The 128,320-nt window shown below is 43.3% G+C and overlaps 1 protein-coding gene across 2 annotated transcripts; it reads left to right on the top strand.

Annotated features, from left to right (window-relative positions):
- The first annotated feature begins 18,974 nt into the window (after positions 1-18,974).
- glra4a (glycine receptor, alpha 4a) lies at positions 18,975-102,143 on the top strand. Of its 2 annotated transcripts, XM_055927229.1 has the most exons (10): positions 18,975-19,350; positions 85,898-86,031; positions 87,893-87,960; positions 89,519-89,742; positions 90,646-90,728; positions 95,939-96,076; positions 96,382-96,596; positions 97,461-97,610; positions 99,265-99,393; positions 101,331-102,143. In XM_055927229.1, exons 1-10 carry the CDS (start codon positions 19,283-19,285, stop codon positions 101,625-101,627), a joined length of 1,506 nt encoding a protein of 501 aa, XP_055783204.1. In that variant the 5' UTR covers positions 18,975-19,282; the 3' UTR covers positions 101,628-102,143. The 2 variants fall into 2 exon arrangements, with proteins under 2 accessions (XP_055783204.1, XP_055783205.1); XM_055927230.1 differs by lacking the exon at positions 99,265-99,393.
- The last annotated feature ends 26,177 nt before the right edge of the window (positions 102,144-128,320 follow it).

Genomic DNA, 128,320 nt, shown 5'->3' with positions numbered 1-128,320 from the left:
AATTATAATTATTATCTTAACATTATGCACGCTCTGGCTGTGAGTTACCCCGAAGGAGCAGAGCCTAACGCCAAGACAATGTATCCAGTACGGTAATCTTTTTAATAAATGGTTAAACGAATACGTGGCATTTTCTGTCTGAAATGTATTTTTAGATGTAAGGGGACCACTTTGAATGAGGTATCTGGAGATCCTCCCCCAACAAAACTATACAGTCAAACTGTCCATGTAAGGCCATAAATAATAGGAAACCATACCATACGTAAGTCAAATAAAAGGAAACCATACCATACGTAAGTAAAATAAAAGGAAACCATACCATTCGTAAGTAAAATAAAAGGAACCCATACAGATGCCCTATGAGCAGGCAGGAAGGCATCCCAATGATCCAACAGAGGTGACCTTACTAACCTGCATAGCCATGGTCTGTCATTAAAGCATTTTCCTTTCATTAAACCTTTTCCTCTCATTTAACCACACTGGCTATTTATGCTCACGCTCACTGCTCGCGATACAAGACTCTGCTCTCTCCTTGAGTCTCACAACAGCTGTTTGTTGACATCCTAGCCGGCCCTATCAAAGGGAGACATCTTAGCCTGCCCTATCCAGGGGAGACATCCTAGCCTGCCCTATCCAAGGGAGACATCTTAGCATGCCCTATCCAGGGGAGACATCCTAGCCTGCCCTATCCAAGGGAGACATCTTAGCCTGCCCTATCCAAGAGAGACATCCTAGCCGGCCCTATCCAGGGGAGACATCCTAGCCTGCCCTATCCAGGGGAGACATCCTAGCCGGCCCTATCCAAGAGAGACATCTTAGCCTGCCCTATCCAAGGGAGACATCCTAGCCTGCCCTATCCAAGGGAGACATCTTAGCCTGCCCTATCCAAGGGAGACATCCTAGCCTGCCCTATCCAGGGGAGACATCCTAGCTTGCCCTATCCAAGAGAGACATCCTAGCCTGCCCTATCCAAGGGAGACATCTTAGCCTGCCCTATCCAAGGGAGACATCTTAGCCTGCCCTATCCAGGGGAGACATCCTAGCCTGCCCTATCCAAGGGAGACATCTTAGCCTGCCCTATCCAGGGGAGACATCCTAGCCTGCCCTATTCAAGGGAGACATCTTAGCCTGCCCTATCCAAGAGAGGACAGAGAAAGAAAATGAGGCCAGCAAATCCACAGGGGTATGACATCCACATAATTCCCCATTACCTTTTCCACTTCTTCCTCCTGGCATTGTTCATGTCTAATCTAAGAGGGGTTGATGTTGTTGTTGTGGAGATCTCCGTCTCCCGCTGAGTTCACAGAGATTCCTTTGTAATTATGTGTCAATCGTGCACCTTTCACTGCATTAATGGCCCAAGCGATCCGGGGAGCTCGACTTGAACCTGGCCGGGTGAATTCGTTGGCAGATGTCTGCTTTTTTTCTGTAATCTTCTCGAAGCAGGTTTATTTATGTTCTGTCATATCATTACTTCTGAGTTCCGACCACTTTCACATATATCAGAAGCTATAGCAATGTTGGTGTTAAGGACATAATGGATAGGCTGGAGGACCTTGAGTAGTAGTGTATGGAAAATAACTCCTCACAGTACATTCTGGCCCACTTCTGATACCGAAGTCATACATCCTTTAAATACTTCTGACAAACTCTCAGAGGGTGTCTCGGGGAGAGTTGGGATATGTGAAAAAAAAAACATTTCCAATTCACACATGCCCATAATACACACTTGTGTATGAAATAGGATAAATATAAGCACCCACACAAATTATCATTGTTATTATTACTATTATTAATATTACATCATTTAAATTGGTGCTGCATGTCTGGAGGACAACTCAAGACCTGGGTCATCATTTAGATCCCTTTTTCTCAAAACTGGACCTTGAGGCCGGGGACTGATTCAGACTTGGAACACTACCCTGCAGGCAAAACTGGTTAGGTTATAAACATCATGTTCAGATTGTAAAAAAAACATTTTCTTAACGTCTTTTAGCAAACAGATGTTTTTATCCGGTTGTAATCTGGTTATCTGAACAGATATGAAGCTAAATAGGACGTCTTTCTCATGATGTCTTAATGTCATCATGAAAACGACGTCTTTACTAAAATGCAACCAATTGGTTGTAAACAGGTTATATTTTGATTCCTCAATTTTAAAAAACTGTTTGCAACCAGAAAATGACCATTTGGACTCTGACTTTTCACAAAGCACAACGCTGTCAAAAATATATAAAAACTTATTTGAAAGTCGTGGGAGAAATTCTCAGAAAACCTTATGAAGATTCTTTATTAAGTCTGTGTGAAACATTGGAATTTAGTTTAGATGACTCTCGTCTTAGCACCAGGGCAAGTTTTCAAATCACAAAAACACCCTATTTTTGCCCCGAGAGACATCTTACCCAAATGTTGCATTGTTAATGAAAATCTTTTTTGGCATCTTTGTTACCCACATACTTTGAGACAGAATACTTCTGACTGCTTAGAAAACACCTTGGGAAGTAAGAGAATTGTTTGTCTTCCCTTGTTTGGAGAACAGGGCTCATCTGTTAAAGAGAACTTGGTCTCAGCATGACTCGCTGTTAAATTAAAGGTTAAATAAATAGAAAATTGGCACTTACCACAGCACCGACAGCTGATGTCAGGGTTGAATTTCCTAGCACCCTGGCACATGGTAGACATATCAGATAAACATTCAAGAAAGGTCAAGAACAAAATGTCAAATTTAAACTTCTGGGTGGAATTCCCCATTTAACTCTCCTTATATCACCACTATGATCTTACATCATATCTGGATATGGGTAGTCATCTGCTCGATGTCAGCCCTTTCATTCTGTCAGTGCCTGTTGCCATTCATGTGGATGGGCTGTCTACTTTGGCTGCCTTGGATATTGTACGAACGCTTTAGGCCTGCTAACTCATGCTAGAGTCTGTCCCATTGAATAAAGCCTTGCTGTCAACAGGGAGAAAGAGAAAGCGAATGCTATCCCTCTGGATTTACATCTGCTTTGGGGAACGTTCCTTTCTGGCGCGCCACACACATGTAATCAAATTATATAAATATTATATTTAGAAAGCATTTTTGTGCTTTCGAAAGTTGCCTCAAACCAGGTTTTTTTGGAGATAAAAAAAAAAAGTGAACCGGCAAATTGAGAAAGGCCATGAGGATTAGATTTAAAGGGAGGAATGACATCTTTATGTATGAGGCACTTTAAAATGAACAGGCATATTCTTTGTTGCATATGGGTCCTCTCTCTTTGAATAAGCTTATCTGCATACCTTTTAAATCACTTTCTCATAGAATTGGTTTTGTTGTCTTTGCACCATGTGTATATTCTCAGTAGATGTTCTGTATTTCTAAAAGCCTACCATTGGAAATGCTAAACAGATCCTTTACTGTTGTGAATGGGATTGTACTTATCTTACTCTATTGTTCACCTTAGAATAAAGTGATTTGTGAATCTAACTCCACACCCCCATCTCCATTATCTTAAACCTTCCATTTATTTTATGTCTCACTGTCCACCAGCTTGATTTGAAACGACCTGGTTGTCTAACATCTCTTTTTGACTAATTGATGTTCTCTAACCTTAAAAGATGCTTCTCCTGATCTAAGAGGAGGGGCCAAAGATTTAGCTTGACTCGTTTCTATGTCCAAGACAAGCCCTGTAGTATTCCACTGAACCAGGGTCTTTGGTGTTTAGTCTGCTGCTGTGCTATGGAGGATCAGTGGAAGGAGAGGTTAGCTACAAACAGAACTTTACAGACACAGGTCAATCCCTCCTTGGGGACTTCAGACTGGGGGGGATTGTGCGCCTCAGGGATGTGTTTGTGCACGTGCTTACCAATTTCACAGGGAAGTGTAGGGTCAACACCCCTTGGAAGGTAACCCCTAAGCCTGCTTTATGGCGCTTTCTGTTGGATTGCAACTCACATCAACAACATAATAGAGAGCTAAAGACCGGATCGGGATGTTATAGGCTTTGGGGCTTTGCTCAATTTCGTTTTCGATTTCAAGGTTGGTTCTGTTTGGGTGTGACTTGCCCTGATTGGAATCATCCTAGTTGGTCAGGATGGGTTGCACCTGTTGCCTCGTTAATCAGTCATTAGTTTCACCTGTGCGGGCACAGGTGATATGTAAGAGCGGCTGGCCCAGTGGGCATAAGAGATGTTGGAAGACCTTGACTCTTCCTCATTGAGTTTGGGAAAAACAAAGCCTTTTATCTTGTGTTATCTTTAGTTAGCGCCACTTACTATTTACTCCATATAACAAGTTGGTGTGGGTTTTTATTTTCATTTGCCTTGTCTTGGGCAAATTTAGTTGGACTCAAAGTTGGTGTCTTTTAGGACCCAGTTTCTTGTTGCTAGTCAAATTTCAGTGGACACCCCCATGTGTGTCTGAGAACCTCTCCTAAAACCCCACCTGTTTCATTTTGGTTGTTGTTGTCATGCCCCGACCTTAGAGATCCTTTTCATTTTCTATTTGGTTAGGTCAGGGTGTGACTAGGGTGGGCAATCTATGTTTTCTATTTCTTTGTTGGCCTGGTATGGTTCCCAATCAGAGGCAGCTGTCTATCGTTGTCTCTGATTGGGGATCATATTTAGGCAGCCTTTTCCGACCTATTGTTTGTGGGATCTTGTTTTTCTGTAGCTGCCTGTGAGCAGCACAGCACAGCACAGCACGTCATGTTTTTCTTCTGTATTGTTTTTTGGTGAGTTTCATATTTATTAAACATGTGGAACTCTAAGTACGCTGCGCCTTGGTCCATTCATTCAGACGATCGCAACAGTTGTTAGTGACTCTTTGTTAGTTCCCCCTTCTTTTTGGTTTCTTGTTGGGGAACGTATCAGTGATCATCAGGCACCTAGCAGAAGAAAACTGACTGAAACAGTGAGGTACTACCTAGCCTTATAATAATAATAAATGCTTTGTTTTTTTCTGTTGCATGCACTTATGAACACAACCTTGACAACCTTTGCTGTAAATCCATTCTGTTGTTGTTGAAAAGTGGGCATGTCTGGTGTTTTAAATTCTCTGTGATTTAGACGGGGATACAGGTATGTGACAGGGATGAAAGCAGCAAAGTACAGGACCTAAGAAGCCCTACCTGCGTGTTTGGTTATCTTAAGGTTGTATAGGTAAAAGGGACACGTTTAAATTAAGGTTGCCGGGAAGTTAGACAGAAGTAAAACTAAATTTGTGTACTGTATGTGACAGGGATGAAAGCAGCTGCATTAAGATCAAGACCTTGGCTAAGTACATGCATGTTTGGCTGTATTAGGGTTTCTGAGAGGTATGTGTTTGGTTATATTAAGGTTGCTGGGAGAGGATGTTCTATTGGGGTTGCATAAGTGAAAGGAACATGAAAGAGACATGATGTGACTGACTGGCACAGCTGGAGTCATACCTTTCGTGGCTAGCTCCCAGAAGTAGAAGGCAGGGAATAGAATGATGTTAGAGGTTGCGCAGCATGAGATGGATTGGAATAACTGGGCGGGTATTATTTTACAGCAGCATCCGTCGTGTGGGGTTTGTCTGTTGTAGCTGTCTGTTTTTGCCCGTGTAAGGTGTTCTTAAGTATACTGTGCATACTTTAATCTGTAGTGTCTATGTTAGCATTGAATTGTAGGACAGACCTTTTTTTCCTATATTCAGAAGAGTACACTATATCAAAATGTTTCAGTACTTTTTCTTCCGTTTACTGCCTCATCAATAAGACTGTGTTTTTAATGGGTATTGACTGTTGGGGACTTCTCATGTAAAATGTTGTCTCTGTTATGACGATGAATAATGCTCCCCATTGCTCACTTGTAGACCCACCAGAGTACATACACACAAACACACTAAGGCAAACAGCAGAAGTGACAGTGACAGCTCCTGTGCTCCAAATCTCCCAAAATAGGGGAGAATTCACAACTTGATTTGTGGCCGAGCAAGCTGTCCCCAAGCCAATGGGGCAGGGATGTCACGCACCATTAATATTCGCCTATATTTGGTCAGAGCTGCGCTCTCCCTGTCACGTTGTCTCTAGGTGGGTGACAGATGTACCCCCGGCCCCAGATGTCAGCACTCCCGTTAGGGGGGCCATGGCAGCCAACCAAGCCTAGGTGTGTAGCTCCATGCTCAGGGAAAATGATGCTGTCAGAACAGTGTTTGATAAGTGCTGCTGCCAACAAACACCATTCTTCTTCCCCCTATCTTCTTCCATTCTCCCTCCACCATCACTTCTTCTCCCTCCACCATCACTTCTCACCCCATTCCACAACTTTCGTCTCAACACTGCTCCACTTCCCTCATTATCACTCGCTTCCATTCCTCCTCCATTGCAGGTTGTTACCATGGAGTGGTTGGCTACAAGGCATGATGGGAGGGAGGAGAGAGAGAAAGCGAAAAAATAAAGAGAAATATACAATTGTGTCAAAACACACAAAGCCACCACACCAGCTACCAGGGAACCCAACAGTGGCAGGTGTAGCAAGCCATTTTTCCAGTCAATTTTCCAAATCTTTTCTGGCTTCTACTCTGTCTGCTGAATCATGGCACCCCAGGGAGAAGCGCTTTAGCAGCCAGAAAAACTCCCAGTAATAGCAACGATAAAATAAGAGCTTTTTATTTCAAAGTGAAGAGAGAGGAAGAGAGAAAAAGAACAAAAGAGTGCAAAATCTTGTGATTGGGAAAATGTGAAGCTGGCAATCATAGCATCAGAATCAAATGCATTTTTAATAAGCTGGCTTCAGTGCAGAAGGAACAGGCAGATAATTGTCCTACTCACAAAAAAGGATGAGTTTAATCGGGCGTGTTTTCTCCCCACGAATAGATAAAAAAAATACAAGACCTTTATCTCTTTAGGAAGCGTCAGGGGCATATGACAAAATCCGCAAGGAAGATGAATGACTTAAACAGAATGGAGGAAATTTGATGGTTAGGACCCGTGAGTGATTTCTCATGTTGTGCTCCCACCCTTTGATCTTCCAGTTTACAAACCCGTTAAATGAATTCCGTTATCACTCCTTACTTTGTGTTGTTCTTCAGAAAAGTGCCTCGCGAGACATTCCTATTCAGATTGGTGATTGAGGGCTCAGCGGGGTGGCATCAAAAGAAACTAGATAGATGGATAGATGAGAATGTAGAGAAAATGACTTGCCTTACAAAAAGTGTGTTTACACAGTCAACCAAATTGTTTTTTTCACTAATTGGTCCTTTGATGTGAATAGATCGGATAGGTCAAAAGACCAATTAGTGGAAAAAAGATCAGAATTGGGCTGCTTGTGTAAACGCAGCCAAAGTGCTTTGGTGTTCTTCAAAAGACTATATCCCCATTTGGGTGTCTTGCGAATGAAATAGATTTAACCCCCCAGGACACACTACTTAGTGTGTCGCGTTTTATGCACCCTTTACCTCCCCTATGCTTTACAACTCGGTAAAATGTGGCAGGTATCAGTGGCATCCTGTCAGAGCAGAGCCCCACCTGTTTTGAGCCCCATCTGTGAAGCGAGAAACTAAAAATGTGTTGGCATTAATGTGTCACATATCAGTTTGTAAACAATGTTAAATAAATTAGCTAATTGAGTCAATAAAGCCGCATAGAAACATGGTCTCTTTTTTGCTTTCTTGAGTAAGGAAGTTCCAAAATGCAGGTGTTAAAGCCTTTATAACTTTCAGTGGTGATGGGGCAGCCAGCGGAAAATACAGAGCGTAGGGGTTGGTAATGTTATCTAGTTGGCCGTGATTGGCTCAGTATTCTGTCAATCATGGGGACACTACATCACCTCAAAATATACAGGGAGAGCTCGAAATTCAATCCCCTTGGGTGCTGCCATAGATTTACATTATACGTTCCCATACAAGAAGGCTCAAGGTCATTGGCCACAGAGAAAATGACGTCAAATCACGTTATATCTACCATAGCTTTGATTGGACTGATCATGTCAACATCATACTTTCAAAATCGCAGCTAGCAAGCTAGACAAGCAGTCATCATTATGAATCAAGTCGACAATCTACTGGCAAATTCTTTTCAAGGATTTTCATATGAACAGAAATTATAGATAAAACATATTGGTGTTCATCGGACATTGGACATAAACATTACAAAACAAATTGGTAATCACAAATTCAACAATGAGTGGTTTGGAAGGAATCAAAGTCTAACTGCAAGCGTTGCAAAGCAATCATTAGCTTGCTATTCAGTTGAGAGGGTGTGTGGTCCATGTCTGGGTTTAAGGGTCTCTTTTCCTAGCTTAACATTCACATGCAATATCATGGGCCATAAAAGGTTGAATACATTGGCCGTGCTATCAATCCAGCATGACTTCTGCCGCATTCAAAACAGCTGGAAACTCAGAACTGGAAAATCTCAGACTTCAATGAGTTAGGAGTAGGAATTCTGAAGAAAAAAAAACGAGCTCCGATTGGGAAAATACGTTTTGAACAGTCAAATAACTCGGAATTCCAAGTTGTGAACTCAGGCCTCTTTCTAGAGCTCGACTCGAAGTTCACTAACGTCATGAATCAACCTTGTTTTTTGTCCCAGAGTTTCCAGTTGTCTTGAAAGCACCATAAATCCAGAGAATGCCAAATGTTGATGACAACCATCGCAGCAACTCCTGTTCAAGTTAGCACAGCACAACAAGGGGAGTCCAAAAATGTATTGTATGCTGCTGCATAAGTTATGTAATATGCCAGGGAGAGATGTATACTGTAGCTAAGAAAGTGTAAGTTGTGTTAGTAGACCATGTGCCTCGCCCTAATAATTTGGTCCCTTTCCCACTCATAACTTAGCCTATTGTTCTGACTTGGTGGTGCACATGTAGCCTATAGCCTGTTTTAGAGAAATGTCACCATTGAATATTGTAAGAGCTTTCACTGTCTGCTTATATGCTCCCTTTATTTATCCTACGGTTCTGACTTGGTGTACAGGGAGAACACTAAGAATGGCCCATATTCTGTTGCTGTAAATTTCAAAAGTGCTGAACAAAAAGTTGACTATATCTGTCTTAGATCTCTCATTAACGTCTTAATTGAAATTACAGATAGCCTCTTATCTGCCCATCATTCCCTTATGCCATAGTTTGTACATCTCAATTGTCAGTAGAAACCATATTTGTTTAAGCAAGTCAGCCATATCAGCTATGTTTAAAAAAATGAGGCTGAAAGCACTGTTTCACTTTCAGACAAGGCTCTGCTGATAGCCAGGTGTAGCAGTGTTAAGGATTTCCTCCATTGTGCTAAAAAGAAAGCTCTGCTGTTGGGACAGCTTTATGTCAGCCCTAACAGTTTGTGTGCACCGTTTGTCACAGTTATAGTGCATTTCATGTATTGTATAGTGGCTTTGCTGGCATGTATCTAAAAAAAATGGGGGGGGGTTTGCAAAAATCACCACTGACAGGTATATGCTTGTCGGTTGATAATGTAAATCAAGGGTTATGGTTACAACAGTCTTTTCACTTTGACAGTTCACAAGTTGAGGACCAGACATTAAATGGGTTTAGAATATTTGAGGAGATGAATCGGAGAATAAGTTTCATAAGGGGAATGAGAACGGACTGGATGAAGCCAAGATCTGCAGATGAAGGATCTGGGGTGGGGAGGGGGGACTCTGTAGGGTTTGGCTTGGAGTCTCTCGTAGGCATTACTGTCAGGCCGGGATAGTTAGATGGCTGTGTTGAAGGCAATCCACAAAAAGAGAACTCCAAGTTAGTCAGACCCTGGAGAGGAAGTTAGAGGTTCTGGACTGTAACTGCTGAATGGATGGCAATATAGTTGAGGTAGTACAGGCATACGGACGAGATGTCCACAGTGAACCAACCGTAGATCCCAGGAGAGCTAGCAGAAGCGACGGTGGCAAGGAAAACAAATACTTCCTTAAAGGAAGAAAACCTGGAACCAGGCTCAGCATGTGGTGGGCTGTCCTGATGATGTCGGAGCAGATGTAGGAATGACAGGCTTGCGTGGACAAGTGGCTGAGAAGTTGTACGGTGTAGTCTGGGATGCCGCGTCGGGATGTCAGGGAGACAGCTCCGATGCGGATGGACCACTGGTGTGGTTCCGCCAAACTGATCGGTTTTGGTGTGTTTGATGGTGAAATCTTTGTCGAGGATGGGGACATTTGACTCGCTAGGATGACAGGAAGGGTTGTAGATAGCAGATGAGGATATAAACTTAGAACATTTCAGGAATATATTTTTTCCTCCAAAATAAAAACATTGACTCTACTGTGGAAGAGACTGCAAAGGAGATAATCGGACCGCAGCGTCTGGATGCAGGCAGACAAGATGTCGATTGTGATGGGCTGGCAGCAAGGGGCGGGGGGAGGGGGCTTAGGTGCATTGGAGGACCTTGAGGAGAAGGGAGACATTCGGGTGAGAGGATGAACATGGAGACCCATTAAGCAAATTGAGAAAGTTCGGATGGAGGATGTCCGCATGGAGAGGGATGAGCTGGCATGTGTAATGAAGGCAGACATAATGACCAAGTCATTGGAGAAAAAGGCATGTGATAGATGTATAAGGAGGGATTGGGGTTGGTAGGGGTTCTGTATACGGGGCCAAGCACCTGAATCGCGATTGAGTTACATTAGCCGGGTAAATGTGCAGCTCTAAGAACGAAGCGATTGATTAACAGATTGCCAGGCTAGACGTCTATGGAAACTCATGATACGGAGGGAGTCAGAATGGCCATTGTTAAGGTGTACCACAGAAAGTTGGTCAGAATGAATAAGTATGGCCCTTCTGGACCATTCGTGCCTGCAGAGAGGTGTCTACGACAATTGGGTAAAACTCAAATAGGGCGTGGGGGTGGACGCAGGAGAGGAGGCAAATTCATGCAGCAGCAAGACAACCACTGTAGAAACCCCTGTACCTGATGGAAGGGGCTGCATCAGTGAACAGCTGTAAGTCTTCAGGAGAAGAGTAATCGGTGATACCATTCAATTGACTCTGGAGGTGGCAAAGCCTGAGCTCCGAGGGATCAAAACACCACAGTGTGAAGCAGGGAAGGCACGGAGGAAGCCAAGAGAGAAGATGGGAAGGAGCTGCCTTGAGGGATGATCCTGATTAGCATAACTCAGGTGAGCCAGCAGTGAAAGCAGCTGACATTTAGTGCAGGTGGAGATGCCAAGTAATTGGAGAGGGAAATGTGCTAAAGTTTATTGAAACGCAGGGAGGCCTGAAAGGAGACTGGGTCCAGCATGATGCTGTGGAATTTGAGTCTAGTGGAGGGACCATTGACTTCTAAGAGAGAAATACGCCAGAATATAAGGAAGCCTATTGACATTCAGCTAGAGCCAACAGAGGGCCTCGGCTAAGGTGTTGAATGTTCGAGGGCTGCTATTGCATCCAAATGTCAGGCGGACAGAGAAGTAGTACTGCCCCTCCCAGCAGACTCCAAAAAGAAGCTAGGTGTCGGGAAGGAGGGGCAGCACCTTGAAGGCGGAGAGGCCAGAGCAGGCATACAATTTGGAGAGGGCACTGCTGGCAGAGGAGGCAAGGGCAGGGAGTGAGGGATGGAGGGTGGGAAAAGCTGACGATAAGATAGACAAAGGGGCAGGGGAGGACACAGAGAGAGCTGGAAGGCCATTGGCAGGGGGTGGAGCCATGGCGTCCGGGATGTTTGCGGGCTGCGGCTGGGCAGAAGCAGTGTGCTTACCCCCCAGAGAGCCCACGTACAGGTAGAACAGCTCTGCCTTATCATTACAATGGAACGCAATCCCTCATTCCCAGAGCTTCTTCTGTAGACTAAAAACAGTCCAGGCTGACAGCACTGGAGGCTCTGATTTGGATGACTCAGAAGTGGATGCGGGAGAAGGGGGGAGGGGTTCATGCGGAGAAGGGAGGATGGTGAGCTTTGGCGGGCAGGGCGGTGGGGAGATCAGCCTGGCGCCTGGCCAAAGCATTTTGGTTATTTGTGAGGCTTGGAACGATGTTGGGGTACTGAGACAACGGACACAGCTGTCTAGTTAGAGGTGGTGCGTCCCCGATAATGGAGAGTCTGGAACTTAGTCTGAAAACATCTCGGAATACAAGGCAGTGAGATCAATCTCCATTGTAATCTAAGTAAGTTATCTAACTTGAGTAGACCTTACGATAAAGGTTTTTCACACACAGTGTCTTGCATGAGAAGCAAAAAAAGAATGACTGTTTGGTGAGGTTTTAGTAGGATGGTAGTGGTGATTAAGGAGAGTGAGAACAGGTGTTGAGGCTGATTAGCACTTAGTACTTCCGGCGCCGACAGAGATGGCCGCCTCGCTTCGCGTTCTTAGGAAACTATGCAGTATTTAGTATTTTTTATGTATTATTTCTGACACTGTTACCCCAGGAAATCTTAAGTCTTATTACATACAGCCGGGAGGAACTATTGGATATAAGAGCAATGTCAACTTACCAACATTATGACCAGGAATACGACTTTCCTGAAGCGGATCCTCTGTTTGGTCCACCTCCCAGGACAATGGATCGGATCCCAGCAGGCGACCCAAAACAACGGCGCCTCAGAAGGGACAAATAGAGCGGTCTTCTGGTCACGCTCTGTAGAGGGGCACATCGTCCACAGCTCCGTAGTATACTACTCGCCAATGTCCACTCTCTTGACAACAAGGTAGACGAAATCCGAGCAAGGGTTGCCTTCCAGAGAGACATCAGAGATTGTAACATTCTCTGTTTCACGGAAACATGGCTCACTCGGGATACGTTATCAGAGTCGGTACAGCCACCTGGTTTTGTCACGGATCGCGCCGACAGAAACAAACATCTCTCTGGTAAGAAGAAGGGCGGGGTGTATGCCTTATGATTAACGAGTCGTGGTGTGATCATAACAACATACAGGCACTCAAGTCTTTTTGTTCCCTTGACCTAGAATACATTACAATCAAATGCCGACCGCGTTATCTACCAAGGGAATTCTCTTCGATTAGAATCACAGTCATGTATATCCCTCCCAAGCAGAGACCTCGATGGCCCAGAAAGAACTTCATTGGACCCTATGTAAACTGGAAACCACATATCCTGAGGCTGCATTTATTGTAGCTGGGGATTTTTACAAGGCTAATCTGAAAAGAAGGCTCCCTAAATGTTATCAGCATATCGAATGTGCGACCCGGGCTGGCAAAATTCTGGATCATTGTTACTCTAACTTCCGCGACGCATACATACTCCCTCGCCCTCCTTTGTCAAATCTGACCACGACTCCAATTTGTTGCTCCCAGCCTATAGACAGAGACTTAAACAGGAAACACCCGTGCTCAGGTCTGTTCAACGCTGGTCTGACCAATCTGATTCGATCACGTGAACTGGGATATATTCCGGATAGCGTCGAACAACAACATTGATGTATACGCTGATTCAGTGAGCGAGTTTATTAGCAAGTGCATCGATGATGTTGTACCCACGGCGACTATTAAAACTTTCCCGAACCAGAAACAGTGGATTGATGGGAGCATTCGCGCAAAACTGAAAGCGCGAACCACTGCTTTTAATTAGGGCAAGGCGACCGGAAACATGACCGAATACAAACAGTGTAGCTATTCTCTCCGCAAGGCAATCAGACAAGCTAAGCGTCAGTATAGAGACAAAGTAGAGTTGCAATTCAACGGCTCAGACACGAGAGGTATGTGACAGGGTCTACAGGCAATCACAGACTACGAAAAGAAAACCAGCCCAGTCACGGACCCTGATGTCTTGCTCCAAGACAAACTAAACAACTTCTTTGCTCGCTTTGAGGACAATACAGTGCCACCGACACGGCCCGCTACCAAAACCTCCTTCACCGCAGCCAACTTGAGTAAAACATTTAAACATGTTAACCCTCGCAAGGCTGCTGGCCCAGACGGCATCCCTAGCCGCGTCCTCAGAGCATGCACAGACCAGCTGGCTGGTGTGTTTACGGACATATTCAATCAATCCTTATCCCAGTCTGCTGTTCCCACATGATTCAAGAGGGCCACCATTGTTCATGTTCCCAAGAAAGCTAAGGTAACTGAGCTAAATGACTATCGCCCCGTAGCACTCACTTCCGTCATCATGAAGTGCTTTGTGAGACTAGTCAAGGATCATATCACCTCCACCCTACCTGACACCCTAGACCCACTCCAATTTGCAATAGGTCCACATACGACGCAATCGCAATCACACTGCACACTGCCCTAACCAATCTGGACAAGAGGAATACCTATGAAAGAATGCTGTTCATCGACTACAGCTCAGCATTTAACACCATAGTACCCTCCTAACTCGTCATGGGTCTCGACCCCGCCCTGTGCAACTGGGTCCTGGACTTTCTGACGGGACGCCCCAGGTGGTGAGGATAGGAAACAACATCTCCACCCCGCTGATCCTCAATACTGGGGCCCCACAAGGGTGCGTTCTCAGCCCTCTCCTGTACTCCCTGTTCACCCATGACTGCGTGGCCATGCACGCCTCCAACTCAATCATCAAGTTTGCAGACAACACTGCAGTGGCTTGATTACCAACAACGACGAGACGGCCTACAGGGAGGGGGTGAGGACCCTCGGAGAGTGGTGTCAGGAAAATAACCTCACACTCAACGTCAACAAAACAAAGGACATGATCGTGGAAACAGCACAGGGAGCACCCCCCTATCCACATCGACAGGACAGTAGTGGAGAAGGTGGAAAGTTTTAAGTTCCTCTGCGGACACATCACGGACAAACTGAAATGGTCCACCCACACAGACAGCGTTGTGAAGAAGGCGCAACAGTGACTCTTCAACCTCAGGAGGCTGAAGAAATTTGGCTTGTCACCAAAAACACTCACAAACTTTTACAGATCGAGAGCATCCTGTCAGGCTGTATCACCGCCTGGTACGGCAACTGCTCCGCCCACAACCGTAAGGCTCTCCAGAGGCTAGTGAGGTCTACCCATCACCGGGGGCAAACTACCTGCCCTCCAGGACACCTACACCACCCGATGTCACAGGAAGGCCAAAAAGATCATCAAGGACAACAACCACCCGAGCCACTGCCTGTTCACCCCGCTATCATCCAGAAGGCGAGGTCAGTACAGGTGCATCAAAGCTGGGACCGAGAGACTGAAAAACAGCTTCTTTGTCAAGGCCATCAGACTGTTAAACAGCCATCACTAACATTGTGTGGCTGCTGCCAACATACTGACTCAAATCTCTAGCCACTTTAATAATGGAAAAATTGGATGTAATAAATGGTTCACTAGTCACTTTAAACAATGCCACTTTATATAATGTTTACATACCCTACATTACTCATCTCATATGTATATACTGTACTCTAAACCATCTACTGCATCTTGCCTATGCTGTTTGGCCATCGCTCATCCATATATTTATATGTACATATTCTTATTCATTCCTTTACACTTGTGTGTAAAAGTAGTTGTTGTGAAATGGTTAGATTACATCTTAGATATTACTTCATGGTCGGAACTAGAAGCACAAGCATTTTGCTACACTCGCATTAACATCTGCTAACCATGTGGTTGTGACAAATAAAATTAGATTTGATTTGATTTAGTAGCAGCTGGAGCTTGTTTGAGGAGCTACGTTCAAGGCAACTAGTTAAGTGTTGCAAATGGCAGTGGAGGCTGATTGGCAATTGTTAGCAGCTGGTACTTGTTGAGTTGCTAGGGAGCTGAGTTCAAGGCAACTAGTTAAGTGTTATACTACATGACCAAATGTATGTGGACAGCTACTCAGCTACTCAAACATCTCATTCCAAAATCCTGGACATTAATATGAAGTTGGTCTCCCCTTTTCTGCAATAATAGCCTCCACTCTTCTGGAAAGGCTTCCACTAGATGTTGGAACATTGCTGCGGGGTCTTGCTTCATTTCAGCCACAAGAGCGTTAGTGAGGTAGGGCACTGATAATGGCAAATTAGGCATGGCTCGCAGTCGGCGGTCCAATTCATCCCAAAGGCGTTCGATGAGGTTGAGGTAAGGGCTCTGTGCAGGCCAGTCAATTTCTTCCACACTGATCTTGACAAACCATTTCTGTATGGACCTCGCTTTGTGCACAGGACATTGTCATGCTGAAACCAGAAAGGGCCTTCCCCAAACTGTTGCCACAAAGTTGGAATCACAGAATCGTCTAGAATGTCATCGTATGCTGTAGCGTTAATATTTCCCTTCACTGGAACTAAGGCGCCTAGCCCGAACCATGAACAACAGTCCCAGACCATTATTCCCCCTCCACCAAACTTTACAGTTGGCACTATACATTCAGGCATGTAGCATTCTCCTGTCATCCGCCTAAACCAGATTCATCCGTCGGACTGCCAGATGGTGAAGTGTGAATCATCACTCCAGAGAACGCATTTCTACTGAACCAGAGTCCAATGGCGGCGAAATTTACATCACTCCATCCAACGCTTGTCCACCTTTACATTTACCACTAGCCCAGTAATCACTCCTTTCAATGGTACCCTGTTACTAAGAGCAAAGCAAGAAACCGATCTTGCCCCGAGTTGTGTGACACGGAGCGCCCACTCCTTTATGGACGGAAGAAACACGCAAATATCGCAAGCCCACTACAGGTTTCCTTCACTGACTCAACTGCACGCAACTCCTTTCCCACCCACCCTGAAATCACAAATGGATCTACTAAATGGCAAGGATTCACTTTCTCACAAAATATCACTCCTACTGGGCCAGATTCTTCGTTATGTCAATCGATGAAAGGCTTAGGCTCCAAGCTCTTCACCACACGTTTCAATTTGCATAACTTGCCCTCACTCAATTCCATTTCACCTCCATTACTCAATCTGGTGCACTGCTCACTCTTCTTCGCCCCCCGTCCCTCTTTCTATCACCATCTTCATCAAATTCAACCTCAACCTCTGCATTCCTCATTCTCTTCAACGCCTTCTTCCTCTTTTTCCTCTTCCCTTCCTCACAGCTATAACAGAAGGCTGTCTCCTGCAGCTTAGGTAGAGGCAGTAGGTCCCCACACTCATAACAGAAGACTGTCTCCTGCAGTTTAGGTAGAGCCAGTAGGTCCCCACACTCATAACAGAAGGCTGTCTCCTGCAGCTTAGGTAGAGGCAGTAGGTTCCCACACTCATAACAGAAGACTGTCTCCTGCAGCTTAGGTAGAGCCAGTAGGTCCCCACACTCATAACAGAAGACTGTCTCCTGCAGCTTAGGTAGAGCCAGTAGGTCCCCACACTCATAACAGAAGGCTGTCTCCTGCAGTTTAGGTAGAGCCAGTAGGTCCCCACACTCATAACAGAAGACGGTCTCCTGCAGTTTAGGTAGAGCCAGTAGGTCCCCACACTCATAACAGAAGGCTGTCTCCTGCAGTTTAGGTAGAGCCAGTAGGTCCCCACACTCATAACAGAAGGCTGTCTCCTGCAGTTTAGGTAGAGCCAGTAGGTCCCCACACTCATAACAGAAGACTGTCTCCTGCAGTTTAGGTAGAGCCAGTAGGTCCCCACACTCATAACAGAAGGCTGTCTCCTGCAGTTTAGGTAGAGCCAGTAGGTCCCCACACTCATAACAGAAGAATGTCTCCTGCAGTTTAGGTAGAGCCAGTAGGTCCCCACACTCATAACAGAAGGCTGTCTCCTGCAGTTTAGGTAGAGCCAGTAGGTCCCCACACTCATAACAGAAGTTCCTGTGGTTCCCGCTTGTCTCTGTAGCCTTTTTCCACATGACCGTCCCCACAAAATCTTCTCCCCGTATTGAAACGAAGAGGAAAACCCATCGTTTTACCACCCATGCACATCCACTCTGTACTAGTACCCTGTGTATATAGCCAAGTTATCATTACTAATTTTGTATTTATTCCTCGTGTTATTATATTTCTATTATTTTTCTCTCTGCATTGTTGGGAAGGACCAGTAAGTAAGTCTACACCTTTTGTTTACGGAGTGTAACGGATGTGAAATGGCTAGCTAGTTAGCGGGTACGCGCTAGTAGCATTTCAATCAGTTACGTCACTTGCTCTGAGACTTAAGTAGTGTTGCCCCTTGCTCTGCAAGGGCCGTGGCCTTTGTGGAGCGATGGGTAACGATGCTTCGTGGGCGACCGTTGTTGATGTGTGCAGAAGGTCCCTGGTTCGCGCCCGTGTCGGGGCGAGGGGACGACGTAAAGTTATACTGTTACATTGATGCTGTTGACCCGGATCACTGGTTGCTGCGGAAAAAGGAGGAGGTTGAAAGGGGGGTGAGTGTAACGGATGTGAAATGGCTAGCTAGTTAGCGGGTACGCGCTAGTAGCATTTCAATCAGTTACGTCACTTGCTCTGAGACTTAAGTAGTGTTGCCCCTTGCTCTGCAAGGGCCGCGGCTTTTGTGGAGCGATGGGTAACGACGCTTCGTGGTTGACTGTTGTTGATGTGTGCAGAGGGTCCCTGGTTCGCGCCCGTGTCGGGGCGAGGGGATGACGTAAAGTTACAACTGTTACAGGAGCATGTGACAAATAAAATGTGATTTGATCTTCCACACATAGAGCTAATTGCAAAAGAGAGAAATAGTAATGGTGTATTTTTGTAGGCACTAACTCTGCCATGGTTTGTTCGAAAAGCCTATGAGAAAAATGAAAACGTTTATTTGAGTTTTTGGATGAACGCCCCAAATAAGGTCTGTGGTAAACACAGGTTTAGCAGATTGTATACGTTTTGTCCTATGACATAATCTTCATCAGCTAACGTCACTTTTTGTGAATTTTGAAGAATGTATGTAATAATAAAAATACATCAATCATAAAGGCTTCATCATTCATAAAGTTCATGTTAACCAACTGCTATTATCTCGTAACACAAAATATAAGAGCCTGTGCTAACTTCAGAATTTATTTGAGGGGTTTATTCCTAAACTCTATTCTTTCCCATTCTTTTTATCCATAGGGATGGCTGAACTAACCAGATGTTATTTTTTGAGGGGCTGTAAAACTGCAAAAAGCTCTATAGCCATCTATCTATCTGACCAATATCAAAAAAGAGGCTACTGTTCCTTTAAATCCTCCCCCGTATTATTCCTGGAGTAAGCGATTTGCCATTAAAAAAAAGAGCGAGAAAGAAGGAGAAAAGCACACTCCCGCTAAAACACACACTGACAAACACAAACAGAAGTGTAAAAGAAGAGACCGAGTGGATTCGTACTATTCTCTGGATTTAGTGGTTGGGGGGAAGAAGTTTCTTTCCCCAAAACCAAACTGTTGTATTAGATTTGCAGACTCACAGAGACGATGCCTTTCTTTTGCCTAGTCTCAAAAACCGCTCAGTGGATTTGATTGCCGCTCAGATTATTTTCTGCAAATTATTCCAACGGGAGGGATTGAGAGACTGAGCCAGAGGATGCTCCCACAGGTCATAAGGATTCTATATGTCTTGTCTTTTTGCTTTTTTCAAGGAGGCTTTATCAGGTAAGAAAGACAGAATTGCATTGCTTGTGGGTTATCTTTCACTGGGCAACAGAGGGGATTTAAAGCAGTTTTATTTTATTTATTTTTTTACATTTCATATAATCCTTTACCGAGATTATATCACTATCTATCTGATTATTGTGGTTAAGTTTTGCTTTGAGTATGCAGAGGAATAAAAGGTGAAGTTAAGATCAATTGATCTTGAGACTAACCGGACATTGATTGCTACCAGATTTTTGTATATTTGGACATTGGCAAACACATTCTAATATAGAATACTTGAGCCCTAGATCCTTTGTTTAAAAATGCATTAAAAGTTATCTTGACAGTTCAGTCAAAAATAGAGGCAAGATGTTGACCAGTAACAATCGATTTATAACGGAGGGTAAATAACTAGCAACAAAAGAGACATGCAAACAATGGATTATTCACAGCACTGTCTCCTTATGTGCAAGTAACAGGTTTGTATGATTCTACCTGGCATGTTACCCTTGTATTAACACAATATGATGCAAAATACCTCTATCTCACCCACACCTAAACAGAAGAGAGAGAGAAGATAAGATAACCTGTATTGACTTAAACTACCTGTAGAGCATCCAGCTGAACTTGTATTATACGTAGTGGATACATGTATATTGTAACCATTATATAACAGTCACCATAACCTGGTAACCTCACCATAAACTGTACCTACTAAAAAAAAATTGGGATATAGCAAATGCCTTCTTTTGAAAAATCTGTCCTGATGAGATTTCAGAAATGGAGTGATGAAATGAGTGTGCCTGGCACGTGTACAATGCTTGATTTAATTATCATAGGAAAACAGTGGAATGCTGCTGTCTCATTTCTGTTTAGACAAGGTGTCTGGGTTGACAGACACGAGAGAGACGCTCACTCTATTTCTCTCTCGGTCGCACTCTCTCCCTCTTCCCTGCTTTCTGTATATACATTTTTTGCTTCCTATCTTCCTTTCTCACTCTCTCTCTTGGTCAGTCTTTCTCTCTATCTCTCCTCTCCCTATATATATATATATATATATATACACAGCTGAAGTCGGAAGTTTACATACACTTAGGTTGGAGTCATTAACTTGTTTTTCATCCACACCACAAATTTCTTGTTAACAAACTATAGTTTTGGCAAGTCGCTTACGACATGTACTTTGTGCATGACACAAGTACATTTTCCAACAATTGTTTATAGATGGATTATTTTACTTATAATTCACTGTATCACAATTCCAGTGGGTCAGAAGTTTACATACACTAAGTTGATTGTGCCTTTAAACAGCTTGGAAAATTCCAGAAAATTATGTCATGGCTTTAGAAGCTTCTGATAGGCTAATTGACATAATTTGAGTCAATTGGAGGCATACCTGTGGATGTATTTCAAGGCCTACCTTCAATCTCAGTGCCTCTTTGCTTGACATCATGGGAAAATCAAAAGAAATCAGCCAAGACCTCAGAAAAAAATTGTAGACCCCCACAAGTCTGGTTCATCCTTGGGAGCAATTTACAAATGCCTGAAGGTGCCACGTTCATCTGTACAAACAATAGTACGCAAGTATAAACACCATGGGACCATGCAGCAGTCATACCACTCAGGAAGGAGACGTGTTCTGTCTCCTAGAGATTAACATACTTTGGTGCGAAAAGTGCAAATCAATCCCAGAACAATAGCAAAGGACCTTGTGAAGATGCTGGAGGAAACAGATACAAAAGTATCTCTATCCACAGTAAAATAAGTCCTATATCGACATAACCTGAAAGTCCGCTCAGCAAGGAAGAAGCCACTGCTCCAGAACCGCAATAAAAAAGCCCAACTACGGTTTGCAACTGCACATGGGGACAAAGATCATACTTTTTGGAGGAATGTCCTCTGGTCTGATGAAACAAAAATATAACTGTTTTGCCATAATGACCATCGTTATGTTTGGATGAAAAAAGGGGGAGGCTTGCAAGCAGAAGAACACCGTCCCAACCATGAAGCACGGGGGTGGCAGCCTCATGTTGTGGGTGTGCTTTGCTGCAGGAGGGACTGTTGCACTTCACAAAATAGATGGCATATTGAGGTAGGAAGATGTAGGTGGATATATTGAAGCAACATGTCAAGACATCAGTCAGGAAGTTAAAGCTTCGTGGCAAATGGGTCTTCCAAATGGACAATGACCCCAAGCATACTTCCACAGTTGTGGCAAAATGGCTTAAGGACAACAAAGTCAAGATATTGGAGTGGCCATCACAAAGCCCTGACCTCAATCCTATAGAACATTTGTGGGCAGAACTGAAAAAGCGTGTGCGAGCAAGGAGGTCTACAAACCTGACTCAGTTACACCAGCTCTGTCAGGAGGTGTTCCAAAATCCACCCAACTTATTGTGGGAAGCTTGTGGAAGGCTACCCAAAACGTTTGACCCAAGTTAATCAATTTAAAGGCAGTGCTACCAAATACTCATTGAGTGTATGTAAACTTCTGACTCACTGGGAATGTGATGAAAGAAATAAAAGCTGGAATAAATAATTCTCTCTACTATTATTCTGACTTGTCACATTCTTAAAATACAGTGGTGATCCTAACTGACCTAAAACAGGGAATTATTACTCAGATTAAATGTCAGGAATTGTGAAAAACTTTAAATGTATGAGTAATAAATGAGTTTAAATGTATTTGGCTAAGGTGTATGTAAACTTCTGACTTCAACTGTGTGTGTGTGTGTGTATATATCTCCCTCACTACCAGTCAAATGTTTTAGAACACCTACTCATTCAAGAGTTTCTCTTTATTTTTACTATTTTCTACATTGTACAATAATAATGAAGACATCAAAATGATGAAATAACACATGGAATCATGTAGTAACCAAAAAAGTATTAAACAAATCCAAATATATTTTAGATTTGAGTTTCTTCAAATAGCCACCCTTTGCCTTGATGACAGCTTTGCATACTCTTGGCATTCTCTCAACCAGCTTCATGAGGTAGTCACCTGGAATGCATTTAAATTTTACAGGTGTGCCTTGTTAATTTGTGGAATTTCTTTCTAAATGCGTTTGAGCCAATCAGTTTTGTTGTGATAAGGTGGGGGGGTATACAGAAGATTGCCCTATTTGGTAAAATACCAAGTCCATTCTATGGCAAGAACAGCTCAAAAAAGCTAAGAGAAATGACAGTTCATCATTACTTTAAGACATGAAGGTCAGTCAATTGAAGAAACGTTGAACGTTTCTTCAATTGTAGTTGCAAAAATCATCAAGCGCTATGGTGAAACTGGATCCCACAGGAATGGAAGTCCCAGAGTTACCGCTGATGCAGAGGATAAGTTCATTAGAGTTACCAGCCTCAGAAATAGCAAATAAATGCTTCACGAAGTTCAAGTAACAGACACACTTCAACATCAACTGTTCAGAGGAGACTGTGTGAATCAGGCCTTTATGGTCGAATTGCTGCAAAGAAACCACTACTAAAGGACCCCAATAAGAAGAAGACTTGCTTGAGCCAAGAACCACGAGCAATGGACATTAGACAGGTGGAAATGTGTCCTTTGGGCTGGAGTCCAAATGTGAGACGCAGTGTGGGTGAACGGATCTCCACATGTGTAATTCCCACCGTAAAGCATGGAGGAGGAGGTGTTATGTTGCTTTTCTGGTGACACTGTCTATGATTTATTTAAGGCATGCTTAACCAGCATGGCTACCACAGTATTCTGCTCCCCTGTCGTGTGTGTGTACACACACACACTCTACCGGTCCAAAGTGTTTCTACCGAGAGTTTTCTTCTATATTCTTTGTAGCTGTTTACAGACCACCACAGACTGAGGCTGGCACTAAGCTAGCATTGAATGAGCTGTATTCTGCCATAAACAAACAAGTAAACGCTCACCCAGAGGTGGCGCTCTTAGTAGCCTGGGACTTGAATGCAGCGAAACTTAAATCAGTTTTACCAAATTTCTATCAGCATGTTAAATGTGCAACCAGACGGAAAAGAACTCTGGATCACGTATACTCCACACACAGAGATGCATTCACAGCTCTCCCTCGCCCTCCCATTTGGCAAATCTGACCACAATTCCATCCTCCTGATTCCTGCTTACAGGCAAACAAAGTGACTAGATAAATAAAAAGTGGTCAGATGAAGCAGGATGCTAAGCTACAGGACTGTTTTGCTAGCACAGAGTGGAATATGTTCCCGGATTCCTCCAATGGCATTGAGGAGTACACCACATCTGTCATTGGCTTCATCAATAAGTGCATCGACGACGTCGTCCCCACAGTGACCATACCAGAAGCCATGGATTACAGGCAGCATCCGCACTGAGCTAAAGGCTAGAGCTGCCGCTTTCAAGGAGTGGGACTCTAACCCGGAAGCTTATAAGAAATCCCGCTATGCCCTCCGACGAACCGTCAAGCAGTACAAAATATCAATACAGGACTAAGATCAAATCGTACTACATCTGTCTGACACTCGTCGGATGTGGCAGGGCCTGCAAACCATTACAGACTACAAAGGGAAGCACAGCCGAGAGCTGCCCAGTGACACGAGCCTACCGGACAAGCTAAACTACGTCAATGCTTGCTTCGAGGCAAGCAACACTGAAACATGCATGAGAGCACCAGCTGTACCGGACGACTGTGTGATCACTCTCTCTGCTGTCGATGTAAGACCTTTTAGACAGGTCAACATTCACAAGGCCGCAGAGCCAGACGGATTACCAGGACGTGGTCAGCGCATGCTCGGAGTACAACTAGCAAATGTCTTTACTGACATTTTTAACCTCTCCCTGTCCGAGTCTGTAATACCAACATGTTTTAAGCAGACCACTGTAGTCCCTGTGCCCAAGAACACTAAGGTAACCTGCCTAAATGACTACCGACCCGTAGGACTCACGTCTGTAACCATGAATTGCTTTGAAATGCTGGTCATGGCTTACATCAACACCATCATCCCAGAAACCCTAGAACCACTCCAATTTGCTTACCGCCCCAACAGATCCACAGATGATGCAGTCTCTATTGCACTCCACACTGCCCTTTCCCACCTGGACAAAAGGAACACCTATGTGAGAATGCTTTTCATTAACTACAGCGCAGCGTTCAACACCATAGTGCCCTCAAAGCTCATCAATAAGCTAAGGACCCTGGACTTAACACCTCCCTCTGCAACTGGATCCTGGACTTCCTGATGTGCCGCCCCCCAGGTGGTAAGTGTAGGTAACAACACATCACCGACAACGACAAGACGGCCTATAGGGAGGAGGTCAGAGACCTGGCCGTGTGGTGCCAGGACACCAACCTCTCCCTCAACGTGGTCAAGACAACGGAGATGATTGTGGACTACAGGAAAAAAAGGACCGAGCACGCCCCCATTCTCATCGACGGGGCTGCAGTGAAGCAGGTTGGGAGCTTCAAGTTCCTTGGTGTCCACATCACCAACAAACTAACATGGTCCAAGCACACCATGACAGTCGTGAAGCGGGCACGACAAAACCTATTCCCCCTCATGAGACTGAAAAGATTTGGCATGGATCCTCAGATCCTCAAAAGGTTCTACAGCTGCACCATCGAGAGCATCTTGACTGGTTGCATCACTGTCTGATATGGCAACTGCTCGGCCTCCGACCACAATGCACTACAGAGGGTAGTGTGAACGTCCCAGTACATCACTGGGGCCAAGCTTCCGGCCATCCAGGACCTCTATACCAGGCGAAAGGCCCTAAAAAAAGACTCCAGCCACATAGACTGTTCTCTCTGCTACCGCATGGCAAGCGGTACCGGAGCCGAGGTCCAAGTCTAGGTCCAAGAGGCTTCTAAACCGCTTCTACCCCCAAGCCATAAGACTCCTGAACATCAAGTCAAATGGCTACCCAGATTATTCACATTGACCCCCCCCCCCCTCTCTACACCACTGCCGTCCTCTCACTGTCAACAGCGTTTATTTTCAGCAAAATTAATGTGTAAATATTTGTATGAACATAAGATTCAACAACAGACAACCTGAACAGGTTCCACAGCCGTGACTAACAGAAATGGAATAATGTGTCCCTGAACAAAGGGGGGGATCAAAATCAAAAGTAACAGCCAGTATCTGGTGTGGCCACCAGCTGCATTAAGTACTGCAGTGCATCTCCTCCTCATGGACTGTACCAGATTTGCCAGTTCTTGCTGTGAGGTGTTACCCCACTCTTCCACCAAGGCATCTGCAATTTCTCGGACATTTCTGGGGGGAATGGCCCTAGCCCTCACCCTTCGATCCAGCAGGTCCCAGACGTGCTCAATGGGATTGAGATCCGGGCTCTTTGCTGGCCATGGCAGAACACTGACATTCCTGTCTTGCTGGAAATCACGCACAGAACGAGTAGTATGGCTGGTGGCATTGTCATGCTGGAGAGTCATGTCCGGATGAGCCCTCAGGAAGGGTACCACACGAGGGAGGATGATGTCTTCCCTGGAAGGCACAGCGTTGAGATTGCCTGTAATGACAACAAGCTCAGTCCGATGATGCTATGACACAGCGCCCCAAACCATGACGGACCCTCCACATCCAAATCGATCCCGCTCCAGAGGACAGGCATCGGTGTAACACTCATTCCTTCGACGATAAACTCTTGTCCATCCTTCACCCCTGGTGAGACAAAACCGCAACTTTTCAGTGAAGAGCACTTTTTGCCAGTCCTGTTTGGTCCGGCGACGGTAGGTTTGCGCACGTAGGCGACATTGTTGCCGGTGATGTCTGGTGAGGACCTGCCTTACAACAGTCCTTCATGCCCTCAGTCCAGCCTCTCTCAGCCTATTGTGGACAATCTAAACACTGATGGAGGGATTGTGCGTTCCTGGTGTAACTCGGCCAGTTGTTGTTGCCATCCTGTACCTGTCCCACAGGTGTGATGTCCGGATGTACCGATCCTGTGCAGGTGTTGTTACACGTGGTCTGCCACTGCGAGGACGATCAGCTGTCCGTCCTGTCTCCCTGTAGCTCTGTCTTAGGCGTCTCACAGTACGGACATTGCAATTTATTGCGTTGGCCACATCTGCAGTCCTCATGCGTCCTTGCAGCATGCCTAAGGCACCTTCACACAGATGAGCAGGGACCCTGGGCATCTTTCTTTTGGTGTTTTTCAGAGTCAGTAGAAAGGCCTCTTTAGTGTCCTAAGTTTTCATAACTGTGACCTTAATTGCCTACCGTCTGGAAGTTGTTAGTGTCTTAACGACCGTTCCACAGGTGCATGTTCATTTATTGTTTATGGTTCATTGAACAAGCATGGGGAACAGTGTTTAAACCCTTTACAATGAAGATCTGTGAAGTTATTTGGATTTTTACTAATTATATTTGAAAGACAGGGTCCTGAAAAAGGGATGTTTCTTTTTTTGCTGAGTTTACATGAGTCCATATGTTATTTATTAGTTTTGATGTCTACACTATTATTCTACAATGTAGAAAATAGTAAAAAAATAAATAAAGAAAAACCTTTTTGAATGAGTGGAGTGTGTGTGTGCACCTCTCGCGCTCTTTTTATATGTATATATATATATATATATATATATATATATCTCATCATACACCTCTCCTCTCCCTCTTATCTTTTTGCTGTATCTCTCGGAAACTTTTGCAGTGAACGCTTTCCCTATTTCATGCCCTGTCAAACCCAGGTGTGAGCAGGAGAGGGAATTAAGATCTGCATAATCCCATCGCCAGGTTCCACACTCGGTGAACCTTGGGGCTGGAGAGAGCAGCCCTTTAGCCTTGGGGAGCAGGGGAACTGACCGCACCACCTCAGAGAAATCAGCCCTCCAACCAGGCAGGGAGAGAGTGAAGAGGAGAGCGCAGGGCCCAGAAGTGGTTAGACAGAGGACAGAGGGTGTGGAGGAGATGGGAGGAATAGAGAGATGTAGAAAGAGAATGGGGTGTAGAGTAGGATAGAGGTGGACTAGGAATAGGGAACATCTGGTTTGGTGGACGGGAGGGGGAAAAATATAGCAAGAAATAAGAGGGAGGCAGAGGGAATGACACAGTCCCCTGTGGGGATGGGGACGGAGTGACCTGTGGCTGGGTAACATGGTTGGTTTCTTAGGGACTAACAAGCCAGGACATCGAGCAGGGCTCAGTAACGCTTTGTAATCAGTCATTGTAGTGGAGACTCCGTGTGTGTAATTTAGGTCTGTGTGTGTTCACTACACTGCTAACCCAACGTGTGGATAAAGACAGACACCGGCATCTACAGCCGTAAAATGGCATAGACCCTGCTCCCAGTGCTATTTGGTTAGTGAAGGGACCCAGACTGAGTCAGAGCTGAGCTGGTTGGTGTTCATTATGCATCATAAAACATGCGTGAACATGACCCTGATCTCAGAGCACCTCCCGATCAGTAACTGCTGTGTACCCGGGCCTGCAGGGTTGTGATTAGCAGGCACGCTAAACGTGAGTCTGCTCTGGCCTACTCAAACACTACAATATCTCAGTGTCTGTCTTCCGTGCTGAACTGACCCATCTCATCAAATGCCCCAGGGAGGGACGACAGGGAACACGAACGAGGACTTTAATTTATTAAATATGTACTCAACACTGGATAGTCAACTTCGAGATTGTTTCTGAAAATGGGTTAGTGGTCATAATTATGTAAATAAGCAAGGGATTGGGTTGAACGTGGTCGAGTGGGTGGAACTAGGGCTGTGGCGGTCATGAAATTTTGTCAGTCGGTGATTGTCATGCAAATAACTTCCGGCCTCACTGTAATTGACCGCTAATTAACATAAGCACCTTTAGCATCTCCGGTTTCCACGCATAGTCTACAAGCCAATGATTCAGGCCTTTGGAACATCTACATTTTAAAAAGTCTAATAAATCCATTTAATATAGCCTACTAGGCTTCAGTGGGATCCAGATTGTCATCCTGAAATATTCAGTTATACCGGCACTGAACACAAGGGTACTATTTTTGAAACCCCCCTAAGCCTTTAATCTGAATGTTAGCAATGCCAACAAGTACATATAAAATGCTATAGAGAATGCTAACGAGCACGAGCAAACATTTTTATACAGTCTCTGACTTAAACTGTTTTCAGGACAGACATGCCAGCTCATAAAGTTATACAAGTCAATAAAAAATGCTACTCACAGTTTGTTGCAAAACAAATATTAGACAGTAAGGCTCTTGATCCAGGAGGGAGTTCTCTGTTACCGGCAAGTGAAGCTTGATATTGAAGAAGCTAAACACTTAGCTAATTAGCAAACCAAATTCACAACTGCATAGCATTTTCAGCACCTTTTTAGACAGTTAACTTAATAGTTATAAGATATCTAGCTGGCAAACATTTAGTTGTGAATGCCATACTGTAACTAGATCACCAGGTGCGTGCTGTACAACAGTGAGTTGTACTCCGGTCTTTCGTTAGCCTCGTACGAACCGTCCTGATCTGGCGAGCTCACATTCTGTTTCACTATACGGATACACAATGTGAGCTCACGAGATCAGAATGGTTCATACGAGGCTAGTCTCTCGTCATTATGTGCTTTTAAACATAAACCACGTCACTGAGTACTACCGGTAAGCTTCATAATGGAAAAATTATGCGATGGGTGAAATGAAGAACACTATCTTACATATCTCCTAACATGTTGCACAAGTTGACTGCAGGTATTTACTTAAGTACCAACAAATATTCAAATGTATTAAAAAAATATCAAAGAAATTGTTTCTATTGACGGTATTGTAATACCATCCTGTGGCTATTTCCAAATACGGTGTACCACCCAAGCCTAGCTTGTATGACATCAATGAGGTATTTTATTATAATCCCCAACGTCTCATCTTTCAGAACAGATCGACTCCTCTCGATTTACAGCATTTCCCTCACTCAGACAAGCGCCAAATCCTATAACATACACCATCAAAATAAATCCATTATTTTAGGCAGGTGTAAAGAAACATTATCACGAGGAGAAATTGTAGCCTATTTCAGATGAACAGAATAGCATATTTTGAGTCATCCTAATCTGGCTATGCCATATGTCTGTGGGCTGCATTAGTTCATTTAGCAGGCAAGATTTACTTATAATTCCTGTGGCATTATTTTATAGTAGGAACAATAGAATTGAACCGAATAAAATAGAAAGGATATTTTCCACAAACGATTTCCAAGGGAGTGCGCACATGTGGCTATTGTGTTGAGCAGTTAGCAAAGAAACGGGTTCTCTGAGTTATTTATGCAACTTTAGTTGTGATACAAATGTTAGGCTATATGTTTTCATTCTAATACATTTTAAGGCTGCATGATAGAACTCAAAGTATTATTTGAAAAAAGTTGCATGAAAGGTAAGAGCTCTACTGTTTCTTGCTCATGCGGAACACACTTCATCAATCTCTTATTCACCATTTGACAAGCACTTGATAATATTCTTACCCATCAGACTATTCTCAATTTAATCTGGTGTTTTATATATGGCCTAATAATATATGTGTGGAATGGTTATTTTTATTAAGAATGGCCCATGAAATAGCCTGCACTTGAATAGCAAATGGAGATTATGTGCGGTAGGCTACACCGTTTGTAAAGCAAGTGAATGTGCTTTAATGTAATTTAAAGATTTGAGCAATAAATATAGCAGCACGAGAGAACTGGGATCATCTTTTTAAAGTGGCCAGTCAAAACTGTTTTCAAACGTGATTGCGTTATGACTGGGCTTATAAGAACACGTTTCACTAAGCTCTGTAGACTATGGGCTCTCCACCCATGTTCCAGGAGTCCTAGGCCTATAGGGTACTGTACTTTGAGTTATTTGGCCACTTAAGTTGTGATACAAACTTTATCAAAACATATAGGCCTATGGGCTAGAATGCATGAGAATGCATGCGACTGATTTGAAAAAGTAGGCAAAACATTTTGTAACGATTGTCGTAATATTCTTCCTCCTCAGACGAGAAGAGGAGAGAGGGATCGGAAGACCAAAATGCAGCGGGTTGTGAATACATCATGATTTATTAAAACAAACGACGAAACACGAAAACAAACACTTGGAAGGATTACAAAAATAACAAAACGAACTAAACAGACCTAAACTTAAGAACTTACATGTAACATGAAGAACGCACGAACAGGGAAAACAGACTACACAAAACCCGAACGAACAAACATACCGAAACAGTCCCGTGTGGCGCAACATACACAGACACGGAACACAACCACCCACAACAAACAATGTGAAACAACCTACCTTAATATGACTCTCAATCAGAGGAAACACCAAACACCTGCCTCTAATTGAGAGCCATACCAGGCAACCCATTAACCCAACAGAGAAAACACATAACATAGACTACCCACCCAAAACTCACGCCCTGACCAATTAAACACATACCAAACAACACAAAACAGGTCAGGAACGTGACACATTTCTTTAGTAGACTGCACACCCTGGGCATCATTCACAAGTGATACTTTTCTCACCCATCAGACTATTGTCAATTTAATTTTTCCTTTACATATACTAAACAATAGATGTGTGAATTTAGTATTGACTTAGAACGGATCAGTGTCATGTAATTAATCGCTTGAATAGCTAATGAAGGACACTTTCCCGCAGTTCATTTTCATGACAGCCAGGTAGGCTGCTACTGTTGTAAAGCGAAGCGATGTGCTTAATATTAGGAAAGTTGCGAAATTAATATAGTAGTCCTAAGCTATAGAAAGCTAATGGGATCCTCTTTTTAATAGTCATCAAAACTCTGTTTTCTCACACGATAGCATAGCCTATAGAATTGTTGCGCAACATGGGCTTATAGGAAGTCTTATTTCATTCTATTCATCAACCAGCTATGAGGAGCTGGATCTCGCTGTGCAATATTCTGCTCTCATGAAGTGTTTGATTTGATTTTCGATTTCCTTTCCATTGATGTCAGAGTGATTAGAGGGACAATAGAGCGCTAAGTACCGGCCATTAGCGACTGGTTGTTAGCAAGTTGGGTAGGCTACGAATGATAAAATCAAATTCTATTTGTCACATGCACCTAATACAACAGGACCTTATAGTGAAAGGCCATAACCAACAATGCAGTTTTAAGAAAAATACAAAAAAATGAAGTAACAAATTAATTAAAGGGCAGCAGTAAAATAACAAAAGCGAGGCTATATACAGGGGGTACCATTTAGAGTCAGTGTTGGGGGGCACCGGTTAGTCAAGGTAATATTTACATGTAGGTAGAGTTATTAAAGTGACTATGCATAAATATTAAACAGAGTAGCAGCAGCGTAAAAGAGGGGGGATGCAAATAGTCTGGGTAGCCATTTGATTAAATGTTCAGAAGTCTTATTGCTTGGGGGTAGAAGCTGTTTAGAAGCCTCTTGGACTTAGACTTGGCGCTCTGGTACCGCTTGCCGTGCGGTAGCAGAGAGAACAGTCTTTGACTAGGGTGGCTTCCTCTGACACCGACTGGTATAGAGGTCCTGGATGGCAAGAAGCTTGGCCCTATTGATGTACTGGGCCGTACGCACTACCCTTTGTAGTACCTTGCGGTCGGAGGCCGAGCAGTTGCCATACCAGGCAGTGATGCAACCAGTCAGGATGCTCTCGATGGTGTAGCTGTAGAACCTTTTGAGGATCTGAGGACCCATGCCAAATCTTTTCCGTCTCCTGAGGGGGAATAGGCGTTGTCATGCCCTCTTCACGACTATCTTGGTGTGTTTGGACCATGCTAGTTTGTTGGTGATGTGGACACCAAGGAAGAGAATGGGGGCGTGAGAATGGGGGCGTACTCGGTCCTCCTTTTCCTGTAGTCCACAATAATCTCCTTTGTCTTGATCACTTTGAGGGAGAGGTTGTTGTCCTGGCACCACACGGCCAGGTCTCTGACCTCCTCCCTATAGGCCGTCTTGTCGGTGATCAGGCCTACCACTGTTGTCATCAGTCAAACTTGATGATGGTGTTGGAGTCGTACCTGGCCGTGCAATCATGAGTGAACAGGAAGTACAGGAGGGGACTGAGCACGCACCCCGTGTTGAGGATCAGAGTGGCAGATGTGTTGTTACCTACCCTTACCACCTGGGGGGCGGCCCGTCAGCAAGTCTAGGATACAGTTGCAGAGGGAGGTGTTTAGTCCCAGTGTCCTTTGCTTATTGATGAGCTTTGAGGGCACTATGGTGTTGAACACTGAGCTGTAGTCAATGAATAGGATTCTCACATATGTGTTCCTTTCCTTTTGTCCAGGTGTGAAAGGGCAGTGTAGAGTGCAATAGAGATTGCATCATCTGTTGGGGTGGTATGCAAATTGGAGTGGGCCTAGGGTTTCTGGGATAATGGTGTTGATATGAGCCATGACCAGCCTTTCAAAGCACTTCATAGCTACAGACGTGAGTGCTACGGGTCGGTAGTCATCAGAGCGCAGTTTTGGAGAAGCCTAGTTACATGGAATTTGACTGTGGTCATGGCTCTTGACTGGCGGTAATACGGTCACTGTAAGAGCCCTAGGTGGAATGCATAAAACAACACACAAAGGGATATCTGAGAGAGCCCAGCGATCTTGTTTATGAGGGGAGTCCTGGTTCCAGTTCAGATAATTTGCTCCTATTCTAGGCCCTTTCTGTCTTCCCTTAATGGGCCTAGGAGGACTGGGTAGGTTTTAAGATGGAAGATAGCTTGATCATATTGGAATTGGACCAATAGGGAAGTAATAACCCTCATGGGACAGAGATGATTGGTTAGGATTTGGACCAACCATGTAAAATAGTCTGGACATGTTGTCAGGACCGCCCAAATGTAAAATGCATGTACACATGACTGTTGGTAACTTTGGATAAAAGCATCTGCTAAATAGCATCTATTATTCTACGTATCAGTGACATCCACAATGATAGTAGGGAACATGACAACTTGTATCAAGGAACTGTCGTCTGAAGGAACTGTTCCTTTTCAAATTCACACAACACGCATCAAAACAAACTTGCCTTTCGGGAAGCTTTGGATTCGGGGCATGCTTTTAACTACTGTAACGTTCGTCATATTCCTCCTCCTCGGATGAGGAGGAGCAAGGATCGGACCAACATGCAGCGAGGTATGTAGACATAATGATTTAATTAAATTGACAAGACGAACACTGACACGAAATACACTTGAATAAGCTACAAAACAAGAAACGATGTGAACAAACCTGAACGAGATAACATAACGCACGAACAGGAACAAACACATACACGAAAACAAACGAAACAGTCCTGTGTGGTGCGACAGACACAGACACAGGAACAATCACCCACAAACAAACAGTGAGAACAGCCTACCTTAATATGGTCAAACACCTGCCTCTAATTGAGAACCATATCAGGCAACACATTTAACCCAACATAGAAACACATAACATAGAATGCCCACCCCAACTCACGCCCTGACCAACTAAACACATACAAATACAACAGAAAACAGGTCAGGAACGTGACTACTACTAATTGATACAACAGACTTTGAAAGAAAGTTTTTTTAAAAGTCCTCCAGAAATGACATGAACTTGCTATTACTGCTTTAACCTGTACTGCTCTGGTGTTCCGCCAGCAGAACTCCTCCCACATTCCACTGAAAAGGCAGAGCGCGAAATTCAAAATATATTTTTTTGAGATATTTAACTTTCACACATTAACAAGTCCAAGACAGCAAATGAAAGGTACACATCTTGTGAATCCAGCCAACATGTCCGATTTTTTTTAAATGTTTTACAGCGAAAATAGCACGTATATTTATGTTAGCTCACCACCAAATACAAAAAAGGACCGACATTTTTCACAGCACAGGTAGCATGCACAAAGCCAGCCTAACTAACCAAGAACCAACCAAACTAACCACCAAACAACTTCATCAGATGACAGTCTTATAACATGTTATTCAATAAATCTATGTTTTGTTCGAAAAATGTGCATATTTCAGGTATAAATCATAGTTTACATTGCGGCTACAATCAGAAATTGCACCGAAAGCAGACAGAATAATTACAGACACCAACGCCAAATACCTAAATACTCATCATAAAACATTTCTGAAAAATACATAGTGTACAGCAAATGAAAGACAGGCATCTTGTGATTCCAGCCAATATTTCCGATTTATTAAGTGTTTTACAGCGAAAACACAATATAGCGTTATATTAGCTTACCACAATAGCCAGAAACACAAGCCATTTCCCAGCAGCAAAAGTTAGCGATCGTAACAAACCAGTAAAAGATATATAATTTTTGACTAACCTTGATAAGGTTCATCAGAGGACAGTCCTATAACATCAGGTTATGCATACACTTATGTTTTGTTCGAAAATGTGCATATTTAGAGCTGAAATCAGTGGTTATACATTGTGCTAACGTAGCTACTTTTTCCCACAACGTCCGGATTTTTTTCTGACACTTTTTCTGACACACATATTCTGACCAAATAGCTATTCATAAACATAACTAAAAAATACATGTTGTATAGGAAATGATAGATCCATTAGTTCTTAATGAAATCGCCGTGTTAAAATTCTAAAAATAACTTCATTACGACATACAGCTTTGGTATAGCTAGAGAGTACCCAAAAGCTGGGCGCCAACGACTAGTTCACATGTACAACAGATATATGAAATAGCATCATAAAATGTTTCCTACTTTTGCTGATCTTTCATCAGAATGTTGGACAAGGGGTCCTTTGTCAAGAACAATCGTTGTTTGGATTTAGAACAGCCTCTTTCCCTCTTGATTTAGCAAGCACACTAGCCAAGTGGCACGAATCTCTCCATGTCAACAAACGGAAGAGAACGGAACATGGCAAAACTCCCGAAAAAATTTCAATAATCTGATTAAACTATATTGAAAAAACATACTTTACGATGATATGGTCACATGTATCAAATAAAATCAAAGCCGGAGATAGTAGTCGCCTATAACGACAGCTTTTCAGAAGGCAATTCCAGGTCCAACCTCGCGCCTTCCTGAAAACAGGAAATGGGTGACACGTCATTCCAAGAGGACTTATTCCATCTCAGATCAAGATAAACACTCCATTTCTTCTCTCACCGCCTCTTGACATCCAGGGGAAGGTGTATGGCGTGCATGTATACTAATACGTATCATGCCCATTTATAGGCAGATTTTCCACTTCCTGGTCAGGAAGTTTGTGCCAAATGAGTTCTGTTTTACTCACAGATATAATTCAAACGGTTTTAGAAACTAGAGAGTGTTTTCTATCCAATAGTAATAATAATATGCATATTGTACGAGCAAGAATTGAGTACGAGGCCGTTTAAATTGGGCACGTTTTTCCCCCAAAGTGAAAACAGCGCCCTCTGTCCTCTACATTTCTGACTGCTGTTTTCTCTGGTATGAAAGCATCAACAGAGCAAGACTCGGGGCTAGTCAACAAAGGAGAGAGCCTTGATTATGAATGAATCACAGTCCTGTTGCTGAAAGAATGTTGGGGTACAGTGGTTCATACAAATGAAGAGAAATATGTCTTAATAATAAAGCGTACGTGGGGACACATCTTTCTTACATTTGTCTAATGTTTTTTTGAGACTGAAACGTTGGTATTAGATTCATTGAATCTGAGGAGCATTAATATCTCCAATGTGTATCTTTTCATTATATTCCATTTCTCTGTCTCAGCCGATTATGGTAGTTTTTCACAGTCAGAGTAGACTAATGAGATGTTTTGGGGGGAGAGAGAGGAAGGGCAGATGGGATGCACACGTGGGTTAATGGTAGAAAATGAGGGCCAAGTTAGATGGTGGGTGGCGAAAAGGGACTGTTCTCCTCTGCCCGTCATCTCTGCCTTGAAGGAATGTGCTGTGAGGATCCAGTCAAACAAGACAAGTAATCCTCAAAGAGAATGGATACGAATGAGTGACTGAAAAAGGAGCCAAATCATTTCATATCATTCTTGTTAGAGGACCACCAAAAGCTTTGAATATGGACCCAGCCACATAGAAATGTCACCTCTGTCAACCGTATTGAGACCATGTTTGTCTACGGGGCTCATCATGCGTGATGGACAATAGGGGCGTTGAACAGCATCCGTTCTGTCTTTTTTGAATCAAAATAGGCATTTAGTTAAACCAATGCATAACGCATTCTAAATGCATTTCATCCATGGCCAGGCAGCCGGGCAGCCGGGCACTACCTGACAGCTTTGGAATAGCAACACCATCAGAATACACTTCTGATTTCAGTCAGACAAAAATGCTAATTTTCCTTTGGATAGACGTACCGTTTTACCATTCATCCCCTGTGCACATAGTTGTCTGAGGCTGTTTACCAGCAGCTTATATGAGCTCAATAGCCCTCCGTCCAGCCACACTCATTTTGTACAGAGCAAACCAAATTTTCCCCTACTATCAATATTTGTCTCGTCGCCTGGCGGGCTTTCGGCAAACAGGAAATGAGCACACAAACCCAAGGCATACATTCAAGCATGCATTGCAGCTTCCTCTTTGCCAGATTCCTATCTCAATGGGACTTACCTGATTTTTAAAATGTGGGGGTTACAATTTACTGATGGTCTCTCCAGTGTATTGGTGACAGAGGCTGACACCTTGGTCTGGGAGAGAAGAAACAGATGGTTCTCAGCCCATTTCACCCGGCACCTCGCTTGACCTGAAACATGTCTCTACCATGAGATGGAATGTGCAGAACAACCACTTTTTGTACACAACTGAATGATAAGGGATTGGCAAAAACCGAGTATGTAGGGCTGAGAGGTACAGTAGCCAGGGATCCACACTGAATATCACTCTGGCTGTGTCCAAATACCCTTACGTCCTAAATTGTAGGCAGTTTTTAAGTATGTGAGGGAAAAAAAGAGTTATGTTTTAATAGTATACAACATTTTGAAAATCGAGGACACTTTAAATGCCCGGATGTCATACTCGTTTTGGCTTTGACAACAGCTGATTCATTCAATATGGGAATGCGCTACCGCAATCAACAATTAGCGGGAAACTACGTAATGACGCATTCTCAGCAAGCAAAAATAGAATGTTTAATACTATGGGACATTTCGAGGATGTTATACTCATTTCAACTCTTCATCTAATAGAATTTGATGCACACTTTTCCACAGTGCATTGGAAGAGGTGGGCTGTGAGTGATAGGCCCTAGTTCTCTTCAAGTAACCAACCACAAAACTAGGCTACTTAATTGGGAAAATGGCAGATGCTTCTGCGGTGGTGTTCAAATGTATGCTAAGTCCTTTTTGTCATCCATAAAATCACGAGTATTGCATCGTAGACTACATCTTTTGAGAAGTTGTTTTTTCTATTTTATTTTTACACAAAGTGGGTTTCTATTTTCTCGCTGAAAAGTGTTTATTGTTCTCTTGTCCTTCGTCAGAGCTTTTAAACAAAATACTAAACCCTCTTTAGATTTCTGAATGTGTCTGCACCGGGGACATTAATGATGTCATGTTAATCAGGCCTTTTGATCTGATTTTGTTTTAGTTTTGTAGGCTAGGCTACCTATTGAATTATTGAATATATGTTTCAAGCCTTAGCAGTCATTCTGATCTTGTTCCCAATGATCAGTGCTTTAGTTTTATTATGTTGCTATCCAAATCAAATGTTATTTGTCACATACCGTACACATGTTTAGCAGATGTTATTGCGAGTGTAGCGAAATGCTTGTGTTTCTAGTTCCAACAGTGCAGTAATATCTAACTACACACAATCTAAAGTAAAGCAATGGAATTAAGAATATATAAATATTTGGATGAGCAATGTCAGAGCGGCATAGAATAAGATACAGTAGAATAGAATACAGTATATACATATGAGATGAGTAATGCAAAATATGTAAACATTAAAGTGACTAGTGTTACAATTATTAAAGTGGCCAGTGATTTCAAGTCTATGTATATAGGGCAGCAGCCTCTAATGTGCAAGTGATGGCTATTTAACAGTCTGATGGCCTTGAGATGGAAGCTGTTTTTCAGTCTCTCGGTCTCAGCTTTGATGCACCTGTACTGACCTTGCCTTCTGGATGGTTGCAGGGTGAACAGGCAGTTGCTCAGGTGGTTATTGTCCTTGATGATCTATTTGGCTTTCCTGTGACATCGGGGGCTGTAGGTGTCCTGGAAGGCAGGTAGTTTGCCCCCTGTGACGCATTGGGCAGACTGCACCACCCTCTAAAGAGCCTTGCGGTTGCGGGCGGTGCAGTTGCCAACCAGGCGGTGATGCAGCCTGACAGGATGCTCTCAATTGTGCATCTGTAAAAAATGTAGGTGCCAAACCAAATTTTTTCAGCCTCCTGAGGTTGAGGAGGCGCTGTTGCGACCTCTTTACCACACTGTGTGGTGGACCATTTACTTTGTAAGTGATGTGTACGATGAGGAACTTGAAGTTTTCCACCTTCTCCACTGCATTCCCGTCGATGTGGATAGGGGGGGTACTCCCTCTGCTGTTTCCTGAAGTCCAGATCAGCTCCTTTGTTGTTAAAGTTGGGTGAGAGGTTGTTTTCCTGGCACCACACTCCCTCACCTCCTCCCTGTAGGCTGCCTTGTCATTGTTGGTAATCAGGCCTACGACTGTTGTGTTGTCTGCAAAATTGATGATTTGACGTTTTGTCTTTGTCTGTTGGTGTTTTGTCTTTTAGAGGTTTGTCTCTGGCATGCCATAGAACAACACATGCAAAAGGAATGACAATCTGATTGGGAAAGCACTGTTCAACACACCGCATCATTTTGATCTGTTTTGGAAAGAAACCTTGCTCTGAGCATCGGTTTTAGATGGATAACATAAAAAATGCGTCCCAAATGGCACCCTATGAGCACTCATCCTTGTGGGGCCCCTGTGTTGAGAATCAGTGAAGTAGACGTGGTGTTTCCCAGCTTCACCACCTGGGGGCGGCCCGTCAGGGAGTACAGGACCCAGTTGTACAGGGCGGGGTTCAAACCCAGGGCCTCGAGCTTAATGATGAACTTGGAGGGTATTATGGTGTTGACTATAGCTCAGCATTCAATGTACAGCATTCTCACATAAGTATTCCTCATGTCCAGATGGGATAGGGCAGTGTGCAGTGCAATGGCGATTGCATTGTCTGTGGCTCTATTGGGGCCATAATCAAATTGAAGTTGGTCTAGGGTGTCAGGTAAGGTATAGGTGAAATGATCCTTAACTAGCCTCTCAAAGCACTTCATGATGACAGAGGTGAGCTCTATGGGGCAGTAGGGATTTAGTTCAGTTACTTTTGCGTTCTTGGGTACAGGGACAATGGTGGACATCTTGAAGCATGTGGGCACAACAGACTGGGATAGGGAGAGATTGAATATGTCCGTAAACATTCCAGCCAGCTGGTCTGCGCATGCTCTGAGGAGTGGCTAGGGATGCCGTCTTGGCCGGCAGCCTTGCGAGTGTTAACACGCTTTAATGTCTTACTCACGTCGGCCATGGAGAAGGAGAGCCCGCAATCCTTGGTAGCGGGACGCTTTGGTGGCACTGTGTTATCCTCAAAGCGGGTGAATAAGGTGTTTAGCTTGTCCGGAAGCAACATGTCGCTGTCCGCGACGTGGCTGGTTTTCCTTTTGTAGTCCGTAGTTGTCTCGTGTCTGATCCGTTGAATTGCGACTCCACTTTGTCTCTATACTGATGTTTTGCCTGTTTGATTACCTTATGGAGGGTATAACTACACTGTTTGTATTCGTCCATATTCCCAGTCACCTTGCCATGGTTAAATGCGATGGTTTGCGCTTTCAGTTTTGCGCAAATGCTGCCATCTATCCACGGTTTCTGGTTAGGGTAGGTTTTAATAGTCAGTGGGTACAATATCTCCTATACACTTATTGATAAAACTCAGTCACCGTATCAGTGTATTTGTATATGTTGTTCTCGGAGGCTACCAAGAACATATCCCAGTCCGCATGATAAAAACAATCCTGAACCATGGATTCCGATTGGTTAGACCAGCATTGAATAGTCCTTAGCATGAGTAATTCCTGTTTGAGTTTCTGCCTATAGGAAGGGAGGAACAAAATGGAGTTGTGACGGGAGGGCCGAAGGGAGGGCGGGGGAGGGCCTTTAAATAATCCCAGGAGTTGGAGTAGCAGTGGTCGTTTGTTTTAGCAGTGTGAGTACTATAGAACTCCTTTTCAAATTTGCTTTGTTAAAATCCCCAGCTACAATAAATGCGGCCTCTGTAAATATGGTTTCCATTTTGCATAAAGTCCGTTGTGGTATTGGCTTGAGGGGGAATATACACGGCTGTGACTATAACCGAAGAGAATTCTCTTGGGAGGTAATACGGTCGGCATTTGATTGAAGTATTCTAGGTTTGGTGAACAAAAGGACTTGAGTCTGAATGTTATCACAATCACACCATGAGTAGTTAATCATGAAACATACACCCCCGTCCTTCTTGTTCCCGGAGAGATATTTATTCCTGCGATGAACTGAGAACCCAACTGGCTGAACGGACTCTGACAGTATATCAGAGCAATGTTTCCATGAAATGGAGTATGTTACAAACCCTGATATCTCTCTGTAAGAGAATCATCGTCAACTTTATTATCCAGACTGAACATTAGCGAGTAATATACTCGGAAGCGGCGGGTGGTGTGCTCGCCTCCTGAGTTGGACTAAAAGTCCTCTCCGACTACCTGTTTTCCGCTGGCGGAGTTTTGGAACAGCCTCTGGTATCAGTTCAATAGCCCTGGGGGGTACGAACAAAGGATCCGGTTCTGGAAAGTCGTATTCCTGGTCGTAATGCTGGTTACCGCCGCGCTGATATCCATAAGTTATTCGGGCTATATGTAATAACACCAAAATTTTCCTGGGCTAATAATGAAAGAATAACACATTAAAAACGAAATATTGCGAAGTTTCTTATGAGCTTGAAGCACGGCAGCCCTATCCATCGTCCTACCAGCAGTTCTGAATTCGTGATGCACCCGACTGTCCACCTTTTTCTGTGCAATAGCCTTTTGATTTGAACATTTAAAACGTTTTGGTGTATGTACTAGGCTATTTGATTTCATTTATATATGTTACAGCACTTTGGTTTCACTAGTAAAAATATTGAAATTCAACCAAATTCTCTGTTTCTGTCTTGAGTCTTTTTGAAAAAGGATAGATGGGCTACTATGGTAAAGGTTGAATGTGATAGTACGTCTATAACTCCACTCCTATTCTATTCAGAGAAATTAATCACATTTGTAAATGAGCTATTATCAGGCTGGTTAAAGCGATGCATGTCTGTTGAATTTGGAAAATCCATCTGCACTCGGCCCTACCCCACCTACTCAGCCAGTCAAGAGCCGCTGCTGCATTGCAACCATGGCATACTGCATACTTTTTACTAAATAGTACGTGTTAAATAGTATGCGACAATGAGTAAATAGTATGCAGTACACTAGTATGGGTATTCAGACGAGGCCACAGTCTGTGTCTGGAATGAGTTGTGTTTTGCAGTCACTGTGAAGACTGATCTGACCTGCTATAATTTAGCCAATTCTAAGTGTCCCTCTGTTGAAGCAGGCCCAGACTGACTCAGTGAAGTGAAAATGAGTATTCCGTTTTCAATTTGCAACACAGGGAAAGGGGCCAATTCTGTCATATCTCCTTGTCAAGCATATCACCTCACATGCACAGTAACCTAAATTAGTATTTCTTTCACCCAACTTTTTCCTGGAGAGAGGAAGGACACTGCATTTTTACCCTGTAGTAACCCTTACCCGCTATGTCCCCAGGCTTGTGTGGCAAAGTTGACAAAGTGAAATTTCTCCACTGCCAGCCACCAAACCCAGAGCCACTAAATAAAGCGCGCATCATGGAATGTAACTGATGCGGATGATGGGAGCCCCATGTTTACTTTTAATCTCCCTCCTGACAAGTCCCCCTAATGATTAAGTCTGCATCCCAAATGGCATCTATTCCCTATAGCGCACTACTATAGGTTCTAGTCCAAAGTAGTGCACAGTAAAGGGAATAGGGTGCCATTTCAGACGCAGACTTAGACAGCAGTCGGCTAGAAGTCATCAGTATGCAAAGTCGTCCGCTGGTCTGGGTCGGAGAGAGACGCAGACTTTAAAGTGCATATGTAAGATGACTGGTGTTCCGCTCGCAGTGTTTCCTAAACCCTGCCATATGACACAAACTTCTATCAGTACAACCCAATATCAACAGACAGTCACAGCCTCTCCTTGTACTAACATAGGAGTCATTACAACCGTCTCGTATAACCACATACCATTCCATACTGTCCGTGTCCGAATACCAATACTAGCGTACTGCATACTATGTACTCATTGTTGCATACTTAGTAAAAGGTATACAGTATGCTACGTCTGCAACACAGTAGCGGCTCCTGATTGGCTGAGTAGGTGGGGCGGGGCCGAGTGCAGTTGGATTTTTCCAAATTCAACAGACATGCTTCACATTAACCAGCCTTATAGTAGCTAATTTACAATTTAAATGAATTACTCTGAACAGGAATGGAGTTATAGGCCTACTCAGGCTGGTTATACTATCACATTTTACTATCACATTTTACCTATATCATAGCCCATCTATCCTATTTAAAATGGACTTAAGACTGAAACAGATAATTCTATAGTTCTATTTCAACATATTTATTGATGGAACCAAATACTGCAACATACACTGAGTATACAAAACATTAGGAACACCTGCTCTTTCCATGATAGCTTTCACCTGTATTCACCTGGTCAGTCTATCATCCTTTATTGATGTCAGTTGTTCAGTCCACTTCAATCAGTGTGGGGAGGAAACAGGTTAAAAACATATTTTTTAAGTCTTGAGACAGTTGAGACATGGATTGTGTACACTACCGTTCAAAAGTTTAGGGTCACTTAGAAATGTCCTTGTTTTTGAAAGAAAAGCTATTTTTTTGTCTATTTAAAATAACATCAAATGGATCAGAAATACAGTGTAGACATTGTTCATGTTGTAAATGACTTGAAGCTGGAAACGGCAGATTTGTATTTTTATGGAATATCTACATATGCGTACAGAGGCCCATTATCAGCAATCATCACTCCTGTGTTCAAATGGCACGTTGTGTTAGCTAATCCAACTTTATGATTTTAAAAGGCTAATTGATCATTAGAAAATCCTTTTGCAATTATGTTAGCACAGCTGAAAACTGTTGTCCTCCTTAAAGAAGGAATAAAACTGTCCGCCTTTAGACTTGTTGAGTATCTGGAGCATCAGCATTTGTGGGTTCGATTACAGACTCAAAATGGCCGGAAACAAAGAACTTTCTTCTGAAACTCGTCAGTCTATTCTTGTTCTGAGAAATGAAGGCTATTCCATGCAAGAAATTGCCAAAAAACTGAAGATCTCGTACAACGCTGTGTACTACTCCCTTCACAGAACAGTGCAAACTGGCACTAACCAGAGAAGAAAGAGGAGTGGGAGGCCCCGGTGCACAACTGAGCAAGAGGACAAGTACATTAGTGTCTAGTTTGAGAAACAGACGCCTCACAAGTCCTCAACTGGCAGCTTCATTAAATAGTACCCGCAAAACACCAGTCTCAACGTCAACAGTGAAGAGGCAACTCCAGGATGCTGGCCTTCTAGTCAGTTGCAAAGAAAAATACATATCTCAGACTGGCCAATAAGAAGAAAAGATTAAGATGGGCAAAATGTGTTATGGACAGATGAATTTAAGTTGGAGGTGTTCGGATCACAAAGAAGAACATTAGTGAGACGCAGAAAAAATGAAAAGATGCAGGAGGAGTGCTTGACGCCATCTGTCAAGCATGGTGGATGCAATGTGATGGTCTGGGGGTGCTTTGGTTTGTACAGGGTAAAATGGACTGGTATTCTGACTGGCCAGCACAGTCACTGGATCTCAGCCCTATTGAGCTGTTGTGGGAGAGGCCTGACCATATGGTATGTGAGTGCCAATCCAACTTGTGGGAGGTGCTTCAGGAAGCATGGGGTGAAATCTCTTCAGATTACCTCAACAAATTGACAACTAGAATGCCAAAGGTCTGCAAGGCTGTAGTTGCTGCAAATGGAGGATCCTTTGACAATAGCAAAGTTTGAAGGACACAATTATTATTTCAATAAAAAAACATTATTTATAACCTTGTCAACTTCTTGACAATATTTCCTATTCATTTAGAAACTAATTTCATGTATGTTTTCATGGAAAACAAGGACATTTCTAAGTGACCCCAAACTTTTGAACGGGAGTGTGTGTGCGCCATTGAGGGTAAATCGGCACGACAAAGGATTTGAGTGGGGTATGGTAGTAGGTGCCAGGCGCATCGGTTTGTGTCAAGAACTGCAACACTGCTGTGTTTTTCATGCTCAAAAGTTTCCCGTGTGTATGAAGAATGGTCCACCACCAAAAGGACATCTAGCCAACTTGACACAACTGTGGTCAACATGGGCCAGCATCCCTGTGGAATGCTTTCGACACCTTGTAGAGTCCATGTCCTGACAAATTGAGGCTGTTCTGAGGGTGAAAGTAAAGGGTGCAACTCAATATTAGGAAGGTGTTCTTAATGTTTTGTGCACAGTGTATATCAATTAAATCAAATAGCCTAGTACACACACCAACACTTTTCAAATGTTCAAATCAAAAGGCTTTTGCACAGGCTTTATCCATAAATTGTATAATTTAAATAGGTAGCCGAGCCTACAAAACTAAAACAATCCATATGTTAAAATCAAAAGTTCTGATTAACATGACATCAATAACAGCGCCACTTCCTGAGTGCCTGGTGCTGACACATTCAGAAATTAGCTCTGACGAAGGCCAAGCGGAAAAACAAGAAACACTTCAATGAGGAAACAGAAATCCACTTCATCTAATAAATCCAATAAATAACAAAATACTTCTGTTTTTCAAAGATAACCTGCAATGCAATACTCTAATACTCAATGCAATACTGCAATACTCTAATACTCAATACTCTCATAATAAGGAGAACAAACTACTTAGCATACATTTGAACACCACCGCAGAAGCTTCGGCATCTTCCCAATTAAGCAGCCTAGTTTTGTTGGCTACTTGACGAGAGCTACGGCCTATCACTCGCAGCTTACCTCTTCCAATGCACTGTAAAAGTGTGCATCAAATTCAATTAAATGAAGAGATGAACATTTGTGTATCCTGCCATTTCAACTATCCTCCATTTTCGAAGTGTCGCACACTATTAAACATTCTTTTCAAAAAAAGTTGCTTCCCGCTTTACGTTGATTTCGGTAGCGCATCCCCATGTCTAATTGATAAGCTGTTGTCAAAGCGGAAATTACTGACATCCGGGCATTTAAAATATACTTGATTTTTGAAATGTCGCATACTATTAAACTTAATTTCTACGCACACTCAAATGTCCTACTGTTTTGGACGCAAATATGGGTATTCGGACACGGCCGCCGTGTCATATTGAACACAATGGCCAGTCTATAGGCCATACCAGGGGTACTCAAGTACTATTTGAGAAGGTCAAGTCACACAAGTGTCCTAGGTGGCAAAGGTCTGGATGGATTTTTGTAATTTATCAGTGTAGTAACACCCCCCCCCCCCCCCCCCCCCCACCCCACACACCTCGTAACACATGCATCCCCAGACTGTTCACACCCCTCTTGTTGGCAGAGAGAAATGTTCAGTTTAAAGCTAATTTCCTGCATTCTACACATTATGCCATGGAGCTAAGGGAAAATGTAGCGGTTTTAAGGCTAATTTCCTGCAATTCTATACATTTTCCATGTCTTATGTGTGTTCATATGACACCAGGAGGCAAATCCCAACTGAATTCCCCCCAAAATATTTAGTGCCTTCAGGAAGTTTTCACTCCACTTGAATTTTTACACAATTTGTGTTACAAAGTGAGATTACAATTTATTTAATAGTCCTTTTTTTTGTTAACGATCCACACACAATACTCGACTATCAGTGGAAGAAAAAGTATAGTTTTTCAAGAATTAAACTTTAAAAGTGTAGTTGATTGGTAGATCGGTAACGATATCAAATCAGACTTTGAAAATATCTATAAGCATGGTCTGTCACGCCCTGGCCTTAGTATTATTTGTTTTCTTTATTATTTTAGTTAGGTCAGGGTGTGACATGGGGTATGTGTGTGTTTGGGGTATTATATGGTAGAGGGGGTGTTGGTGGTAGTGTATGGGTTTGTGTTGAGTGTATGTATCTAGCTGTGTCTATGGTTGTGTGGAGTTTTCTAGGAAAGTCTATGGTTGCCTGAATGGGTTCTCAATTAGAGACAGCTGGTTTCTGTTGTCTCTAATTGGGAACCATATTTAAGGCGATCATAGGCTTTAGCTGTTGGTGGGTCATTGTATATGTCGTACGTAAGTAGTTTGTGTGTGCACTTGTGTTTTAAGTTTCACGATCGTTTGTTGTTTTTTGTTAGTTTGGATAAGTGTTACGTGTTCATCTTCGTCGTTGAAATAAAAAGAAGATGTATTCAAGTCATGTTGCGCCTTGGTCCTCTCATTCACGTCAAGACGATCGTGACAGAATGACCCACCAAATCCGGATCAAGCAACATGACCAGCGGCAACAGGATCAAGGCATTAAGGATTCATGGACATGGGAGGAGATTTTAGATGGTAAGGGACCTTGGGCACAACCGGGAGAATATCGCCTCCCTCGTGAAGAGCTGGAGGCAGCGAAAGCCGAGAGGAGGCGATATGAGGAGGCAGCACGGAGGCAAGGCTGGAGGCCCGCGAGCACTACCCAAAAATTTCTTGGGGGGGGGGCGGCTAAGAGGTAGTGGGCCGAGGGCAGGTAGGAGACCTGCGCCCACTTCCCAGGCTAACCGTGGAGAGCGGGAGTACGGACGGACACCGTGTTATGCAGTATAGCGCACGGTGTCTCCTGTACATGTTCATAGCCCGGTGCGGGTTATTCCACCTCCCCGCACTGTTAGGGCTAGATTGGGCATTGAGCCAGGTGCCATGATGCCGGCTCAACGCGTCTGGTCTCCAGTGCGTCTCCTCGGGCCGGTATACATGGCACCAGCCTTACGCATGGTGTCCCCGGTTCGCCTACATAGCCCGGTGCGGGTTATTCCACCTCCCCGCACTGGTTGGGCGACGGGGAGCATTCAACCAGGTAAGGTTGGGCAAGCTCGGTGTTCAAGGGAACCAGTACGCCTGCACGGTCCGGTATTTCCGGCGCCACCTCCCCGCCCCAGTTCAGTTCCACCAGTGCCTACACCACGTAACAGGCTTCCAGTGTGTCTCCAGAGCCCTGTTCCTCCTCCACGCACTCGTCCTATGGTGCGTGTCTCCAGCCCGGTACCACCAATTCCGGCACCACGCACTAAGCCTCCTGTGCGTCTCCAGAGTCCTGTGCATCCTGTTGCTGCTCCCCGCACTAGCCCTGAGATGCGTGTCCCCAGTCCGGTACCACCAGTTCCGGCCACACGCACTAGGCCTAATGTGCGTCCCCAGGGTCCAGTATGCCCTGTTCCTTCTCCCCGCACTAGCCTGAAAGTGCGTGCCTTTAGCCCGGGGCCTCCAGTTCCGGCACCACGCACCAGGCCTACAGTGCGCCTCATCCGGCCAGAGCCATCCGTCTCCCCAGCGCCATCTGAGCCATCCGTCTCCCCAGCGCCGTCTGAGCCATCCGTCTGCCCAGTGCCGTCTGAGCCATCCGTCTGTCCAGAGCCATTAGAGCCGCCCGTCTGTCCCGAGCCGTCAGAGCCGTTAGTCAGTCAGGAGCCGCTAGAGCCAGTCGTCAGTCAGGAGCCGCTAGAGCCAGTCGTCAGTCAGGATCTGCCAGAGCCGCCAACCAGACAGGATCTGCCAGAGCCGCCAACCAGACAGGATCTGCCAGAGCCGCCAACCAGACAGGATCTGCCAGAGCCGCCAACCAGACAGGATCTGCCAGAGCCGCCAACCAGACAGGATCTGCCAGAGCCGCCAACCAGACAGGATCTGCCAGAGCCGCCAACCAGACAGGATCTGCCAGAGCCGCCAACCAGACAGGATCTGCCAGAGCCGCCAGCCAGACAGGATCTGCCAGAGCCGTCAGCCAGCCATGAGCGTCCAGATCCGTCAGCCAGCCATGAGCGTCCAGATCCGTCAGCCAGCCATGAGAAGCCGGATCCGTCAGCTAGCCATGAGCAGCCAGATCCATCAGCCAGCCATGAGCCGTCCGACCAGGATCCGCCAGAGCCGTCATCCAGCCAGGATCTGCCCATTATCCTGGTGCTGCCCCTTATCCTGGTGCTGCCCCTTATCCTGGTGCTGCCCCTTATCCTGGTGCTGCCCCTTACCCTGGTGCTGCCCCTTACCCTGGTGCTGCCCCTTAGTCCGGTGCTGCCCCTTAGTCCGGGGCTGCCCCTTGGTCCGGTGCTGCCCCTTAATCCAGTGGGGTTAATGTGGAGGGTGGCCATTTGGGGGAGGCTACGTAAGCGGGTAGTGACTATAGTGGGGTGGGGACCACGACCAGTGCCGGAGCCGCCGCCGTGGAGGGACGCCCACCCAGACCCTCCCCTAGACTATGGGCTGGTGCGCCCGGAGTTCGCACTTTAAGGGGGGGGTTATATCACGCCCTGGCCTTAGTATTATTTGTTTTCTTTATTATTTTAGTTAGGTCAGGGTGTGACATGGGGTATGTGTGTGTTTGGGGTATTATATGGTAGAGGGGGTGTTGGTGGTAGTGTATGGGTTTGTGTTGAGTGTATGTATCTAGCTGTGTCTATGGTTGTGTGGAGTTTTCTAGGAAAGTCTATGGTTGCCTGAATGGGTTCTCAATTAGAGACAGCTGGTTTCTGTTGTCTCTAATTGGGAACCATATTTAAGGCGATCATAGGCTTTAGCTGTTGGTGGGTCATTGTATATGTCGTACGTAAGTAGTTTGTGTGTGCACTTGTGTTTTAAGTTTCACGATCGTTTGTTGTTTTTTGTTAGTTTGGATAAGTGTTACGTGTTCATCTTCGTCGTTGAAATAAAAAGATGTATTCAAGTCATGTTGCGCCTTGGTCCTCTCATTCACGTCAAGACGATCGTGACATGGTCAAATTAATAAATATGCTGTGGTTATGTATTAAACCACCCAAGATATCGAAGATACAGTCATCCTTCTAAACTGAGCTGCATGACAGAAATGAAACTGCTCAGGGATGTTACCATGAGGCCATTGTTGATTTTTAAAACCGCTTGTGGCTGTGAAGGGAGAACTGAGGATGAATCAACAACATTTTAGTGACTCCACAATAATGATTTATATGACAGAGTGAAAATAATAATACAAATACACAGAATAAAAATATTTGAAAACATGCACTAAAGTAATACTGCAAAAAAACGTTTTGACCTAAATGCAAAGCCTTATGTTTGGGGCAAATCCAACACAATACATCACTGAGTAACTGTCGGCTTGTTTTCAAGCATGGTGGTGGCTGCATCATGGTATGGGTATGCTTGACTTTGGCAAATACTGTGGAGTTTTTCCAGATGAAAATAAACAGGATAGAGCTAAGCACAGGCAAAATCCTAGAGCAAAACCTGCTTTCCAACAGACACTGGGAGAGGAATTCACCTTTCAGCAGGACAATAACCTACAACACAAGGCCAAATCTACACTGTTGCTTACCAAGAAGCAAGTACATTTTCCTGAGTGGCCAAGTTACAGTTTTGACTTAAATATTCTTGAAAATCTATGGCAAGATTTTGAAAATTGCTGTGTAGCCATGATCCCCAACATCATGACAGAGCTTGAAGAGTTATGAAAATAATAAAGGGCTAATATTGTACAATCCAGGTGTGTAAAGATGTTAATCCCACTTTGTAACTTGTCATGGAAATTCTTACCAAAAAGGAAGATGGACTGTAGCTTATTCAAACAACTTCATTATAAGATTTGCAAAAATGGAGAAGTTAACAATCATTTCATATCTCAAGAAAATATACTTTTTTTAAAAGTATACTTAAATGTGTACAAAACATATTTTAAGTCTCCTTTAAAAAATGCATGTGCACAAAAATGTGCATATATTACCAGCATCCTCTTCTGCAGTTGAAGTTTTGATTTATAATATGATATTGTTCTTCATATTTAGCTTATTCAGATGTTTTGATGTTCATTTTCAAACGGAATAATGTTGTACTTTTAATTACACAACATATTACGCATTTTATTGAAATGTCAATGTAATACAGTAATGTGAACAACTAAAGGGAGAAATGCCAATGGTGCACAGTTCTCAAGTCTTACTTGTAAATTGTAAACTGCTTTGTAAATAGCATGTTAACACTGGCTGAGAAGATGCCTTGGTCAATCAAGGTAACCTTTACTTAGCTTTAAATGTAGATTTTTGGAAAGCAGACTGAACCAGTCTCAACATTAACAGTGAAGAGGCGACTCCGGAATGCTGGCCTTCTAGGCAGAGATAAAGATAAAGCCATATCTCAGCCATATCTCAGATTGGCCAAAAAAATTTAAGATTAAGATGAGCAAAATAACACAGACACTGGACAGAGGAACTCTGCCTAGAAGGACAGCATCCCGGAGTCGCTTCTTCACTGTTGATGTTGAGACTGAAGTTTTGCAGGTACTATTTAATGAAGCTGCCAGTTAAGGACTTGTGAGATGTCTGTTTCTCAAACTAAACACTAATGTACTTGTCCTCTTGCTCAGTTGTGCACCGGGGCCTCCCACTCCTCTCTATTCTGGTTAGAGCCAGTTTGCACTGTTCTGTGAAGGAAGTAGTACACAGCGTTGTACGCGATCTTCAGTTTCTTGGCAATTTCTTGCATGGAATAGCCTTCATTTCTCAGAACAAGAATAGACTGTCGAGTTTTAGAATACATTTATTTGTTTCTGGCCATTTTGAGTCTGTAATCGAACCCACAAATGCTGATGCTCCAGATACTCAACAAGTCTAAAGGCGGACAGTTTTATTCCTTCTTTAATGAGGACAACAGTTTTCAGCTGTGCTAACATAATGGCAAAAGGGTTTTCTAATGATCAATTAGCCTTTTAAAATAATAAAGTTGGATTAGCTAACACAACGTGCCATTGGAACACAGGAGTGATGGTTGCTGATAATGGGCCTCTGTGAGCCTACGTAGATATTCCATTAAAAAAACAGCTGTTTCCAGCTACAATAGTAATTTACAACATGAACTATGTCTACACTGTATTTCTGATCAAGTTGATATTATTTTAATGGACAAAAAATGTGCTTTTCTTTCAAAAACAAGGACATTTCTAAGTGACCCCAACTTTTGACCGGGTGTGGGTTTTTTTTTGGTCGGGACCTGCAGACCGTAATGACCCCATTCTGGATCTGGTCAGCCTTTTGAGTATGGCTGCCCTGCTCTATACCAAACCCTATACTGATATATTGTCTATGGCTACCTGAGGGAATCCATGGAATCTGTTCTCTCTTGCTCCCAATAATGAAAATAGCCTTTAATTGGCTGAGTAGCACTCCAGCCAATGGCTCCTGAGACCATTGCTGCAAGTCATTATGTTCACAGCAATTAGGGACATGTAGTGGGCCCATTACAAAGTCCTTCATCATATCATTAAGCCCACACCATATAGCTTGAGTGACCATCATCACCATAACTGACCAAACTCTTACAAATTAGTGCAATTAAGTGAAGTGCCATAACATTGTAGTAATTTATTAAGCAACGGTGTAATGAGTTCTAGCAACAACCAAAATCCAATTCCATATGCTAAGTGTGAGCCTGGTTTGTAACGGTGTGGTTACAGAATTTGATTTTGAAAGATGGATACTGTAAGTTAGCCGAGGTCTGATAGCATGGAATTGTGTCAGTGCAGGTAGAATCCTTCCGAGGAGATATCCTCAGCTCAGATGAAACAGCGTGGGAGCGAATAGGTGGAACGGAGTTGACAGCTAAAGGAATTTGGACCAAATGAGAAGTCATGAGGTCAACATTTCAGTTTAACCTGGCATTGGTCTGTCAAAATAGACGAGAGTATTCTGAATTCAGAAGAACTGTTAAAGGTTGGTCAGGAAATGATTGATGAGACTGCCCTTCTTGCACTGCCTAAATGAACACCTGTCTTGACTAGATGAGCATATTATGCACTTCAGACTTCTACCCGGTACAGCCAGAGGAGGAAAAGAAGGTCTGGTTCCTATAAAGATCTCTTCCTTCTAGGGAGTTTTTCCTTGACACTGTGCTGCTGCGTCCTCTTAGGTGGTCCAAGCCAGGTTACTGTAAAGCACTTTGACAAGTGGTTTTAAACGAGGCTATATGAATGAAGTTTGATCGCACATAACTACACTTAAATCTAGGTTATTGGCACTGCTTAGTACTGTCTGCTTTTATGTAGGTCTATGACAATGCCTGCCTAAGATCCTTAAGACCATGTAATGCAAGTGATATGCATTATAAAATGCAGTTTAGAGAAAGTGGCAGCAAAGGCAAAGCGGTGTCCATACGGGATTCACTGTGTAGCTCGTCTATATAGGTGATGCTATCAGAGGTAGCATATAGGGTGGTGTTGAGGTCACTCTTATAAAGGACAGACTTTAAACAAGCATCTCGATAAGAACCCAAATAACAAAACACATCTTTCTCTGTCCTTCTCTCACTTACCCCCTCTACCCCACTCACCCCATCTCTCTCTTATTATTTTTTTGAAGCCCATGTCACACATGGCTGGCGGAGCAGTCTTGAGAAGGGGGGGGATTACAACTGTGCTCGTCAGATAACAACACAATGGTAGCGCGTGGCGGACTACGCTCCTCTCCAAGAGCATGAAATGAGAGCAAGCTGTTGCCGGTGCACACGTGAGACGTTTAATTCCTCGCAGCGCCGCATAAATTAGCAGGGCTTGTGTCAGAGCAGATCTCCGTAACCCTTTGACTCCATCCAGCCTGCTACTGCAAGAGCACATTAAATCCAACAACACTAATCACAACCGTGCCACCGCCGAGTAGCAAAGGCTGACTTGTGCACTGACCTCGCTACTTAAGCTAGCTACTACACAAGAAGTGTGTACTAACTTTATCGACGTTCTGCATCCTCCACTGTACTGGCCGAGACCCTTGGAAGCCTCCTCCAATAATCTGTTGCCATAACAATTGTAATTTATTGATTAGTTCAGTGTCGTTCTCCATTACGCTTTGATACTTGTCCTGTGTTCTGCATTAGTACAGGTTTTGGTAGATATTTTACAGAGAAACTGATCAAGGTGCTTTCTCAAGCGTAAAACAACAGCTGAGGCTATCTGTGGTCATAAGCCCCCTATACTGTGGCCTCTGGTCCCGTCCCAGACACCCGACTACACACCATTAATGAGATTGACTAGCTGTCCTTAAGTGAGGCGCGGTCAGGATTTGTAGTCCAAGTTGTTACAGTGTTGGGGTTTCAGGCCTGGGGTGGTCTGCCTCTGGGTCACGTGTAATATCTTTGTTCCGCTGCATGGGTTTGAATCCGACCTACTTCTCTCTCTGTTCTTCTTTGTTTTTCTCTATCGCACAACCTTGTCCAATAAATGTAAAAAATACAAAAAGAGTGGGAGTTCACTCCTTTTAAAAGAAGTGATTAGTACATGTGTAGCAATATATTCAGTAGACTAACTAACCCAGTGCCGACACACAGGACACAATCTATCATAATGAAATCGTAATGGGAACACAGTATTTATGGGTTTGAACATTGAGCGTGTGTCCATACTGTATGTGCACAGAGCAGGGTTGCGTTCATTAGGCCACGCAACAGAAATGTTGTTAACTGAGCATTTTATTATTGGACAAGTCCTGGTGGACCCTCCCTGTTTCAGTCAGTTTTCTTCTGTTTTTGTGCATAAGGAACGCAACCCTGCCCAACCTCCCCAGTCTCCTCTCCTCTCCTGCTAGGTGCTTTGGTACCAGTATACCTGACTGTATTAGGCATGGCCAGGCCCACATCCTCCTCCACATCATTACATGACTGGCGTGTATCTCGTTTATCGGGCAAACATACACCGATTAAGCTCCTGACGTTCATCCTTGGCTGCGTCCCAACTGGCATCCTATTCCCTATATAGTGCACTACTTTTGACAAGAGCCCTATAGGTTGTCCCAAAGGGCTCTGGTCAAAAGTAGTGCACTATATAGGGTGCCCTTTCGGACATAACTCTTGTTTTTGCTCTCACCTTGATGCTTGACCACTGGCTCTTCCCATTAATCTGTCTGGCCCCTGTGAAACACCCAGTCACCCACGTCATTATGCTGTGGGGACAAGGCCAAATTGCTGACTGCCTATTGGCTGGAGGGTCGTTTGCCTTTCAATAAGGGGGCATATCATTGGATCGCTGAATAAACATGTGTTAGACGTTAACTGATGGCACTATGTGGTGAGTACTTTTTCACTGCAACAATCTCTGGAGATGTCTGTCTACACATAGTGAATTTGTCTTAAAGATGGAGTTTATCTTCACATTTTCTTCCGGCAGTGTCGGGCACATAACTATTGGTGGCGAAATCTGGAAGAGAGCTGTCTCGGTCATACTCAACACACAGACTTCTAAAAGTATCCTGGCCAAACACAAGTTGTTATAGGTCATGAGGAAAACTTACCTGGTGAGAGGTCATGAGGAAAACCCACGCACGTACGTACTTCCAATGGGATTAGCTATATGTCACTGTTCTATACTTTACTGCACTTTTCTGTCCTTAAATGGCTAAAAGGGAAATGCGTGTCCACATCTCTTTCAGCATGCATCATGCCCAGAGCAACAGAGGAATCAAGTGGACTGTGGCATGGCAATGCTGCACTGTTTGTGTGTGTCCAACACACTGTGGAGTTGGTGCCAGTTTGCAAACAGAAGGCACTCCACACAAAAGAGGACTCGTCCTCTGGACTAACATACGAGTGGGCAAGAGCTCTGCTGGAGTTAGACCAGCTAGTCAGTGAGGATTATACTGTTCAGGAGTGAAGCCAAGGTCTATCCACTCAGTTGGCCGATTCACACTATAGTGCCAACTCGTACCGTACTGGCTCGGATATATAACTTTAATGTAGTCCTTTCCTGCAGTATCTATGGTGTATGTGTAACCAGGACAGCCCAGTAGAGCTCAATTTGGCCCTTTTGTGTGAATCAGACACACACTGAGTGTACGAAAACTAAGAACACCTTCCTAATATTAAGTTGGCCCATGTTGACTCCAATGCTTCCCACAGTTGTGTCAAGTTGGCTGGATGTTCATTAAGGAATCATAGCTTTCACCTGGTCAGTCTACATTCAGTGCATGAGCCTATTTTTCATTTTTATTTAACCTTTATTTATTAGGCAAGACAATTGTGCGCCGCCCTATGGGACTCCCATTCACAGCCGGTTGTGATACAGCCTGGAATCAAACCATGGTCTGTAGTGACGCCTATAACACTGAGATGCTGTTTCTCATTTAGAACTGACTTTTGAATAATGAATAGCTGTTGTTGGTAAAGAATTTTCCTGAAAAAGCAGCTCAATATTTTTTGTGTGAACATGTATTTCTGATAGCCTCAGAGAGTAAAACATGACTTTTGTTCGTACTTACAGTGGAGAGTGTTCACATGCCGTCTTATCTGGTGCTGTGCATCTGTCAGGTTTCAGAAGAGGAACCTTCTCCCAGGGTTTGTACACAGTCAAATGCATCATTAAATGCATGGCTGATATGGAAAACAACCAGTTTGACGAGCCTTACTTTCTCTTGCGTCTTTCACGAGCATGATTGAAAGCCCCAGCCGACATACACAAACAAACATGGATGCATGCAGGCATGCACGCACGCGCACACACACAATCTCTGACAGGCTCAGGTTATTAATTTATTGCCACCGGGGCCCACTGGTGTAACCTCTAAACTGCTTGCTAACTGTACACTGTATTGCATGATTGTAGCGGGTTTACTAATGCATTCGTTCTACCGTAGTAGCTATGTTGACTTGACATTAGCTAATATGGTGACAACGACGTAGGCTGTGTGTAGCAGTTAGCGGTTATGATATGGGTTGGCTTTGAAAGTTTTTTTTGCCTGGTCACAGGCAGCTGATTTGTTGTTCACTGAAGTCCACAAGTGAAGAGAAAAGGTGAGAGGAGGAGAGCGCATAGATGCGAGAAGGTATTCTTCAATGATCTGGCTGCTATAGAAGTGAACCGTCTTTGCGTGTGATCAGGGGTGTATTAATTAATTCCGCCGATTCTGAAAACTTTTCTTAAACTGAAGAAAACGGAACAAAACGGGGATAAACATACCTGGATTTGTCCAATAGAAACTCGTTTGCAACTGGTGGACTAATGAGTACAACATAGATCAGCTAGATGCAGGTAAGTTTGTGGAAGGCGGTATTGAATGTGTCACTGTATACCACCTTGATTACTCAAATTTCTCTCTACCTGTAAACTTTCATTCATAGGCTAGGTTGTAGTAACCTCATGATGGTTATAGGAAAAATTTGAGTATCATGTAGTAAGTAGCCTAAACTTATCGATGTTACATGGAGCTGGGTGAATATAATATGAATGACAGTCATCAAATATGCTGTAACAGAAATGAGGCCATGCTCATGAAAACATTTATCCTCCCTCATCTTAGTGGCGGTCGATGCCATTTGAGTGAGATTAATGAGCTGACACATCCATCCATATTCAAGTGATTACCATTTCGACTGATGAGCTGACAACTCCATCCATATTCAAGTGATTACCATTTCAACTGCTGAGCTGACACCTCCATCCTTATTCAAGTGATTACCATTTCGACTGCTGAGCTGACACCTCCATCCATATTCAAGTGATTACCATTTCGACTGCTGAGCTGACACCTCCATCCATATTCAAGTGATTACCATTTCAACTGCTGAGCTGACACCTCCATCCATATTCAAGTGATTACCATTTCGACTGCTGAGCTGACACCTCCATCCATATTCAAGTGATTACCATTTCGACTGCTGAGCTGACACCTCCATCCATATTCAAGTGATTACCATTTCGACTGCTGAGCTGACACCTCCATCCATATTCAAGTGATTACCATTTTGACTGCTGAGCTGACACCTCCATCCATATTCAAGTGATTACCATTTTGACTGCTGAGCTGACACCTCCATCCATATTCATGCTGGCTCAGTGGTAAGTGGAAGACATTTTATCATCTCACTCAAGCAGACTGATTTGCGTCCCAAAGGGCATCCTATTCCCTATACAATGGAATACTTTTACAAAAGTGTTGCACTAGGGTGCCATTTAAGAAGCACACTGCAGGTTCTGAATATACAGTAAGATACTGTATGTAGACTCCTCCCATGGGATTGTGTGTGATTCCGTCTGGTGAGAAATCCCAAAGGGATTTGAAACAGAGGTGGTGTCTTGTCAGTGGTGGGAAGGGGGAAAGGGACACACACACACACACACACACACACCAGCGATTGCGCACACACAACCACTGAGTAACACACACACACTCACTTCATTATCTAACCCAATTACCAATCCAGTTAGCTCGCATGTAAAATCCAATCGTACTCCTCTCAAATCACTGCATTTCATGGCCTTGACTAGATCAAGAACATGAAGCCCCCTGGTTCTCTGATCAGGGAGATTATACTGACTACATTTGAACACACCTGCTTTGCACAAGGCAAGGTTAGTGAAAAGGTTATTGACAGGTGTAAATTGCATCAACCCACGGTCAGCAAACATCTGCTGTAAATGTTGTGTGTAAAGAGCAACACACACACAGTGAGCACCCGTAAGCATGTTACCCTAACGAACCAAGATGCGTACATCTCGCCTACATGCTTAATCAATTATTAAATGATCAGGTCCAATCCAATGCATTGTGGATGAGAAAACAGAATAGTACAGGAGATAATCTAGTAGTATTTAAATCAAATGGTATTAGTCACATGTGCCGAATACAACAGGTGTAGACCCTTACAGTGGAATGCTCACTTACGAGCCCCTAACCGACAGTGCAGTTTCAAAAAATACGGATAAGAATAAGAGAAAAGTAACAAATAATTAAAGAGGAGCAGTAAAAAATAACAATATACAGTGGGGCCAAAAAGTATTTAGTCAGCCACCAATTGTGCAAGTTCTCCCACTTAAAAAGAGGAGAGGCCTGTAATTTTCATCATAGGTACACTTCAACTATGACAGACAAAATGAGAGAAAAAATCCAGAAAATCACATTGTAGCATTTTTAATTAATTTATTTGCAAATGATGGTGGAAAATAAGTATTTGGTCACCTACAAACAAGCAAGACAGACAAGCAAGGCCTAATTACAGAGGAGGAACTACTTGATGCAATTAGGGCCTTTAAGGATGGGACAACTCCAGGACTGGATGGCATACCAGTGGAAGTATACAATTTTTTTTTTTGATATACTCAAAGGACCAGATTGGGAGAATGTCATATGGTCAGATGAAACCAAAATAGAACTTTTTGGTAAAAACTTAACTCGTCGTGTTTGGAGGACAAAGAATGCTGAGTTGCATCCAAAGAACACCATACCTACTGTGAAGCATGGGGGTGGAAACATTATGCTTTGGGGCTGTTTTTCTGCAAAGGGAACAGGACGACTGATCCGTGTAAAGGAAAGAATGAATGGGGCCATGTATCGTGAGATTTTGAGTGAAAACCTCCTTCCATCAGCAAGGGCATTGAAGATGAAACGTGGCTGGGTCTTTCAGCATGACAATGATCCCAAACACACCACCCGGACAACGAAGGAGTGGCTTCGTAAGAAGCATTTCAAGGTCCTGGAGTGGCCTAGCCAGTCTCTAGATCTCAAGCCCATAGAAAATCTTTGGAGGGAGTTGAAAGTCCATGTTGCCCAGCAACAGCCCCAAAACATCACTAGACTAGAGGAGATCTGCATGGAGGAATGGGCCAAAATACCAGCAACAGTGTGTGAAAACCTTGCGAAGACTTACAGAAAACGTTTGACCTCTGTCATTGCCAACAAAGGGTATATAACAAAGTATTGAGATAAACTTTTGTTATTGACCAAATACTTATTTTCCACCATAATTTGCAAATAAATTCATTAAAAATGCTACAATGTGATTTTCTGGATTTTTTTCTCATTTTGTCTGTCATAGTTGAAGTGTACCTATGATGAAAATTACAGGCCTCTCATCTTTTTAAGTGGTAGAACTTGCACAATTGGTGGCTGACTAAATACTTTTTTGCCCCACTGTATACAGGGTGCCGGTACAGAGTCGATGTGTGGGGGCACCGGTTAGTTGAGGTAGTATGTACATGTAGGTAGAGTTAATTAAAGTAACTATGCATAGGTGACAACAGAGTGGCAGTGGTGTGGAGAGTGGGGGAATGCAAATAGTCGGGGTAGCCATTTGACTAGATGTTCAGGAGTCTAATGACTTGGAGGTAGAAGCTGTTTAGAAGCCTCTTGGACCTAGACTTGGCCCTCCGGTACCGCTTGCTGTGTGGTAGCAGAGAAAACAGTCTATGACTAGCGTGGCTGGAGTCTTTGACAATTTTTAGGGCCTTCCGCCTGGTGTAGAGGTCCTGGATGGCAGGAAGCTTGGCTCCAGTGATGTACTGGGCTGTTCGTACTACCCTCTGTAGTGCCTTGCAGACGGAGGCCGAGCAATTGCCATGCCAGGCAGTAATGCAACCAGTCAGGATGCTCTCGATGGTGCAGATGTAGAACCTTTTGAGGATCTGAGGACCCATGCCAAATCTTTTCAGTCTCCTGAGGGGAAATAGGTTTTGTCGTGCCCGCTTCACAACTGTCATGGTGTGCTTGGACCATGTTAGTTTGTTGGTGATGTGGACACCAAGGAACTTGAAGCTCTCAACCTGCTCCGCTACAGCCCCGTCGATGAGAATGGGGGCGTGCCCGCCCCTCTTTTTCCTGTAGTCCACAATCATCTCCGTTGTCTTGATCACGTTGAGGGAGAGGTTGTTGTCCTGGCACCACACGGCCAGGTCTCGGACCTCCTCCCTAGAGGCTGTCTCGTTGTTGTCGGTGATCAGGCCTACCACTGTTGTCATTGGCAAATTTAATGATGATGTTGAAGTCGTGCCTGGCCGTGCAGTCATGAGTGAACAGGGAGTACAGGAGGGGGCTGAGCACTCACCCCTGAGGGGCCCTTGTGTTGAGGATCAGCGTGGCGGATGTGTTGTTACCTACCTTTACCACCTGGGGGCGGCCCGTTAGGAAGTCCAGGATCCAGTTGCAGAGGGAGGTGTTTAGTCCCGGGGTCCTTAGCTTATTTATGAGCTTTGAGTGCACTATGGTGTTGAACGCTGATGGTAACCCTAAGCTTTGTTCCAGCCAGAACTGGCTATAGGGCAGGAGCCTATCTCCCATTTCTGTAGTGTGAGGCAGCTTGATGAACAAGTACAGTGCCTTTGGAAAGTATTCAGACCCATTGACTTTTTCCATGTTATAGGTTACAGCCTTATTCTAAAATATTATTCTACAATACCCCATAATGACAAAGCAAAAACAGATTTTTGGAAATGTTTGCTAATTTTATAAAAAATACAAAACTGAAATATCACATTTACATAAGTATTCAGACCCTTTACTCAGTACTTTGTTGAAGCACCTTTGGCAGCGATTTACAGCCTCGAGTCTTCTTGGGTAAGACGCTACAAGCTTGGCACACCTGTATTTGGGGAGTTTCGCCCATTCTTCTCTGCAGATCCTCTCAAGCTCTGTCAGGTTGGATGGAGACCGTCGCTGCACAGCTATTTTCACGTCTCAACAGATGTTCGATCGGGTTCAAGTCCGGGTTTAGGCTGGGCCCTTGAAGGACATTGAGACTTGTCCTGAAGCCACTTGCTGTGTGCTTCGGGTTGTCCTGTTGGAAGGTGAACCTTCGCCCCAGTCTGCGGTCCTGAGCGCTCTGGAGCAGGTTTTCATCAAGGATCTCTCTGTAAATTGCTCCATTCACCTTTTTCTCGATCCTGACTAGTCTCCCAGTTCCTGCCACTGAAAAACATCCACACAGCATGATGCTGCAACCATGTTTCAAAGTAGGGATGATGCCAGGTTTCCTCCGGACGTGGCACTTGGCATTCAGGCCAAAAAGTTCAATCTTGGTTTCATCAGCCCAGAGAATCTTGTTTCTCATGGTCTGAGTGTCTTTAGGTGCCCTTTGGCAAACTCCAAGCGGGCTGTCATGTGCCTTTTTTACGATGAAGGGTTTCCATCTGGCCTCTACCATAAACCCTGATTGGTGGAGTGCTGCAGATATGGTCATCCTTCTGGAAGGTTCTCCCATCTCCACAGAGGAGCTCTGTCAGAGTGACCGTCAGGTTCTTGGTCACCTCCCTGACCAAGGCCCTTCTCCCCCGATTGCTCAGTTTGGCCGGGCGGCCAGCTTTTGGTGGTTCCAAACTTCTTCCATTTAAGAATGATGGAAGCCACTGTGTTCTTGGGGACCTTCAATGCTGCAGACATTTTTTGGTACCCTTCCCCAGATCTGTACCTCGACACAATCCTGTCTCTGAGCTCTATAGACAATTCCTTCGACCTCATGGCTTGGTTTTTGCTCTGATACGCACTGTCAACTGTGGGACCTTATATAGACAGGCGTGTGCCTTTCCAAATCATGTCCAATCAATTTAGTTTACCACATGTGGACTCTAATCAAGTTTAAGAAACATCTCAAGGATGATCAATGGAAACAGGATGCACCTGAGCTCAATTTCGAGTCATAGTAAAGGGTTTGATTACTTATGTAAATATGGTATTTCTGATTTGAATGCTTAGATTTTTTTTTGCTTTGTAATTATGGGGTATTTTGTGTAGATTACTGTTTATTTATATATATATATTAATTTAATCCATTTTAGAATAAGTCTGTAACGTAACAAAATGTGTAAAAAGTCAAGGCACTGTACATCCTCTGGACAGGCCGCATGTCTATCGAAGAGCATTACCCCCAATTAATTTCCTTAATGCTGAGTGCCCATTTTTACAGTCTTTGGTATGACTGGACTGTGAATCAAAACCCGAACCGTACAATCTCAGGGCGGACACTAAGCACAAGATCACTAAGTTAGTATGGAGTATACAGCAGCACCATAAATATACTCTGTGTGTGTGTGTGTGTGTGTGTGTGTGTGTGTGTGTGTGTGTGTGTGTGTGTGTGTGTGTGTGTGTGTGTGTGTGTGTGTGTGTGTGTGTGTGTGTGTGTGTGTGTGTGTGTGTGTGTGTGTGTGTGTGTGTGTGTGATGTCTAGGCTTTGTATTTGACTACTAGTTGACTATAGTGTGTGTCTATTAGGGCTGACCACATTTAGTCGATTGTTTGGTCGATAGGCTGTTGGTCGACCGAGATGTCTTAGTCAAGCAGTAGCAACAGAAAATACAGTATATCATGGTGTACAAGACACCTGTCTGAGTGGCCTGATCCATTTTGGAGGCCGTGGGGATGGCACAGTGTAAGACGTGCTACTGAAATTGTATATGGTTATATTACATAAGAACAATACTAATACAATGATATGATTTTAAAACATGCGCTTTGTCCCTCTTTGGATTGTGGTTTCTGTCCACGGTTCTGAAACACATCAGTGCACTGTTGAATTGCACCTTTTTCCTAGACCATGTTATATGCTTATATGTTAACTAGCATACTGGTGGTAAGAACAATGCCTCAGAGGCAGCAGCAGAATGAGGAGATGAGAAAACAGCCCTTGCCGTATTGTCTAAGAAAAGTGAGAGGGGAAACCCAAACTTTATTAGCTCTATAATCAATAGCCTAACTGTTAAATGGACCTGGCTTTTTAAATCATCAATATACACTGCTCAAAAAAATAAAGGGAACACTTAAACAACACAATGTATCTCCAAGTCAATCACACTTCTGTGAAATCAAACTGTCCACTTAGGAAGCAACACTGATTGACAATAAATTTCACATGCTGTTGTGCAAATGGAATAGACAAAAGGTGGAAATTATAGGCAATTAGCAAGACACCCCCAAAAAAAGGAGTGATTCTGCAGGTGGTGACCACAGACCACTTCTCAGTTCCTATGCTTCCTGGCTGATGTTTTGGTCACTTTTGAATGCTGGCGGTGCTCTCACTCTAGTGGTAGCATGAGACGGAGTCTACAACCCACACAAGTGGCTCAGGTAGTGCAGTTCATCCAGGATGGCACGTCAATGCGAGCTGTGGCAAGAAGGTTTGCTGTGTCTGTCAGCGTAGTGTCCAGAGCATGGAGGCGCTACCAGAAGACAGGCCAGTACATCAGGAGACGTGGAGGAGGCCGTAGGAGGGCAACAACCCAGCAGCAGGACCGCTACCTCCGCCTTTGTGCAAGGAGGTGCACTGCCAGGGCCCTGCAAAATGACCTCCAGCAGGCCACAAATGTGTCTGCCCGGTCATTAGGCAGGATTAGGCGGCCGCTAGTGGCGGCAGATTGACGAGGGTAACATTTTCTAAAAAGACGCACCTCCAACAACAACACATAAAACCTCATAATTCTGCCCAAAAACAATTACAATTTCTCTCAACCAATGGCATATGGGCTTTTTGGGTGAGCGCGGAGGCCGCCCTGTGATAAGCAGTGCCCACTTTGTCAAAGGCGGGGGGGGGCAAAATATGTTGCATGTCCATTCCCAGCGCAGCTCTCCAGGGTACTGTTGAAGAGACGCATCTCTGCAGCACTCCAACATTCAGTCCCAAAAAATGATCTAACATATATGGTAGAGAGAGTATGTGGCCTTTTTATGTAGCCTACAGGCTGGAGATAAAATGTATGACAATGTAACGAGACGGACACCTCAGTAAGCATGGACTGACACCCTTTCGATGTCTTTTTCTGATGCGTCCCAGACCGCCCTTGACTTTGTCCAAACATAGGTGTCTAATAAAAAAATTAAATATTTTCAACGGCTGTAAACTACAATGGTTGCACCACTAAAAGTTTTGCGATTATGCTGCAGGACTAAGATGTATTTTGTGGTTTAGTACGGTACCCTGCGTCACCACTTCATTGCTCCAGACCAGTGCAAGGGGGAGTTAGAGCACTGCTTTTGGGTCCTACTGTGTCTCTGAATAGGCGACATAAAGCTAAATAGAAACTGATAATTGTGCATGACTTCAGTATTACTTACTAAAACTGTTGTTACACTAAGGTTTTTATTTTGTTAGGATTATTTTTCTCTTACTGTAGTACTGTAGGCCACTCCCGACCGGTCACGTTGTACAGCGCCTGAGTGACGCAACGGTCTAAGACACTGCATGGCAGTGCAAGCTGTGTTGTTACAGATGCTGGTTCAATACCTGTGCTGGCCTCGACTGGGAGACCCATGAGATGACTGTAGGTTTTTGGTTTCTCTCCCTCTAAATACAGAAATAAATCATTCTAAATAACAAACTGGCTTCATTTACAAATTAGTAACTGTCTCACCCCATGTTCAAGAATGGCATTTTTCTCACTCATTTTATGTTATTTGAAAACACAATCTCAAATATTGTTATTTTTAAACAAAGCGATTTATTATTAATTTAGAATTATATAAATGTCACGTTCCTGACCTATTTCTGTTAGTTTGTTGTATGTGTTAGTTGGTCAGGACGTGAGTTTGGGTGGGCATTCTATGTTTTCTGTTTCTATGTTGGTTTAGGGTTGCCTGGTATGGCTCTTAATTAGAGGCAGGTGTTTGGCGTTCCTCTAATTGAGAGTCATATTTAGGTAGGTTGTTTCACAGTGTTCATTGTGGGTGGTTGTCTCCTGTGTCAGTGTTTGTCGCACCATACGGGACTGTTCGGTTTGTTTGTTCATCGTCATTTATGTGTAGGCTATTTTCCCTGTTCGTGCGTCTTCGTGTTTATGTAAGTTCGTCGTCCAGGTCTGTCTACTCCGTTTGTTATTTTGTTTATTAGTCAAGTGTATTTCGTTTTCGTGTTTTTTCCGTCTTTACTTTAATAAATATTATGTCTTCACAATCCGCTGCATTTTGGTTCAATCCCTGCTCCTCCTCTTCGGATGAAGAGGAGGAGGACAACCGTTACAATAAAAGCCCATTGCATATTCTCACAGATATATTATTAACCCTGTTATTAGCAGGACAATGTATATTTTGGTCATGGCTCCCGAGTGGCGCACAATGGGATTGCCTTGCAGTGCTCAGCTGTATCCACTGAAAGCGCGCGGGGTTCAAGGCACAAGGGCAGGGGGCACGGCATGGGCCACAGAGCCATGCACAGAAGACCAACCTAGCCCATGGGGAAGGAAGGGGGGGTGGACCCCCCCGCCACACTGCCGACACTTTAAGGGGCATTGCACTAATAATTGCGCTGACTAGGGAAACATTCCCGCTGTTCTGTTCTTAGTGCCAGTCTGCACGTTCAAACTAAAACAATGTAACTAATAATGGCATCTTTAAGCTTTCGTTAATAAAATAATGATACAAATACTCTTTCAAAAGCCATGTTTATTTAGTTATGGATCCATAACGAATTACTATAGGAATAAATGTCACTGAATTACAGAAATATCCTCCATATGTAATTATTGGTGGAGAGTCATGTCATATTTTTCGATATACTGTAGGCCTACCGTAGGCGACATGAGTCTCACTAGTGTTGAGTAATGTGATGTTAAAAGTGGTGTAGGTCATATTTATTTAAAGAGCTTATAGAAGTTAGAAGCAATAGGATTTGAAGCAAAAGCCTACAACTGTTTTATCACTGTTTCCCACTGCTCTGAGACAAGCATGGGGACTGGTCTTGATAAATCAATGACATTTTTATTTTGACAATCTCAGTTTGGGTGTTGGTTAGACTACAATTATGGTTTAGAAATGTTATGCTCTTAGTGTAACCTTTTTATTTAACTAGGCAAGTCAGTTAAGAACAAATTCTTATATACAAGGACAGCCTACTCCTTCCTGCCCATCGGGGATTTGAACCCTAGTCCCGACCGTCACGTTGAACAGCGCCATTTGTTTCCGTTCCATCGTTTTTCTTGGAATAAAAACATATTTATCAAATTAATCCCAAACTCTAGAAGTAATTGGAAAGGTAGATGCAACTTATTTGTGACATTGTGGTTACAATAAAGAATGTAAACAAGATGCTGTGTTTTTATTTACAGTAGTGATGGACAGCTGGTTTTAGGTTTTCAAAGGTTTTCAAACACTTGTAGCACGATTTTCGCTGGACAATACTCTTTATAGCCTGGCTACTGTAGGTGTGAACATCCCCCTACCTGCAATGTTTTCGATGCTTAAGTACTCTGAAGTGTTACATTTCTAACTCAAAACAGCAGTACAGTATTTCTTCATCAACATCTTTATGCTTTCGTTAAAATAACTAGAAATAATACATAAATGCAGATGGTTATTTAAACTACATTTTAGTTGCACAGCCACCTAATTCCATGACCACAGGTAAACCTTGCTGAGATGATCAATGTATTTGTTGCATTGTTGTATCGTTGTATCGTCAATTTCTCTAGCCAAAACGTCTTAATGGCCTTGACCAGTTCACCTTTGCTTGTAGGTTTGACAGAGTTACGGATTAATGTTTTCAGTTGATGCATGTAGAGATTAAAAAAAACATTTTTAGATATACTGTAGGCCTAACGTAGGTGTTGTAAGTCTTTTTATTTATTTTTATTTAACCTTTTATTTTACTACATGAAGGTCTACTTAATCATAGGGTCCAGCATAACTCTTTATGATTTCTTCCTCAAAGAAATATTGTGCCATGATACCTGAAAAAGGAGGCAACAGTGAATTATTGTGGAACACATAGCAGTCCTTGCGGTGTAGGCTACCATATTTGATGTACCTTTTTGATTTGTAAATAGCCGAACTTACCAACAAAAATCAAATATGGGCCTGGTCTCTGGTGAGAAATCGCCCCCCACACATGGAGTTTGAGGGGATGCTTGGGACTCTGCTTGCTTGACCTTCTTCCTTTTTTTGTAGAAATTTTGAGCAAATTGCTCAAGGGACACAATTGATTTGTCTGTGAAAATGACATCATTGAATGACTCGCCAGCTTGGATCCATGCCTGGGCCTGCAGGACGCGAAGTTCTTTGTTTGTCAGACGAATCATCGGGTTGAAACTACAGAACAGTACAAAACGAGAGCACACATGGTTAATGTTCTGAAAATTTTTCTCAGTTGTTTTGAATGTGGCAGAAGTCATGCTGGATTGACAGCATGGCCAATGTATTCAACCTTTTCTGGCCCATGATATTGCATGTGAATGTTTATCTTTTTAAACTTGTTAAAGAGACCCTTAAACCCAGACTTGGACCACATATCCTCTCAACTGGATAGCAAGCTAATGATTGCTTTGCAATGCTTGCAGTTAGCCACTGATTCCTTCCAAACCACTCATTGTTGATTTTGTGATTTCCAACTTGTTGTGTAATGTTGATGTCAAATGTCCGATCAACACCAATATGTTTTATCTATTATTTCTCTTCATATGAAAATCCTTGAAAAGGATTTGCCAGTAGATTGTCGACTTGATTCATAATGATGACTGCTTGTCTAGCTTGCTAGCTACGATTTTGAAAGTATGATGTTGACATGCTCAGTCCAATCAAAGCTACGGTAGATATAACGTGATTTGACTTGATTTTATCTGTGGCCAATGACCTTGAGCCTTGGATGGGAACTTCTAATGTAACTCTATGGCAGCACCCAAGGGACTTGATTTTCGAGCTCTCCCTGTAGATTTTACGTAACGGGTCACCACTGATTATGATCACACTTCAATTCAAATATTATGGTGACACTATATGGTTTGGTATGGTTTCGAAACTTGGGAACCAAGCTTGAGTTATCAGTGTGGCCCTATCACCTGGTTAGGGCCACATGTTGAAATACTGTATCTTCACTCCTAGAATAAAAACCTCCAGGGTTCTGTCATAACTGTCAATTTATTGGAAGAAAATAAAGAATTACAGTGTGGCAGTTTGGGAAAAAACTTTTCCTGTCCTAATCGTCCTCTGGAATAATGGACATTCTGGAGTAATAATTACATAAACAACATTCTCCAGTAATACTAGTCCCATGCGAATAGGTATTTGGTCACATGCATGCGATGGATACATGTGCAACGTAAAGAGAGCAAGGGTCGAGGGAATAGGGAATGTTTTTCCTAAACAAATGAGGGATTTCGGTAACAGAACTTTTCATTCAGAAATGGCTGTAATTATGTTGCAACATGGACAGGGCGATAAATACTTATGTTCTGTGGTGGTTGCTGCAGCAGGGAGGAGAGAGAGAAAACAGGTGCTAGTAACAGTCACTCAGTATTTTTTTGTTTATTTATTTTATTTTTACACACTGCAGCAAGTCTGGGCCCGGCACAATCAAATCAATTGCTGGTCGGACTCCCTCTAGTAATTTGTGTGTCTTAATTATTTAATCAAACCGTGTGCTTAAAGCATCAGACAAGCTCAGTGAATATAGTGTATTTGATTAAAACACCATGGAGTGTCAATATATGGAAAAATACACGTTTAAACAATTTTGACCGATCGATTGGTGCAACAGACGGCTCTTGGTCGACCAAGATTTATTTAGTCGGGGACAGGCCTAGTGTCTATTGAGCTGCTCCTGCCATATCTCCAGCCCTAAACAGACACATCAACCATTGTACTCCTGCCGTATTTCCAGCCCTAAACAGACCCAAAGACCTCTTTCACAGCCTGCACAGTCACTGTCTCTATCAGAGATCCATGCTAGCAGTGTTGCAGTGAGACTGACAGGAGGCAATCCGTGCTGATATCAGATCTTGGACGTGTGGGAAGGTGTTGAATACAGGGAGGATGGGAGAGACAGGAGATATCTGGAGACTGAGGGCTCAGCAGAGCTGACTGTATACCAGGTGTGTGTCCCAAATAGAAGCCTAATCCCATAGGGCTCTGGTCAAAAGTAGTGCACTGTATAGGGAATAGTATGGTTCCATTTGGGAAGCACACCTGCTAGAAGCCCTTAAACCCTGCTGTAGTGTAGCAGTGGGATCAACAGGGTAGAGTTCAATCCGCTTGTCAACATTTTTATGAGTAATTGCTGTTTTTAAGACAACAAGGAGGATGTTGAAGTATTGCAGGTGTTAACAGGATTCATCAAGTCCTTCAGGTGCTGAGCAGAACATTGCAATCAGTGCCATTCACTGTACAGCAGGCCTTCAGTAGCATAAAGTCTAGCAATTTGAAAATAGCTGTTACTAGATTGAAATACTTAAAGGTAGTTCTAAAGACCTTATACCAAAGCTTTGACAACATACCTGAGAAAACAAATATATTGGGCTCATTAATGTGTGGATTTCTCCATATGTAAATCCTTACATTGGGCACAATTAGTGGGTGACCTTTTGAGTATGTATGCGCATATTAAACTGGATTCTACCTAATCAGTTCGTTACTTAGACGGATGTTGAAAAGAGACAAAAACAGCAGCCATGATAATTAATAATAGAATAATCAACTGCTGGGTTTTTGCGAGTCGGCACTCAGTGAGATGGTTGAAAGTGACAGCAGATGTAGCAATTAAGAGTTGAAGAAACCCAACGTGATGGAAAGAAAGCTTCTCTCCCTTCTAATCGTGTAACATCCGGACATCTAGCTGATAGCAGCATCACATTAGAGGGAACAGTCAATATGAATAGTTTGAAGGTTTCAGTGTGAAGAAATATGGAAGTTGCAAGAGTGAAACTAGAGGAGTAGATCAGCTAAAACTGGAATGGAGTTATCTGGGTCAACAGACCAGATGTAGCTCTACCCTCAGACCAGATGTAGCTCTACCCTCAGACCAGATGTAGCTGTACCCTCAGACCAGATGTAGCTGTACCCTCAGACCAGATGTAGCTGTACCCTCAGACCAGATGTAGCTGTACCCTCAGACCAGATGTAGCTCTACCCTCAGACCAGATGTAGCTCTACCCTCAGACCAGATGTAGCTCTACCCTCAGACCAGATGTAGCTCTACCCTCAGACCAGATGTAGCTCTACCCTCAGACCAGATGTAGCTGTACCCTCAGACCAGATGTAGCTGTACCCTCAGACCAGATGTAGCTGTACCCTCAGACCAGATGTAGCTGTACCCTCAGACCAGATGTAGCTGTACCCTCAGACCAGATGTAGCTCTACCCTCAGACCAGATGTAGCTGTACCCTCAGACCAGATGTAGCTCTACCCTCAGACCAGATGTAGCTCTACCCTTAGACCAGATGTAGCTCTACCCTCAGACCAGATGTAGCTGTACCCTCAGAGTAGATGTAGCTCTACCCTCAGACCAGATGTAGCTCTACCCTCAGACCAGATGTATCTGTACCCTCAAGAGTGGAGGCCTATTGTATCCCGGTCAGTCTGGAGACGAGGCTAAGCTTGGAGACATCATTTTGGTTGGGCCCCTAGAGATGTCAAGACTCACTCCCGCAAGATTGAAGATTGCATTACAAATTAGAGTGCATGAGCGTCGGAAGCGGCGATTGATTTCTTAGTGGGTTAGCAGCATGGATTAGTTTAAATCATTATACCCCAGGGCATGCAATCAGACGGCTAAATGTACAATGTTTCCATAAAGCTAATTTAGCAATTTGTTGCGTTGCGCACTAAACAAATTATATTTAGTAATTTAAAAAATACTTAGCATAAACACAGTAGTGAATATTAATAGTTCAGTGATGAGGTGGAGATGGAAGAGAGATCAATAAGAATGGAAAAAAAATGATATGCTATGTTTGTAGAAATGAGACTGTGTCGATTCCAACCCAGCCACACAACTCGCAAGGTCAATTTATGTCCCGGGACTATTTTTACTCTACTGCCTGCTCCTGTGTCTCTTGTAGCCCTGTACAGCATTTTCCCACCCACTCTATACCGCCAATTCTCAACTGTACTCTGAAAAACAATTGTTGAAGGATGATAATGAATTCTCGACGCTCCATAGACAAATGATGAGGCAGCGAAGTGGAGTCAAATGTGATCCTGTGTCCTATGATCTCTTCCTTCAGACTTCAATGGTAAACAGGAAATACAATTCCTCATTCGTAAGATAGGTGTCTTGAATAAAAAATAATATAGTAGGCCTATTAGAATATTTTGGGATGTTCAACACTTCCTGCAATTTTGATTTACATAACGGCTAGAGCAGAAATTTGTGTAAAATTGAGGAAATGTAAATGCTCTAAAGTTATACATTTAACTTTCTCACCATGACAGTAACAGCCCAGCAGTGAAACATATTGGAGTCATGTGTCTTACAAAGAGACTCTACTGTAAATTGAACCAGGAATTCCCCTATCACCATTTATGACTCAACTTCTCTTTCACAACCCAGTCACAACTCAACAAAAACATGTTTCTCCTCCCAGGTATATTTCTGTATTTCTGACCTCTTCTTTGCTCCATAATTCAGGCACCTTGGTTGGAAAGCGAGGTAGCAGCAATGATCCCTTCCCTTTGCACTGTATTCCAGTTTGCTGTCTTGTGGGGTTTCGCCCCCTGCTCACAAAGGATAGATATGGCCTTTACATCTGACACATGCCAGTTTCTCACAATTTCTCTGGCAGAGCATTTTCAGATTCAGAAAACATTTTGCAGCAGTCAAAGTACATACAGACACGATACATATTTATATGTAAAACACAACAGAGAAAAGCTACAGATATTTACCGAATATTTACGAAAAGGTCGGCAGGATAGTGCAAAGGTCTTAAAATGTCTGAGTAATGCTGGGCCTGTATTTGCATGTCAAAGTACTTAGTGCTTCAAGTGCATATTAGTCCGTCTTGTTCATTTGAAGTATTTTGTCCAGCTGTTGATGCGATCCCTTTTGTTGTGTTCGACTGGGAGTTGCTGAAGTCAGCTACTGTATAGAGCAGCATCGCTGTTCGCCATAGTGCAGTGGCAGTGAAGACAAATGTGCAGGGGTAAATTGCAATGTTCTCCAAATCCCATTCCCCAATGAGGCTATTGATCAATAGCGAAGGGCTTCTGTTACAGGCCATAGAGCGAGAAGGTCCACATGGGTCATTCAGGACAAAAAATGACATGTTGATATATTACCATATAAAGGTCAGTGGATATGATATGTAACATGAAATAGGGCTTGTCAACGCTCTGTGTACGAGGTTCCATTCATTTGGTTTTATTGTAAAAAATATATATATATTCACATACTTTAAATATTTTAGCGTGTGATTCGTGTCAGATGAGCAGTCAGTTGTGCACCGCATCGTTGTACTTTGCAATGTAACCCAGTTGTAACAAAGGGTGTCTTTTTTGCTGATCAAACACGCTAGTGCAAAGACAGATGAATCAGGGTTCTATACTAACTTTTTCCCCAAGGAGTACATGTGCTCCTAAATGAAAAAATATAGGAGCACAAAAAGAAATTCAGGAGCACAGTATAAAATGTTCAAGTAACAGAGTTTATTAACAAACTATTTATTCCCTACATATTTACACTGTGTGTGTGTGTGCGCATGTACTAAAAGGCCCACACATCTGTGCAACAGCACATACCACCAATCACACATTGACCCATGCCTACTAGACGCAAAGGAGATCAGTTGTCCAGATGCTTTTGTATGTTGGCCGTCTGGCACGCTTAGAGGTCAGCGAGCGGTCCCCGGCAGGAGTAGGATCCAACTCCTCGACAGAAGGCCCCTCCAGTCCAGGCTGATCCTCATCAGGTCTTCGGTGGTAGAGACCCCAAGGCAGCTTCTTGTCGAATTCTTAATCCTGTGCTGCGCAGAGAAGCCTCGCTCACACTGGGCGGCTGAAATGCGCAGCGCCACCATAAGCTACACCAACTCCAGTATGTTCTAGGGAAAAGATTATATCTTTCAATTTCATTTAAACTCTTAACATTAACTTATCAAAACCAACCATAGAAGGATGCCATACATAACCACTCAGGACTGTTAGTCTACCTTGTAATCTTTTCTGTAGGGGTCCCACAGGTCATGGTCTCCCACAGGCCACTGTAGGACTTGTCGTTGAAATTGTGGCTAACCAGGATTTTCAGCCCCTGACACTCATAGTGGATTGCAGCAATGTTGCACCCCAATCTGCAGGATTGAACAGAGCAAGTGAGTTTGAAAATATGCAAACATAACATTGTCTCATATAGCAATGCAGTGTCAAATCAATTCTTACCTCTCTAGAGGCTCCTCGAAAAGCCTTGTCAGGTCTGCCACACCATCATCGCCAAAGGGGAGAAGGCTGGCCTGGTCTTCTGGCCATGTGTCAGGGTTTAGCACTCTGAAAGACTCCACTGGGTTCTGGACAACCTCATCCTTCAGCAAACCACCAAACCTGGCTTTGAGATCATCCACCACGCCGATGTTGATGGACACCTCCATCTGTTACTTCAGCTGGGGATTGGTGAGATCTGTGAAGCCTTTCAGATTCCCCTTCAGTTTAATTCCATTTAGCATAAATAACACGCGCACACACAGACACACAATGAAATGTCTGGCCATTTGTCTGTCTCCCATAAACATTTTTTTTAAAGACTTCTCCACTGCATTTCCCTCCTTATCCTCAAATCGTTCTATTGGGCAACGAATACATTGATTTTCACACTGAGAATCTGTCTTAATCATCGATTTATCTTACATCCTAATAAGCTCTCATCCTAACACACCTGGAATCTCCTCTCATCACCCTGCTGCTGAGCAAGCATGGTCTGGATCTTCTCCAGCATGCCTCCTGCCTTTGCCCTAAGCTTTAGTGCTTCCAGTCTGGTCACTGTATTCCTCAACTCTGACATGGCTTGGGGGAGGATAAGGTCATTCCTTTGCAGGGGGAGGCTAAGTGAGGATAGCTCCTCAAACATGTCTGAGAGAAAATGGCAGAATACACAAAAGAGTGCATTCTTTATTTCCCGCTTTATCTGTTAAGTAGTGAGTAAATAAACTGTCACCTGTCAATTACTTGCACACTGTGCTCTTAAATAATTTTTCCCGTTCGCACATATCTATTTTTAGGGGCAAATGCGAGTGAAATACTCGAACTGTAGAGCCCTGTGATGAAGATGATGATGATGATGATAGTATATATGCCATTCAGCAGACGCTTTTATCCAAAGTGATTTAGTCATGCACGCAAAATTGTCATAAATTGGTGGCCTTTGTCTAAGAGCAAAATTGAAAGCTTGAGTAGATTTAAAGGACAATTTCCCAGCTAGGGGAAATGAAAAATGCCTATTCCAACAGGTGGAAGGGCCTGTTAAGTTCCATCTCCCATTATGCTAATAACACAAAACGCATGGCTGTCTAAATGACTCTGATTTCCCGTGATGCGTGCTAAATCCAAGGAGCTGCGGGGCCACTATCCTGAATTGATATGCTTTCTGATCACTGGGCTCACTAATAAAAAGCAATTGGCAGCATATGTTTGCAATTCATGCGCTGAATATGGGCTCGGTCTAATTAAAATGAATCTAATTCGGTGAATTCTACACAGAGGCGCTGCCAATTTGCTTCTTGTTGTCAGGCAAAATTATTTCAACAGTGCTTGAGTAACATGAGAGAAGAGAAGCCCGTACTCTGCTCTTGCTAGTATCACTGTTCTTTATTAAGCTTTACGAATAAGGTGGGTGCCCCCACCCAGGCAGTGGCAGTGCTGGCAACACTAGCTGCAGTAACCCATGGGGAGGGGGTCACACTCGGACATTCAGAGAGGGGGTATATTATTGTGGCCCTGGTGGCACGAAACCAATCGGACTGCATGGAGATGCTTGGGAACATGGTCAAAATGGATGACCGTATTGTGGGTGTTTCAGGAAGAAGGTGTACATTTGACCTCCATCATCTAGGATGTGACAATGGTAAATAAATCTCTACATTTATGCTCATTTTTTGCGCGGTCTTGCAGAACTTCTCATGCAGCTGCAACTGCAAGTACATTTGTAAATCATGACCCATCTTGAGTTGGGCTCTGGGATGGTGCCATTGTTGAGAGGGTGAGCTTATGGTTGTGTGGGGGTAAGGGCTGAATGTGTGTGGGTGTATGTGTGTATCCCACAACTGTTGCGAAGGAAGAAGTAAAAGATGTTAGGGACTATAGAGGATGATTCACAGCAATATGTAATAAAAATCGAGGTGAGGGCGATGGAAATGCATTTGGCAATGGATCTGCTTCGGTTCGGTGGATGGTGCTGTGTGCACTTTTCGAAGGATGGATCCCAGTCGGTCCGGGGCTGTGCGATGCGGGGGGTCTGGGGTGGTCTGCCGGGCATTGGGATGACAACCCAACTCGAGATGGGGGCTTTTGGCGGGTGGAATAGTGGGGACCAATTGGAGGTTTGCTTAGTGGAGATGCAAATGTCATGGTACAACTATATAGACACTCAATCATTATGTTACTTTTTAATAGGACGTTTACAAACATATATTTTGATAAAAATAATTGAAAGGTGTGTCTCATTATGGTAAGTGGTGAAATAAGTATAGCCAGTTACAATTGTAATGGCTTAGCAGATAATAAGAAAAGACGATCAGTATTTACCTGGCTAAAAGAGAAGGATTATAATATCTACTGTTTACAGGAAACCCATTCGACAGTTTTAGATGAAGTTTTGTGGAAAAAGAACTGGGGGGGCGAAATATATTTCTCCCATGGGCAAAGAAATTCAAAAGGGGTGATGGTTTTAATTAATAATAACTTTGATCCAAATGTGCAACTTGTCCAAACAGATCCTCAAGGTAGATGGATTATTTTAAATATGTTATTGGACAATAAACATATATGGCTTATTAACCTATACGGTCCGAATAATGATGATCCAAGCTTCTTTGACAATATATATAAGAATGTATCAACTCTACAAGCAACACTAGACTCTATTATTATAGTGGGAGATTTTAATACGGTCTTAAATACCTCTATGGACCGGAAAGGAAATCACACTACAAACTATCACCCTCAGGCACTTAAGGAAATCAGGAATGTCATGGATATATTGGAATTAGTGGATATATGGAGACTTAAATACCCTGACCTAGTGAGATATACATGGCGGAGGCTTAATCAAGCTAGTCGCCTTGACTACTTTCTTATATCATTCTCTCTGGCACCAAAAGTTAAAAAGTGTTTGATAGGGGACAGAATGCGGTCGGACCATCACATAATTGGCATATATATTACTCTTACAGAATTTCCACGTGGGCGAGGATATTGGAAATTTAATCAAAGCCTACTAGATGATAAATTGTTTAGAACTAGGACAGAAGAATTTATAACTGACTTTTTTAGACATAACATAGGTACAGCAGATCCCCATATTGTATGGGACACTTTTAAGTGTGCCTTTAGAGGCCATGCAATTCAGTACTCATCTATAAAACAAAAGCAATTTCGATCAAAAGAGTCCATATTAACAAAGGAAATTGAAGGACTAACAGTACAGTTAGATAACAATAAAAACGGTACCATAGAGGCACAGAATAAGTTAGAGGAAAAACAAAAAGAAATGGAGGAACTTATTCAAGAAAGATCCAGTGTAATATATTACAAAAATAAAGCGAACTGGATGGAATATGGGGAAAAATGCACCAAATTCTTTTTCAATCTTCAATATAGAAATGCTACCAAAAAAAACGTATTAAAACTTGTTACAAATGATGGAGTCACGCATGATTCACCAAATGATATTTTGAAAGAGGAAGTAAAGTACTTTAAGAATATATTTTCGTTTCAGGCTCCTCCATCTCCACTAACTGAAACTAATTGTATGGATTTTTTCCCTAATAATAATGTAAAATTAACATCTGTACAGAAAGACTCATGTGAAGGCCTAATTACAGAGGAGGAACTACTTGATGCAATTGGGGCCTTTAAGGATGGGAAAACTCCAGGACTGGATGGCATACCAGTGGAAGTATACAAACATTTTTTTGATATACTCAAAGGGCCATTATTAGCTTGTTTTAACCACTCCTATATAAATGATAGATTATCAGACACGCAAAAAGAAGGTGTGATATCATTAATACTGAAACAGGACCCAAGTGGTATATATAAAGATCCAGTCCATTTAAAAAATTGGAGACCTCTTACACTTCAGTGTTGTGATGCAAAAATCCTAGCAAAATGCTTGGCGCATAGAATAAAAAAAGTTTTGTCAGATATTATTCATCCTAATCAGACAGGTTTTTTACATGGACGATACATTGGAGATAATATAAGGCAAGTACTGGAAACAATAGAACACTATGAAATATCGGGGACACCAGGCCTGGTTTTCATAGCTGATTTTGAAAAGGCTTTTGATAAAGTACGACTGGAGTTTATATATAAATGCCTAGAATATTTCAATTTTGGGGAATCTCTTATAAAATGGGTAAAAATTATGTATAGTAACCCTAGGTGTAAAATAGTAAATAATGGCTACATCTCAGAAAGTTTTAAACTATCTAGAGGAGTAAAACAAGGTTGTCCACTATCGGCATATCTATTTATTATTGCCATCGAAATGTTAGCTGTTAAAATTAGATCAAACATTAATATTAAAGGTTTAGAAATCCAGGGCCTAAAAACTAAGGTGTCATTGTACGCTGATGATTCATGTTTTCTTTTAAAACCACAACTAGAATCTCTCCACGGCCTCTTAGAGGATCTAGATACATTTGCTATCCTCTCTGGATTAAAACCAAATTATGATAAATGTACCATATTACGTATTGGATCACTAAAAAATACACATTTTACATTGCCATGTAGTTTACCAATTAAATGGTCTGACGGTGATGTGGACATACTCGGTATACAAATCCCAAAAGAAAGAAATGATCTCACTACAATACATTTTTATAGACAGTTAGCAAAAATAGATAAGATATTGCTACCATGGAAAGGAAAATACCTGTCTATTTGTGGGAAAATCACCCTGATTAACTCTTTAATCATATCACAGTTTACCTATTTGCTTATGGTTTTGCCTACACCTAGTGACCTGCTTTTTAAATTATATGAACAAAAAATATTCAATTTTATTTGGAACGGCAAGCCAGATAAAATTAAAAGGGCCTATTTATATAACGAATATGAATTCGGAGGGCAGAAATTATTAAATATTAAAGCATTAGACCTCTCACTAAAGGCATCAGTCATACAAAAGTTATACTTAAATCCAAACTGGTTCTCTAGTAGATTGGTACGAATGTCTCATCCTATGTTCAAGAAGGGCCTTTTTCCCTTTATTCAGATTACACCTGCTCACTTTCGGTTGCTTGAAAAGGAAATAATTTCCAAAATATCTTTATTTTTTAAACAAGCCTTAGAAAGTTGGTTGCAATTTCAGTTTAATCCACCTGAAAGGACGGAACATATAGTACAACAAATCTTGTGGTTAAATTCAAATATAGTAATTGATAAAAAAAACTGTATTTATCGAAGAAATGTTTAAAAAAGGTATAATTTTTGTGAATGATATCATAAATAGGACTGGTGGAGTAATGTCACACATGCAGCTAACACAGACATATGGAAATGTCTGCTCTACCCAAAATTACAACCAATTAATTGCAGCATTACCACAAAAATGGAAGAGGCAGATGGAAGGGGATAAAAGTAAGGAACTTGTATGTCGGCCTTATATTAAAGAACATAAATGGTTAAAGAAAAGTGTGATAAATAAAAACATATACCAATTTCATTTAAGGACCAAAAAACTTACAGCTGTGCCATATAAATTGCAAAATAGTTGGGAAGAGATTTTCGATGTACCCATTCCATGGCACATGGTTTATGAATTGATACGCAAAACAACGCCGGATTCAAAAAAAAAAATCCATTTAAATTATTGTACAAAATTCTTGCAACCAATAGAATGTTATATATATGGGGGATACAATCTTCTCAGCTCTGTAGATTCTGCTGTGAGGAGGCAGAGTCATTAGACCATTTATTTTGGTATTGTCCGCATGTAGCTCGTTTTTGGTCACAGGTCCAGGAATGGTTGAAGAATTGCAACATTTGCGTAGAACTAACGCTACAGATAGCAATACTGGGGGATTTGAAAAGCCATAGTCAATCAATCAATAATATAATAATTATTTTAGCAAAAATGTTTATTTTTAATTTACAATCCGTGGAAGCTATGAGAATAGGAAGATTCAAATCTTTTGTGAAGCATCACAGCACAGTTGAAAAATATATGGCAAATAAAAATCCGAAATGGATGATGTTGAAAGATAGATGGGAAAGGTTGAGTGGAGCTGAAGGGTGGGACTAATAACAAGATAAACAATGTAGGGCATACGGGATCTGTGAAATGTGTATAGGTGCGGAGCTATTGTGAAATAGCACAGTTACAAGTGGAAATCAAACTGGATGGACAACAGAAATAGAGGAAGGACTAAGAACAAACAAGAGAGAACTATTATAAAGTAGACTGTGTCTGTAAAATGTGTATAAGATGTATAAATTGAAGGTAAAAACAGAAATGTTTATCAGTTTACTCCAATTGGGGGATCAGTGGTAGGGTTTGCAGGGAATAATAATAAAGGTATACTCTTTAAAAAAAGTATGTATGTCTATGTAGGTATGTGTATGTATATATGTGTATATGTATGCATACGTGAATGGATATATATATTTACCCCCAAAAAATATGGGGGATTGGAAATGATGCAGACAATTACATTGGAAGCAACATTCTTTCCGCAATATTAAGCTGATCCACCCCCCCAAAAAAAAAAAAAAAAAAAAAAAAAACTTTACGAATAAGGCCTTCGTCAGAGCTTTTGAGAGTTTTTTTTTTATTTGCACCCTTGCTCCATTCAATGCATCGAATGGGGTTGGAGTCAAGGAAAAATGTACGTGTTACCAAATATAACAATATGTATTTCGTAAATATTCGAATAAAGTGTTTTTAGACGTGTTTAATACACCTAGTACACACTTTATTCTAACATTTATGAAATTCAGAATGTTATATTTTGTATAATTTTTCCTCGACTCCAAGAAGAAGAGCAGAGTGCGGGTTTCTTCTTTTTCTCATGTTATTCAATTGTTACCATGCACCTGCAACAGAGGTCAAATGTGCCAGTTCCTTTTTTGAATAACAGAGTAAAAGTAACATTGAGTAAAATAGTTTGAGACTTGCATTAAGGTAGGTCAAGAGGCGAGGATGTATTATTTATGACAGTCCACGCTAACAGTGTCGGCTATAGCTTTAATGTGGTGAAAGAGGAAGTAAAGAAGTGTGCTTAATAGACTCCTAGGGGTCCAATGATGCCTGTGGAGAGAAGAGTCGGTGCCCTAAACACTGACCCCGACACCCTTCCCCCTTCCTCCAGTTGAAATATATTTAATACAATGCAGTTCAATGCAGTCAGACAGTTGTAGTTCTACAACTCCTGACTTGTCTCAGTTCTGTTTTCTTTCACTTTCAGTTGCATCTTCTCATTGTCCCTGCATTGTAGTGAATGTTCACATGATATATTATATAGCGTTGTTAGCTGTCTCTCTTGCTTTACCTCAGCCTTACCGGTTGCCTCACAACTCCTCGTGAAGATTATAGCCTCAGAAATCCAAGCTTGGAGTTGATGGGAGAAAGAGAAAACAGTGCATAATGTATGGGGGTAGAAGACATGCTACTGTAGAACGCTGTTCAATGGTGCTCCAAATGTCAGAAAACCTTTAGCTATGTGAGGCTCAGGCAGAAGGCTGGACTTTCTTGAAAGCATTGTAAGATATTTGGCTGCAAAAGCTCACTGGAGATAAACTCCCCGAATTAGCAGAAAGCTCCAGCCCCATATGACTTGCATAGTCAACAGAAGAACAAAGACGGTGAACATGGTCACTTCAAACTCAGAACAAGCTGTGGTACCTAAAATAATCTGAGCCAAATCCTTTATTGTAAGCCTTTAATGACTGACATAAGTAGTGTATTAATATTGTATCATCTGTCAAATCAAGAAGTGATGAAAGCTTGAAAAGCAACAAAGGGAGACCTCCAAACATGTTTCCAATAGTTACAGGACTGTCAAATGCTGTTGCTGTGCTGACCCTACACTCAGTGCTCCTGACAGCGCTGACGGAAGTCGACAGAGGACTTCCTTCTCGAACCAGACTGTCAGCATATTACACTGGGTCGACACAATCAACACAACATGAAGATATACACACTCACCTCCCTTAATGAAATGGGAAATATTGGTCCTGTGGTTTTCTGACAAAGTTAAATATCGCATTCATTCTGAGTTAGTACTATGCAGTTGCATCTTTGATGCTAAACAAAAACTGACATACAAGACAGCGAGTTGAATACACTTTGCACATGGCATGAATACACTAGTCACATGGCATGCAGCCATCTTGACGAAATGACAAATTCTCGCTATGCGTTCATCTGTCTCGGTTGTTGCTCAAAGAGAGATGTAAAAATTAGAAACTAACGATTCATGCTAGATTTCTGCATGTAAAATTCCGTGACAAGGATGTTGTACAGGAATTTATTTTTCTCACCAAAATTCATTCTGAACAGCTGTTGAGTTATTATGCAATTCTCCTGTTGTATTTGGTAACAGCACTGTTTAAGGTTTGCCCAATCCCACAGCTTTGAGGTTTCCAATTGCATTTGATCTATGGCAGAAATATAGATTTTTTTTTTCTTCTCCTCTCCAACAGCGGAGCAGTTACAAGTCCCTATGTCTCTCTTTGTTTATAATTTCAAGAAATATGGCAACAATTTAACCTCCGTTTCAAAACACAATGTTGACCAAATGTTGTTACTTGTCTGGAAGTCAATAATAAACCAACCACATTACAGGAATCTGATACACAGAAAATACAAGCCTTCTGTGAGGAGGGAGGGAGAGCGATAAGGAAAACAGAGTTGTGGATGCAGAGATCAGACAAGATGTAGAGAAGGCCTGAAAAGGTCATTCAATGTCCCCAACTTGCATCTCAGTGATTTAGGAAGAGGCCCTCGGTTTTATTTAACAGGCTCCTGCTGCTCTGTCGAGCCATCACCACTGACCTAAAGATGCAAGCAATACAGACGTGATGGAGGCCACAACCTCTGTCAGATAAAGGTGCACAATTTACATTCAACGTCAGGTCATTTTTTACCCTTGACGACGCAGGACAGTGTATACTCAGATTAGAAATGCGTTAGGGTTGATGGAGAGTTGATGTACTGTAAAGCCTAAGGGGATGCATAGGAATCTCACAGCTTTCAAGGCCACCTGGGTAAAGATTCCAGATTCACATGAGAGAGGGCTGCAGACCATTACAAACAGGACCTAAGAACTGCTGAACTGTTGTGAACTGAAGGAAGCCTATATAATGTTGGGAAGGATCCAAACTCGAGGACCACTCTCTTTTTTTATGTCTTTGAAAGTTAGCTTATTATAGTAGCAGTCAGTATGTAATGGGTGGGTTGGACGGTCCAAATAAATATATTCTCAGTCCCGAAGTCAAAATTCGAACTGCTTATTAAAGTAACAGCTTTAAAAACAATAACATTTCAATTGTATTTGTCACATGCTTTGTAGACGAACAGTGAAATGCTTACTTATGGGAGCTTCCCAAGAATGCAGAGAGAAAATAGAGAAATAATAGAAAAGTAAATCACGTAATAATAGATTCACAAAGAGTACCGATAACTTTGCTTTATGCACGGGGTGCCAGCACCGAGGAGACATCTCAAACTGAACTGTCCTCAGTGCTTATTAGTATTTCCAGGCACATAATGAGTCACCTAAAGACAGCTCCACGATTCTAGGCTGAAATTCACTCATTCTCTCAAAAGTATGTCTTGCCTAATAGCTTTGTTTCCAGAGCGTTGCCTCGCTGATACAGTATATAGGAGGAAGTAGGTTGGCTTATGCTCTCGGCTCACTCCGTCTTGAGCGAGAATGTGAATAAAAAAGTTTCCCCAACTCCACTGAACCCTTTTGCGGCTCAACTGACATAGGCATCATAAAATGGACACCCTATGGAGATTTGTTCGATTTTCGCGTAATTGTCCTCAGTCACCTTCCCGCCGGCCTGTCACAATCACCCAGAAATCCATGCCAACACCTTCGCAATTGTATTTAAGGAGACCAGTTTCTCATGTGTCAATATTTCTTGAAGTCTGAAGAGAACTGTCACAGCTATTTAGTTTTTTAACGCTTGGGGCGAGATCGACTCACAAATTTGCAGCTCAGAGGAAATCGCTATTTCAAACTTGTCAAGAAAATCAGATTGCTTTTGTCTTTGGAAATTTAATTTGGAGCTTGGTCTCACAGCAGATAGGAATGAAACATATATTTACTGGATAGAATTCTATTCAGGTTACCCATACAACATGGTGTGTGTGTGTGTGTGCCTATGTGGCCATAAGCGAGAGTAAAAGAGATGGAAGGTGCATCAATGCAGTAGCATCAACTGTAAACTTCATTCAACAGCAGATGAACCAAAGACTAGGGGGAATTCAGGAACTTTCCCGCAGTAAGAGAGACTGAGATGGAGCTCAGTAGAACCCTCAGGGGTATATAGTTGATGATTGATTTTTAATGCAGGGTGGAGAAAGTGAACGCTAGTCAGACATCCAAGGAGACCGCAAATCAAATCCTAAGGTTTTACTCTCACCTGTCATTAAAAATGCATGTTTTTTTTGTGCAGGCATCATCTTATTAAACACATCACAGCAAAGTTTGAGTGAGTGATATGTCATACTATTCAAGGCTTTTAAACCATTTTATTTCCTGTTTAAATGTAGTCATCAGAAACACCAGAGCATCCCAATCATGTAAAAAAATTACAATCATATCTATGTAGTTTGCTACCCAGTTTCATCAGATTTGGGGGCTCTTCAGGATTGAATGGAGTCAGTGTTGTGGCTTTTCGAGGTGTTTGCCTGTGTAGCTGGCCAACGCATGTTGGGTTTCATTCTTTTTCTCATAACCAACTCTATACACATATCAAATGCGCCAGTGCTTCTGAAATGGAGGTGGTTGTTCGTTAAACTATGTTATTTGGATAAGTAACCTTGCCTGAGACCTGAAGACTTGTGTGCTCGTTTCTCAAGCAAATGCCGTGGCTTTAGCTCATTAGGCTAACACAGTCTTGGCACGTAGGAGACCGGGGTTCGAACAAGAGTGTATGGGACTCAGCAGATGAGTACAGTTCAGAAACCTTGTGATATGTCTGGAACCTTCACCACCCAGGCTACACAGGGCACCAGGCTACACAGGGCACCAGGTTACAAAAAGCAGACTGCACACATGGAGCCTCTTCACAGACCAGGTTACACTGGGCACCAGGTTACACTGGGCACCAGGTTACACTGGGCACCAGGTCACACAGGGACCCTCTTCACAACCCAGGTTACACTGGGCACCAGGTTACACAGGGACCCTCTTTACAGCCCAGGTTACACTGGGCACCAGGTTACACTGGGCACCAGGTCACACAGGGCAGACGACACACAGGGAGCCTCTTCACAGCCCAGGTTACACTGGGCACCAGGTTACACTGGGCACCAGGTTACACAGGGAGCCTCTTCACAGCCCAGGTTACACTGGGCACCAGGTTACACTGGGCACCAGGTTACACAGGGACCCTCTTCACAGCCCAGGTTACACTGGGCACCAGGTTACACTGGGCACCAGGTTACACTGGGCACCAGGTCAGACAGGGACCCTCTTCACAACCCAGGTTACACTGGGCACCGGATTACACTGGGCACCGGGTCACATACGCCAGATGGCCCACAAGGAGTCTCTTCACAGCCCAGGTTACACAGGGCACCAGGTTACACAAGGCAGACAAGGAGTCTCTTCACAGCCCAGGTTACACAGGGCACCAGGTTACACAGGGGGTGATGGCACAGGGAGCCTCTTCACAGCCCAGGTTACACAGGGCAGAAGGCACACAGGGAGCCTCTTCACAGCCCAGGTTACACTGGGCACCAGGTTACACAGCGCACCAGGTTACACTGGGCACCAGGTTACACTGGGCAGACGGCACACAGGGACCCTCTTCACAGCCCAGGTTACACTGGGCACCAGGTTACAAAGGGCAGACAGCACACAGGGAGCCTCTTCACAGCCCAGGTTACACAGCGCACCAGGTTACAAAGGGCAGACAGCACACAGGGAGCCTGGGGGAGGGGCCTGGGGTGGGATAGCCGTCCATAGTTCACAGGAGGGAGCCAGGATCGTGACTGATCCGCTAACAATTGCATCAAAAGCATCGGGCAAAATCAGCGGCATGCCAGCCAGGAGAGATCCATCACACAAGCCAGGGCACGTGGGCTCCGGAACTGCTCTCTCCCCCTCTCTCTCAATCGCTCTCTTTCTCTCCTTGGCCTGTTGGGCTTGTCAGTGGCAGACTGAGCCATGCTGGAGCTGGAATCAAAGCCTTCCTTCCCTGGTGTGACATTCACAGCATTTCAATTGAGCCATCAATCTGTCAAGCCCCACTGCTGCTAAGCCAGGCTGGATTACACACAGAAAGAGGGAGTGCAGGGGTTGGATGTGGATGTACCTTTCCCCTTTCGCCACCTCACTGTAGTTAGGGTCTATTGAACACTATGTACTGAACATCATGTGACAAAAGATGGGTTTTCAGAGGCGGCCGTGTTAAAGTTGTTTTTCTCTCATTATGTATTCCACTGATGCCAATTTGAAGTTTCTCTAACTCTTGCTTCTCTCTCCCCCTCTTTATGTGTTTGTTTTTGTTCTTCAGACCGGGCTCCTGTAAGGAGGAGATAAAGTCCTCTAGTAGGACAGTCCCCTCCTCGCAGTCCCCGTCTGACTTCCTGGACAAGCTCATGGGGAAAAGGTCTGGCTATGACGCCCGCATCAGACCCAACTTCAAAGGTACCTTAAGTATGTTCAGAAGTGGGCCACAGCTCCAATAAAAAACACTGAAACTTCACGGAATGAATGCAAGCGGACAGCCACTGTTTTTAATAAAAAGCTAGATAGGACTTGCCTGTAGAAGTGTATAGGAAGCATAGAACTGCTTACTTAAAGTTTGAATGAGTTTGAATTTTATCCATAAATGTACCCAGATTTCTATTATATGAAAATATTTTGATTACTGAATGCCATAATGTAATTATTTTGTTAGATACTTCTCCCTAATAGCTGTAATCATATTTTTTCGAAGCCATTTTAGCTGTCACGCTAGCTGTTCAGTCTGAACATATTCACAAATCATGGGAATCCGTTGTGCTGTGCAGACACTGTCTCCCTCCGAGGCACGTGTTGCTAGGCAACCCCCTGCACGTGCCTGGGCAGGCCTGCTTCCTCCATGGCTAAAGCCAGTGTAAGAAACGTGCTAACAAACGTTTGTGCTATGAAACTAAATACAACTTCTTTGCTAGATTCATGATAGTGTTAGACAAAGCAAGGAAAGTGAACTCATTTGCCCATGCTAACGTTCAATCAAACCGTAACTCAATGCCGGTCTGCCTACTTTCTATAGCAAACCATTTCATGAATGGGGTGGTGTAAATCAAATCAAATTTTATTTGTCACATACAGATGGTTAGCAGATGTTAATGCGAGTGTAGCGAAATGCTTGTGCTTCTAGTTCCGACAGTGCAGTAATATCTAACAATTCCCCAACAACTACCTAATACACACAAATCTAAAGGGGTGAATGAGAATATGTACATAGGCCGAGCGGCATAGGCAAGGTGCAATAGATGGTAGAATATACAGTAAATACATGTGATATGAGTAATGTAAGATATGTAAACATTATTCAAGTGGAATTATTTAAAGTAGCATTGTATAAAGTGACTAGTGATGCATTTATTAACGTGGCCATTGATTGGGTCTCAATGTAGGCAGCAGCCTCTCTGAGTTTGTGATTGCTGTTTGGCAGTCTGAAGGCGTTGAGATATAAGCTGTTTTTCAGTCTCTTGGTCCCAGCTTTGATGCACCTGTACTGACCCTGTCTTCTGGACAGAAGCAGGGTGAACAGGCAGTGGCTCGGGTGGTTGTTGTCCTTGATGATCTTTTTGGCCTTCCTGTGACATCGGGTGTTGTAGGTGTCCTGGAGGGCAGGTAGTGTGCCCCATGTGATGCGTTGTGCAGACCGCACCAAGGCTTTTGAGAGCCTTGCAGTTCAGGGCAGTGCAGTTGCCGTACCAGGCTGCGATACAGCCCGACAGGATGCTCTCGATTGTGCATCTGTAAAAGTTTGTCAGGGTTTTGGGTGACAAGCCAAATTTCTTCAGCCTCCTGATGTTGAAGAGGTGCTGTTGGGCCTTCTTCACCACACTGTCTGTGTGGGTGGACCATTTCAGTTTGTCTGTGACGTGTACGCCTAGGAACTTAAAACTTTCCACCTTCTCCACTGCTGTCCCTTCGATGTGGATAGAGGGGTGCTTCCTCTGCTGTTTCCTGAAGTCCCGAGGATGTGGGGACAACAGACTGGGATAGAGAGTGATTGAATTGTCCGTAAACACACCAGCCAGCTGGTCTGCGCATGCTCAGAGGATGCGGCTAGGGATAGTGTACATAATAAACTGTCCACTGAGTGGCTATTTCATACTTGCGCCACATCAGAGTTGACAGCAAGACACTCACCACTTCCTGTACATACAATAACCCTCAGTGTCATTCAAAGATTTCAAAATGATCTCTAACTAACTACGCAGCAGGTCAAACAGTTGAAAAGATTCTTCCATATAAGGAGTGATGGATTGTCTTTTTATAATTTCTTCAGGTCCGCCTGTGAATGTCACCTGCAATATTTTCATCAACAGCTTTGGGTCCATCACGGAAACTACTATGGTGAGTCTGACCAACTTGAATTTCCACAGTGAATTAACATCCTGGAATTAGAAACTGTTTTAAGCTAATAATTGAATGTGTTGCTGACTGCTGCCATCTTGAAAGGGTCTCAGAGAGACAAACCTGTATAGAGAAAGGTGAAATAAAAAATGTAAATGAATATGCGCTTTATACAAAATACCATAATTGTCCAGGTAGCATGATAACCCTGAGGCAGTCTCATTGCTTTGTAATCATGAATGACTGTGAAAAGGAGCATATTTGAGCAGGTATACATGAGCAAAATCCCTGAATTGAAGAGAAATCTAAATGATCTCCTCCAGCTAATACTGTTAATTCCATCCCTTTGGCCTGCTCAGTATTGGATCAATTCCCTCACCGCTCTCCCTTTATTTCCTGGAGCCTATCAGAGCAACCTTCAGAGACCAGTGGGTCAGTGATGTTCTGATAATGAACTGTCCGCTCTGCAATTAAAATGAAAAATTGGAGGAAAAAAAGAGTGAAATGGGGAGAAGTGCGAAAGAATCTCTCCCTGTAAGCCTGTCCAATACAAGAGGGAAAGTGCTTGGTCAGTAGATTGTAGTTGTTAAAGGCTCTTTTGGCACAGAGGGCTGGACCCCAGGTTAGGTCAGTGTGGACAGAGGACACTAGTGATGTCACTGGACGATGTGGTAAAGGCCTAGTGTTTATTGTGATAAATGTGTTGTGCTGCCCTTAGTTTATTTGTGGTACCTCATGGGAACAGAGACAGACCGTTATGAACTGCCGGAGAAGACAGACACAGCTGAGTCTTTCAATACCATGAGCATTTACTTAAATGATTCACTTGAATAACTCCTGTGACTAAATGAGGACGTGAACTTTTTGTGGAATTAACCAAATTTCAAAATAGTCATTCATTGATTTTGCTTCCCACAAAGCATATTTTTGTCATTTCAACAGGCACTGAACAGAACTTAGATTAACCCAGAATCTGGTAGTTCTTTCTGCACTAAGTATTCTAGGTTATTGTCTGTGATTTCCCCCTTTACAAATGGACAAAATGTAAATTACTCCTGCATGACTCCTAATTCCTTTAGCGTAACCCTAAACTACATAGATTCACACTACTTTCCAAAGTATAAATGCACCCTACTTTTCAAAGAACTAATTAAAATGTCGCATTGTCTTGGCTATAATTAACAACAGTAAAGGTTATTAATTTAATCAGACTTCCTACTTTACATCAGAGACAGACGATCATGAACCGAACAAGCTAATTGAAGAATTGAAACCTGGCAACGGTATCACTTCATTAATTGCCTCCTATAGTGTGTGACAAGGTATGACACACTGTCTCGAACTACTATGTCTCAATCTCGATTCATCTTCCACAATTCCTGACTTCCTACCTCCTCACCTCCTTCTCAAGCGCATTCCAGGAGAAGTTCCAAATCCATCCCCTGTGACTTTTTTCCCAGTGTGTTTTTGAGGAGGCAGCGAAGAAAGAGAATGCGAGGAATCGAGGAAAGATTCATTGAGAAAGAGACGATTACTAAATTTATTGGTCAATCCACAGGACTACAGGCTCAATGTGTTCCTACGGCAAAAGTGGAACGATCCCCGTTTGGCTTACCAGGAGTACCCAGACGACTCCTTGGACCTGGATCCTTCCATGTTGGACTCCATCTGGAAGCCTGACCTTTTCTTCGCTAACGAGAAGGGGGCTAACTTTCACGAGGTCACCACCGACAACAAACTGCTGCGGATCTTCCAAGATGGGAGTGTACTGTATAGCATCAGGTGAGCAGAAACAATTCAGTCTGTGGCCACAAGGGGAGCAAGTGAGTTATTCAAGATGCTTCTGTCTGCGGCCACAGGGGGACCTAGTGAGTTATTCATCACATTAACTTTGATACCAATATATTAGCCCCACAATCAAAACCAAACACTGCTGTGAGTTGATCTATCTCTCCTTCATCAACATTCATGACCCCATGAAAGGAATTGAAAAACATTCAGTTAGGCATACCATATTGGTTACAACGGCAGATTTATTCGCTAACAATCACACAGTAGTCCAAAAGGCATTTTAGGAGCTACCTCTCTGAAACCGAGGACACAAAGAAACTTCGAAGGCTCATTCGTCAGTGTATTTGTGGGGGATATTTTTGAGCCTGGAATTTCACGTCATCGCAGCACAATAGCGATGGGGCTCCTGCTGCGAGCAGCGTAGCGCTGGTGCCTCTCGTCTGTCCTCTGGGCAATGCATTACAGCAGGTAATTACACGGCTTCTCTTAACTCAAACTCCTTAATAGTTACTTCTCTTCCCCACGGCTCCTTGAAGGCTCAACGCATCAGCGCCTCAATAAATAAAGGGAAGGATGTGTCTACCAATTAGTTTGCTATTGTAACCAAATGGCATTGTAACTCACGGCATCCTTTGCAATTTGCCTTTTTTGATAACGCTTACAATTCATGCCCTAATGTATAGTACAGAGTTAATCTTGGGATATGTCGTAAAACTGTCCGCCGTCAAAGCATTAGGTGAGTTTTAATCAAATGTCTGCCCTGTGAAGCACCTTTAGTGACCTTTGCAGCTGTCCTCCTTGCCTCTGTTTTCATTTCTCTCTGTATGTTATAATTCTCTTCTTTCATGCTCTCCTTTGCCCTTTACCTAAAGCTGCCCTTCTCTCCTATCTCAGGCTGACTCTCATCCTGTCCTGCCCTATGGACTTGAAGAATTTCCCCATGGATATTCAGACCTGTACCATGCAGCTTGAAAGCTGTGAGTCTCCCTCTATCTCCTTCCTCTTCCTCGTTTTCCTTTTCAACTCCTCCTTCTCCCCTTTTCACACTGGCTATTAGCTTATAGATGGAGCAATTTAAGTTGTGAAACTCTTGAGATATTATCATCACAAAGGGGTGACATTGATTAAGGTTATATTCAATACCTGAATGTAACCGGCTAGGTTTTGAGTTGCTGCTTTTATCAAACATCCTCTGATGACGGTTACGCGTGCATAAAATTACACCGACACTGACTGTGCAATAACAAATTACACGCTTTTTATTTTACCTTTATTTAACTAGGCAAGTCAGCTAAGAACAAATTCTTATTTTCAATGACGGCCTAGGAACAGGTTAACTGCCTTGTTCAGGGGCAGAATAACAGATGTTTACCTTGTCGGCTTGAGGATTTGATCTTGCAACCTTTCGGTTACAAGTCCAACGCTCTAACCACTAGGCTACCTGCCACCCCTTTGACAGTGATATCCCTTAAGGGTAATGAAATGAATGTGCGGTGTATCAAACATGTAGGAATCTCTTCATAAAAAATATAAATAGAACAAAGTCAGTGGATAAATCCTGGATAGAGCATGTCCTTCCTTATTACCTAGATAAAAGGTCAAGAAAAAAAGAAGTCAATTCGCTACCCCCTTGCCCCCAGCACTGATGGCATCTGCCCCCCCACAAATCCAATTTCCAGGATATCAATAATGAAACCTTCATTTTATGTTCCCTTTTATTATATGACCCACCCCTGGCGCCCTCCACAAGGCCAGACAAAATAACTTAAGTCAAGTTAATATTCCTATTGCTTTGCCCCTCTGTTTCAATTGGAAGAGTTTTACTAGTGTAGGAACTTGCTTGGAGCATATACACAGACAATACCAAACATTAGGAACACCTTACTAATATTGAGTTGCACCTCCCCCCTTTTGCCCTCAGAACAGCTTATAGAGTGTACCACAGTATGAGTCATAATACCCATAAAACCTAGTGGTCAAACAGGGAAAGGGTTCCAATCGTTTTTCCATTGGAACCATTTCTCTGTTTGACCACTAGGTTTTATGGCTATTATGAAACCTCCACTGGTTCTATATTTCGGGTAATGGACACTACTAGGTGTCCATGCCGGATGCTGGCCCGTGTTGACTCCAATGCTTCCCATGGTTGCTTCCCATGGTTGTATCAAGTTGGTTGGATGTCCTTTGGGTGGTGGACCATTCTTTATACACATGGGAAACCGTTGAGCGTGGGAAAAGCCAGCAGCGTCGCAGTTCACGACACAAACCGGTGTGCCTGGCACCTACTACCGTACCCTGTTCAAAGCCACTTAAATCTTTTGTCTTGCCCTTTCACCTTCTGAATGGCACACATACACAGTCTGTGTCTCAATTGTCTCAAGGCTTAAAAATCCTTATTTAACCTGTCTCTTCCCCTTCATCTATACTGATTGAATTGGATTTAACAAGTGACAACAATAAGGGATCATAGCTTTCACCTCGATTCACTTGGCCCGTCTTTTGTATACTCAGTGTATTTCAATGCCAAATATGATAAAGATGAATAAATATATTTGTGGGAATCAATATGCAGATGCATGTACAGATGTAGGATCTTAATTTGACCTATATTGTCACAGCAAAATAATCCTGCAGCAATAGGATTTGAAAGGCTATTAGTTGGCCACAATTAGGCTACATGAAAAGTGCTAAACTGTTAATTTAACCATGTTGGTTTTCTGTGAATTTATGCAAATTATGAAGCTCATCTGCATTTCCTGTGTTGCAGGAAAATTCTCAGCAACAAAAGAATGATCAAATTAAAATCCTACATCTGTGAGGTTCACTATTCTCAGCATTGCCCTACAGAGTAACCTATACCACTGTCGTCGTCGTCGGCCCCTCTGTTGTCTGCAGTTAAACCCTCCTAAAGTGTGGAGAGCAAGTGAGGAGAGATCTTGTCCAACAGCGGAGAACGTGCCAGCCAGCAGGTTTACTACCTGACAGGGCCATTACAGGAGTCCTAATCCTTTCTGATTAAAGGAAGCCCTCCTCTCCGTGGCTCTAAAGGGACCGGCCAGCTCTGTTTTGACAAGTGTTACTACACCGCCCAAGGGTGTGATCACCTTGTCTGCCCGGGAGGACAGTGCGAGGACACAGTTGCAGGTTTAACTGCCACGCGATGTGCCAACTGCCAACGCTGCCACATTGAAAGAGAGCGAGGAGGGAAAAGAGAGGGAGGGGGAAGGGAAAGAGGGAGTGGTCTGAGGATTCCAGTGCTGTTTGTTAGCTGTAATCTTGATGCCTTGAGTTCTAGTAAACATTTACATTTTTAATGTTTGCCTTATTCTGACAGATCATGTAGCTATTTCATATCTCAAACAATCTTTTAAACCATGATGTGTTCTTGTGACCCAATTTGGTATCATTAAGCTAGTAAGTAAATGGATAAAGTAGGTAACCTTGTCAAACACATCCAGACAGTCCAGAGAACATTTCATCACCATTATGAAAACCTTGATATTCTCCTTGCTTGTTAATGAAGGTTGTGTGAATGACTCAGAAGTCAACAGGGGAGAAATACGTGTGTTTTAGTGGTGGCGTTGTTTTCAGTCTGCTGGTAAGGATCGGGGGATAATATCTTGAATAATTGATGTCTTTGTTACTCAGGCCCCAGGGGCCCCAGATGGACATCAGTAGTATTATTCAGATGTGTAAAGTATTCTACGGCAGGGGGTGCGCAAAGCAATTACAGTCTCGTCTAGAGTGGTTACGTACGGGTGCTTGGTCGAGTCTGATGTATGTTTGCTTACACTGTAACCTCGCCAAACTGACAGGCTTTGTGGGTCTTCAGCGGCACAAACACGTGTAAGCGAATGCAAGGGCAACCCTGCATCCATTAAGCCATTAGCTCCCGCTGTCGGGGAGGCATGCACCTCACGTTCACCCTTCGCATTCAACCTTCAAGCAACCGGTCTGCCACTTTGGAAGCTGTGGCGTATGACCTTTATCATGACAAACAGGCGGGGAGGGAGATGTGAACAGAATGGCAGCTGGACTGAGGGACATCACCCTGTGTACACCACACCTCTCCCTCTCCCACCCTCTCTCTTTACACCCCGGTCTATCTCTGTCCAACCCCCCATCTCTCCCTTTCTCAACTCTATCCCTCTCTCCATATGTCTATCATTTAAGCTTGGGCGGTATACCGTATACCAGGTTATTTTGAAATGGCCACGGGATGTTTTTTCAATACCATCAATACCATTTGAAACTTTCTCTGAAGTTTTTCAATACATTGTAGCTACTTTTTAAGTAAATACCTGTAGTCAACTTGTGCAATGCGTTAGGAGATAAAGCAGGTTATTCAATATTATTTTACATTATGAAGCTTATAGTTCAAGAAAAACTGAGCCAGTCACGTGTAAATAGCACAAAGGGAGAAAGCCGGAGCAGGTGAGTCCAGCTGTGTATTGACGGGTCGCGTTTCATATTGAATGTTTTTGGTTTCAATCGAGTGATCAGGGACGTGCAACTATAGATTTCCGTCAGAAATACGTTAGTGCAACACATTCGGCAGAAAATTGGTTAATTTTCATGAACAGAAGTGGAACGCTATTCGGCTGGCAGCCACACAAGGTTTTTGCAAAAACTATGCATGGCCATCATATTTCTAATGTTTATCATGTTTTTCTTGAAGTTGATCTTGAATTTTACCAGAGGAAAGTAGGTTGGCTATACCAAGAAAAGTACCAGAGATAAGTAGCTACACATCAGTCAAAGCACTGTCTGCTGATAGAATTCCCGTTCTTGAATTCTCATGAGTGGAGAGGTGCAACTGAAGCACCAAATGTGTGTGATGCCCAGCAGAAATTACAAAAATAAGCATTTTAGATCTGCCTTCACAAAACGCAGACTAAGATTTCTTATGCATATTATATTTTTTCCCTGCGTGAAAAATTCAGTTAACTTCCCTTACGAAAAAAAGATTGCAGTCAGAGTGCAGTATAACCGAGGTACAATACAGTATAACTGCAGTTAAAGTGCACTATGCTGCAAAATCCTGCCTTTTTTAAAAGTTTTTTTTTACTACAGTAATTTTGCAGTGTAACTGCAGTTACAGTGCAGTATAACTGCAGTTATAAACTGGGTGGTTCGAGCCCTGAATGCTGATTTGGCTGACAGCCATGGTATATCAGACCGTATACCACAGGTATGAGAGAACATTTATTTTTACTCCTCTAATTACATTAGTAACCAGTTTATAATAGCAATAAGGCACCTCTGAGTTTTGTAGTATATGGCCAATATATCACGACTAAGGGCTGTATCCAGGCACTCTGCGTTGCGTTGTGCGTAAGAACATCCCTTAGCCGTGGTAAATTGGCCATATACCACATCCCGTCGTGCCTTATTGCTTAATTATATTGCAGTACACTGCAGTTATTCTGTAATTACTGTGTCCAAAATACCACAGTTGACTGCAGTTACTGCACTTTTTTGTAACGGTTGCTAGTTATCTAAGTAAGATACTGAATTAATAAGGTGACGGGGCATCATAATGTCTTAGCTTTCTGCCGTGTCAAATAAGTCAAAGCCCTTTGGATGAGTTATCTTTACAGCTGCCAATGCTATCTTTTTGATTTCCTTGCATTTTTCTCCTCTGCCTGTCTGCTCCTCTCCGTCTGCTTTTTCCCCATCTTCTCAGAGCAGAGCAGAGCAGGTGGGCCTCTTGCCCTAGCGACTCCGGACAGATACAGTGTGAACACATGCTGCTTCAGAGCAGACAAGCATGGATCAAAACATTGTTCATTTGCGCAATGTCTCATTTACATTCACTTGTAAATGTCCAAACTCACCAAAAATGACATTCGGTAGCTCCTACATATATTTATAACTTTATGAGCTGGATTGTCTGTCTTTGCAATTTGTTATTTTCGTGTGTGTTTGTTAGCATATTTAGCTAGCAGACTCCATGGAAATTCGCTATTACTTGTGCTACTTTTGTTAGCATTCTGTAAACAGATTCCCAATGGTCGTTTTTTTGCGTTTGTTTGGCGCCCCCTTGTGTATTAAGCATGTAATATTGTAAATCCCAGAATGACGATACAAAAATCTGGAAACCGCCCAACCCTTATATCTTTCCCTTTGCACCTCTGTTTCTCAATCTTTCCCACCCCTCCTCCCCCCACTGTCTCGTTCTCTGTAGTTGGGTATACCATGAATGATCTGATCTTCGAGTGGTTGGCCGAGAACCCGGTGCAGGTGGCTGATGATCTGACGCTCCCACAGTTTGTGCTGAAAGATGAGCAGGATCTAGGCTACTGCACCAAGCACTACAACACAGGTGGGACCTTGGTGGAACTTCACTTCCATTGTTCTTCTGGTAGAAACATAAATGACAGTATAGAGGTTTGGGGATTGAATCCAAGTTTAAGAAAAGTTCAGAGCATAAAGACGGTGCTTTCTACTCACTTAGTTTAACTGAGAAAAATAATATAAGTAAGTGCTCAATGGAGTAGCAACAACTTCCTTATCAACATGGACCAGTGGCAACTTTTCCAACCTACACATTTAAACTACTTAAATTCTTCTGAATATGCCAAAAAGACTGACACACATACTTGCCATTTCTATTGTTTCCTGTGGCAGGTAAATTCACCTGCATCGAGGTTAAGTTCCACCTGGAGAGACAGATGGGCTATTACCTGATCCAGATGTACATCCCCAGCCTGCTCATTGTCATCCTGTCCTGGGTCTCCTTCTGGATCAACATGGATGCTGCACCGGCTAGAGTGGGCCTAGGCATCACCACCGTGCTCACTATGACCACCCAGAGCTCCGGGTCCCGGGCCTCTCTACCCAAGGTCAGCAGAGATAATGGTCTACCAACCTCAGGGATGTAGTGTTAAAAAGTAAGGCAAGTAAGCGGGATGATAGACGGCGAGTATAGTAAGTGCTAAGGCGCGTAAACACTATACACCAGATGCGTCGCTGTCAACGCAGAGCTTGTAGGAACCACTAGATTTGGTGGGTATGTATCAGAATCTTTCAAATTGTTTCAGTCCAATCAAATGACTCCTCTCCCAATGCTGATTGGCTATTACAGATGTCACTTTAGTAGGCCAGTTCAAAGTAGACCATGCCAATTTTCGAAGTATGAAGCTAAGATCAATCTGATGTTCCACCTGGTTATCGTCACCTGACAGATCAACAGAACACAATATAACGGTCCAGTTCATAACCAATACTTCCAGCATCTGCAATGCTTGCCATGACGCACATGTGGAAGTACCTGGATAAGTAACTGCTGCCTCACGCTAGGCCTCTAGGTTCGACGGGTTAAGAAAATATCACAATAACTAGGTTAGACTGGATAAGGAAATATCACAATAACTAGGCCATGTCTAGACAGGTAGCTGGCAGACTATTGAATTTCCAATTTGAGTTTGACCTGTTTTGACCTTGGCGTGTTCATGAATAGAGTGGAGTTGACTTTACTTTGACTTTTTGGGTCTTACTGTGACCTCTCAAGGATGATGTCTGCCTGTATCTTATTGACTCCCATTGGAATTCTGAGCCATTCTGAGGACATGGCTCCATAGTCTGCCTGGTTGAGGGATGGGTTGAAAGTCCTTGCGCCACACCTCCGTCATTATGCGCACCAACACCTCAATTGATTGGCTATTGATGACCTGGCGACCTTGTGTGCCCCTTCCCTGCGTCTCCAGGTGTCCTACGTGAAGGCCATTGACATCTGGATGGCCGTGTGCTTGCTGTTCGTGTTCGCCGCACTGCTCGAGTACGCAGCAGTCAACTTTGTCTCACGGCAACATAAGGAGTTCATCAGACTGAGGAAGAAGCAGCGGCGGCAGAGAATAGTGAGTGTAAACCACCACACACACACACCTACCTGTCATCTCCTATCACACTGACTTATGCCCCATGTTATGGTGCGCCTATGTTTATTCAGAGACTGACAACGGCAACACACTACAGCTGGCCGTCACATTACATGAGAAAGATCAGCTCGTTTCAGGCTCAGCTCATTTCCATGGTGAACACTAACTTGCATAGAGATTTGTGTGCTCCCTGCTCCCCCCGGCACACCATTCCCCTGCTGAGTTAACAGGCTGTTTTCCAGCCTCACATCACTGGAACTCTGGGAAAGTAATACAGGGGTTTTTAAAGGATGAACGAGAGCTTACGACTTAAATTGCTGATCTGAAGTATTACTTTCCAGGCAAACAACCAATCCACCATGTACCCACTTGTAGAGCGGTAGTGCTACTGAGAGCATATGATCAAATGGAAGACCCTTTAGCGAAACAGAATTAAATCTCAAGAGCAGAGACAAGAGTCCGAAAGAATTACATTAAGCTGTGCTCCAAAATGGCTGGGCTGCTTTCCCAGACTTGTAGTAAAGCTTCCACTGTCCAGGGCAGACAAATCCCACAGATTTAATGGACCGTCTACTGGACCCAAATCAATAACAGGGGAGAAAATGATTGTCCATGAGAGCAAGAAGTAACTCCTCCCATAGCGGCTATATCGGTCCGCTAACACAGGACTAGTAAAGGGCCAGTACATTACTTTTGTGAGGAAATAATAATATTGTTTTTTAATTCCTATTTTTCAGGGGGTGCATTAGCACCCCTACTTCCCTATGACTCCTCCTCTCCATCAGTTGGGCAATTACTCCCGTCGAGAAATTTGGCTTCTGAATTATCCATCTCGGGTGGTATTGAAGCAAAGCCTTGGTCTGATGGAGCACACCTATCTACTGCCACCGACTGACCAGGGTTCATCAATACCTATTGTACCTCCATGGTCTTCAGCTTTGAAAAACCAGAGAGAGCAGTTAGACCCTGAGTCCCAAGCACCCATGTAGTACTCTACTGTATACACTACAGCTTACATCATACAGGAATAAAATGTGTTATATTGTAGGGTGTTTGCCGAGCCAACAATTGTAGGGTGTTTGCCGAGCCAACAATTGTAGGGTGTTTGCCGAGCCAACAATTGTAGGGTGTTTGCCGAGCCAACAATTGTAGGGTGTTTGCCGAGCCTACTCTAGTTCCTTAAGGATATTTTCCTCAGCCTCCTGAGCCACAGTAATTCCTTTGGTAACAGCTATGGATGATGAATTGTACTTTCAACGTTTTCCTTGAGCACTTCTGACTTAAAGACTAAATAGCATAGCTTGTTTTCCGTTTAGTTCCACATCACCACGTTTGATACATTTTATGTCCACTTCATTTATCACACGTTTTGGCTCAAAGCTAGTGCTTTAGATGAATTTGGAATGAAGCAGAGAAGACTTCCTGCACTCAGCAAAAAGCAGATTAGCATTTCTGTGGAATTAAGTTTGAGGAACTTAGCGAATCTTTCTCTCGGGACCCTTGTAATATAATAAAAGCTGAGCAAATAAGTACACAGTTCAATGTGCAACTGGTTTCTGACTAGTATTGAGAGAATAGCATGGTTTCAAATGGCATTATTCCAATCTGTGTACTTGCTCCTTTCCCTACGGAGGCCATGGCCTTGGCCAATCAACCGGGGAGTGTAGAGTCACTGAGGAAAGTGAACGACCTGCCTAGCAACAGCACAACCAGCACCAGCTACCACGGGAACCTGAATCAGCACTGCAGCGCCTGTGCCAGGGTAAAACCAACCAGTGTCACCTCTGACCCCAAACCGAATGTCTTCCGCCACTTCTGATCCCCAAACTGAATGTGTTCTGCTCCACCATGTGTCGCCCTAAAACAAGCTCCTTCTCACTCTCCTTCCCCTGGTTTGGCTCCTGACCTTCACTCCGTCCTAATTATAAACATTGATTTGAAGTCTGATGTCTTTCTATGTCTGCGGCTCCAGGTGTGTTCTCTCCCTCGTCTGTCATCACTTTGTGGGGGTGGGGGGGGGATTTCACAGTGCCTTCAGAAAGTATACATACCCCTTGAAATATACTTACCTGTTTGATTTCAAAGTGGCGACAACTACTTGCTGCTCTGACCCCCAAGCCAAAGTCGATAATGTAAAACGTTGGTGTGAATTTCTAGCAGTCGGGTAAAAGGAAAGTCACCAGAAGTGCAACTCCATTTTTAACACAAACTTTTCCACATGCACTCAGTTTACACTCTGTAACAGAAACAGACTGGCAATAGGGCAGTTCGTGCAAATGCCCGGTGGGCTAGTCCATCTTTAGGACGCAATGCGGGCGCAGCCCATGGGCATGCAAATGTTATGATTTTTGCTCAGAATGATCACCATTTGGCTAATTGACTGTTGTCCAATTAACCAGACGCTGGCCCAAAATGGACCAACCCAGGGCCGGTGTGTCAGAAATGCTCTGGCCAATTTCTGGTCCTTGTCCGCCCCTGCTCTGCAGAGTCAGGACACTGCATGCTGTTGATCCCAGTGGTGAGAACGGCACTCCTCTTCAACAAATCACAAAGTGTGTACCGAAGCTACCTGACTGGGGCCAAGAGCATGGGCCAACGACGATGAGTACCTATTATCTTTAGTGAAACGCATCATTAGACCTCAGCACATGATGTACTATAGTTTAGGTGGAAGTAGAAGAGATAATTAAGTGCAAGAAGATCTCCTCATCCTTCTGTTGTAAGGTGTAATTTGTCATTGTGCAACAGATAAATGGTTAGTTTCTACCAAGTTCACTTACAGCCCAGGAACAAGGCAGGCAAGTCGGAGAGGGAAGCCAATGCTCATTATTGAAGAAAGGAACATGGCGGAGCTGAAGTTGGGCTATAAATGGGGACATATTGGTAACTGCCCTTCACTAAGGGCATCAAGGGTCAGGGAGAGAGACACTCGAGGGGGGGGTCAATTGACTCACTGCCTTCACACTGACTATTAATCACCCAATTTAGATCCTACATCTCCACTTTCCCCCTGCCAAATGGCATCTCTCAAGGTGTCAAAGGACTGTCAGCGTTAAGCTACATGTCTATTAATATTCTCCACAAAGAAAGGGAACAGGGCGTCTCACTCTGCGTGGAAAGGGTGCCATCCATCACATGGTAATGCCCATTGTGAGTTTTTTGTCGGACCCTGACTTTTCACTCAGGCACCTTGAGAGATCATTATTTCAGAAATTTAGGGGAAAAGGTGTCCTTAGCCTACAAAGAGAAATGGAGGTAATTTTTGTTATACTGATAATTAAAATTTCCCCTTCGCTTTAATGATGATGTTCCTCTCCTTCTACCCTCCCTCTGTGTAGAGACACTCCGGAAAGGCAGATGATTGAACAAAAGTGATCTTAGGTCACTGGCTTGATTAATTAATCAATCAATCAATCAATCAAATGTATTCATAAAACCCTTTTATAAACACCATCTCTCATAAAGAATCCATCACACGAGGCAAAAGTACAACACTTTAGACTGGAAATATATCTCCCTTTTAAGTTATATTTTCAGGCATGCTTGATGTTTTTTTTTATGTCGTGCCCTCACCCTATAGCCCTTTTGCTACGATAAACCCCAAATGCCTGCATCTGAGAATTATCCACTGGGAAGAAATATGAGCTAATGCCAGTTGACAGTGTGAAGCCAATCTGTGTTTTCCTTTTGATTCCCCAGGAAGAAGAACTGGCGAGAGACAGCCGTGGGTTTTACTTCCGCGGCTACGGACTGGGTCACTGCCTACAGACCAAGGACGGAACAACTGTGGAGGGGGCAACGGTCTTCACCCCGCCACCCCCAGCGGTGTCCACTGTTTATGATGGCGAAGCGGTCCGCAAGCGCTTCGTGGACCGGGCCAAGCGCATCGACACGATATCCAGGGCCGTCTTCCCTCTGAGCTTCCTCTTCTTCAACATTTTCTACTGGATCACCTACAAAGTGCTGCGACACGAAGACATCCATGCAAACTTGTAATACGCTCTCTGCTCTAATCCCCACAACTTCCTCATTGTTTCATGCTACATTTCAGTTTTTCCTCTTTTAACCAAAACTGCCTGCAAGATATACATTAAAAAAGGAGGGTTAAGTGTTTCAGAGGCATATGCTTCATAACCATTGATCCTAAAAACTCTGCTAAGGTAGGTCTTCAGAATCTCAGAGCGAGACCATGTGAGCAGAGAATGAAGTGAAGATATGGATTTAAACTGGTGTTAGATTGCAGTTTGTTTTTTGCGTTCTCTTTTATCTTACTCCTCTTGTTTTGACTGGATTACAACAGATGCTACAGACGCTAGACTAGAGACATAACAATGCTAGTCTTTGAACTTCTGCCTGAACTCTGAAGTCTTGGTCTTTGCCTTTAGCCATATTCCAAAGTGAATATTGATTGTAGCTGGATGGAAAATGCTGACTTGAATTTTAACACTCAATGCATCTTTGAATGAATGTTTTTAAAAAATAACAATAAAAAAAGGCTTTTTTACAACTTTAGATTGCCAAACAAATGAGGGAGGGATTGGGGTCTTTGATATTCTGGATATTTAATGGGGTGGGGATATGTTGTTTTAACTACATATGACGAGATTATACACTGCTCAAAAAAATAAAGGGAACACTTAAACAACACAATGTAACTCCAAGTCAATCACACTTCTGTGAAATCAAACTGTCCACTTAGGAAGCAACACTGATTGTCAATAAATTTCACATGCTGTTATGCAAATGGAATAGACAAAAGGTGGAAATTATAGGCAATTAGCAAGACACCCCCCAAAACAGGAGTGATTCTGCAGGTGGTGACCACAGACCACTTCTCAGTTCCAATGCTTCCTGGCTGATGTTTTGGTCACTTTTGAATGCTGGCGGTGCTCTCACTCTAGTGGTAGCATGAGACGGAGTCTACAACCCACACAAGTGGCTCAGGTAGTGCAGTTCATCCAGGATAGCACATCAATGCGAACTGTGGCAAAAAGGTTTGCTGTGTCTGTCAGCGTAGTGTCCAGAGCATGCAGGCGCTACCAGGAGACAGGCCAGTACATCAGGAGACGTGGAGGAGGCCGTAGGAGGGCAACAACCCAGCAGCAGGACCGCTACCTCCGCCTTAGTGCAAGGAGGTGCACTGCCAGAGCCCTGCAAAATGACCTCCAGCAGGCCACAAATGTGCATGTGTCAGCATATGGTCTCACAAGGGGTTTGAGGATCTCATCTCGGTACCTAATGGCAGTCAGGCTACCTCTGGCGAGCACATGGAGGGCTGTGCGGCCCCACAAAGAAATGCCACCCCACACCATGACTGACCCATCGCCAAACCGGTCATGCTGGAGGATGTTGCAGGCAGCAGAACGTTCTCCACGGCGTCTCCAGACTCTGTCACGTCTGTCACATGTGCTCATGTGCTCAGTGTGAACCTGCTTTCATCTGTGAAGAGCACAGGGCGCCAGTGGCGAATTTGCCAATCTTGGTGTTCTCTGGCAAATGCCAAACGTCCTGCACGGTGTTGGGCTGTAAGCACAACCCCCACCTGTGGACGTCGGGCCCTCATACCACCCTCATGGAGTCTGTTTCTGACCGTTTGAGCAGACACATGCACATTTGTGGCCTGCTGGAGGTCATTTTGCAGGGCTCTGGCAGTGCACCTCCTTGCACTAAGGCGGAGGTAGCGGTCCTGCTGCTGGGTTGTTGCCCTCCTACGGCCTCCTCCACGTCTCCTGATGTACTGGCCTTTCTCCTGGTAGCGCCTGCATGCTCTGGACACTACGCTGACAGACACAGCAAACCTTTTTGCCACAGTTCGCATTGATGTGCCATCCTGGATGAACTGCACTACCTGAGCCACTTGTGTGGGTTGTAGACTCCGTCTCATGCTACCACTAGAGTGAGAGCACCGCCAGCATTCAAAAGTGACCAAAACATCAGCCAGGAAGCATAGGAACTGAGAAGTGGTCTGTGGTCACCACCTGCAGAATCACTCCTGTTTTGGGTGGTGTCTTGCTAATTGCCTATAATTTCCACCTTTTGTCTATTCCATTTGCACAACAGCATGTGAAATTTATTGTCAATCAGTGTTGCTTCCTAAGTGGACAGTTTGATTTCACAGAAGTGTGATTGACTTGGAGTTACATTGTGTTGTTTAAGTGTTCCCTTTATTTTTTTGAGCAGTGTATATGTATCACACACAAATGTATAAACTGTAGATAAACAGAGTTGTTCATCGATTGCACACCTCACAAATGTGTATTTCCTTTTGTCTAACATTTGAATAAATGGGATATTCTGCCAGGAAATCGCAATTGCTTTTGCTCCTCTGTCGCTAAATGTATTGTTGGCGGAAGATCGAAATTGCTCGCATCACAGAAATGCAGAGCTGTAATACACAGAAGATTCAAGACTGACTTCTAAAACAGTCAGGAAATTCCCCAATAGATTTACAGCATCATAGACAATTGCTCTCTGTTATAGTCTTCCATTAGTTTCCAATATAAACTGGGTGGTTGGAGTCCTGAATGCTGATTTTGCTGAAAGCCATGGTACAGTATATCAGACAATACCACAGGTATGACAAAAAAATCATTTTTACTGTTCTAATTGCATTGGTAAGCAGTTTAAAATAGCAATAAGGCACTTCTGGGGTTTGTGGTATATGGGCAATATACCATGGCAAAGGGCTGTAATCCTAAAACCAGCCCCTTAGCCGTGGTTAATTCATCATATACTACACCCCCTCAAGCAGAATTACTTCATTAGAGTACACCAACAGTGGGCCAAATTCCATTAGGCAAGTGCAAAAAGTGTTGCCACTATTTCATGAAATTTTGCAACTTTGCCTCCCAGCAAATAGAACATCAGTGAACATCAACAGTTTTTGAAGGCTTTTCCCCGGGGCATGAATTGTCACTAGCAGAAACATGCATCACCCCTATACTTTTTTCTATTAGAAGCATCACTGCCAGAATCCTTTAGTGAAACGTATGAAAGCTCCCGTTCATTTTCCTGTCCCCAGTGTGGCTATGGACGTGTGGAGACGTAGAAAGAAAGAGGGCATTGCCAGCAAGGGAGGATTGTTTTTTTTAATGGGAAATCAGAGGGTGTTTTATCAACTAATGAGTTTAAAAAGGACTTGCCGTTCACTGCTAATGACAATGAATTCAGACCAGCAACTTCAGCTTACTGTCCTTTGTCTGAGGCGAGGCATTCCTAATCAACTCTTGTTTGCTGTGCTCCCATGGGCGGGCGGGGGTGTGTGGGCGTGTGATCTGTGCCTTTTAGATGTCTATGTTCATGGAAGGTTAAAGGTAGGAGGTTGTGGACACTTGATGAATCGATGCAGACGGACAGACCTATTGTCAAAAACCAGCACGTAAACCAATCAGACTGAAAGGGAGTGGGATCTCCTCATTACTTGGGGGATAGTTGCATACAATCTCCATACAATCAGATTTTGAAGGGGCTATTTTTCCCCTCTGATGGAGCTTGTCATTATGATTCTGAAATTACGTGTATACTCTTCCACATGCCCACTGCAGAGTTAATCCAAGGTGGCCTAGAAGGCCCATATTAAAACACTGTCCTCACTATGACAAGTTACGGACGAGAGCTCGATTCCTGTTGTCTCAAATCAAGTTTGATGATGACCCCCTTTTCCAGACATAAATACATGAAAAGAAACATTGGAAATGGGGGAAGGTGAGGCACATTGCCTCAGAGAGTTGAAGGGTTTCTGGACATGAGAACGAATATAGTGGGTTGACACATTCGCTTAAACCCTGCATACTCGCCTCTGACAGCTTAAGTAGATTTTTGAAAAGGAAATCTGAGGGCAACAGGCAAATGTCAAAAAGATTGGATTTTGTAGTCAACAGCGAGGGTCTGTCTCTCGGTTTCTTCACAGCAAACACAACCCAAGGGGGAGAGACTGCAACAGGAAAAGTTACAGAAATGGAGACTGCTGTAATTTACTTTAACAACCATTACAGCAATAATGTAGCCATTTATTTGAATTATGGCTCTGTATAACATGAGAAGGCATTGTCTCATTTTGTGGAGAAAAATTGTGCTTTTGTGTCAGTTTAAGAGGCTTTTCTATATCTGCAATCCATGACTGACACAAAATAGGCCCTGTGCTTTCTGGCACATCACCCCCACTACGCTCCATCATGCTCCCACCTGCTTCATCCCCACCTCCTGAAGGGAACATTTATCGTCAGGGTCTCTTTACTCAGGGAAATGGGGGAAGATTGAGGGGTGGTGGGGCTCTAATGGATTCCGATAAAGTGGAACCTCACGGATGCCCCTGTAAGACGACCCCGCGGACCTTCCTCTTGACAAGCAACCGGGATTCATAAGCTAACTGTCATTACGCACTTAATCCCCGGGAACGTGAGGACTTTTACAAACGCCGCTCTCGCTCTCTTGCACTCTCCGTGAGAGTAGCATGATTGATCTTGGCGAGGTGGCCCCCAGGTTTTCTCCTGATGATTGATCTTGGTGAGGTGGCCCCCAGGTTTTCTCCTGATGGGCATCATAGGTAAAGGCGGAACCACAGAGCCCTCTAACGGTCTAATCAATAAACTAATTTTCCATCGGAACGATGTCTTCAAATGAGAATATTAAATATTTATTCACTCGCTCGACCGTGAGCCACTTGACGATGCCGCGTCATTCCCAACAGGTGACGTCAGTCGACTTCGATGACTTCTGTGGCGAGGCATGTTTTTGTGTCTAAGAAAGGGAATTTGGCCCAACCAGGCACTGGAGAAAAGGATATGGTCTGTGTGTTTGTTTGTTCCATTTCTTCATGGCAGGCTTTATCATTTTCTGGTTGTCCATGAGCATTCAACAACACAGGTGAACAAAGGACAGACGTGTTGGTTTGATGGATGCGTTGGTCCGCTATGTCAAGGGCATGTCCTTGCCTCCCCCTTGGGGATAATCAACATGCTTTTGCCACTTCCTCGGAGTAGAATGTCAATGGAAGCCACAGGTAAAAACTGATGTGTAAGCCACCACGGAGCATCCTAGGACTGTTGTAATCAATACTGTTGTCCTTTTGGATGAAAGCCTTTTCTGTCTTTCAGTACCATTTCTCACTCACAAGCACAGAAACACATGAATATAATAAAAATTAATTACAATTGTAAAGCACTTTTCTCAAAGTGCATAAAAATAAATACAAACCACATAGAATGGTTGTTGGCACAACTAGACAGGGGAACTGACACCAAGGAACCCAGCTGACGCTATATGGGACAAGGACACCAAGTAACCCAGCTGACGCTACAAGGGACAAGGATACCAAGGAACACAGCTATCAACAGTAAATATGCACTTATCGAACCACTACCTTCCTCGGACTCGCACACTATAAAATATGATAGAGTGTTTGTACAGAGGGAATTGCTCCAAGCAGGGTTTTTAATGCAGACCTTGAAAATGTCACCATGCACTTCAAATATAGATAACCGTGCATGGTGAATATACCTTTCATATGTGGTCACTTCAATAGCTCCCTTTACGTAGGGGCCAGGAGAGAGGAGTGATCCTATTTAGCAGTTCCTCTCCCTTAGAATTCCCCTGACAACCTTATAAAGGCTCATGTCAAGGTCTGTCTCCCCCACAACGTCACCTCTACATTAAACAAAATACTCAGGACTCTCCTGCAGGAAAACCACTGGAAAATTCTGTGCAGAGAAACACGGCGCAAACGCACAATCCCTCTGCACACCAACACAACTAAAAAAGCACCATCAATACCACTGGCTCAGAAAATCCAAGGTACACCACAATTAACCAGCTAGAGATTCTACATCAGCTGTAATCACATAAAAGTAGACACGTCCATACACAAACATGGTTCATTTTTTTTTCTTCTCATTTCTGTTGTCTGAGGTACCAGTAAGTCTGTTAAGTCCACTGGGAGCAAAAGCAGAGATGCCACAACACACAACCATTACAGAGATATAAACTCAATTTCGAGACTCTGTAAACTGCAGGTTTCCTCCAGATTTTCAGTAAACAGAGGAAAACATTTCCCCGGTATCCTGCAGGTCATCTGTCAATCTCAACACCAAGGTTAAAAGCCCCCATAATTGATGGTGCCTTAAGGTCACAGAGAGATAATATTTGTAACTAGATAATATTTGTAACCAGGCTCCCTGTCCCTGTGGCAGAGGTTTCAAACATTCCGCTAGATTTACGACTGAAGCCCTTCTGAACACCCCCCTCCCCCACCTTTCTGAGTGAGAAGACAAGGATACAGTGCAGTGTGTGATCAGTCCTACGAGTGAGAAGACAAGGATACAGTGCAGTGTGTGATCAGTCCTCCGAGTGAGAAGACAAGGATACAGTCCAGAGTGTGACGAGTCCTCCGAGTGGGAAGAAAATCCATTTTAAAAAGCATTTAAGTGCTCACTGTTCTGCACACTTAGCTATAGCAGCCTACATAGAAAATCCATACAATTTTCTTTTCACTAATCCCCCTCACTGGTTCTGCATTTCTTTAATTCAGTAATCTGAGAGAAATTCATTTTCAGCCTATATGCTTCACGGTTTATATGGAATGATTACGGGCATGTGTTCCCACTACCCTTCTCCTCTTTGTCTGAGAACATGACAGAAAGATAAATAGTACTTTGGCAAATCCTTCAATGTTGTGGAAAAGAATCACCGTAATGACTGCCAAGCCTCCTACCCAAATCTTTTCACTTGCGTGATTAAAGTCAGGGAGAGCAGTCTAGTCACATAAACAAGACGTAACATAGTAAGCTTAAATCCGTGACACTGAAATTAGTATGATATGTTACGTTTGGCATGGTTACATAAGACTGATGGTTACTTAACGCAAAAACAAAAATAGGGTGGTTGGTCGGTGTGGATGGGTGGGCGTATAGTGTGAACCCAAAGGTAGCGAGTTCGAATCTCATCATGGACAACTTTAGCTTTTTTGCCAATTAACAACTACTTACTTCTTTTTAGCTCCTTTGCAACTACTTAGCAGGTTAGCTAACCTTTCCCCTAACCATCATTTTAACCCTTTAACCTAACTCCTAAATGTAAAACATTTTACATCTACATTTTAGTCATTTAGCAGATGCTCACCTAGCTAGAATTCGTAACATATCATACATTTTGCATATTCATAACATATAGTATGTTTTGCAAATTTGTAACATATTGTACTTTTTGCAAATTCGTAACATAAGATTTTGCACATTCGTAACATAATACGAATTGTAATTTGTAACATATCATATGAAATGGATGATAGACATCCACAAATTAATACATACTACTGTATATGTAATGTAATATTACAATACTAAATGGAGTGTCTCGGATTTATGTACAGAATTAAACCGTTTTCAGTTTAATTTAAATTACGGTCGGAGAGTAGGTGTAGTTGTAGCTCATGGTATTGACAACAAGACCCACATAATGTAAAAACTCTTCGCAAAAACTGTGATTCTATGTAGAAAACACATCTAGCATGTTGAAATTCACAATATTATCAATAACTAAACTGAACCATACTAAATAAAATAAAAATGTTAAACACACCTGAATGACCAGCTATGGCCAATTTATTTCACAGGTGGGCGATTCCATGCCAGAATAGGTGGGATACATTGTTGGCATGTTCTGGCAGTTCTCACATAGAAACTTTATTATGAGGAAGAATGTTTGGCATGCTTTTTACATTTGTGTCACAAACCATTTTTGAGAAGATCATGATGAAAGTGAAAATGTTATGCCGTTTTTAGACATGTACAGTTGAAGTCGGAAGTTTACATACACCTTAGCCAAGTACATTTAAACTCGGTTTTTCACAATTCCTGACATTTAATCCTAGTAAAAATACCCTGTCTTAGGTCAGATAGGATCACCACTTTATTTTAAGAATGTGAAGTGTCAGAATAATAATAGAGGGAAAGATTTATTTCAGCTTTTATTTCTTTCATCACATTCCCAGTGGATCAGAAGTTTACATACACTCAATTGGTATTTGGTAGCATTGCCTTTAAATTGTTTCACTTTGGTCAAACGTTTCGGGTAGCCTTCCACAAGCTTCCCACAATAAGTTGGGTGAATTTTGGCCCATTCCTCCTGACAGAGCTGGTGTAACTGAGTGAAGTTCGTAGGCCTCTTTGCTCGCACACGCTTTTTCAGTTCTGCCCACAAATTGTCTATAGGATTGAGGTCAGGGCTTTGTGATGGCCACTCCAAAACCTTGACTTTGTTGTCCTTAAGCCATTTTGCCACAACTTTGGAAGTATGCTTGGGGTCATTGTCCATTTGGAAGACCCATTTGCGACCAAGCTTTAACTTCCTGATGTCTTGAGATGTTGCTTCAATATATCCACATAATTATCCTACCTCATGATGCCATCTATTTTGTGAAGTGCACCAGTCCCTCCTGCAGCAAAGCACCCCCACAACATGATGCTGCCACCCCCGTGCTTCACGGTTGGGATGGTGTTATTCGGCTTGCAAGCCTCCCCATTTTTCCTCCAAACATTACGATGGTCATTATGGCCAAACAGTTTTATTTTTGTTTCATGAGACCAGAGGACATTCCTCCAAAAAGTATGATCTTTGTCCCCATGTGCAGTTGCAAACCCTAGTCTGGCTTTTTTATGCCGGTTTTGGAGCAGTGGCTTCCTCCTGAGCGGCCTTTCAGGTTATGTCGATATAGGACTTGTTTTACTGTGGATATAGATACTTTTGTACCTGTTTCCTCCAGAATCTTCACAAGGTCCTTCATTGTTGTTCTGGGATTTATTTGCACTTTTCGTACCAAAGTACGTTCATCTCTAGGAGACAGAATGCGTCTCCTTCCTGAGCGGTATGACGGCTGCTTGGGCCCATGGTGTTTATACTTGCGTACTATTGTTTGTACAGATGAACGTGGTTCTTTCAGGCTTTTGGATGAACCAGACTTGTGGAGGTCTACAATTTTTTTTCCTGAGGTCTTGACTGATTTCTTTTGATTTTCCCATGATGTCAAGCAAAGAGGCACTGATATTGAAGGTAGGCCTTGAAATACATCCACAGGTACACCTCCAATTGACTCAAATGATGTCAATTAGCCTATCAGAAGCTTCTAAAGCCATGACATAATTTTCTGGAATTTTCCAAGCTGTTTAAAGGCACAGTCAACTTAGTGTATGTAAACTTCTGACCCACTGGAATTGTGATACAGTGAATTATAAGTGAAATAATCTGTCCATAAACAATTGTTGGAAAAATGACTTGTGTCATGTACAAAGTAGATGTCCTAACCGACTTGCCAAAACTATAGTTTGTTAACAAGAAATTTGTGAAGTGGTTGAAAAACAAGTTTTAATGACTCCAACCTAAGTGTATGTACATTTCTGACTTCAACTACCTGCAGTAAGACCTTATGATCCATGACAATCCTTGAACAATCTGAAATACCAAAAACATTGTACGCGTTCGCTGGTGTGGAATCGCCCAAGTCACAAAGTACAAAGGCATGCAATATCAGGACTTTAATTTCTTCATCTCACCTCAAACTCAATTAGATTCACAGCAGATCTCCCCTCTCTCCAAACTTCCCTCCCATAGATCTGAAAAGAGCAGAAGTGGAACAAACTGATACGATATTAAAAAAGAGAGAGAAAGAACCTCTCTTTTGTAATGACACATCTCTGGAGGTCTGTCCACGCTGACCCGTGCAGACACGAAACGGACCGTCTCTCTGGAATCCCTCCCTCCCCTCCTCCTTCCCTCAACCTCCTCTCCTTTCGGTCAATTCCCTCTCTCCTCTCAGTCTCTCCATCTGTCCAGGCGCTATATTATTAACTGAGCTGATTTAAGCAGCCTGCAGGTAGGAGGCTAGACCTGGGGACTGACAGCTTTGAAAGGAGGAGAAGAGATAGGCAGATACGGTGCATATGCTGCTGCCTCTGCCTGACTGTCTCTCTACAGTGTCTCCAACTCAGCTCTCATCCACCTCCACTCTTAGGTCTAAACCCTATCTCCAAGAGGATTTCTTCTCCTCCCCCCGTTTTTTCTGCCCATCTGACATCACTCACACTGGTGTAAATGCCCAGGAGAAAGGGCGAGTGAGACAGCCCCGCACCTGTTTCTGCGCTCTGACACTGATTCAGTGCTGTAGGTTTGGCCCGGGAGAGAGGCAAGAGAACGGGGGAAATAATTATTTCCATCCCTGGGAGGTAGGTGGGTGTGTGTGTGTGTGTGTGTGTGTGTGTGTGTGTGTGTGTGTGTGTGTGTGTGTGTGTGTGTGTGTGTGTGTGTGGGGGGGGGGGGGGGTGACACACAGCGGAGGGTTAAGGTAAGACAGCTAAACGCCTCCTTGCCTCCCCGCAGAGGAAATATGGAGGAACGCCACTAACCCCCCCTTCCTCTTGCTCCCCTGTCAATACCACACCACTGAGTGATGACCATTACAGTGTGTCTGTCTGTCTCACCATTCCATACATCGGTCACCCTGAAGGTACATGTCTGTGCTTTGATTCCAATTGACCACCTTTTCACTGTGATTCCCTTTATTGGGGGGGGGGGATATATGAGACATACCCATCAGAGTTTGTCAGACTTGACAGGGACATGAGCAATCCTTTACACTTTGGCAGCTGGGCTCTTTTAAAATGTAACTTTAAAAAACACTGTGTTAAGAAATACTTTGTAAAAGCCATAGAGTAGACAGATAGGGGAGCGACATCTAAATGTAGTCTTCAAACCCCTATTCATCAAGCCAAGGACAGTATCTTCAATCTCTCATCAGTGAAAGGTACGACTGTCTGACTATCTGATTCCTCAGGCTTTTCTTTTAGACGGCCATGCACTGTAAATGCTTTGGTATGCCTTTCAAAAGAAGTTGCTTTGCATTAACATACAAGCATCTTTCAAGTAATTACTGTACACTTGGAAACCAAAAGGGCACGTTTCACTCTAAACCACCCAGCCAGCCTTCTTGTGTTTATATGCCCACTGTACACCTCCCACTCAGTGAATGAGGCCCGTCACATGTTCTCTGTGAATAAAAGAGCTTGGCCTCCAAATATGCTGAGTGGGTAGCCAGGAGACGTCTCTGTGGGAACAGGGACGTATTCAATAAAGGCACGCATCAGAAAACGTTCTAAAACGTTTTTTAACAGAAACATTTGTAATTGGACAAGTCCGTGTCCTGGTAAGTCCCTGTGTATTTCAGTCAGTTTTCCTCTGTTATGTGCATAATGAACACAGCCAAGGTGTCATCCCTGTGGCCTGGACCTCACCAGGGCAACAACGGCAGAGGCCTGTAATGAATCAAAAGGTAACTTCCTCCATGCTAATTAGCAAAGGGTGGGGAGGTAAAAGTCCCTCTGCTAAATATCATGTGGATCCCTGCGAATGCCACACTGGATTATAATGAGCGTCTTAAGGTTAGCCTGTCCATTCTCGTCATCCTCATGCTTGCTTCCAAGGACAGGTGATAGGCGAGGCAATAGGGAAGAGGATCCTCTCACACTGGGTTTAGTCTCAAGGTATTTCTTTACTCTTTGCCACATTTTATTTTTATTCATTTTATTTTACCTTTATTTAACTTGGCAAGTCAGTTAAGAACAAATTCCTATTTTCAATGGCGGCCTAGGAACAGTGGGTAAACTGTCTTGTTCAGGGGTATTTAATCAATACAATTAACAAATGTCAATTTACAAATGTCACCCAAACACAGTGGAAACTACTTTATAACACCGTTTTTATTTGTTTGAGATAGGATTCTGAATAAGTTTAACTGGGAAGGCGACACACATTAATCTAGGTAAGATACAGTCAAATTAGTGTTTTCTCACCCAAATACTGCATCTAGAGAGCTGATCTTAAATTGTGCCATGGACTAACTTTGGGTGATTCTGGGTTATTTTAGGTAAAAGAGTCAAACTTAGAGGGGTATTTTTCTTACCACTTTGTCCTGGAATTAGAAGACTACCTTCTGTCTGGACGAGGCAAACCATTTCTCACTTTCTACGCTGTCTGCTCTTGTCAGCAACAAAACTAGAATAATACTGCTGCAAGGTCAAGGTGTTGGAGAGGAACAAAGCTCCTGGACTCCTTTTGGAGTTAATGGTTTGTTTTGATTGATTTTTCCATTTTTTTCATTTGAACTGCTGCTTTGTTTTTCTGTTAAAGGAAGTTTGGAGAAGTTCCCTGCCAACTACGAGTTGGTGGTTTTCTTTTTGAGTGTCAAACTAATTGACAAAGAGCATTGCTAAGATCCTCTTTCCTTCATATACACTGCAGCTATTTATACACTACATAACCAAAAGTTTGTGGACACCTGCTCGTCGAACATCTCATTCCAAAATCATGGGCATTAATATGGAATTGGTCCCCCTTTGCTGCTATAACAGCCTCCACTCTTCTGGGAAGGCTTTCCACTAGATGTTGGAACATTGCTGAGGGGACTTGCTTCCATTCAGCCACAAGAGCATTAGTGAGGTTGGGCACGGATGTTGGGCGAATAGGCCTGGCTCACAGTCGGTGTTCCAATTCATCCCAAAGGTGTTCGATGGGGTTGAGATCAGGGCTCTGTGCAGGGTTAGGGTTAACCATGAAAAACACCTCCAGACCATCATTCTTACTCCACCAAACTTTACAGTTGGCACCAAGCATTGGTGCGGGTAGCATTCTCCAGGCAGCCGCCAAACCCAGATTAATCCGTCGGACTACCAGATGGTGACGCATTATTCATCACTCCAAAAAACATGTTTCCACTGCTCCAGAGTCCAATGGCGGCCAGCTTGATCCATTTCATGAATCTCCCGACTAACAGTTCTTGTGCTGACGTTGCTTCCAGAGGCAGTTTGGAACTCGGTAGTGAGTGTTGCAACCAAGGACAGACAGATTTTTACGCGCTACGCACTTCAGCGGTCCCGTTCTGTGAGCTGATCAGCCCAGCTCTAGCAGCGCAGAAATTTGACGAACTGACTTGTTATAAAAATGGCATCCAATGACAGTGCCACATTGAAAGTCACTGAGCTCTTCAGTAAGGCCATTCTACTGCCAATGTTTGTCTATGGAGATTGCATGGCTGTGTGCTCAATTTTATACACCGGTCAGCAACAGGTGTGGCTGAAATAGGCGAATCCACTAATTTGAAGGGGTGCCCACATCCTTTTGTATATATAGTGTATGTCTCCCAAAAAGAGATTTGAGTCCAAGTGGATGCAAGAGCTGGATATGTAAAATGTGTTCTTATTGTTTAACATTAAGGGGAAATGCGCTCTATAAATGAATTATTATTATTATTATTATTAACAATTTAATGTACCTTTTGTCTGTCAAGCCTTTGCTTCTTTTATGTGTGGTTACCAAAATAATGATGTTTGTCTAGACCAGAACAACCTCCCAGATACACAGCAACATCTTGTTGCCTTGGAAACAAGGGCCTGCTGAGAAGCTGGGAGCAAGTCATTCTGTGGGAGGAGGAGGGCAACGTAACCCATAAGATCTGTGGGGTGAGGAGGGGGGAGGAGAAGATGCGACTAGAACCATGCTGAATTGAACTCATGGACCATTTATTCACCCCCCCCCCCCCCCCCCCCCCCCATCTCCTCTCCACATGCACACACCCCTAGATGACCCCAACTCCCGACATCATCATCACCATCAACAACATTTGTCTCCACTGGGGCCTCCATCCTAAAAATTCCCATCTCTCTTTATTAACTCTGCGTTGAAGGAGAGAAGCCTTGCTTCACAGCTCCTCGTGTGTGGAGTGTTTGGGTGGAGGTGAAGGAGTGTTGTAGGGGTAGACTGGCCCACCAATTGGTGGAGCAAGAGGCCCAGGAGGGCAAGGCTCTAGAGGTGCTCCTACGCTCCATTATTTACTGTCTGCCCTCTGCGTTGAGCACTGAATGCTGCTGGTTGCCCATCCAGTCCAGTCATCCCCCGCTACACACCACCGCAACGTGTCAACTTAACTACTGGAAATAAAAAGTGCTGTACAAACTCAAATTTGTCTGGGGCCTTGCCATTGCTCATAATCTAAACAAATACATGTGTTGCAGATACAGAAAATGGGTCCATGAATGCTATTTGTCAAGCACTCAACCCTGCTCCTGAGTTGGAAAAGTTATCACTTTTTCCCTGCATCACCTATATTTTCATTTTGGATGAGCATGGGCTACAAAATGCAAGTGTGACTGAGTTCCACACATAAAACTCTTCTCTACATTCAAGGACGTATTCTAGTACTTGAACTTAAAGTAATTCAATCATTTCTGAATGTGTTTTTATATTTGTATTCATAGACAACAATAACAAGAGGTACCTGAGAGCATTGTTTGATTGAATCAATCGTTGATAGGGCTTGAAGCGGCAGCCTTTGAATTTTCATTAATGAGAAACGTGGAGAAAATGGATTATCTGCTTTAGCTACCAGGCTCATTGATGGAGCAAAAACCTGTGGGCTACATATTGTTTGATATATTTTCCTGTTAATTTTCTCGCATGGAAAGAGTAACTTACTGGTTTACTGTTGGTTGCAAATATGAAACTGGTATTGTTTGTTTCATACTGCTGAAAATCCCCTGAGCATGTTTGGCGCTTTACACAAAACTCATAAAAGATGAGCCACTCTCACTTTGTACAAATGATTAGGAGCATATTTTATTTTCCCCTCTAAGGACAGAGAATAAATTGTGTATTACAACATCAGATCTTGTTCTGTTTTCTTAACAGGTTTTCATACTGTACAAAACCCTTGGGAAATAATATTTTACCACTCAAAGACAAGGTGTTGTAATATGGATTATGGAGGCAGTGTTCAACATCATACAGTATCCCCATTTTGCTGACAGTAACAGAGAGACTGAACAGGCAATGGGAGGTATTTAACGAAAGGCAAGAGGGATTACTAGGGACTAGGCACTACTTGGATCAGTTTCTCTAATTTCCCCCAAAAATTTGCATTCCTATTATAACACCTTCATGCACATGAGAAATATATTATTTTTGACTGGGTTGAAAACTAATTTTAATAAAATGTTGCCTTTGCCACATGATTCCCACGTCGCCATGCTTGCCAGTCAAGTGCAACAAGAGATGATAATGGGTTGAACCTTCCCGTTTTAGCATGATGTAAATTTCAGACCAGACAATGTCTGGATGCCACAAGAATTAAAATCTAGGTTGCATTCCCCTGCTCAGACATTGCATGCATCAACCAATGGTTGAATGCCACGTCGTCGACTGTGCCGTTGGGCACTCAATCGCTATAACATATGTGGTTAGCTGATACCTAAAAAGAACTATCCAGGTCTTGTAGGATCTTGCATGTGTCAGCAACGCCTGGGCAGAGGAACACTTTTAAAAAATTAAAAATGTGCCTTTATTTAACCAGGTAGGCTAGTTGAGAACAAGTTCTCATTTACAACTGCGACCTGGCCGAGATAAAGCAAAGCAGTGCGACACAAACAACAACACAGAGTTACACATGGAATAAACAAACATACAGTCAATAATACAATAGAGAAAGTCTATATATAGTGTGTACAAGTGAGGTAGGATAAGGGGGGTGAGGCAATAAATAGGCCATAGTGGCGAAATTATTACAGTATGGCAAATTAAACACTGGGGTGATAGATGTGCAGAAGATGAGTGTACAAGTAGCGATACTGGGGTGCAAAGGAGAAAAATAAATAAAATAAATAACAATATGGTGATGAGGTAGTTAGATGGGCTATTTACAGATTGGCTATGTACAGGTGCAGTGATCTGTGAGCTGCTCTGACAGCTGGTGCTTAAAGCTAGTGGGGGAGATGTGAGCCTCTGAACACTGATATGAACACTCATATCTCTGATATGAGTCTCTGATATGAGTCTATGAACACGCCCCCAAATCTTTCTGATGTCAGCCATGGGGACATATTGGTCGCTTTCCCCTGCTCAGATGTTGCATGCATCAACCAATGGTTGAGTGCCACGTCATCGACTGACAGATTGCTATAGCATATGATGTGGTTAGCTGATACGTTAAATACCTTTCCAGGCATTGTAGGATCTGGCATGCGTCAGCGATGCCTGGGCAGAGGAACACTCCCACTGCTTCCATGGGATCCTCTGAACATAGATTCAAGGATATTAACTTGTCTAGTTTCCATAGTGATCCCTATTGTATATGGATATACCCAGTGCCATTTAGCTAGATCTATAGACATACACTGTATATGGCTGTGGATATATTTGTTGATAATAATTTATTGTGTTCTATAGTAAATAATGCAATGGTTAAAAGGAAACAACTTATGTACTCGCTCCTTCTCCACGAGCTTATCAAGTTAACAACCAGTGTGTTGATTTACAAAGGCTATTGCAACAGACAATGCCAAATTTAAAAAGGTATTTTAACCAAACTGATAGGATTGAGATCCCATGTGTTCTCTTCCCTTGCCTTTGGCTCATCTTACCGTCCTAAGTGACCAGATGAAATCATTTGATAACACGATCGTCTTATCAGATTTGTTTTCTCGCCAAATAGAGCCATATTGCACATTGTGTTTAGTTTAGGAAGTAGATAAGATTAAGAAGAACCGTGTTTGTGAATCGTGACATATTTTCTATCTCAGAGGAAGGAGAATAAGAAATGCTGCACAATACAAGGAAATCTATTTGCTGGTTGATAGTTGGTGAAACAGTGCAGTCATAATGCCAGGAAAATCTCAGCACATTTTACAGCAGTAATGGCTCAATGCAAAACAGCACAAATTATTTTATATTATTTGTGGACTTCTTTTAAACCACAAACAAATGTGGTATACAAAATCCCAAATGAAATCCAATACTGTCGTTGGAACAAACCTGGCAACAGAGAGCCAGTAAAATGACTTTCCTTTATGATTCTTATACAAGTCAGGAAATCTAAAGCTTGGGGTTTTCCTCGGGAGTTACAAGTGCCTTGGAGCTTGGTGTGTAAACTAGGCTTAATGTCTCATCCAGCGTTTGGGGGCCACCACAGTTTTTATCTCAGAATGAGAAGGTCATTTCTGTACTCTCTCACACTGATGCAGCAACCTGTGCTGTGAACTGTAAAAAAAAAGAGGCATTTTATCCTAGTAAAAATCTCTTACTTTGTGCCATATGGCAAGGTTAGGTGATAGAGAGGCAGAGCATTATACAGTGTGACTGCCGTCTCCTCTCTGTCAGGCAACACAATAATAATTCTCTAATCAAAAATCCCCTGAGGATATTATTTACCTCATCAGTGAGCACAAAGGTACTGCTGACGCAGCTTACTCAGCGTGAAGGACCAGTGGTGTAAAGTAGCATGGCAGTAGCTGGATGACACAGAGGACCCATCAAAGACTCTCATCAAAGCCTCCTGGAACAAATCAACTTTTTTTTGTTCCCTTTCACATTATTTTATCTGTGAAAATAATTAAAAAAATATGCTATCTTTAAAAGTGAAGGACAGTTTATGTATTATGTGTGTACCACTGGTTTACCTGTTTTCTTACAAAGGTATAATCTGGTAAAACGTTATATTTACTGCCAAGTAATTAATTTTGTTTCATTTGTGAAACACTAAAAGAAGCGCCACACAGTATAAATTGGTATCAGGGAGTTGCTAATTGTGTTGAATTATTTGAAGTGAATGTCCTCTGTGCCACACCAGGTAAAAAATACCACCTCCCTGAAATAGCCTAGTTCTAGGACTATAAAATCCAGTGTTACCTGTATCCATGAATCTACTTGTCTAGTCAAGTCCTACACAGACAGACAGATGATTTGTGACTTTGCTCAGACAAACAACAGGAAGACTGTCTGCAAAGATCCTTGAGCTGCTCTCTCCACCAGCCTGCCAGCAGCCTGTTTCTGTAGGAAACATACTGCCGCTACTCTTTGCTTGGCATTCTGCTGTGGCTATTCGTTTACCAGCTCCTACTCCAGCAATAAAGCAATAATATGCAGGTCTATCTAATTATTACAGGGGGCATGAGATCCATCAAGGCTCTTCAAAGTTGAGATTCGTCATGGCAACCTTGCATGCAGTACAGTGCTGCGAACGGCAATCATAGTCAGAGTGAAGGTCAGGCTTTGTGTACTCTCAGACTCTTTAAAGGACTACAAGCTGAATCATGTATCGATTACACTATTAAAATCGATTTTTATTTTTCAAATATACTGAAAGGCCCTTCACCAAGGCCTTGTAAGTCGTCATTGCGGTATAGTAGCTCTGCTAGATCATTATTAATAATATTTTAGATTGTAATCACGAGGAAGCCATTATTGAAAACCATTTTCATAACAGCGACCAATGTAAAATTATAATTAGGTGCATACGTTTCACGGAATTACTCTCCCCACTGTTTGATTCACTATCTGGGCTTGGGCTTAAGTTTTGCAAATAGATGTTTCAACAGAGCTTTCAGTAGTAGGACTATTGAAATGCCAATGTGTGCGTGTGCGTGTGTGTGTGTTCCCACCTACAAGGACCAGAGTGTCTGGCCCTAGAAAGTGTCCATCAATTCATCATACTGGGTATCATTTATCGTGGGGCTGTTAACAATCTGTTCTCTCCAGAAATGTACAAGTAAATAAGAGTGAAGAAATAGTTTTAAAGTATTTTGGTGGCTGTTTACCAATATACAGATAAACTCAGCAAAAAAAGAAACGTCCTCTCACTGTCAACTGCGTTTATTTTCAGCAAACTTAACATGTGTAAATATTTGTATGAACATAACAAGATTCAACAACTGAGACATAAACTGAACAAGTTCCACAGACATGTAACTAACATAAATGGAATAATGTGTCCCTGAACAAAGGGGGGGTCAAAATCAAAAGTAACAGTCAGTATCTGGTGTGGCCACCAGCTGCATCTCCTCCTTACGGACTGCACCAGATTTTCCAGTGAGATGTTACCCCACTCTTCCACCAAGGCACCTGCAAGTTCCCAGACGTTTCTGGGGGGAATGGCCCTAGCCCTCACCCTCTGATCCAACAGGTCCCAGACGTGCTCAATGGGATTGAGATCCGGGCTCTTCGTTGGCCATGGCAGAACACTGACATTCCTGTCTAGCAGGAAATCACGCACAGAACGAGCAGTATGGCTGGTGGCATTGTGGGTACCACATGAGGGAGGAGGATGTCTTCCCTGTAACGCACAGAGTTGAGATTGCCGGCAATGACAACAAGTCAGTCCGATGATGCTGTGACACACCGCCACAGACCATGACGGACCCTCCACCTCCAAATTGATCCTGCTCCAGAGTACAGGCCTAGGTGTCACGGTCATTCCTTCGACGATAAACGCAAATCCGACCATCACCCCTGCTGAGACAAAACCTCGTCAGTAAAGAGCACTTTTTGCCAGTCCTGTCTGGTCCAGCGACGGTAGGTTTGTGCCCATAGGCGACGTTGTTGCCGGTGATGTCTGGTGAGGACCTGCCTTACAACAGGCCTACAAGCCCTCAGTTCAGCCTCTCTCAGCCTACTGCGGACAGTCTGAGCACTGACGGAGGGATTGTGCGTTCCTGGTGTAACTCGGGCAGTTGTTGTTGCCATCCTGTATCTGTCCCGCAGGTGTGATGTTCGGATGTACCGATCCTGTGCAGGTGTTGTTACACGTGGTCTGCCACTGCGAGGGCAATCAGCTGTCTGTCCTGTCTCCCTGTAGCGCCGTCTTAGGCGTCTCACAGTACGGACATTGCAATTTATTGCCCTGGCCACATCTGCAGTCAGCATGCCTAAGGCACGTTCATGCAGATGAGCAGGGACCCTGGGCATCTTTCTTTTAGTGTTTTTCAGAGTCAGTAGAAAGGCCTCTTTAGTGTCCTTAGTTTTCATAACTCTGACCTTAATTGCCTACCGTCTGTAAGCTGTTAAGTCTTAACTATCGTTCCACAGGTGCATGTTCATTAATTGTTTACGGTTCATTGAACAGCATGGGACACTTCAGCGAGCAGGCCTTTCTAATTGACCTGGCCCGGGTATCCTGGAAGGATATTGACCTCATCCCGTCTGTAGAGGATGCCTGGTTATTTTTGAAAAATGCCTTCCTCACCATCTTAAATAAGCATGCCCCATTCAAGAAATTTAGAACCAGGAACAGATATAGCCCTTGGTTCTCTCCAGACCTGACTGCCCTTAACAAAAACATCCTATGGCGTTCTGCATTAGCATCGAACAGCCCCCGTGATATGCAACTTTTCAGGGAAGTTAGAAACCAATATACACAGGCAGTTAAAAAAGCCAAGGCTAGCTTTTTCAAGCAGAAATTTGCTTCCTGCAACACAAACTCAAAAAAGTTCTGGTACACTGTAAAGTCTATAGAGAATAAAAACACATCCTCCCAGCTGCCCACTGCACTGAGGATAGGAAACTCTGTCACCACCGATAAATCCACTATATTTGAGAATTTTAATAAGCATTTTTCTACGGCTGGCCATGCTGTCCACCTGGCTACCCCTACCCCGGTCAACAGCACTGCACCACCCACAGCAACTCGCCCAAGCCTTCCCCATTTCTCCTTCTCCCAAATCCAGTCAGCTGATGTTCTGAAAGAGCTGCAAAATCTAGACCCCTACAAATCAGCCGGGCTAGACAATCTGGACCCTTTCTTTCTAAAATTATCTGCCGCAATTGTTGCAACCCCTACTACTAGCCTGTTCAACCTCTCTTTCATGACGTCTGAGATTCCCAAAGATTGGAAAGCAGCTGCGGTCATCCCCCTCTTCAACTCTTGACCCAAACTGCTACAGACCTATATCTATTCTAACCTGCCTTTCTAAGGTCTTCGAAAGCCAAGTCAACAAACAGATTACCGACCACTTCGAATCCCCCCGCACCTTCTCCGCTATGCAATCTGTTTTCAGAGCTGGTCATGGGTGCACCTCAGCCATGCTCAAGGTCCTAAACGATATCTTAACCACCATCGATAAGAAACAATACTGTGCAGCCGTACTCATTGACTTGGCCAAGGCTTTCGACTGTTAATCACCACATCCTCATCGGCAGACTCGATAGCCGTGGCTTCTCAAATGATTGCCTCGCCTGGTTCACCAACTACTTCTCTGATAGAGTTCAGTGTGTCAAATCGGAGGGCCTGTTGTCTGGGCCTCTGGCAGTCTCTATGGGGGTGCCACAGGGTTCAATTCTTGGGCCGACTCTCTTCTCTGTATACATCAATGATGTTGCTCTTGCTGCTGGTGAGTCTCTGATCCACCTCTACGCAGACAAAACCATTCTATATACTTCTGGCCCTTCTTTGGACACTGTGTTAACAACCCTCTAGACGAGCTTCAATGCCATACAACTCTCCTTCCATGGCCTCCAACTGCTCTTAAATACAAATAAAACTAAATGCATGCTCTTCAAACGATCGCTGCCTGCACCTGCCCGCCCATCCAACATCACTACTCTGGACGTTTCTTACTTAGATTATGTGGACGACTACAAATACCTAGGTGTCTGGTTAGACTGTAAACTCTCCTTCCAGACTCACATCAAACATCTCCAATCCAAAGTTAAACCTAGAATTGGCTTCTTATTTCGCAACAAAGCATTCTTCACTCATGCTGCCAAACATACCCTCGTAAAACTGACCATCCTACTGATCCTCGACTTCGGCAATGTCATTTACAAAATAGCCTCCAATACCCTACTCAATAAATTGGATGCAGTCTATCACAGTGTCATCCGTTTTGTCAGCAAAGCCCCATATACTACCCACCACTGCGACCTGTATGCTCTCGTTGGCTGGCCCTCGCTTCATATTCGTCGCCAAACCCACTGGCTCCAGGTCATCTACAAGGCCCTGCTAGGTAAAGCCCCGCTTTATCTCAGCTCGCTGGTCACCATAGCAGCACCCACCTGTAGCACACGCTCCAGCAGGTATATCTCTCTGATCACCCCCAAAGCCAATTCCTCCTTTGGCCTCCTCTCCTTCCAGTTCTCTGCTGCCAATGACTGGAACGAACTGCAAACTGAAAACACTTATCTCCCTCACTAGCTTTAAGCACCAGCTGTCAGAGCAGCTCACAGATTACTGCACCTGTACATAGCCCATCTATAATTTAGCCCAAACAACTACCTCTTCCCCTACTGTATTTATTTATTTATTTTGCTTCTTTATACCCCATTATTTCTCTTTCTACTTTGCACATTCTTCCACTGCAAATCTACCATTCCAGTGTTTTACTTGCTATATTGTATTTACTTCGCCACCATGGCCTTTTTTGCCTTTACCTCCCTTATCTCACCTCATTTGCTCACATTGTATATAGACCTATTTTTCTACTGTATACTGTATTATTATGTTTGTTTGTTTTACTCCATGTGTAACTCTGTGTTGTTGTATGTGTCGAACTGCTTTGCTTTATCTTGGCCAGGTCGCAATTGTAAATGAGAAATTGTTCTCAAATTGCCTACCTGGTTAAATAAAGGTGAAATAAAAAATAATATAAATAAAAATTGGAAACAGTGTTAAAACCCTTTACAATGAAGATCTGTGAAGTTATTTGGATTTTTACGAATTATCTTTGAAAGACAGGGTCCTGAAAAAGGGTTGAGTTGAGTTTATATGTGAAAGGGATGAATGGTATACTACACTTTTTAAAACATTAACTAAATTGACACACTGAAGCCCTTAAAGTGCTTATAAAGATGCAATCTGACTACATTTGCCATACTTCATGAGGTAAAAGGTTGATAGGTCATTGATATACACTAAATTACCAAAAGTATGTGGACTGATGTTGGACTGATGTTGGACTGATGTTGGGGGATTAGGCCTGGCTCGCAGTCGGCATTCCAATTCATCCCAAAGGTGTTAGATGGGGTTGAGGTCAGGGCTCTGTGCAGGTCAGTCAAGTTCTTCCACACCGATCTCGATAAACCATTTCTGTATGGACCTCGCTTTGTGCATGGGGGAATTGTCATGCTAAAACAGGGAAGGGCCTTCCCCAAACTGTAGCCACAAACTTGGAAGCACAGAATCATCTAAAATGTCATTGTATGCTTTAGCGTTAATATTTCCCTTCACTGGAACTAAGGGGCCTAGACCGAACCATGAAAAACAGCCCCAGACCATTATTCCTCCTCCACCAAACTTTACCATTGGCACGATTCATTGAACCAGGTAGCATTCTCCTGGCATCCTCCAAACCCAGATTTGTCCGTCAGACTGTCAGATGGTGAAGCATGATTCATCACTCCAGAGAACGCGTTTCCACTGCTCCAGAGTCCAATGGCGGTGAGCTTTACACCACTCCAGCCAACGCTTGGCTTTGCGCGTGATGATCTTGGCCTAGTGTGCGGCTGCTCGGCCATGGAAACTCATTTCATGAAGCTCCCGACAAACAGTTCTTGGCAAGACGTTGCTTCCAGAAGCAATTTGGAACTCGGTAGTGAGTTTTGCAACCAAGGACAGACGATTTTTGTGAAATGTGACGAACTGACTTGTTGGTAAGGTGGTATCCTATGACGGTGCCACGTTGAAAGTCACTAAACTCTTCAGTAAGGCCATTCTACTGCCAATGTCTGTCTATGGAGATTGCATGCTGTGTGCTCGATTTTATACACCGGTCAGCAACGTTTGTGGATAAAATAGCAAAATCCACTAATTTGAAGGGGTGTCCACCTACTTTTGTATGTGCTGTGTATGTTTAGTCTTGGGGGCAGGGGGCTTATCAGGTGGGCATAATACATTCCCTGGACAGTTTATTAGGAACACCAGGCTGTTCACGGAAATAGATAGCTCCTGTGGTCGTGGCTTGCTAAATAAAGTTACTGTTCGATTGGACATTAGAAAAGGCAAAACGAGTGACCTAAGCGACTTTAAGCGTGTATTGATCGTCGGTGCCAGGCGCGCTGCATCCAGTATCTCAGAAGCAGCTGCCCTCCTGGGCTTTTCACGCACATCTGTGTCTAGGGTTTACAGAGAATGGTGAGACAAACAAACAACCAGTCAGCGGCAGTCCTGCGGGCTAAAATAGCTTGTTGATCAGAGAGGTCGAAGGAGAACGGCAAGAATGGTGCAAGCTAACAGGCGGGCCACAAACAGACACATAACGGCGCAGTACAACAGTGGTGTGCAACGCACAACTCGTCGATCCTTGTTACGGATGGGATATTGCAGCAGACGACCACATCGAGTTCCCCTCTTATCAGCTAAAAACAAGAAGCAGCAGCTCTAGTGGGCCGCCCGATCACCAACGCTGGACAGGAGTGTGAACACATCGCCTGGAAACACGAGTTCAGTTTGAGAAAAATTTGACAATCTATCACTGCTGTGGCTGGGAGCGAGATCTTTTTTATAGTGAGGAAACCAAGTAAGTTTGTAACCAAGTAAATCGATGGTCAATCTCTCAGGTTGGACGAGTCATTTATAGCCTTCACTTCTTTGCCCAGGCTCTCTGATATACAGTGAGTATAGTGAATACAGTGAGTGATAAATTGTTTGTATCAGGCCTGTCCCTCTTGGTGAGGCCTCTGATGATGTTCAAGGCTGAAATACACACCCTTGACATTTGCACAAAGGTCAGGTTTTGTGTTCATTTTATGATGCTCGCTTTCTAGACCTATGACAGCACAGCAACAGGGATTATTATGATAGTCTGGAGTTATGCCATCTCAATAATTCTACCTTGCTTGTTTACAGTGTAGGCTGGGTGTTCACTAGCCCAATAATGGACTAAAGGAACCTAACATCACTCCTTATAGTCCAAGGACCTTACATGTTCTGTTTAAAGGCAAATTGGCTCTGGAAGCCAGAACAGTCAAATTCTCCATCTAAACGTAAATTGATTCTCAATTGCAGTACGGTTCTAGAAACTTAAGTTCATACCACATACAAATAAATTCACAAATGCAAAATACACACTTACTGTAGACTGTTTTAACTGGTTTTAACACAGTTGCAGCCAACAGTATTTTTCAGTGACAACACGTTTGTGGCGTCCGTTTTCCATTTAGACACAGGGGTTCAAAGATGCAGATAGCTAATTAGCACAGGTAGTCTACTCGGTCTTCTGTCTGTTTTCCGTAAACAAGCGCTGTAACATGGAAATATGTGGGAACCCTAACCCTATAAATGTGTATCAATTTAACCTTTTGTTTTTGGAAAATTATTTCTTGCTGATATAAAAGATAAGGTCCTTATGCTTCCAAAACCGAACCGCAAGAGACGCGTGTTTATGTTCAGACCGAGCGTCGGAGCGCTTAACAAAACTCCCCCATACAGAAGATCCCTTCCTCCAATGACTCTTATATGTAATGGAATGGAACTGAGAGTCATGATCAAGGGCCAGGTGTTCACCAGTCAAGAAGTTGTCTTTTCGGTGTGGCAACATTCTGATCATTGGATAGGCCTTGGCCTATAATTATAGTAAGATGTTTAATTGGTGCATGTGTCTGTGCATGTGGTTGTGGTTGTGATAATATTTTATGTGGACCTAGGCCAACACAGGGATAGCCTCCATATCAGATTTGGAGAGCCTTGACACACAGGTCAAATACCAATTTTTGACACCTATTTCATACCTGATACACTTGCTTTTTCTGTTGATTTCAATGCTGCTGAATAGTCAGGTCATTGACAACGCATGGCTGCTTCTCTAACGTTGCCAACGGTGTGTGAACATGTATAATCTCGTTAAAATGCGCTTGAGAGGTGGGTAAAACATTGACTGTGTTCGAGATGGTTCGAGAGGATTAAAATCACAATGCATCATGGGTAAATTGACTGACTGATCTACAAATAATAATAGGTAGTTATTCATGATGCAAGGTTCTTTGTAGCTCAGCCAGTCAGCAATTGCATGCAATGTCAAACAAGCCCATCAGGGCCAGTATTGTGCAGAAAATCTCCCCCCTGACAGAATTCTCCCCCCCATTCGCGTTCTTCATTGCTGCGACTTGCTTGCTAGTTGAGATTTCTGCTCTTCACTCCGTTGTCAGTTTAGCCTACATTTCACTGATCTCAGTAGCAGAGAGCATTTTTGTCTGCAGTTTTCAGTTTGGCTATTTGTTTCAAGTGTATTAGTCTAATAATAAATCTCTTTGCCAAAATGTGTCATCTCTCCCATGTCTTATTCGACTAGTAGTTGTTCTGAAATGTTTATTGCTTGCCTACATTTGACTCCTTCCTCTATGTTTAATATAACACACATACATTAATTGTTAATTTCAGTTGCCTGTCCTGATGTGAAGTTTGTTCTATAGAAAGTATTTGACTCTGTGTGCCACAGAGAGTATTTGACTCTAGTGACAAAATTAAGGAAATTAGAAGGGGGGGGGGGGGGGTCGGCAAGGCCATTTTCTTGCCACGAATTTTGGCAGGAGGAGATTTTTGGCACAACACCGGCTCCAGGTATAAGTGACATAAGTGGTCGCTTAGGGCCCCAAGCCTCCTTTTTTTGTGGGGGGGGGGGGGGGGCGACACAGTTGACAGTTAATATAGTAGAATCCACAGTTATTATACTATGACAGCCATCCATTGGCCTATCACAGTAGAGGCTGAGCGTGGTTTAAACTTTGCTCAGCCTATCGCTGGCACTCAGACTTGTCCCAGTCCCTTGGTGCTCTCCTCTGTCCGCATCTGGTCGTTGGGTAGATTAGATCCATCTTGTGTCTCACCCCAGATTCTACACTCAAACAGTTCCTAATATGGTATAAAATAAGCTACAGCCAGACCTGTAGCTCAT

Source organism: Salvelinus fontinalis, chromosome 6 (genome assembly GCF_029448725.1).
Source record: "Salvelinus fontinalis isolate EN_2023a chromosome 6, ASM2944872v1, whole genome shotgun sequence".
Classification (NCBI taxonomy): Eukaryota; Metazoa; Chordata; class Actinopteri; order Salmoniformes; family Salmonidae; genus Salvelinus; species Salvelinus fontinalis.
This window is presented reverse-complemented; position numbering and strand designations above follow the sequence as displayed.

Excerpts from the sequence above, each read along its gene's own strand:
- glra4a (XM_055927229.1), top strand. The coding sequence starts at position 19,283 with ATGCTCCCACAGGTCATAAGGATTCTATATGTCTTGTCTTTTTGCTTT. Across the intron at positions 96,077-96,381 it reads CACCAAGCACTACAACACAG|GTAAATTCACCTGCATCGAG; the intron begins GTGGGACCTTGG and ends TTCCTGTGGCAG. Across the intron at positions 96,597-97,460 it reads CCCGGGCCTCTCTACCCAAG|GTGTCCTACGTGAAGGCCAT; the intron begins GTCAGCAGAGAT and ends CTGCGTCTCCAG.